The following is a 144,179-nucleotide window of genomic DNA, read 5'->3' as shown; positions in this document are numbered from 1 at the left end:
ATTTTCCTGATTTAATGGTCTGTGAACTTACTGTACCATATAACAGGCAAAGACTTATGTAACTGTGATACATGTTTAAACAAATACCTACAAAGGAAACAGGCTAATATTAATGCTACAATGAATATTAACAAACCTCCTTGAATACAATCAAATTCTTTATAGGATTCTATTTCAGTCCAAGTGCAGTTCATTATTTTTTCTTAAGTTTTAGTGTTAAAGGAGTGGTCTCTTTTGATTTCTACCCAGTCTCTGTACTTTTCTTTAATCTAGTGTGGTGCATCCAATAATTGACTAAGTTTCACAGCTGTGTTAGTTAACAACAATACTGTACAGGGTCCTTTCCACCGATCTTTCAAAGTTTTGTCCTTTCAGGTCCAAAGACAGACACGTCAGAAGGGAGGTACAGGCACATCCAATGGCACAGGTGCTTTCTCCTGGATATACCTATGTAATGATGAGAGTTTTTCCCAAATACAAGAAATATTTAGTGAGCATTTGGTTCCCCAAAAATATGCATTTGATCAGTTTTTCCTGTCAAGTTTACTTAATAGGGTTTCCCATACAGTATTCCAAAAGGCTTATTTTTCTTATTCTTTAAGTAATGCAAAATCTCAGTAAAGCAATCGGCAATACATCTATCCATTTTACATGAGTTTCCTGGCACAATTTAACTAACTGCCTTTTTATATATTCATTCTTTCTTTCTACCTTACTACTAGACTGAGGTCTTTAAAGGGTATGCATATTCTCTCTTACCAGCAGAAGAGTAGAAATGGTCTGTGTTATTTCTGCTATAAAATGTGGAACAGCCAAACTTTGGTGTGATTTCATTGAATAATTTCTTTGCTACTTCCCTAGCTTTGTTGATCTGGCATGGAAAAGCTTCAGGCCATCCAGAAAATTCTGAAAAATCTATTTACCAATATTGTCCCAGAATATTCCCTCTTTTCACCTCTCCAGGTGGAGGTTTTAACCCTATCTTACAACTTTGCATTTTAGGTCCAATTGCGTATCTTTTAACATTTGCTATCATAGCATCTGTTTTCATATGGGTTTTGTGGAATTAAGGCACACATTGTTGCTTTATTAGCCACTTTATTTGCAGTTTAACTTCGGATTGTCTAAATTGGTGAGCCTTACAGTGAACTACTGACACCTTTGGTAAAGTCAGAAGTCCTCTTTCTTTTCACATTGTCCCATGTGCATGTACAATTCCAAAAGCATATTCAGAGTCTGTATATATTAACTCACTTGTGACAATTCTTAGGCTCTAGTCAAAGCAATCATCCCAGCTTTCTGTGCTGAGGTATTTTATGACAATGGTTGTGATTCAGTTATGTTTTCTAAAGTTACCACAGCGTATGTAGATGGTCGTTCTGCACTCAGAGCAACACTGCTCCCATCTGTATAGAGAGTCCACTCCAGATCTTCTGGTGGAGTACCATTTAAGTCTGGTCTGCTAGAAAAGACATGTTCAGTAGTTAGTATACAACCATTCTCCAAATTTTCATCATTAGATAAAGGCAATAGAGTAGTAGGATTCAAAAGTGTTGTTGTTTTTAAACTTACATCATCCTGTTCCAGGAATGCTTCTTGGTACTGTACCACGTGACAGCCAACAGTGTCCTTGTTGTTCCAGCACTGAGGCCACAGCATGTGGTACAAATACAGTAATCTGCTGTCCCAAAGTTAGTTTCCTTGCCTCTTGAATCAGCAACACAGGCACAGATACCTGCCAGGCTTCCAATGGTAGGTCTTTCCCATTCAAAGGTGAAAAGCTTCTGGCTCTCTGAATCTGATGGTATACAGAAAAAGGCATCTTTCAAGTCTAAAACAGTAAAATAAATGTTATTTCCTGCTATATTAGTCAAAAGAGTGTATGGGTTTTGGCACTACCAGGCGCACATTTGTCACAATCTGATTAATGGCTCTCTGAATCTTGTACCAACTGGTATTCCATAGAATGTACTTTCTGCTTCTTTACTGACAAAATGGGAGTATTATATTCTGATTGGCATTCATGCAAAAGTCCATAGTATGTTCATCAAAGACTCTAACCCCATTTTAGCTTTTATGTTTATTGGATATTGTTTTTCCTTACCGGCTCGAAGTCCTGTTTCAGTTCTACCTCTATCAATGTAGTTTTGGCTTTACCAGATACTTCAGCTGCCCATAGTAGTGGAAATACTGCATCCAAAATTTCCTTGGAGATTTCACAGTATCACAGTATCACAGTATGTTTGGGATTGGAAGGGACCTCAAAAGATCATCCAGTCCAATCCCCCTGCTGGAGCAGGAACGCCTAGGTGAGGTCGCACAGGAATGTGTCCAGGCAGGCTTTGAATGTCTCCAGGGAAGGAGACTCCACAACCTCCCTGGGTAGCCTGTTCCAGTGTTCTGTCACCCTCACTGAGAAGTTCTTTCTCAAATTTAAGTGGAACCTCTTGTGTTCCAGCTTGATCCCATTACCCCTTGTCCTATCATTGTTTGCCACTGAGAAGAGCCTGGCTCCATCCTCGTGGCACTTACCCTTTATATATTTATAAACATTAATAAGGTCACCCCTCAGTCTCCTCTTCTCCAAACTAAAGAGCCCCAGCTCCCGCAGCCTTTCTTCACAAGGGAGGTGCTCCACTCCCTTAATCATCTTTGTTGCCCTACGCTGGAGCCTCTCCAGCAGTTCCCTGTCCTTCTTGAACTGAGGGGCCCAGAACTGGACACAATATTCCAGATGGGGTCTCACCAGGGCGGAGTAGAGGGGAAGGAGGACCTCTCTCGATCTACTGACCACCCCCCTTGTAATACACCCGAGGATGCCATTAGCCTTCCTGGCCACAAGGGCCCAGTGCTGGCTCATGGTCATCCTGTTGTCCACCAGGACCCCCAGGTCCCTTTCCCCTACACTGCTCTCTAATATGTAATTTCCCAACCTATTGTTCACTTCACTGTTCTGATTGCAGCATGCAGATCTGCACCTTCCAAGCATTTTCTTGTGGGATATGTAGCTGAACAGAGTTCTCAGAAAATGTTGTTTGAGCTGAGTTATTTGGCTGAGTCTGTATCAGTGTAGCTGACTGGACAAAAAGCAAAATTTCTATGCCCTAATTCACACCTAGAGGAAGATGCACTGTGGATGGGTTTCTGTTAGATGGAGATTTGTTACTGAACTAGTGTCGAGGGTTAGGATTGCGGGGTGACAATCAAACCCTGGCAGATGTACTGTTAACCTCCTCCCCCCCACTTCCCCCTTTTGCCCCTCCCTCTCCCCCCTTCCCACTCAGGACAGGCGATCGGGAGGGAAAGAAGGACAGAGAGAAGAGAGTTGGAAAAGTTAAAGATGTTTTACTAATGCTACTAATAAGAATAGAGAAAATAATACAAAATATACAAAACCAATCTTGTAAGTCTCAGCAACTGCAGAGCCAGCACCCAAAGTCCTGGATTAGACTCTGTAGCCAACCGGAGCTGGATTCAGTCTCTCACTAGGCCTCAGTTCGCAGGGACGACCAGCAAGGTCCTCTCCTAATGTCAGCCATGAGGAAAAAGGGAAAAGAGACAAAAGGGAAAAAAAGCAAAGGGGCGAGATCCTCGTGATCTCCCACTTTTATATGAAGTATTCACGTGAATGGAATGTTATACACCGTTGGTCAGTCTCTCGATCACCAGTTTCTCGTTGCCCCTCTCGCGAGATGTCCATCCGTGCTTATCAATAAGTTTGCATTCCATTGCTAGGTTTAACCAAAACATGTGTCGGGTTCTCCAGGAAAATGCAGCTAATATGAAGGCTTTAGCTGACAGGCAAAAATTTGCTAAAAGAGAAACTTGTTTTTAACAAAACCAGGACATTCCACCCCTTATAATATGACATTCACTGAATACTTAAACCTTATCAATACAATCTATCAATACAATCTAATTAATCACTACTACTATATATATATATACATATGTACATATATACACAGGAGTAATTAATCAGTGGACCATCCTTTGAAAAGTTCATTAAGTTCATTTTGTCACAACAGTCTCCCAGGGCAGGGAAAATGGTCCAAGTGCATCTCATGACCACTGTTTGTGGGTTAAGGACACCAACTTCCAAGAAGGTGTCGGGCGCCACTCGAAGAAGCTAGCTCTAGTTTCATCACCATTGTCTTGATCTGAAAGACACTTATTAAACATTGTTAGTGCAGCAATTCACATCATACAGTTCAGCATTGCATATTTTCACCTGAAATCAAATCCCCTTGAGGTACACACCGAACTTCTCCATCCTTAAGCATCACCCACCAGGTGCTGCCAGGTCCCTGGGCAAAAACAATCCCACGAATAGGTTTGCCTTTGCCTGAGGCAGGAGTAACCCAGACTGCCTTTCCTAAGATATTTTTCATGTGTACTACAGGGACTTTATCTCCTTCTACAGTACGTAGAATTTCTGATTGGGCAGGCCCGGCTCGATTGGTTGATCCCCTAGTGTTGACCAACCAAGTGGCTTTTGCTAAATGTGAATCCCAGTTTTTAAAGGTTCCACCACCAAGTGCCTTTAGTGTAGTTTTTAACAAACCATTGTACCTTTCAATTTTCCCAGAGGCTGGTGCATGATATGGAATATGATATACCCACTCAATACCATGTTCTTTGGCCCAATTGTCTATAATACTGTTTTTGAAATGAGTACCATTGTCTGATTCAATTCTTTCTGGCGTACCGTGCCGCCAAAGGACTTGCTTCTCAAGGCCCAAGATAGTATTTCGGGCTGTAGCATGAGGTACGGCATATGTTTCCAACCATCCAGTGGTTGCTTCCACCATTGTAAGTACATAACGCTTACCTTGACGTGTTTGTGGAAGTGTAATATAATCAATTTGCCAAGCTTCTCCATACTTATACTTTAACCATCGCCCCCCATACCATACAGGTTTTAACCGTTTTGCTTGTTTGATTTCGGCGCAAGTTTCACATTCATGAATAACCTGTGAAATAGTGTCCATAGTTAAATCCACCCCTCGATCACGAGCCCATTTGTATGTTGCATCTCTACCTTGATGCCCTGAAGCATCATGGGCCCACCGAGCTAGGAAAAGTTCACCTTTATGTTGCCAGTCCAAGTCCACCTCAGCTACTTTGATCTTAGCAGCTTGATCCGCTTGTTGGTTGTTTAGATGTTCCTCGGTGGCTCGACTTTTAGGCACATGAGCATCTACATGACGAACTTTCACAGGCAGGCTCTCTAGCCGAGCAGCAATGTCTTGCCACAGTGTGGCAGCCCAAATGGGTTTACCTTTGCGCTGCCAGTTGCTTTTCTTCCATTGCTGTAGCCACCCCCACAAGGCATTTGCTACCATCCATGAGTCAGTATAGAGATAAAGTATTGGCCACTTCTCTCGTTCAGCAATGTCCAAAGCCAGCTGGATGGCTTTCACTTCTGCAAACTGACTGGATTCACCTTGTCCTTCAGTGGCTTCTGTAACTTGTCGTGTGGGACTCCACACAGCAGCTTTCCACCTTCGATGTTTTCCTACAAGACGACAGGATCCATCTGTGAACAGTGCATACTGCTTATCAGTCTCTGAAAGCGTATTATATGGTGGTGCTTCTTCGGCACGTTTTACTTCCTCCTCATCTGGAGACATCCCAAAGTCTTTGCTTTCTGGCCAGTCTGTAATAACTTCTAATATCCCTGGGCGGCTGGGACTTCCAATTCGAGCTCGTTGCGTGATCAGTGCAATCCATTTACTCCATGTAACTTCGGTTGCATGATGTGGAGAGGGAACCGTCCCTTTGAACATCCAGCTCAGCACCGGCAGTCGAGGTGCCAGGAGGAGCTGTGCTTCAGTGCCGATCACTTCTGAAGCAGCTCGAACTCCTTCATATGCTGCTAGTATCTCCTTTTCAGTTGGAGTATAGTTGGCCTCAGATCCTTTGTATCCTCGACTCCAAAAACCTAAGGGTCGACCTCGGGTTTCTCCTGGTGCTTTCTGCCAGAGGCTCCAGGTAAGTCCATTATCTCCGGCTGCGGTGTAGAGCACATTTTTAACATCTAGTCCAGTTCGGACTGGTCCAAGGGCCACTGCATGAGTTATCTCACGCTTAATTTGTTCAAAGGCTTGTCGTTGTTCAGGGCCCCACTCGAATTGGTTCTTTTTACGAGTCACTCGATAGAGAGGGCTCACAATGTGGCTGTAGTCAGGAATATGCATTCTCCAAAAACCTACAACGCCCAAGAAAGTCTGTGTCTCCTTTTTATTAGTAGGTGGAGACATTGCTGCAATTTTGTTGATCACCTCCATTGGGATCTGACGACGGCCATCTTGCCATTTTATTCCTAAAAACTGGATCTCTCGTGCAGGTCCCTTGACCTTGCTTCGTTTTATGGCAAAACCAGCATCCAAAAGAATATGAATTATTCTCTCACCTTTCTCGAAGACTTCTTTCGCTGTGTCGCCCCATACAATGATGTCATCAATATATTGCAAGTGTTCTGGAGCTTCACCTTGCTCCAGTGTGGTCTGGATCAGTCCATGGCAGATGGTAGGACTGTGTTTCCACCCCTGGGGCAAGCGATTCCATGTATACTGGATGCCCCTCCAGGTGAAAGCAAACTGCGGCCTGCACTCTGCTGCTACAGGAATAGAGAAAAATGCATTAGCAATGTCAATTGTAGCATACCACTTGGCTGCCTTTGACTCCAGTTCAAATTGCAGTTCTAGCATGTCAGGCACAGCAGCACTCAGTGGTGGTGTAACTTCATTCAGGCCACGATAGTCTACAGTTAGTCTCCACTCGTCACTAGACTTACGCACTGGCCAGATTGGGCTGTTAAAAGGTGAGCGAGTCTTACTGATCACACCCTGGCTTTCCAATTGACGGATCAGCTTCTGGATAGGAATCAAAGAGTCTCGATTGGTGCGATATTGCCGGCGATGCACCGTCGTGGTAGCAGTTGGCACCTGCTGATCGTCAACCCTCAGCAGTCCTACAACAGAAGGGTCATCTGAAAGACCAGGCAAATCAGACAGCTGTTCAATTTTCTCAGTGTCCACAGCTGCTATACCAAATGCCCACCTATACCCTTTTGGGTCCTTAAAATACCCTCTCCTGAGGTAGTCTATACCAAGGATGCACGGAGCATCTGGACCAGTCACAATGGGATGCTTTTGCCAGTTTTTTCCAGTTAGGCTCATTTCAGCCTCTACAACAGTCAGCTCCTGGGATCCCCCAGTCACTCCAACAATATTGATGGATTGCGTTCCTTTATAATTAGAAGGAATTATTGTGCACTGAGCACCAGTGTCCACTAAAGCTTTGTACTCCTGGGGTTGTGTTGTACCAGGCCATAGTATTTGTACAGTCCAATAAACTCTGTTATCCCTTTCCTCCACCTGGTTGGAGGCAGGGCACCTCTAATTCCTGTTTTGCACAGTCTCTGGGTGTGAATTAGAGGTTCCTTCAAGAGCATCAGAATCTCTTCTGCTCCTTTTGTAAACTGGAGCAGCCACCTTCCTAGGAGTTTTTCCTTTTATCTCACGTACTCGTTCTTGAAGTTCTGAGGTAGGCCTTCCATGCCACTTATTCATGTTTTCTCCCTGCTCATGTAGGAAGAACCACAGTGAACCTCTTTTTGTGGGCTGTCTCTGCCCTCTCTCTCGAGGTTGGAAACGCCTTCTCCTAACAGCTGAAACATAGGTTTCTGCAGGTCGTGAACGGTACGAGTCTTCTCTGAGCTCTTTGATTTCTTGCAACAGCTTTTCAAACCGGTCATCAGATTTTTCACACAGTTTCTCCACAGCGGAGACACAAGCCCGTAGAGAACCAGCAAGGCTGTCCTCAAAGTACCGGAGCTGCTCAATCACTTCATTAATTTCTTGTATACCTCTAGCCGACCAGACCATTCCTGCCAATGACTTAGCATATGCAGGTGGTGCACTTTGTACAAATCTGCGCCACATAGATTTTGTACAATTGATTCTATCTGGGTCTGTCCCCTCTTGGCTGTTTGGTCCTAGATAGATGATCTCTCGCACAGCTAATTCTCTCAGGAACTGGATACCTCTCTCCATAGTATTCCATTTCCCTAACTTGGATATACAATCTTCCTTGTAGGGAAATCTGACTTTCATAGCTGCCAGGAGTCGGGTCCAGAGAGTAGCGGCATTAGACTCTCTTGAAATTGCCCTATCAATGGTGGAATCTTTTGACAGAGATCCCAGCTGCCTGGCTTCACCACCTTCTAATTCAATTGTTTCTGCCCCATTGTCCCAGCATCGCAGCAGCCAGGTTAAAATATTCTCGCCTTCACGACGACTAAAGTCTTTTCGCAGATCTCTCAGCTCACCTGGAGAAAAGGACCGAGTGGTGGTCACTTCATCTCCACCCTGTCCTGATGATGCGTCTTGGGTTGATGTTGGCCCTGTGCCATCACCTGCTGCACGGGTAGTCTTTCTAGTGACTTTCTTACAACCAGCAACTGATGCTGATATGGGTTCACCATCATCTGATTCATTTTCAGAGTCTGAATGACTGTCACAGTGATTGCTGTGGTTACAGCAGCAACAGTGCCCAGTGTGTGAAGACGGGGGGGCTGCCTTGTTAGCCTTTGAGGCTGGAGAAGTAACGTTATCTGCAGCGACCTTGGCAGAGGAGCAATGCGGAGGAGCTGTAGCTTCAGCCTGTGAAGCCGCGGTTGGGGGGGCAGTGGCTGCAGCAGCAGCTTTGGCTGTTTTGCCTTTTCTCGAGCGGCTAGGAGTGCTTTTTGCTAAAGCTTCCGAAGACGCACTGCAAATCTCAGGACTAAGAAGAGACGCAAACCTCCTATTGAACCTCATTTCTCTTAACAGTAACACAAACTGACACACATTCAGCAAACCAGATAACACCATCACAGTTCTATCAAAGCTCCAAGGGTATTCAAAGTTCTCTAACACATTTGCAAACTGTCCCAGCGAAATCACAAAAGTATTGTTAGTCAGCCTTTCTAAAGATTCGCTTGACCAATTAGCAAATATAGAGCCATTCTGCTCTTTAATCTCTCCTGGAGGTTTTTCAAGGTAAAGCAAAAACGAGTAAAAATACATTAGCGGCTGCAGTATAATGAAATAAACCAGTGCCAAACCACACAGGATCATCATCACGACTAAATAATATCCGAAGCAAACAGACGCGCGAGTATCACAACTCTATGAGTTGGCACCGTGCCAAGAAAATTGAAAGGTACGTCAGAGCAGTAGAAAAGCCAAAAATCTCCAAATTTACCCCTTTCTCTTGCCCCACGTTGGGCGCCAATTATCTGTCGAGGGTTAGGATTGCGGGGTGACAATCAAACCCTGGCAGATGTACTGTTAACCTCCTCCCCCCCACTTCCCCCTTTTGCCCCTCCCTCTCCCCCCTTCCCACTCAGGACAGGCGATCGGGAGGGAAAGAAGGACAGAGAGAAGAGAGTTGGAAAAGTTAAAGATGTTTTACTAATGCTACTAATAAGAATAGAGAAAATAATACAAAATATACAAAACCAATCTTGTAAGTCTCAGCAACTGCAGAGCCAGCACCCAAAGTCCTGGATTAGACTCTGTAGCCAACCGGAGCTGGATTCAGTCTCTCACTAGGCCTCAGTTCGCAGGGACGACCAGCAAGGTCCTCTCCTAATGTCAGCCATGAGGAAAAAGGGAAAAGAGACAAAAGGGAAAAAAAGCAAAGGGGCGAGATCCTCGTGATCTCCCACTTTTATATGAAGTATTCACGTGAATGGAATGTTATACACCGTTGGTCAGTCTCTCGATCACCAGTTTCTCGTTGCCCCTCTCGCGAGATGTCCATCCGTGCTTATCAATAAGTTTGCATTCCATTGCTAGGTTTAACCAAAACATGTGTCGGGTTCTCCAGGAAAATGCAGCTAATATGAAGGCTTTAGCTGACAGGCAAAAATTTGCTAAAAGAGAAACTTGTTTTTAACAAAACCAGGACAACTAGCCAGGCCCAAAGGAATTTCAAGGCCACCTTGGAAAGCTAAAAACAGGACCTGCTGTGGGGGTGAGGCAGTTCTAAAATAACAGGGTCTCAACATGACATAAATCAATGGACCTATCAGCAGTGAGACTCCAGCGCGTGGACAGCTCGTGAACATAGATGATATCCAATTAGTGAATGCATGCTTGGAGTGTGGATGCGTAATCAGAGAATAATTGCATATATAAGGAGGCTTGTTTCTGTAATAAATGGCTTTGTGTGATTCACATTGAATCGGAATGCTGAGTCCTTTATCACTCCAACAATGCACCATACAGATTATTTTTTTGATGGGTACAAGATTTCTCAAAAATATTTACATTTTGAAGCCAGAGGTAAAAAGTATGACAAAGATGTTTAGGTGGTGAGTACAGTAGGCTGTGCATAATGCATGCATAATGCATGACAGGGAAATATACCTCATGTCCTGAACAGTGAACACCCTTCATTGTAACAGTTGAAATAAGGACTGGTTTTCACAGCAGTAGTAGAATGAATGTCCATGTTTTAAGTCATTACAGTAGTTGGTAGTTATTTGCCTTGATTAATATCAGTGGTATTACTTTGCATTCTGTACAGAAAAAGGAATGTATATTCTGTTTCATCTACTTTTAGGGTTTTCAGTTTAATCTTTCTTTTTTGATGGTGCAGTGAGTTTTCCCCTGGCCAAAATAACATAGCCATCAATGCTGTAGAATATATTTGACATGGCAGAAATTACTTTTCAAATTTGCCACTGAGCATTTAAGATTTTTATGGAAGTGGAAATGTTGCTGTAGCCTATAGACTACACTCTCCTTCTAGTCTCCTCTTGTGGTTTCTGATAAATACATGGGGTGGATTAGAGCCCCCTGAATACAGTGCCAAACCTCCTGCTAATGCTGCATACTTGAAGCTTTTGTTACTTTTTATAGTCCTGTAAAGGTATATGCCAACATGAATTATAGAACTCGTTATTCTCCTTTGTTGGGTCTTAGATGCTATTTGTCTTCCATAACATGTCTTTAATTTCGTTTGAAAGTCAGTATATGCAAAGTTAATGCATTGTTACTTAGAGCAAGGAGACTTTCCACTGCAGATTAGAAGGAAAATGTTTATCAAAAGAGATATGGGGATTTCTTTTGTAAATGCAAGTGGTTTGAGCTCATAACTATTCATTTATTTCTATGTGTAGAAGTTTAATCCCTTGCAGTTAAATGTAAAAGCTATCAATTTAAGATAATGTTTCTAAAAATGAAATTAATAAGTCTCTGAAAATGGGTAAGAAATACAAACTGTATTCCCTGCTAATTTAGTTCAAAAAAAGAAACATATAATTTCTCGAGTCCTATAGTAATGCTCAGTCAAGCTTGGCTGAATTGCAATGAAATATAAAAGTATTGTGACTGAAATCTTAATACCTCAGAAATACTGAGAGTGTACATCTTTCAGTGTTAGTAGAGAATTCTGCAGTAGTCTTAGAACTGGAAGCTTTAAGGAAATTTTTCTTATTACTATTTGAGAGGATATCTAGAAAATTCTAGGCATTCATAGGGTCATCTAGAGCATTAAAACTCTAACCAGGAGCTGATGTTTATGAGCACTCAGTTCCCATGGAAATCTAAGTAATGCAGTAGTGTGCTGCAAAAGCGCTTAACTGTCTGAAGGTTTTCTGTCACGGCTCTGAGCTGCTGCTTTGCTTTGAGCTGCCGCTTTGCTCTGAGCAACAGTGACTTACCAAAGACTTTTTTCTCTATGAATCTATGCAGCTGATCCTGTATCCCTGGAGAAAGTCCAAACAGTCTTCAGCAGCTATTTTGATCCACTTGACAAGCGCAGAATGCTTCATGATATTCAGAATTGCCAAGTTAGCGGGACCTGGCCTAGGAACTTAAAATTCGGATAATAATTTAAGTTCTACATCAATACTGATGTGATAGATGTACAAGACTGAAGCCTAGCTGCTTCCTAGAGAGCTATGTCATGGAGGCACCCCAAAATGACTCCAAGCAATTAATAAGCTTAAACCAACTAATTTGCAACTGAAACCAAATGACAGAAAACAATGAGAATGGGGGAGGGGGAGGGTGTAATCCAAAATCAGTCAGTACTCCAAGAATATTTAACAAATTGCAGGTTTGATATACCAGTAGGCAATATTATTACCATATGACCACACAAGAATGATGATCCACAACGTGCATGCACTCACTCAAAAGAGAAGCCTCTCTCACTCAAGGGTATCCAGAAGAAATAATTGCTTGCCTGGGGAGGGGCAAGGGCTCACTCAAGGATACATCCAGAAGAAATAATCACTCACCAAGGAGGAGGTGAGGGCTCTCAGTCCTGGGATGTCTCATCCCACTCTAAGGGGAGGGTTCCAATCACAGTCCTGCTGCTCCAAGAAGACGACTCAAAGCCTGGTTGTCTCTGGCTGTTGTCATTATGGACATGATCCAGAATCTTCTCTTGTCCTGAAGTGCCTTGTTGGCTGAGGACTCTGTCTGTTGACTGGGGATCCCACCCCTCCTGCTCCCCCAGCTGGGGGGTGGGGTGGGGGAGGTGTACATGACTAGAGTCACGGTGCCACAGCCAGGGGGGACACAGGATGATGGAGGACACACACAGGCAGATGGACACATGACAGTTGGCACAGACCAAGGTGCATATGTGAGGATAGCCACAGTGGGGCACAAAAGGTGCTAAAGAGCCATCAACTGAAAGCTCTGGAATTCATCAGAGTCAGTGTAACTGTTAGTAACAGAATCAGTTTTACAAAATGTTCCCTTCAGGGACAGTTACAAAACTGATTCATCCTTTCGGGATGTTCAGGGATGTTCAAGCATATCATGTTTTACCTAGTAAGGGATTCGAGTATACTCTTATCTTATCAACCTAGCTTTTATCTTAGCCCAAATATGCCTAGAATGAGAAGAAATATATACAGTATCTCTAGAAATTGAACAAGTCAGCAGTTATGCAACTATAGAGTAGTATGCATGTGCAGTACCCAAAGGTGAAAAGGACAGAAGCGATGAAGACTACTTACTTCATCCCGAAGACCCCCTGAAAGACCACCAGAGGACACTGGGCATGATCGAAGTAGTTCCAAGATGTTGCAATCGATGTTGCAATCAATGTTGAGTAACTGTTACGTATCCTAATGAATATATGAATATGTAAGTGAATGGACTGTATAAATACTGTGTAACTTAAACTGACCGTTGAAGCCAGCTTTGGGTGTGAACCCCTGGTTTCCCAGCGCTGAAATAAAGCACCACATATAACTACGCCCGTGGTTATGTGTCCTGATTGCTAAAATAACTGCCACAGCTCCTTGCCTGATTCTAGTTGTCATAAATACACCATAAAGGGTGGAAGAGAAAGGAGAAATCCTATAGAGTAAAGCAACCTCATCTTAAGCAATGTCAAAGTAGGTAGAAATTGTGACTGACCAATTATGAACACTTTTATTCCAATAGTCACAGCCGTACTCATTTTAACTTGCGATACAAGACACTACTGAATTGGAAATGGAAAATCTGAATTCGGCCATAGTTAAATTTGAGCTACAGGGACTAGTAACTCTGGGACCCTTTTCCTGTTATTTTGGTAATGTTATGTGTAATAATATTCCTGTGGGTCTGTCAAAAAGGGACAACATTCATGTCATTTACTGCAGTACATAACTGCTAGGAATAAAGTTAATGCTAACTGGAGAATGCTGTTAAGTCACCTGGAAAAGAAACTTTGTGCAGGTTTTCTTTTATTGCTGCAGATAGGAAATTACAATAAATATAAGGGATGAGGTTATACAGAGGATAGGAATACCTCCTTCAACTGAGTAAAAGTGGGTCTTTTCATGTCTCGTGAAACTTTCACACTGACACGCATCAGTTGCACGTACTATAATTTTGTACAACTTATGGTTGAAAATTGTCTGCAAAACAAATAAATGTTTACTGAGAAGTTATAACTGAGAAAGAAGGGGAATAGGGACAACAAATTATAGCTTTTCTGCATAGTTCTTTCTTTCCGTGCATCAAAGCATAGTATAAATTTACAGTGCTTTACACTGACTGCAAAATATGTGCATCCTCCTTATTTCTTATTGAAAAGTATGCTGACATTTTCAAATCTGACTACCTGAAGCCAGGTACCTGGTCATTAGGTAGACAGCTGTACAGTATCTTGACTGACTTACTGCTTCCGAAAATCAGTCCTACAGCTGTCAAATAAAGGACTTCATGAAACTGCAGAAGCCCAAGCTTGAAAACATAGGCTCTGCTACGAAGCCTGCAAGAATTAATCCTGCATAGGTTTTTAGATATTTCTCACAGAATCACAGAATGTTAGGAATTGGAAGGGACCTCAAAAGATCGTCTAGTCCAATCCCCCTGCTGGAGCAGGAACACCCAGATGAGGTTACACAGGAAGGTGTCCAGGCAGGTCTTGAATGCCTCCAAAGTAGGAGACTCTACAACCTCCCTGGGCAGCCTGTTCCAGTGTTCTGTCACCCTCACTGTGAAGAAGTTTCTTCTCAAATTTAAGTGGAACCTTTTGTGTTCCAGTTTGTACCCATTACCCCTTGTCCTATCATTGGTTGTCACCGAGAAGAGCCTGGCTCCATCCTCGTGACACTCACCCTTTATATTTCTGTAAACATTAATGAGGTCACCCCTCAGTCTCCTCTTCTCCAAGCTAAAGAGACCCAGCTCCCTCAGCCTTTCCTCATAAGGGAGATGCTCCACTCCCTTAGTCATCTTTGTTGCCCTACGCTGGACTCTCTCCAGCAGTTTCCTGTCCTTCTTGAACTGAGGGGCCCAGAACTGGACACAATATTCCAGATGGGGTCTCACCAGGGCAGAGTAGAGGGGAAGGAGAACCTCTCTGGACCTACTAACCACCCCTCTTCTAATACACCATTGGCCTTCCTGGGCACAAGGGCACAGTGCTGGCTCATGGTCATCCTGTTGTCCACCAGGACCCTCAAGTCCCTTTCCCCTACACTGCTCTCTAATAGGTCATTCCCCAACTTATGCTGGAACCTGGGGTTGTTCCTACCCAGATGTAAGACTCTACACTTTCCCTTGTTATATTTCATTAATATTTTCCCTGCCCAACTCTCCAGCCTGTACAGGTCTCGCTGGATGGCAGCACAGCCTTCTAGCGCATCAGCCACTCTTCCCAGCTTCGTGTGTGGGGGACTACGGTGGGTCCGTGGATTCCCTGACAGAGGGCATGGGAACAGAAATTAGCCTTGAAGATATGAAGGCCTACCCGTGAGTAAAGGAGTATCCGGAGATGTTAAGGATGTACCCGTGAGAGAGAAGGGAGTAGAAGAGTAACAATGATGATAGCAAAATTAGCCAATGAGATGTTACTGCTGTAACTTGTAACCAATAGTGAAGAGACACATGAATTGGTAAAACTGTATAAAAATGCACTTGTGGCAATAAATGGCATCTACTACTTTCATCCTGGAAGAACTTGGTCTATGTCGTTTGTCCGTCTCAACCACGACAAACAAGACATAACACTGGTTTGATTTTAAAATATGCCAGATGTGCTTATAGTCTGCATCTGGAAGGCTTGAGCTGCTGAAGAAGTAGAGAACTAAAATGGCTGTAGATATCTTAATTCAGGGACAGATATTTCCCCCTCAGGTAGTATATTTAAAAACAAGCAAAGCATATAGATGTAATGTGGCAATGCAGATGTTGCAGGAGGAATAAGGAAAACTATGCATTCATTAATATAAACCTGAAGTTAAATGCTCACTACTGTACATAAAAGCCAGTCCTGAATGGCCTTTGCAAGGATCTCCTACATAATCACAATTTTCTATGTGCTCCAAGAGGAGCGGCTCCAGAACTGACCTGGTCTGCAGCAAAGTGGCAGATCTTGGTGCAGACAGGATTTTCCAGAGGCAGGGGAACACCGGGACAGCGCCAGGAGCTGCCAGCTCTCATAAGTCACTGATGAGACCTGGGCATTGCCAGGGCAATGGGAGGACATTTAAACATGGTGTAACCAACACCACCAGTCAATCACCAAGGGGAGCCGCTCTGGAGCCAACCTGGTCTGCGGCAAAGCAGCAGATCTCAGTGCAGGGAGGATTTTCCAGAGTCAGGGTGTCACAGAGGCACCCCGAAGTTAGTTTTAAGTGGACAACAGGGTCCAAAACAAACTTTTATTCTGGTCAAAAAGGTGCAGCAAATTAACCAGTAAAGAATGGGGTTTTAGAACTCCAATAACATAAATACAGGTTCGAATATCAGTTGAGGAAATTATTGAGGTGCAGCAAATAATAACAATGGAGATCCATAGTGTGCATACACATGGCTCACAAAAACAATGTCAGAGCCATCCCTGACTTCAGGAAACAAATACACATGCTCATATTTAGGCATGGCATATTCTCACTTTGCCTAAGTGAGGAAAAACAACACCCGCAAATCCTGTGAGGAAATATTAAGTAAGTTAACACTCACCCACAAGATTCGGTGAGGCAATCCCAGTCCTGGGAGATTACCTTAGGCAGTGATCCTGCCTAAGGGGAGGACTCTTGATGACAGCATTTGGCCCGTGCTCCAAGAGGACACGCCAAGCACATCCCTCGGCGGGGTCCCGTTTATATAGCTGAGTCAGATATGACTTTCGGCATTCCAGAAGCTTCTCTGCACCCCCACTCTGGCTGTGGGGTGCCCTGAAACTTCTCCGCACCCCCACCCCTCCCCAGCTGTGGGTGCCCAGGAACTTCTCAGCTCCTTGGCGCCTCTGCGCCCCCTCCTCCTCTCTCTTAAGGACCCTGGCCAACAGGCTCTGGGGGCATACAAAAGAAGCTGGAGAGTGGGGGGAGGGGGGGAATGTGTTGAGGGAGAGGGGGATGTGTCTGCACCTTCCATATCCAAGGAAGGTGGGGAGAGGGGGTGGTGCAACTGCCACACAGGGGAACACCAGGGCAGGACCAGGAGCTGCCACCTCTCACGAGGGTCACTGCCGAGACCTGGACATTGCCAGGGCAACAGTGACAACACCTATAAAAAGCAGATTAGAAAGCACTAGCAACCAGAGTACCAGAATGGCATGGAGCAATTTGCACAGAAGGGCATGAAGGAAGGGCAGGGAAGCTCTGCCAGCTTGATCAGAGAGTAATGGTATCCACCTGTAAGAAAGCCATGGCATCTGTAAGGTTGGCCCTCACCACAAGTGATGCAGCTGTCCAGACTGAGACCTGGAGAGAAGATGCTGCCATCGAGGTGTCAGGCTGCAGGGTGTGCCCTGCTCTTACACCAGTACTGGATGGCAGCAGTGAACACAGCTGTGAGAGGTGTGCCCAGGTAGAGGAACTCCCCTGCTTAGTGACAGGACAAGGTGAGTAGGTTGAGGAGTATCAGTGAAATAAATAACTTACGCTTTTTTCTATGGATAAACAACGTTTAATCCAATTCCTTGTATTCCTTAAACACGTGTTCATTAGAGCATAAGCAAAACAGCGCTGTGTGCACGGGGGATTCGCTCCGCCCAACACGCACACCTTTTAACAATAAGAAGTGTGCTTAAATACAGTAAGGTATTACATATTCATAATGACCTCAGGAATGCCTATACATATTCATAACCTTTACCCGCTTCTTATTAAAATGAGTCTCAGATAACCATTTACATAGTCTCCTCCTTGACCCTCCCCTGTTGTGCCTGCGCAGTGTCACTTGGTGATTTTGAGGAGAGGTCTTTGAGGGTCTTTGGATGAAGGCTCCTTCAGCTTCATCACAGTGAACTTTTTACCTTTGGCTCATTATGATGAATTGGCTGGAACCCAAGCTGCCAAGTCGACCGAAACCAGACTGGCGCCCCCTTTTTGCTGTAAATCTTGGCTATCTTGTCTCCTCAAGGTTGCAGCTGGTGCTGTTAAACTTCTTATCTCGGCATTCGATGAAGTCCTGCTTTTTTCTTAGCAGAATTGGTTACATACAGCTCTAAACTACATATTAATTATGTGGCTTAAAGTGTTAGCTTGTTAGTAGGCCCTTATTATGTAGTTGCTTAACCCTTAAAATGTTAGTTCCCTCTATCGATATAACTTCATAAACAAGTTTCATAACTTTTTTACATAGAATTTAACCACTTTTTCCTTTTTCCAGGTTAAGAGCCTGTGCCTCATTTGGTTATATCTGTAAACATGAAACATCTTAGCACGAATCACAACTGCATTTCTCACATCAGGGAGTGCAAGAGGCAGATAGATAGACCACTGGAATCGCACCCTACCTTCCCTGAGTTAGGTCCAGCAGGTAGACAGGGCACATGGTATAGAGGACTCACTATCCTCCCTCTGCATGGTGGACTGTAGTGACTCAAGGGATAGGGGGAAATGGCAGCATGTTCCTGCCTGGTGCAAAAGAAGGGTCTCTGCTGTGACTACCCCACCTACCCAGGTTCCCTTGCACAGCAGGTGTGAGGCTCTGCAGGTGGAACCAAACAACAAAATTGAGGAAAGTAGTTCAACTAAGTCAGAGGCACTGCAGAAGATAAGTTGATCTGTACCCTTCATCAAAACTGCTGCTATAAAGAAAAAAAAGGTGGGTTGTTGTCATAGGAGACTCCCTTCTGAAAGGAACACAAAGCTCAATATGTAGAATGGACCCACTTCTTAGGGAAGTCTGCTGCCTCTTTGGGACCAGGATGAAAGATGCAAAGAGAAAACTGTCTACCCTGGTAAGACTCTCAGATTATTATCCTCTACTAATTTTTCAGGTAGGCAGTGATGAGACTGCAATGGAAAATCCAAAGGCAATCAAGAGGGACTTCAGGCTCTTTGGATGACTGGATCAGGAGCATGAGTAGAGTTCTCCTCTGTCCTTGCAGTTGTGGGGAATGATGAGGGAAGGTGCGGGAAGACCTAGAAGATAAATACCTGGCTGCAGGACTGGTGTCACTGGCAGAATTTTTGTTTTTTTTGATCATGGTTTGGTTTACATGACACCTGTCCTGCTGGCAACAAATGGCATGCACCTATCTCAAAGGGGGAAAAGGGTCTTTGGACAGGAGTTAGCAGAGTTCATTGAAAGAGCATTAAACTAGGGGGAAGGGGAGAAAACTGGGCACAGCAGAGACAAACCCAAGGGCGCCATACCGAAGTGTGAGGGATGGGGTGCTAGCAAGGCCCTTTTGTCTGCTGTCTCATTGGAGGTAGATGATGGAGAGCTGTGCAGTTATTGATGTGTTAGAAACCACGGAAGTGCCTGAGAATGACCACAAAAGAATTAGGGCTTCTCATTGCAAAAAGTTGGCAGGATCGATAGCCCAGCTGAACTGCATCTATACCAATGCACTCAGCATGGGAAACAAACAGGAGGAGCTGGAAGTCATTCTGCAGCAGAAAAACTAAAATGTAGTTGCCATCACAGAAATACGGTGGGATGACTCCCACAACTGGAGTGCTGCATTGGTTAGCTATAAACTCTTCAGAAGGGATAGGCAAGGAAGGAGAGGAGGTGGGGTAGTCCTGTATGTTAGGGAGCGGGCCTGTTGTTTGCAAACAGAGGAGGACTTGTGGATAATGATGTAATGGTTGGAGGTCATCTTGGGCATAGCAATCATAAATTGATCGAGTTTTGTATTCTTGGAGAACTAAGGAGGGGGATTGGCAAAACTGCTAACTTGGACTTCGCAGGTCTGTAAACAAATATACTATTAGAGATCAATGAACAGGAAAGCAGTCTTTTTCTCTCTTGCTTGCTTTCTCTTTTTTGCTCTTTTTCTAAGATTATTGCAGGTGACCAGTATATAATAAGGCTTACACTAGTATGTCAGTAAAGGAAATTTAGCATCTAGTACTTCGCAATGGTCTCTGAGAACTCCAGTGTTAATTGCTGGTCATGACCTTTAATTTCTTACAATTGGAAAAGGGGAAATGGCTGTTCCAAGCTTCAGGAGGAAGCCTGATACTGCTAAATAACCTCCTGTGAACTGCTATTAACTGTTATCCATAGATCAACTATGAGGTAGCACTTACCTGGGAGAGGAGGAGAAGGGGCTAATTATAGTTATTTAATTTAATATTTCATATACTTTGCATTTTCTGCAAGAATTTAAAACATGTTGACATTTAAGACATTATCAAAGTAGCAAAGGCATTCTAACTGAAACTGATGAGTGAGAACAACCTGTCTTTTCAGGATAAGAAATGGATCTTGTAGGAGACAGACAGAATTCTCCATTTCATCTCCTATCTGAAAAGCAATATAATAAAGTGAAATTAAAGAAAATGGCTGTGCTAGCTAAGGAAGAATTGTACATGCTGAGAAGGAATTAATCTTGGCAATGCACTTAATGCAAGTATCTTCCCAGTAATTTATCATAGCTACAGAGAACCTGCATAGAAGTAAAACCAAATCTAAAACAGGCGTCTGGAGAGAAGCATGAAGAATGGAGTAAGAGGTTCAGTAAACAAGCGACTGTCAGTCAAAAGATGGCTTGAGATGATAGCATATATTTCATCAGAAGAGAGCTAAAGCAGTTAAATGAGCAAAAACAAATTAAGTCTTTGCCAGGCAAAGGAGAACAGAATGAGGGGAGTGTGTTAGAAAATACTGGAAAACCAGTTAGTTGCAGTTGTCTTGAGATCAACAAGGGTACTTGCACACTCATTTACTTGTACATCCTATAGCTTAATTAAAAAAATGTTACCTTGGAAGAGAAAGGTTTTTCTGCGAGGGCAAAAAATCATGGACTCCACACAATCCAATATGAATTCAAGCGAAGCCATTTATTACAGAAACAAGCCTCCTTATATATGCAGTTATTTCCTGATCACGTGTCCACGCTCTAAGCATGCATTAGCTGATTGGATATTGTCCATGTTCACGAGCTGTCCATGTGCCTGGGTCTCACTGCTAATAGGTCTGTTGATTTACATCTTGTTGAGGCCCTGTTATTGTAGAACTGCCTCACTCCCACAGCAGGTCCTGTTTTCAGCTTTCAAGCTGGCCTTGAGATTCCTTCAGGGCCTGGCTAGTTCAGAAATAAATCTCCCTCTAATAGAAACCCATCCACTCAACAACCTCAAGAAAATCCCTCAAATCTCCCATATTTTTCTAATATTGCAATAACTTTATCTCAATATTATAACAAATGAAACTAACTTCTAAAAAATTGTTTAATAGTTTTATTGTTTAAATGAAAACCCCATGTATTTAGGCATCACAGAACCTTACAGCTTCATTGGAATATGATGTGTACATCCTATCTATTTCTCCTCCCACATGCCAGTAGGGGTAATACTGAAATAAAGGATAGTAGCAGGTCTCTTAATAGTTACTAAGCTCAAAAACCTTAGATTTGCACATAATTCTGAGAATTTTTTTTAAACTGCTGGCATCTACTTACCTTTGAGTACACTTCATAAGCCTTTTTAATGGGTAAATCTAGCACATAGTTATCTCTCTAGCTTGAGAAAACAAGAAGTGCTACAAGGAATGTTAAATTGCTTAGCCTGTTAGTTAATTTCTGTCAAAATCCCTTCTTAAGAAACAATACTGTCTCTCACTATGCAAAAATATAAGCCTAATGAATATTGAAGAGAATGCTTATCCCTATCCCAAAGACTGTCAAAAAGTAGCCTAGAGATTGCTCATAAAACTTCTCCACCCCTTTAATGAATGAATGATAAATACCTGTTGCAGAAAAATCCAGGACAATGTAGATCGTTTGTGGAGGTTGTCCTGCTTTGTTACAGGCAGAAATATAAACTCTATAATAAGCCACAGAGAGATTTAGAAGAACTCTTTTGTCCTTTAGAATAATGCAATTTGGAGAATCCCTTGGTTATGTGTATCCAGTTAGTAGTAACAGCACTGAAGCAGCTGTAATGTTCTCTACATTTCCCTGGAACATACCCCTCATAATTAGGAACTTGAAAGTTAATGAGGTGTTTAATTGCAGTATATGCCTCTGGGAATCTTCATCTACTGGTCTTTGTTAGGCATCTGATCTCTTTGAGAATAAATGCTAGTAACTGTACTACAACTTTGGAACATATCTATTGATCCAAATTTTTAAATGGTGGGAAAAAAGGCAGAAAAACCAAGAGACCCATTGCAAAATGACAGGATGGCAAAGGGCCAAACTAAAAGAACTCCCGAATGGAATTCCACCAGAACAGAACTGGAACAGGTCCCTGTGGATGGGTTTCTGTTAGATGGAGATTTGTTATTGAACTAGCCAGGCCAAAAGGAATTTCAAGGCCACTTTGGAAAGCTGAAAACAGGACCTGCTGTGGGAGAGAGGCAGTTCTACAATAACAAGGCCTCAACATGACGTAAATCAACGGACCTATCAGCAGTGAAACTCCAGCATGTGGACAACTCATGAACATAGATGATATCCAATCAGTGAATGCATGCTTGGAATGTGGATGCATGATCAGAGAATAGTTGCATATATAAGGAGGCTTGTTTCTGTAATAAATGGCTTTGCGTGATTCACATTGAATCAGAGTGCTGAGTCCTTTATCGTTCCAACAAATGGTGACCCCGACATGATACTCTGAATGGCGTCTCACTATGATCGGGGAAAAGCCTGGAGCGGCCCAGCTGGAGGCGGTTCAGCTGGACTGAAGACCGGACGAAGGCGTATGGACGCCCCGGGGATAAATTCGTTGACGGATCACCGGAAAAGATGAGCGGCTGGGGGCAGGAGGAGGGAAGAGTGAAGTTATGGAGCAAAACGTATTTTCTGAAGAACAAGCCGTAGCTAAGCTCCTCCTGCATATTCTCTTTGTGAGAGGACTTAAATAGGAAGAAAGTAACACACGTAGACTGTTAGTTTGGTGTAGAATTAACGGCTATCTGGGAGAAACCAAGAAGGCTTTTAAACGTTAACTTTGGGACGATAAAGGGCAGAAATTATGGAATAAGGTCAGCAATGGAGGTAAAGAAGCTAAATGATTAGCAAGTACATGGAATCTTATAATTACTACCTGAAAAGATTTTAAGGCTGAACAGTTGCTGGTGCTGGAATTTTTGTAGCGTTGCAGCCTGATAAGAATCCTGAAAGTTGCTGCGAAGTTTACTCAGTTCGTGTCTTTGATACCCTCCCTATTCCATCCCCTGCTGTGCCTTTGGCACCCCCGATGGTTCAGCAGTCCAGGGCAGGGGGAGGAAAAATGCCGAGCGGGTGTCCTCCTACACTATTATCGAACCCTGATGAGAACAGCAAGTTCAAAGAACTGGAGTCAGACAATTTGTCAAAAGAACCTGTGAAAGCTGAGAATGCTAAAGTTGTAAACAAGTGTACTATCAGTCCTTCTACCAATTTGTATTCGCCTTTACCGTCTTTTAACCTTCCAACTTCCACGAGAGAGCAGAAGGAGTCGCCGGATAAGAAATGGGCAAAAGAACTGTGTGACAGATTAGATCAGCTAATAGCGAGTGAATCCAGCAGTTGGCTGATCATGCTGATCATGACGGGAAAGGGGGTGCTACTGGGGACTCAGGTTATATGAATAATTATGATGCTAGAAAGTATTGCCGAGAATGTGCACTGTTCCAAACCCCCCTATTACTGATGATTCTCCAGCACCGTTCAAGTCTGAGTTATCTGATGACTCGGAAGAGGATGAGGGTTTGCAGCATTTTTTTTTAAAGTTAAAAGGAAAATGAATATGTGTATGTGTTGCCCAGAGATCAGATAAAAACCATTAAAGACTCAAGCAAAATTAGACCTATGCAATGTAAGAGCTATAGATCATTTAGGACAGAATGATGGGGATTCGTTGAAAGGGGCGGGTATCCCCCAACTCTTCAAACAGACACTAATTGGCACACCACAATTACAGGCACGATTAGTTTCTGAAATCCTGAGGCAGTCAACAGACCTTGCATATCAAGCTATGATAGAGGTGCCTGAAACTGACAAAGCAGCCAAATCATTTGCAACTATTAATCAAGGTCCCAATGAGAATTACATGCAATTTATTGACCATCTTCAAGAGGCCATCAATAAGCAGGTTGAAAACTTAGAAGCTAAGGAAGCACAGGTGTTGAAATTAACAGTACAGAATGCTAATGTTTGCTATCAACGTGTTATCTGCGAGTTTTAAAGTACATATTATATGCTTCTGTGTATTGCCTCTCTGAAAATCAAGCAGCTTGTCAGGAATGTGAGTTAATTGTTTTACTAGTTGTTTTTAAGTGCGCTGTAAAACCTTCTCCCCATTTTTCTCACTCACGCTGCAAGCAGCCCTGTGCTTCCCCCCCTCCCTCCCTCTTCTCAAGGTTTTTACTTGCAAGATGGGGTCAGGAATGACTGTTCTCAGTTGTGTTCCTAAGAAATCGGTATTGGGAGGTGTTTTAGAACATAGGATAGCACTCAGAATTTGTGAAGGGGTTTCGTTAGAAGGAGATATGTTGTTGAATTAGTCAGGCCCAAAGGAATCTCGAGGCCACTTCAAGAAGCTGAGAACAGAATCTGCTGTGAGAAAGAGGGGCGTTTCTTCATTAACAGGGCCTCAGCATGGCGTGAGTCGTCGGACCTATCATCAGTGGGGCTCCAGCGTGTGGACTGCCCATGATACTCATTTAGCGAATCCATGCTTGGAGCGTGGATTCGTGATTAGAGAATAGTTGCGTATATAAGGAGACATGTTTCTGTAATAAATGGCTTTTGCGTGATTCACATTGAATCGGAGTGCTGAGTCCTTTATCGTTCCAACAAATGGTGACCCCGACGTGATACTCCGAACGGCGTCTCACTAAGGTCGGGGAAAAGCCTGGAGCGGCCCAGCCGGAGGCGGCTCAGCTGGACTGAGAGCCGGGCGGAGACGTACGGACGTTCCGCGGATAAATTTTGTTGAAGAAGGCCCTGAGAAAGGTGAGCGGCTGGGAGCAGGAGGAGGGAAGAGTGAAGTTATGGGGCAGAATATATCCTCTGAGGAAGAAGCTATAGTTAAAATCCTCCTGCATATTCTCTCTATGAGAGGACTTAAATATGAAGAAAGTAACATACGTAGACTGTTGGTTTGGTGTAGAACTAACGGCTACCCGACAGAAGCTGAGAAAGCTTTTAAAATTGAATTTTGGGACGATATAGGGCAGAAATTATGGGATAAGGTTAGCGACGGAGATAAAGAAGCTAAATCATTAGCGACTACATGGAAGCTTATAATTTCCACCTTAAAAGAATTTAAGGCTGAACGGGCTGCGGTTACTGGAATTTTTGCAGCGTTACAGCCTGATAAGAACTCTAAAAATAACTGTGAAGCTTACCCAGTTCGTGTTTTCGATACCCTCCTTACTCCATCCCCTGTTGTGCCTTTGGCACCCCCAATGATACAACAGTCTGGGGCGGAGGGAGGAAAATTACCGAGTGGATGGCCTCCTGTACCATCACACGACCCTAGAGAGACCAAGAAGTCCAAAGAACTGGAGTCAGATAATTTGTCAAAAGGACTGGTGAAAGTTGAGAATGCTAAAGTCGTAAATAAGTGTAATATCAATTATTTTACTGATTCGTGTCTGCCTTCACCACCTTCTACCCTTCTAACTCCTACAAGAGAACAGAAGGAGTTGCCGGATAAGAACTGGGCAAAAGAACTGTGTGAAAGATCAGATCAGCTATTAGCGAGTGAATCCAACAGTCAGCAATATCAAGCTATGAGAGAGGTGCCTGAAACCAACAAAGCAGCCAAATCATTTGCAACTATTAATCAGGGTCCCAATGAGAATTACATGCAATTTATTGACCGCCTTCAAGAGACCATCAATAAGCAGGTTGAAAACTTAGAAGTTAAGGAAGCACTGGTGTTGAAATTAGCAGTAGAAAATGCTAATGTTTGCTATCAGCATGTTATTTGCGAGTTTTACAGTACATATTATGTGTTCCTGTGTACCGTCTCTCTGAAAATCAAGCAGCTTGTCAGGAATGTGAGTTAATTGTTTCACTAGTTGTTTTTAAGTGCGCCATAAAACCTTCTGCCTGCTCTTCCCACTCAGGCTGCAAGCAGCCCTGTGATTCCCCCCCCGCCACCAAGGTTTTTACTTGCAAGATGGGGTCAGGAATGATTGTTTTCAGTTGTGTTCCTAAAAAATCGGTATTGGGAGGTGTTTTAAAACATAGGAAAGCACTCGGACAAGAAATCATTAAATCTTTTCAGACAGTTTTTTTTACAGGCGGGGCGATTTGAACTTCAACAAGCTGAGAGAGACTTAACTGATAACACACAGGTCAGAAAACTTGGTAAAGTCTGCAAGATGCTTTCCTTATTAACCTGTTTTCTTTGTGGGTATCTGTTTAAGCATGTTGCAATTTTGGTAGGTCTTTGTTATATGGTACGATAAGTTCACAGTCTGTTAAATCATGAGATTCCGTTGACTCAAAATGTGCATTTTGTGATAATATAGAAGAACATGAGTAATATAGTTCTTTACTGCGTGAATGTGATGTCTATCCCTGTTTCTCTATTAGGATGAGATGTGTTAGGACAACTAGGAGCAACTCTGGTGACAAAACAACAAAATTTCTAGAAGTGGCCATTGATAATGGGCGACCAGTACTGAAATTACAGTGGAAAAATGATGATCCAGTATGGGTAAATCAATGGCCGCTCAGTAAAGAAAAACTCGCCCATGTCGAAGAGCTAGTACAGGAACAGCTTGAAAAAGGGCATTTAGAGCTGTCTACAAGTCCCTGGAATACTCCTGTGTTTACTATTCAGAAAAAATCAAAGAAATGGAGGTTGTTACATGATCTTCGAAAAATTAATGATACCATGGAAGACATGGGAGCATTACAGCCGGGATTACCATCCCCTGTCATGATTCCAGAAAATTGGCAGATCTTAATAACTGACTTGAAAGATTGTTTTTTCACCATTGCTTTGCATCCTGATGACTGTAAACGTTTTGCATTTTCCATAAATTCTGTAAATAAGGCTGAACCTGCGAAAAGGTATCAATGGGTAGTTTTGCCACAGGGAATGAAAAATTCCCCAACTATGTGTCAGATTTATGTAGCTTGGGCCTTGCAATCAATCAGAAAATCTCATCCTGAGTTAGTGATTTACCACTACATGGATGACATATTAATAGCTGGGGAAACTTTTTTGACTGATTTGTTGATAAATGAAGTATCTGATACATTGCAGCATAGAGGATTGCAAATTGCTCCAGAAAAGGTACAAATTCAACCAGCATGGAAATATCTTGGTTGGGAAATTTCTCAGTCCACAGTGAAACCTCAGAAAATAGTGTGTCGGCCTGTCATTCAATCCTTAAATGATGTGCAGAAACTAGTGGGTGATCTGAATTGGGTCCGGACCATTTGTGGGATCACTAATGAGGATTTAGCTCCAATTGTAAAACTGCTAAAAGGGGATAGTGGCATTAGCTCTCCTAGAACGCTTACTGCTGAGGCGGATGCTGCTCTGAAAAAGATTATGTCCAAACTTGTAAAAGCTTTCAGCCATAGGTGGAACCCAGATTATGTAATCGGACTACTAATTGTAAACAATACTAACTATCCTTTTGCTCTCATAATGCAATGGACAACTGGTAAGGAGCCGTTAAAGATCTTAGAGTGGGTGTTTTTGCATTTTCGACTCAAACGAACCATTACAACCAGGGTTGAGGTCTTTGCTCAGCTTATAATGAAAGGTAGGCAGAGAATAGTCGAAATTTCAGGGACTGAGCCTGCATATAGCATTGTTCCCCTCGTTTCAGAATATTTACAGTGGGCTTTGCAGAACTCCTTACCTTTTCAGATTGCGTTATTAGATTATCAAGCTTTAATTAAGACATTTTCCCCTCCACACAAGTTAATGTCAGTTTTGAATATGGGATCAATGGAGGAGGGTCCCCCTCTTCTCTCAGAATTTCCTGTTAAAGGACCCACAGTGTTCACTGACGCAGGGGGTAAAATGCAGAAAGCAGCAATTACATGGAAAACAGATGGAAAATGGCACAATGTGATACTAACTGACCTGAAAGGCTCGACTCAGCATTTGGAACTCAGGGCTGTAATAGAAGTGTTTATCAGATTTGCTCATAGCCCAGTGATTATTGTTTGTGATTCTTTGTATGTGGTAGGTGAATTGAGAATTGTCTCAAATGTAAACCATGAATTCTTATTCAGTGTTATAGATGCTCTTAGACCCAGTGGTCTAAAAGCTTATTAGTAAACAGATAAGGTACCTTCCACAGAGAATGCTAATTTGAACAGATAGTAAGAGTTCCAAAAGGGTGATATTACAATTAGATAATCTATGCATAGATAAGGTAAAAGTATAAGATATTTCTACCATGGTAACCTAATTTAGCAACTGGTAAGGTTTTAAAAGAGATATTAAGATTAAGCTATAGATCTTTTAAATAGGTTAATATAAGTTTTAAGATATTAATTCAATAATTAGCATATGAATAGGTTAATATAAGTTTTAAGATATTAAGTCAATAATTAGCATATGCTGATGGTATTAAGTACGTTACTCTATAAACTGCGCAGTTATACATCTTTTAAGAATTTAAGAGAATATATTGTATTAAGTTGTCTGACTATTCTAAAATAGTGCGTTGTTAAGGTTGTCATAAGTAGAATTAAGGTTTTATATATGATATGAAGGTTTGAGTATAAGCAGATAGTTGTTTAATCTTATTAAGTAAGGTTTAGCTACATTATATGTAATTGTAATTATGTTGTTAATCACGTGTCCTATGTTGCAGTGTATTTCAAAGACGATTCAGCATGCTGTTTGAGGGGCCTGACTAGTTCAAGAACAAAACGGGGGAATTGTGGAGGGGTTTCGTTAGAAGGAGATATGTTGTTGAATTAGTCAGGCCCAAAGGAATCTCAAGGCCACTTCAAGAAGCTGAGAACAGAATCTGCTGTGAGAAAGAGGGGCGTTTCTTCATTAACAGGGCCTCAGCATGGTGTGAGTCGTCGGACCTATCATCAGTGGGGCTCCAGCGTGTGGACTGCCCATGATACTCATTTAGCGAATCCATGCTTGGAGCGTGGATTCGTGATTAGAGAATAGTTGCGTATATAAGGAGACATGTTTCTGTAATAAATGGCTTTTGCGTGATTCACATTGAATCGGAGTGCTGAGTCCTTTATCGTTCCAAAAAGAATTGTGAGGAAGATCTTGTTAAATATTGAAATCAGTGTTGGCTGCTGTATAAGTTAAATGATTGGGAAAAGTGTCCGGATAATAGAACCCTGAAGTATAACACTTGGTTGCGATTAATATTGTTTTTAAGGCCAGAAGAGCAGGACAAAATAAATCTCTACAAGAGATCATTAGATCATTTCAGACAGTTTTACAGGCAGGGCGGTTTGAACTTCAACAAGCTGCGAGAGAGTTAATTGATAACACACAGGTCACAGTAAACTTGCTGAAGTCTGCAAGATGCTTTCCTCATTAACCTGTTTTCTTTGTTGGTATCTGTTTAAGCATGTTGCAGTTTTAGTAGGCCTTTGTTGTGTGGTCCGGTGATTTCACAGACTGTTAAATAATGAGAATGAGACTCAAAATGTGCATTTTGTGATAATACAGATGATCATGAGTAATTTAGTTCTTTGCTGCGTGAATGTGATGGTAAAATTTTGTGTGTAGTAGCTGTTATTTTTCTTTCTAGCATGCTAGCTTTATTCTGGTATCCAGACTTGCGCAACTCTGTGATAGGCAGTGTCTCATCTTGGTGTACTAAATTTGGCTCTTTTGTATGCACACCAAGTAAAGAATCCTGCTTTTGGGATAACAGTTGTAGCACACCAGATGAGACACTAATAAAAAGCCTTGCCCAGTTCAGCTTGCTGTGGCAGCGGGGAGGGGGGGGGTGGGGGGGCAGGTGCCAATTGGGCTCCAGCTCGAGCTGACCTGTTTTGTCAGGGATACCCAGTGGTGACTCCACCTGGCTGAGCAGTGAGCAGTTCAAAGGTGCAATGCAAAAATCGAGATATTGTCTTGAATAAGTGTAACTGTGATCTGTCTGCATATTTGAACTTGGTGTTTGGTTTTCATAGCTGAGCTCAGTATTTTAATTTGTGTATGTATATATTTGGTACCAAAAGAATTTTGTTTGGGGAGATAATTACAAAATGGGAACGGTTCCACTGCTAAAATACCACCTTGCTCCCCCCTAGGATGCATCCTTATACATTAGAGTTACTGCTCATATTGTTATCTAATAATTTTGAGACCAGAAAATAATTTAAGTTGTTAGACTTTGATTTGCATTTAATTTATGTGCTAGTTGGAGGTATGGGAAAGAAAACTAAATGCTATGATGGATGTGAACTTGGAGGAGGTTGTATTTAAAAGTTTCTAGAATATGAACTGATTTGGATTTAGCAAAGTGGAATAATGGGTTGATGTTTAATATGCTGGTTTTTGACATGTGTAAATTTTTAAAGGTAAATGAAGCTAAGGAATGTAACTATTACTGAGCTACTTGGAATTGCATATGAAGTGTATTATGGTTGGAATGAAATGGGAAAACAAAAAAGCAAAATATCCCAGGTCTGTGTTGTACAGTTTGAATATAAATTTCAGGCCTGTGTCAAGCTGCAAGATAAACTCAGCTCACTGTAACTGAGGAGTTTGCCAGAGCCTCCTACTTCGTACCAGCGAGTATGCCAGCTGCGTGGCCTTGGTTATATCTAAACTGCAGCAAGAAGAGAAAGAAGAAAAAAAAAAAAAAAAAAAAGAAGGAAAAACCTGGCTGCCCGCTTTCAAGGCGGTGAAAGGGAGGTTTTCTCCCCCCCCTCTGCATCGATGTTGTAATACTGAATGGAGCAGTCTGAGGGTGAAGTTTTAAGGCATCCCTAGCAGACCCAGAGTTATAATTAAACTGGGAAATTAAACCAAAAATTTGTTAATAGACTTATTCTGTGATAACTAGTTTTAAGAGACTTCTTAGTAAATTCACCGTGCTAGTTTTTGAGATCATGGGAAAGAAAGGCCAGACATTTTTTGAGACCAATGGAATGCCAAATTTGGAACAAAGTTTTACCATATGAATTATTGTATTTGCCAGAAAGCCGTATACCTCTCTTGGGTCAAGATTTGTTAAGTAAATTGTAAGGTCATATAACGTTTTCTGAGAATTCTGTTTAGTTGCATGTCCTACAAGAAGCTGCTTGGATGGTGCAGATCTGCTTGCTGCAAGTGAGAAATCTCCAAGGAAATTTCAAATACTGTATTTCCCTAGTATTAACAGCCAATGTTTCGATAAAGCAAACACTACACTGAAAGAACTGAAACAGGACTTCGATCCAGTAAGGGAAAGCAATATCCAATAAATATGACAGCCAAAATGGAGTTAGAAACTTCAATGAATAAATTTATGACAACCTTACAGGCTGACTGCATTCGATTGGACTTGCAGATTTGTCTGTTTATAGCTACAACATAGAAACAACCTGTGGCTATTGTGAGACAGTATGATGAAATTGCTAACAGACTGATATACCGATTGTTCCTCTGATCAAGAAATGTAGGGAATGAATTCAAGTCTTAATAGGCCATGATCCTTTTGTCATGTATGGACCATTTGTGTAATCTAATTTTCATTTTGTTTTTATTTGTGATCTTTGTCCTTGTAAATTTCACTAGCTGATTTTCTTAACAGCACAGCTTTTGGCATGCCTAAATGTAAATTGATGCAGAACCTGCAAGTCTTGAACATCAGGTCACAGACCATACTTGTATCTGGTCTGATCCTACATGCACAGTTTTTGCTGATGGTTCTGGGAAGTCTCATAAAGCTGTAGTGGTCTGGCGTGAAGATAACGATTGGCATCATTCTGTAAAAATTATTGAAGGTTCAACCCAATTAGCAGAACTTGGCACAGCTTCACATTACTTAGAGCTTTTTAAGGAGGAACCTCTAAATTTGGTTTGTGATTCTGAGTACGTAGTCAAGGTCCAACGCATGTAACTGATTCTGAACTGTTTTTTGGTTGTTTTGTTTTCTTTAAAACAAACAAACAAAAAGGGGGAAGTGACTGCACTACTCCACATGACAGACTGAGCAAAGCACTATATGTTTTGAACGTTTTATGCCTCCCAGAAGGGTTTGATATTCTACCTATTATTCGCCATGGAACAAGTTTAAAAGGCCACCTGATAGACCTTAGGGAAAATCAGTGTCAGGTTCAAGTGCGCAATGGTGTTACAGGCGAATGGGAAGGTCCTTTCCTGTGGAGAGTTTCTGGCTGTGTGCTGTGAACAAGCCAGAGCTTGATGCGGCTGTGTTACAGGGAAGGATTTCCCTGAGACACCAAAGACAGAAGGAAAGTAAACAGAAGCTGTTCTGCCCTCGACCCAGGCTGCAGGAGGGGCGTCGCCGCTGCGCATGAACAGTCTGTGAACAGTGCCCTGCAGCTAATCAACATAGTGGGGGGGGGATGAGTGACTGTAAGTGTAACCAATTGTAACCTGCACTTGCCGCATGGCCTTTTGGTATAGAGTATATAAGACTTGGAAAAACGTGGTCTCGGGGACATTGATATTCAGTGTTGTTAAGAGTTCATTAAAGAGTACGGATGATAAATTCATATTGAATTAGACTCCCTACTCTCGCCCGGCCCGCCCGTGCGATCAAAGAGCTTATGCCGGCATCTGCATTCATCGAATTAATTATTACTACACTTTCCAATTAATAACTTGGGGAAAGGGTTATGCTTGTGTCATTACAGGCCGAGGATCGAAGTGGATTCCTGCAAAATGGGTTAAGCCATGGCTGAATTAAGACAACAAAGATTTAATGGATGCAGAGGGACAGGAGGGACATAAGTTGTAAGGACTGTTTCAGATGTAAACCGTGGATCCTAAATCAGTGTTATAGATGCTCACAAACCTGGTGGTCTAGAAGCCTATTAGCAAGCAGGTGGTGTACCTTCTGTGGAGAATGGCAATTTGAACAAACAGCAGGAGAGCCAAAAGGGCGATATTACACTTAGATAATCAATGCAAAGATGAGGTAAAATTATAAGACATCCCTACCATATTATCTACTGCATTCTTTCTCCCTAGTCTTGGTAAAGCTTTAGGAGACATATAAAAGTTAAGCTACTGGTCTCTTAAATAGGTTAATCTAACTTCTGAGATACTAACTCAATTAATAGTAGATGTTGATGGTATTAGGCATGCTACTCTACAAAATCCCACAGTTATAGATCTTTTAACACTAGGTCATGGTTGTGAAGAATTTGAGAGAATGTGTTGTATTAACTTGTCTGATCCTTCTGAATCTATTCATAGTACTTTAGACAAACTAAAACAGCATGTTAATAAGATTGTCATAGTAGAATTAGGGTTTGACAAATGGTTTAAAAACTTGGGAATAGGTGGGTAGTTGTTTGATCTTACTAAGTAAGGCTTAACTGCATTATATGTAATTGTAATTATTGTTGTTAATAATGTGTATAATGTTGCAGTGTATTTCAAAGATGATTTAGTGCATTGTAAACAAGGCCCGGCTGGTTCAAGAACAAAAAGGGGGAATTGTGGATGGGTTTCTGTTAGATGGAGATTTGTTATTGAACTAGCCAGGTCCAAAGGAATTTCAAGGCCACCTCGGAAAGCTGAAAACAAGATCTGCTGTGGGAGAGAGGCATTTCTGCAATAACAAGGCCTCAACATGATGTAAATCAACGGACCTATCAGCAGTGAGACTCCAGTGTGTGGACAACTCGTGAACATAGATGATATCCAATCAGTGAATGCATGCCTGGAGCATGGACGCATGATCAGAGAATAGTTGCATATATAAGGAGGCTTGTTTCTGTAATAAATGGCTTTGTGTGATTCATATTGAATCGGAGTGCTGAGTCCTTTATCGTTCCAACAAGTCCCCATCTCTGTCCCTGTCTAGCTGGAAAATCTGACCCTCCTTAAATATGAAGTATGATGCTAATAGCATGGAATATTCTAATTGATCAGTCTGGATGTCAGTCAAAGTCTGCCCCATCTATGCCCCCCTTCCTAGCTGCCTCACACTTGTGGGCAGAGAGCTCAGAAAGAACCTGGTTCCCAGACAATAACTAAGATAACAATAAGCTCTTACATTATCTTTGTTCCATCTTAAAGACACTGGAAAGTTGCTCGAAGAAAAATATTAACTGCATCCTCGGGTGTTATCTAGGATATGTGAATTATGAGGTTTATCACACAAGAAACTAGTAGAATTTAGCTTTCTTAGCTTAGCAAAATGAGACCAGACAAGGCTAGCACTGCCCTGCAGGAGGTCCTGTGTTGTAATATTTGCAGCCATGAAAGCAATGCACACTGCCTGGCTGGATGTTTAGAGCTGAAGCCAGCTATTGTGTGTCTGTTGAGTAATCTCTACACAGTTTGGATCACTGAATGTTGACAAAAGCAGAGGATCTATGGATAGCCTGTAACATCTTGAAACATTTTGTTGTTGTTGTTATTTCAGAGTGGCTTAAATAAGTATGGTAGCAGAGCCCAAGATTTTTTTTTCTTCCCTCTCCACTCAGGAGGTGGAGGCCAATAGGGGATTTCGGTACATGATATCCGGTGGGGATTTATACCGTGAGTTTCTCTCCACCATTTACCTGAAGCATTATGTATGTTCATCAAGTCCTCAGGACAAAGAGACACTGGGAATATAAGTGGAATATCCCTCAAGGAGTTCATCGGATTACTCATATACCATCTATTACAATTTTATTCCAAAGATTAGTCTAGTTTTGGGGGGAAATTTGATGAAATGCCTCTTGGCTCATCCTCCAGGCTCCATCAAAAGCATACTGTTTCTTGAATGGAGCTTTCACTCTGCCCCAAGTGCAATTTGCCATACAGTTATCAACAATTGTATGCAATTTACTCTCCAGAAACTTGGAGAGGTTAAGAATAACTATAACAAAGCCAATACCTTCTTCTGAAGACTTGGGAATTGGGACACAAACTCCTTGGTTGGTATGATTCCAGATGCGAATGAACCCTTGAATTAGTTCCTAGCAAGGTTCAGAGACTTACTTCCTCTTCCCTCACCAAGGATGGCGAAGGCAGAGAAGAGGTTTTTCCAAAACATCACGCTTTTACAAAACACCAAAAACTATACCAATAATCACTAGGTCCATAAAGGCTTCTGCGACAACCTGCAAATACATAGAACAGAACAGTTTTTAAAGGATGGTACAGTCCATCTAGTTTTGATACGATGATCCTTTCAGTGAGTGTTGGTGGCTATCCAGGCATAGAGGTTAAGCAGAGTTTTCAGGGTTAAGGGTACTTCTACTGCTGTTAAGTCTATTATACCAAAACGGGTTGTCCTGGGTTTTGGAGTGGTTCTACCAGGTCCTTTGCTTCCCTCTTCCCTGGGAGCAGGGAGGGGAGCTTGGGGCAAAATGCAATGAACCTGGGACATCCATTGACCCCCCCAGCAACAGTTCACTTTTTCTACAGCATCAGAAAGTCATGCAGGCCATCCAGAATTGTGAGGATTAAGAACACGCTTCAGTAATCTGTTTGTTCTTTCCACTATCCCATTAGCTTGAGGGTAGTAGGGGGCGTGAAATATCCATTGTATTCCCTCTCCTTTTGCCCATTCCTGAACCACCCCAGCAGTAAAGTGGTTACTGTTATCTGATTGGATTGACTGGGGTTTAGGTAGATAACTAAACCATAGCTTCAACCTTTTTACCATGCTGTCCCCAGTTGCTCTCACAATGGCCACAGCCTGGGTAAGTCCCAACACCACTTTCACCCCAGCAGGAACATACTGCTTCCCATCTGACTTCTTAAAAGGTCCTATGTAATCAACTTGCCAGGTTTCTCAGAGGCCCTTTCCATCCCATACGTGAAGGGGGGGGCTCTTGCAAGGAATGCCTCTCTACCCTGTTTCCCCAAAAACAAGACAGGGTCTTATATTAATTCTTGCTCCAAAATGTAAATTGTAACTAGGTCTTATTTTTGGAGTAGGGCTTATATTTTGAGCACCCTCAAAAATCCTGAAAAATCATGCTAGGGCTTATTTTCAGGGAAACAGAGTAATGAGGCATGACACTAATTACAAGCAGAAATGACTGTGTTACACAGTTCCCAAGTTACAGACTGGCCCCCACCATTGGCTTCTTTAAAAATGTCTTTAACCCCTGAATGACCATGTTTCACATGTAACCATTCTAACAGCTGTTCCCATTTTTCTTCTTCTGCTTCTGCTGCCATTGTAGTTAAACGGGTTAGTGATTACACCTGTGTGTATTCCTATTCTAAATGTGGGCTGGGTGGTTCCCCTTTTGGTGGGCAGCCACCCATCCCACCAAGAAAGTCTCCTGTTTAGCAACATTTAGGATTTCTTCCCATTTTTCTCTTTGCCACACAGGTACTTGATTAAATTCCCACTGATTTTGTTCCCCAAAGGGGAGACACTCATGAATCCATATAAATAAATATTGGTTCTTTGTTCTCATCCTCTCTTTTTATCATAACTGCTATAAATTCCCGTACCTGAGCACTTTCCTCCCCTTTCATTACAATCCACTCCCCTGAACTGACATGTAAGGTCACTGCCTGGTATTCCCATGTCTTCTCCTTTTGAGGATGCATCAGCAAACCACACATTCTTCAAGTGAGGTTTGAATGGAGGAGCTGGTTTTATAAGGGAAGGGGGAGTCTCCTGGTTGGACTGGTTATCAGGTGACTCCTGTATATGAAGTACCTTTAAGTGCTCCTTCTTTTGTCTTATGCACATGACAATAATAATCCAGTTGTGCATACCATTTCCTAATGGTCTCCCACTGTGCAACCCCTGCAGGAGGTGGGGTCCCAGCCAATACTGGCTTTAGGACCGATAAAGGCCCTCTCAAAATAATTGGTTGTTGCCTTATGATTTTTTCAGCTTCTTGTAAGGCTAGATTAATTGTAAAAAGGCCCTTCTCCCAAACTGAATATTGTTTTTCTGCATCTTTAAAGCTTTGCAAGAAGAACCCAACAGGCCAAGGTGGGTCTTCAGGCCTGCATTGCCACATATGTATTGATAGCCCATGAATGGCAAAACCCCATTTGATATGGAGGGGATCTGTTGGGTGTATTGGCCCTAAGGCCTGATATACCCCAGCCTCAGAAATCAACAGCTTTAAGGCTTCCTTGTGGACCAGTGTCCAATCCCAAGAGGCGTGTTAGATCATGTAGGGGTTGGGCTATGGTGGAAAAACCTGGGATGTGTTTTCTCCAAAACACCAGCAAGCCTAAAGTATGCTGGAGTTCCTTTTTGTTTTCAGGCATTCTCACTTGTTCAAGGGTAGTCAAAGTTTCATGAGGAATACACACAGTTCCACTCCTCCACCAGATACCCAAGAACTTTACCTCTGAGGATGGGAGCTGTACCTTCTCTGCTGGGATCTGGAGTCCTAAACTCTCCAGATAAGTGTTTATTTTTGTTTGGGTGTGTCCCACCACACCAGTATCAGAGCTGCCAATCAGTATATCATCAATATACCTTAACTCCCTTTTCAGGGGTAACCTGGGTAAGCTCCTATGCCAGTGAGTAGTGGGTGACGGTCAGTGAGTGGCGATATCCCTGAGGAAAACGTGTAAAGGTAAACTGCTTCCCTTCCCAAGTAAAACCAAAATGGTCTCTATCCACTTCCTGTGAGGGAACTATAAAAAACATGTCTTTCACATCAGCAGTTGCTGAGATTGGATGGGCTTGTTCCTGTATGGTTGCAATTAGCTCAAACATGTTAGGCACAGCAGCTGTTAATGAACCCATATTGGCATTCAGGTGCCAATAATCAATTGTCAATCACTACTTTCCATTTGGTTTACAGACTGGCCACACAGGGGAATTATAAGGTGAGTTGGGATAATTATCCCTTGCTTCCATAGCTCAGCTATTACAGGAGTTATTCCTGCTTGGGCCCCTAAGGTAAGAGGGTAGGGATTGACATTTATAATTTTTGAAGGTGGAAATTCTGGTGCAGGTTGGAGTAGTTGTACTGAGGCAGACAGGAGGCCAAATACCTGCTCTTCCCCCTCCCCGAGTCTACCCAAGCACACCCTTTAAACAAATCAAGCCCCACAATGTTTGATGGTAAAGTTCCTAGGATCCTAATAACCTCTACTGCAGTATCATCTCCAGGCAACCAACACTTAACCTGAGCCATTGGCTGGGGCCAGGAATTTCCAAACACATCTGTGACCCAAATCTGTTTTTTATCAGCAACTATTCCATTGCTGTTAGCAATATCCATTTGGAGTGCTGACATTTGAGCACCTGTGTCAATTAGAAAAGTAACTAGGGTTTTTAAGGGGGCTAAGAGGGAATGTAATAAGCAAATCCCCCTTAACAGTTTCTATGAGCCTCCTTAAATGAACCTGCTGGCCATTCCCCAGCTCACTTACTGGGGACAGGGACTGTTCCCCTGAGGGTTGCTCTCAGCTCAATCAAATCTCCCTTAAGAGCAGGTCTCTTAGGTCCCACCAGATCAAGGCTCCACCCTCATGCTCCCCCAAATGGGCAGTTCACTTTTATGGAGTGTCTTCCATGCCCTGATAAGCTTTTCCAAGGCCATGGTAGGTATTCCATCCATTAAATCTCATGGAATTCCCCTCTCAATTCCTTCAGCCCACAATAGGTTTCTCTTTGCACCTGAGGCACCCAAGGGAGGTTGACTTTCTGCTGTTCCACTCTCCCTATGGCAGCTTTTGTTTTTGCAACTCCCCCCATGAGACCCATTCTCCTACCGTAATTGATCAGTTCCTGAGCCACCTGCCCCCAAGTCATGGCTCAGCCCTTTCAGGGACTTCACCTCATCTCCCCCCTCCCTATGGGGTTAGAGTATCCCTTAAACAGTCTTGGAGCTGCATACAGTTTTAATGAGTCAGAAAGGCACCAGATCAGGAAAGTCATCCTATCAGGGTCTGCATTTATCAACACTGGGGAAGGCTGTTGGGGAACTAGACACCTGTCATGCATTAACTAGAGGCAGGCAGCCTTTTGTATACTTTCAGTTAAATGATTTACAGTGGGGGTTTCAATGTATATTGGGTCTCTCCTTTCTTAAGGAGAGACCATCATCAGTAGTCAAAAATATATCAGTCCCCCAATACCATTGTGCTTCATCTTCTGAGAGCAGGATTTGATCTCCACCCTTTAATGAAATTCTCCAAATATATTATGTTTCTGTTTTTTGAGCTAACCTACTATATTTCTCCTGGATCTTTGATAATTCAGCCACTGAGTATGGTATTGTTTGGGTGGTAACTTGGAGAACTGCCCCTGCTTGGCCATTATCAGTAGTTTCAGTTTTAATAAGGGGCCTCATTGTTCCTTGCCCATTTTTTAGATAAAATACTTCCCAGCTAATTTCCAGTTCTTTAGTTGGATACAAGGATTTAAGACCCTGCTTCTCAGCCATTTGTGCTGGGCTGGTAAATCTGGGATCATCGTCCAGAACAAAATCAAGATCTTTCCAGTCATCTGACCCTCACCCATGTTCTTCCAACTCAGACTAAGATTTTTCTCTCAGTCTAATACATCTGATAGAGCTGCATGAAGCTACTGAGTAGTATTGCATTCCACAGTTAATTTGCCCTGTAGGACCTTCACCAAGTCCTGTAAGGACTTAACCATTTCTTGCTCGGCTTGTTTGTCCAAGTGCCTGTTCCTTTGAGCTGTCACTACTGTCACTCCTAACACAGTGCATACTGTGGCTTTTCCCTTTCTCTGCTGCAGTTTTTTCTCTTTAGCAAGTGTGGTAATTCTTTCTTCTACCACTTCTGGATGATGCCAATTATTATCAGCCCAGGTCATTCCTGGTGGGGAAGAGCATGCATTGTATTCCTTCAGTTTTGCAATAATGGGGAAGCAGTCGAGCACTGGCATTTCCCAGGCAGCCATGGCTTGCCACTATTTGAACTTCTACTGGTTTATCACCAAGAGATTACCTTCCAACTCTCCCTGCTTCTTTCTATGAGGTAGGGAGTTAGTGCTGAAGAGAAGCTGCCAAATTAATGTATACTGTGATTAAGTTATAGAAGACATACCTATCATTAACCAATTGACATGAGATAAATGCTTTCTGACCACCTGCAAAATGAGGGTTTTTTTCAGGTTTTAGATCCTTCTGCATGACAAGAGGGAGGCAGAAGATTAAGTGATACATTGTTTAGAAGCAGAGTGCTTAGATTATATTTAACTAATAATTAATAGATGTATTCTAAGTAAGAAACTAAACAATTATAACTAACATCATCAATTATTTCTTAGTATAAATGTATTTCAAAATTTTCAAAAATTGTAATGCATATGTAATAATTATGTGAATATAAGCAATGCAAGAGCATACAGTCGCTGGAGCACTTATGGAGGATGATCCCCAGTGTTCCCCAGTGCTGATAAAATAAAGAATACCACTTAACAATATAATTGACTCTGCTGTTAAGTTTATTTCTCCGTTTCAGTGCCTCCTAGCGGACTTCAAAAACAAGGGGACCCTGCTCGCTGCACCAGTATAAAATATCACGTCCCACGAAGGGGGGGAGAGGTGACTCAGATTCGTCGGTCCCCTTGGTTGGAAGAGAGTATACACGATACTTAAGGTCCGTAAACAAAGACTTTGCGGCTCGGCTCAATTGGTAAATAATTTAGTGGTAGAAAGATTTACGGCACATGTGGGGTTTTATACCTTAAGTTACTTATTACTATTAAAAGGAAAGCAAAAGAACAGAGAGAGAGAAAAGAGGAAGAGACAGAGATATCACCACCCTTCAGCTCCTGCGACGTGTATGATGGGATTTGTAGTCTTGGATCCAGCGATGCGTACTGTAGTAAATCCTTCAGTGCTTGGCTCGGTTCCTGCGATGAGAATGATGGGGTTTGTAGTCTTGGATCCAGCAATGTATAGCATCTTCTGGTGCTTGGCTCGGTTCCCACAATGAGAATGGTGGGCAGAGTAGTCCTCAGGTGGTGGGCGTCACTGCGGGGGTGATTGCAAAAGGCGGAAGAGTTTCGAAGGGTCGTGGGCGGTCTGAGGACTTCTCCCTTAGTGCCATACTGGACCTATCAGAACACAGAACTGAGCGCCATTCGGCACCCCCCCTCCTCCTCCTTCCCCCCACCTCCTGTGGCAGCCAGCCTTTGCCTGCGGCTAGTCCTTGTAATGCAAATCGCAACTCACCTTATGACAACGTCCTATCTTCTGCGGCTCATTGTTGCACAACTAGTTTTGCCACAATGTTTGAGACACTACTGTTACTCTCACGGTAATATGGTCCATCACTTAAATCAGTGTAATCAAGACTGGTGAGGCTGCACCTCGAATGCTGAGTTTAGTTTTGGGCCCCTCACTACAAGAAAGTCATTGAGGTACTGGAGAGAGTTTAGAGGAGGGCATCGAAGCTGGTGAAGGATCTGGAGAACAAGTCTGATGAGGAGTGGCTGAGGGAACTGGGGCTGTTTAGCCTGGAGAAAAGGAGGCTCAGAGGAGACCTTATCACTGCCTACAACTACCTGGAAGGAGGTTGTAGCACGGAGGGTGTTGGTACCTTCTTCCCAAGTAGAAAGTGATAGGACAAGAGGAAATAGCCTCAATTTGTGCCAGGGGAGGTTTAGATTGGATATTAGGAAAATTTCTTCACAGAAAAGGTTGTCAGGCATTGGAACAGGCTGCCTAGGGAAGTGGTTGAGTCACCATCCCTGGAGGTGTTTAAAAGATATATAGATGAAGTTCTTAGAGACATGGTTTAGTGCTAGAGTTAGGCTTCTTTTTGGACTCTGTGATCTAGGAAATACATCTGAACAAACTTCAGGCAGGTAGGAATCATGCTGAACAATAATAACAGCTTTTCATTTTCTGAAATTACTTTTAGACTTACCATTTAAGAATACAGTATAATTAATGGAGCACTGGGTACTGGCAGCCAGGTACAGGTTAGATCATCACTTAATTCTTTGGGACAATGAATTGATATGCTACAATCTGTAAGATGAAAAAACCTTTACCTTTTACTCAGAATCTAAGCTCAGCTACCTCCAGCCCCTCTGATATCTGAGGACAAGCTGGAAGGCAAGGGGGTTTAGTTTCTGCCAAATTAAACTTAACGCAACAGTGCAACAAAATAACAACTAGCTTTGCGAGTCCTTATGCCAGGTTTACTCTCAAGGCAGGTAGTTCACTGATGTTTAGAACAAGGGGTGAGACATTTAGAAATATTAAACCTTATCAGTCCTTATGTTTCTAAGTAAAGCCTAGTTTTCCTACATGAATTTAAAAATGGATAATTCTTCCGGTGTTTTATGGTGCCATGTACCAAACAACATAGTGCTGAAATGCTTCCCATGGTGTTTCCTACACCTTTGAACTGTGTTTCTTTCCTATAATAGTGACATCTTACTTGCTTCTTGCTTCTGCACTTATTTAAAGTTTAAATTGTGTTTCGTGGGTGTTGGGTTTTTCTTCTCAGTTCTGAATGGTATATCTTTTGTACTACTGGAAACACTGTTTCTGCAGTTTTAATGCCAAAGAATGCAAACTGCACATATACAAGGAAGCATTTCTAGCTTTTGACCCTCTGCTTTGGTAATTCTGAGGAAAGCTATTGCAAGGTCAATTCCCTAAAACAGATGACAAAATTACTATGCACTGCGGTGATTAGAAGCTATGCACACCGGGATGCAGACAGAGACGCAGAGGCACAGAGTTCTTATTAGTTTGAGCGGCAGAGGAACACGCAGGTCGACTCAATATGAGTGATAAAGCATAGTTCGATTTATTAGCCCGAATAGCATATACTTATACAGTTCACAATAATTATGCATACCTGTCACTTACTAATTGGCTTAAGCTCTAACAGTACATTTGCATGGTCCTCCTACTTGCAGCTGCTAGCTATGCTTATTCTACATTCTTGTGCTGTTGAAAGCCGTTTGTGAAACTCTGCCAAGGTCTCAGTGACCTTGCTGATTTTACTGAAACAGTCAGCGGTTCCCACCGTGGCCTAGTCTTGCTACTTATGCTAAGGCCTTCAGAACAGGCTTCTGCTCGTGCAACTGCTCTGTAGACCCATGTCCTTTATCTTTAAGCCATTCTCCAACATATTAGCAGCGAGAGCAGAGCCAGGCAGAGCAGAGCTCTCTTTTATTAACAGTTTTCAATTTATATTTTTACAGATACAGGGCTGGACTAAGAGATTAGACAGTTTTTTTCAAAAAATGTTATTCTCAACACACCACACTCATGTTGTGACTGTTTTCAGTCATGTTCCCATGCATATCTTGTGGGTGGCCTTCCGATGTACTCATTCACACACCCAGGCCCAACATTCACACATCATACATATTGGGCTATCACTCCTTACACTCATAAAAAACATACTTCTGTATAATCTGTCCAAGGCCCTTTAGCTGGAACTGCTGTTCCCACATGCACCTCTGCCCTAAGAGACTTTAGATTTTTATCTCCCAACTCTGTTCTGGTTTCACACAGTTCCCATCTGACAGACAGTGCCTGTCTTGCCTCAGTGTTTCTGCAAGTGCAACAGGCTGAGAACAGGAGCTGTGTGCCACTGCTCAATTGCTTGTTGAAATCTGTACGAAGCTTTGGCTTCTGATAGATTACTTCAGAACTGATAGGCTACTTCTTCCTTCTCTAAACTCATTCCAGCACCTCAGTGTCCTTCTTGTAGTGAGAGACCTAAAACTGAACACAGTATTCGAGGTGCAGCCTCACCGGTGCTGAGTACAGGGGGACAATCACTTCCCTCGTCCTGCTGGCCACACTATTTCTGATACAAGCCAGGATACTGTTGGTCTTTTTTGGCCCCTGGGCACACTGCTGGCTCATATTCAGCCAGCTGTCAAACAACATCAATCTATCTATCTATATGGACTATTGCTAGAGAAAAACAATATGCTGCTTATACTACCAGCTTCATAAAGATCACATTATGAAGCAGGAGGAGCATAAGTTTATGTACAAAATGTCTTGTGCTTAATTTTTGGTAAGAAAAATATGGTGGGTTTTTGCAGTTGAATAAATAGCTTTTTCAGCTGAAGAGATATCAAAACCTAATGAGGTTCTTAAAGAAACTGTTTGTGTTTTTTTTTTTTTTAGTCTCTATTGTTTAAGCTTATTTCAGTACTTCAGAAATCTCTTATTGTAAACTGCAGAGAGTTAGAGACTCAGAGTAGTGTAGAAATCAAGAAATGGGGAAAACTATATAAACTATATGTATTGAACTGAAGTGATCAAAATAATCACATTTAAAATAACCTATGCCAAATGAAAACGAAGTAAATGACTCAATGCAGGAGCAGGAAACCAGATTCAGCACGCACATATTTAGGGCAGAAAATACTGGAGACAAATAAACTCAATAAGCCAAGTCCATATTATCTTTGCTGGAGCTCTAGGTCTCAGTATGAATGTTACTGTCATTTAAAGAAGAAATAAAAACCAGTTTTAACAAGGACAGAAAACATATTGCAAATCAAAATAGCAGAAATGATAGAACACTGAAAACTGGTTTCTGAAACCTGGATTTATTTGTTACTATAGATGTGGTTTTCTCACAGTGCATTTTCTTTTCATTTTCTTATTTAAATTCTGTAGTAAAAGACATGGCAGACATTTGGTCTCCCCAGAATACCATCTTGAAATAAATGAACTCTTCCATTTAGCCTGGATTACATCATGTAAATTAATAGAAAACCCACAGCACACTTCTCTGTTCCCTACCCCAACTTTATCTGTTAACTGTTACACTTCAAAGGAAAAATAATCTTAGAAGACACACAGGCACAGTGGAAACATGGTGCTGGTCTTTCTTCCTGCTCTATACATGTGGAGCTCTATCTCTTGTAGCCTTACACATAACAGGAGAGCTCATCAGGCTGTGAGCTTGTGAGCACATTTTTGCAGGTGAGCCCTGTGCATGTGAATCCTAATGAACCAGAAGGGGTCTGAAATCGTTTGCTCAGAGTCTTAAATATGTCCCAAAACAATTTGGTTTACATGGGACCAGCAGCCTCATTAGAGTGCACTCAGAACCTGGTAGGTAGCTGAAACAGAATATAGACTGTAGATATATTGCATCAGGAAAGGGATATTGCATTTATCTTTGAAGTCTTACCTTGTCTTAAGTACAAGTAGTTGAGGCCTTCATTTTCTTCTGGTTGAATCTGTGGGGTTTATTTGCTTTCAATTAGCTCACTGTTTCTCTGATGAAAAGTTCAGTTTCTGTTGACTACAGTTGATCTATTTCAGGCATATTGCAACAAATTCAATAGAGTAACAAGTTCAAATTCAATTTTGGCCTATTAGTTGTACATGTTGAAGTCTTTTATCTTTCCTCTATGGATCTAACATAGAGCTACACTATTTTTCACAAGTTATTTCTCATATAACTCTGCTCCCAATAAGTAGACCTCTAGGTCTGTAAAAGATCTGACAGATTCTTACAGAGGGCTCTTTTTGCCAGAGAAATACATGAGTATCTGAATTCAAAGATAAATTATCATATGGTGATGGAAAAAATAATTCTCAGTCCTCAACCACACCCCCTGGAGGAAATTTGCTGTGATGAAATCTCCACTGCATGCACTTCCGTCCTTTCTGAGTTCAGTTTTGGTGGGTTGACCCTGGCTAGATGCCAGGTGCTCAGCAAGATGCTCTTTAAATCCCCTCCTCAGCTGGACAGAGGAAAGAAAATATAATGAAAAGCTCATGGGTCGAGATAAGGACAGGGAGAGATCATTCACCAATTACCATCACAGGCAAAACAGACTTGACTTGGGGAAACTAGTTTAATTTATCACCAATCAAAGAGTAGGAAAATGATAAATACAAACTAAATCTTCAAACACCTTCTTCCCCACCCCTCCCTTCTTTCCAGGCTCAACTTCACTCCCGATTTTCTCTATCTTCTTTCCCCCTGAGCAGCACAGGGGGATGGGGAATGGCTGTTTTGGTCAGTTCATTATGCATTGTCTCTGCCGTTTTCTTCACACTCTTCTACTCCAGCATGGGTCCTTTCCACAGGAGACAGTCCTTCAGGATCAGACTGCTCTGGAAATTGGCTAATGTGATGCCCCATCTACAAGAAGGGCCGTAAGGATGATCCGGGGAACTACAGACCTGTCAGTCTAACCTCGGTGCTGGGCAAGGTCATGGAGCAGATGATCTTGAGTAACATCATGTGGCACTTACAAGAGAACCATATGATCAGGCCCAGTCAACATGGGTTTATGAAAGGCAGGTCCTGTTTGACCAACCTGATCTCCTCCTACTACAAGGTGACCCAACTAGTAGATGAGGGAAAGCCTGTGGATGTTGTGTACTTAGATGTCAGTAAGGCCTTTCACACCATATCCCACAGCATTCTCCTGGAGAAGCTGGCAGCTCATGACCTGGATGGGTGTATGCTTTGATGGATAAAGAACTAGGTGGAGGGCCGGACCCAAAGAGTTGTGGTGAATGGAGCTGTGGGGGACTACGGTGGGTCCGTGGATTCCCTGACGGAGGGCGTGGGAACAGAAATTAGCCTTGAAGATATGAAGGCCTACCCGTGAGTAAAGGAGTATCCGGAGATGTTAAGGATGTACCTGTGAGAGAGAAGGGAGTAGAAGAGTAACACTGATGATAGCAAAATTAGACAATGAGATGTTACTGCTGTAGCTTGTAACCAATAGTGAAGAGACACATGAATTGGTAAAACTGTATAAAAATGCACTTGTGGCAATAAATGGCATCTACTACTTTCATCCTGGAAGAACTTGGTCCATGTCGTTTGTCTGTCTCAACCACGACATATGGTGACCCCGACGTGATCCTGCCTGAAGAGGATCTCGCATGAAGAGGAGACAGCGTGAAGCTGTGACAGCCAAAGAAGAGCTGTGGAGACCGAGCCCGGTACAGCTGATAGAGCAGCCGAGGAGAGCTGCCGAAGATCCGGATCGTTGAAAAGACACCTCGCTAAGGAGTAGGTGAGCTACCGGGAACAGGAGGGGGTGGAACTTATCTAAAGAAGAGGGTATTATATTATCTACATGAAAGTTGCTTCTGAAGAAGCAGGGTATTAGCCCTCTGGAACTGACTTTACGAAGGAAGGACTGTGTTACTATGGGGCAAAGCACTAGTGAAAGATGCAAAGAAACAACTGAACTGTTAAAAACATGTCACTTGTTGCTAGAGACTTTCAGAGGATTAAAAGAGAAACGGGAACATGCAGAGACAGTGGGGAGGGATGGTCTTCCTGGCTCTCCTGGGCCAGATTCGGAGGAAAAGGCGAGATTAAGTACTACTCCGACCCCCCCTGTTACTAAAGGTTCGTCAACACCGCCCAAGTCCATATTATCTGATACGGATAAGGATCCGTGACACTTTCTTGGAAAGTTAAAAGGAATAGAGGAGGAGCGTACGTATGTGTGGCCCCGAGATCAGATAAAAGCTATGAAAGACTCACATGAAAAACCAGCGTTGGGTTATATACGATCTCGGGAGGGGCCCCCGGAGCACTGGTCAGAGCAGTGTGTTCAACCGACTGCTCTGCCGTCATCAATCACGGTTCAAACGTCTGCTCCACCATCATCAATCGTGGTTCCGCCATCTGCGTCACCGCCATTGGTCACAGTTCAACCTTCTGCCCCGCCTCTATCAGTCGCAGAAGGAAAAAGTGGACATTTTTTTTTCCTATCCCCCCTTGCCTGGAGATTTAGGTGGGGAGGATCCTCCTGTGGTGAGCCAGACTGAGCCAAATAACGTAATTCCTATAAATTTAGGTCCCCCCAGCCTGCCCCCGCCCCCCTCCCATGCTGCTGCAGAGCAAATTCCTGAGGGGGGGGGTAGAGTTTCAGAACGTAAACCGAACTTACCAAAAAGCTGGGATTTACCCCCCAACTCTTGGAAGAGACACTAATTGGCATACCACAGCTACAGGCACGGTAAATTCCTGAAATCCTGAGGCAGTCAAGAGACCTCGCATATCAAGCTATGATAAAGGTGCCTGAAACTGACAAAGCAGCCAAATCATTTGCAACTATTAATCAGGGTCCCAATGAGAATTACATGCAATTTATTGACCATCTTCAAGAGGCCATCAATAAGCAGGTTGAAAACTTAGAAGCTAAGGAAGCACTAGTGTTGAAATTCGCAGCAGAGAATGCTAATGTTTGCTATCAACATGTTATCCGCGAGTTTTACAGTACATATTATGTGTTTCTGTGTATTGACTCTCTGAAAATCAAGCATTTTGCCAGGACTGTGAGTTAATTGTTTTACTGGTTGTTGTTAGAATTGTTTCTTTGTGGTATAGTGCACCGTAAAACCTTCTCCCCACTTTTCCCACTTGCGCTGCAAGCAACCCTGTGCTTCCCCCCCTCCCTCCCTCTTCTCATGGTTTTTACTTACGAGATTGGGTCAGGAATGACTGTTTTCAGTCGTGTTCATAAGAAATCGGTATTGGGAGGTGTTTTAGAACATAGGAAAGCACTTGGAAATATGAGGAAGGAAGATCTTGTGAAATATTGTAATAAATGGTGGCTGCTGTGTAAGTTTGATGATTGGGAAAAGTGTCCGGAGAATAGAACCTTGAAGTATAACTCTTTGTTGTTTCTAAAGCGAGAAGAGCAGGACAAAATAAAACTCTACAAGAGATCATTGAATCATTTCAGACAGTTTTACAGCTGGAACGGTTTGAACTTCAACAAACTGAGAGAGAGTTAACTGATAACACACAGGTCACAGTAAACTTGCTTAAGTCTGCAAGATGCTTTCCTCATTAATCTGTTTTCTTTGTGGGTATCTGTTTAAGCATGTTGCAGTTTTAGTAGGCTTTTGTTGTGTGGTCCAGTGATTTCACAGAATGTTAAATAATGAGAATGAGACTCAAAATGTGTTTTTTGTGATAATACAGAAGATCATGAGTAATTTAGTTCTTTACTGTGTGAATGTGATGGTAAAATTTTGTGTGTAGTAGCTGTTATTTTTCTTTCTAGCATGCTAGCTTTATTCCGGCATTCAGACTTGCACAACTCTGTGATAGGCAGTGTCTCATCTTGGTGTACTAAATTTGGCTCTTGTGTATGCACACCAATTAAAGAACCCTGGTTTTGGGATAACAGTTGTAGCACCCCAGATGAGACACTAATAAAAGCCTTGCCCGGTCCAGCTTGCTGCTGCGGCGGGAGGGCGGGTGCCGATGGGGCTCCAGCACGCACTGACCTGTTTTGTCAGGGAGACCCAGCAGCACCGCTACCTGGCTGAGCAGTAAGTGGTTCAAAGGTGCAATGCTAAAATCGAGATATTGTCTTGAATAAGCGTAACTCTGATCTGTCTGCATATTTGAACTTGGTATTTGGTTTTCATATCTGAGCTCAGTATTTTAATTTGCATATTTATATTTGGTACCAAAAGAATTTTGTTTGGGGAGATAATTACAAAATGGGAACCGGTTCCACTGCTAAAATTCCACCTTGCTCCCCCTTAGGATGCGTCCTTCCGCTTTAGAGTAATTGCTTCTATTATTATCTAGTAATTTTGAGACCAGAAAAGTATTTAAATTGTTAAACTCTGCTTTGCATTGAAAAAAAAAAAAAACCCACAAAAAAAACCACCACACTTAAATGCTATGATGGATGTGAACTTGGTATTGTATGAAGATGTATTTAAAAGTTGCTATAGTATGAACTGATTTGGATGTAAGAAAATGGAATAATGGATTGATGTTTAATATGCTGTTTTTTGACATCTGTAACTTGTGAAAGGTAAATGGGGCTGAGAAATGTAACTATTGCTGAGATATTTGGAATTGCATATGAAGTGTATTATGGCTGGAAAGAAATGGGAAAACAAAAAAGCAAAATATCCCAGGCCTGTGTCGAGCTGCGAGGAGTTTGCCAGAGCCTCCTACTTCATACCAGTGATTACGCCAGCTGCGTGACCTTGGTACATCTGAACTGCAGCGAAAAAAAAAAAAAAAAAAAAGGAAAAACCTGTTTTCCCGCTGCTAAGCGGAGAAAGGGGGGCTTTACTCCCCCCGCTCTGTCTTTTATTTTCCCTGGAGTATTGTCACCTATCCTTGTTGTGGCGCTGTGTTGCTTCTCGGCTTTGAATCAGGGGTTGTTGGTGTTGTTTCTTTTTGCTTCTGTCTTGTTTCTTAGGTTTTGACACATCTGGGGAAAGAGCTCATCATTTTACCTCCTTGCTGAAGTCAGTCTTTTCACACTGGTCAGCTTTTGGGGGTCAGAGCGCTCAGTGCTTCTCTGGGTCAGACTGGTACTGATTTGGGTGTGGAGTGGAGCCAGGCTGGTTTGATGTGGAGTTCAAACTGATTTATTTTCATGCTGAGCTGGACGTCTTGCCATCTCAGATGGGGGCGAGAGGGAGGTTTTATTCCCCCCCGCGCCCCTCCCCTAAGCAATGTTACTGCTAGAGACCTGTAATACTGCATGAAGGAGTCTGAGGGTGAAATTTAAAGGCATCACCAGTGGATCCATAGTTCTAGTGAAGCTGGGAAATTAAACAAAAATATTACATATATATATATATGTATATATAGACTCATTCTGTGGTAACTGGTTGTAAGAGACTTCTTAGTAAATTCATTGTGCTAGTTTTTGAGGTCATGGGAGAGAACGAAAGAAAAGCTGTGTTTTGAGACCAATAGAATGCCAAATTTGGAACAAAGTTTTAATACATGAATTCTTGTATTTGCCAGAAAGCCCTGTACCTCTCTTGGGTCAAGATTCATTAAGTAAATTGTAAGCTGAAATAACGTTTTCTGAGAATTCTGTTTAGTTACATGTCCTACAAGAAGCTGCTTAGATGGTGCAGATCTACTTGTGTAAGTGAGAAATCTCCAAGGAAATTTCGAATGCTGTATTTCCACTAATATTAAGAACCAATGTTTCGATAAAGCAAACACTGCACTGATAGATCTGAAACAGGACTTCGATCCAGTAAGGGAAAACAATATCCAATAAATATGACAGCCAAAATGGAGTTAGAGATTTTGAGGAATAAATTTATGACAACCTTACAGGCTGACTGCATTCGACTGGACTTGCAGATTTGTCTGTTTATAGCTACAACATAGAAACAACCTGTGGCTCTTGTGGGACAGTATGATGAGATTGCTAACAGACCGATATACTGATTGTTACTCTGATCAAGAAAAGCAGGGAATGAATTTAAGTCTCAATAGGCCATGATCCTTTTATCATATGTGTACCATTTGTGAAGTTTAATTTTGATTTTTTTTTTTTTTTTTTGCAATCTATGTCTTTGTAAATTGCACTAGCTGGTTTTCTTCACGGCACAGCTTCTGCATAAATGTAAAATGTAAATTGCTGCAGAACCTGCAATTCTTTAACATCAGGTCATAGGCCATACTTGTATCTGGTCTGATCCTACATACTTGCACAGTTTTTGTTGATGGTTTTGGGAAGTCTCATAAAGCTGTAGTGGTTTGGTGTGAACATAACAATTGGCATCATTCTGTAAAAATTATTGAAGGTTCAACCCAATTAGTAGAACTTGGCGCAGCTTTACATTACTTAGAGCTTTTTAAGGAGGAACCTCTAAATTTGATTTGTGATTCTGAGTACGTAGTCAAGGTCCAACGTACGTATCTGATTCTGAACTGTGTTTTTGTTTTTTTTCTTTTTTTAAACAAAAAGGGGGGAGAAGTAGGGAAAACACCACAAAACCAATTGTCAAAAGCATTGTATGTGATGAAACACTTTGCAAGTATGAGCCAAAAACATGCTGAGTCAGAAAGAACCTACATTAGTTGTGGTCAAATCACTAGTTAATGTTCAATGGAAAAGGCCACATCAATTGATAACCTGGGGGAAAGGCTATGCTTGTATCCTTACAGATCAAGGGCCGCAATGGTTGCCAGCATGAAATATGAAATCTGTGTTATCTTCCTGACAATGATTGCTGCATCTGCTGCGCTTTGGATGCCTGCACAGACAAAGACTAACGTGGATTACTTTAACCAACATGACTGACCAGGACTCTATATGCCTAGCTATGGCATCTCCGGAAAACCTATTCCACACATGCTTGGTTGGCATCCCCCTTGATAACTACAGCAGCATCACATGACTGTTTCAAAATAGTGGTCGGTGCAGAGGCATTGCAACGAACTGTAATAATACCAACATGGCACTTTGGATTAACTGCCTCCTGGAAGCAGATATTGAACCACAGGAACTGGAATTGCTGGCATCTATGTCCATGGACGCTTGTATCAACCTGATTTGTGAAAAGTGTCAGAACAATATACGAGAACATGAATGGATAAGACTGCAAAATGTTAATGCTACCCTTGCTGACTATAGAAATGAAACTCGATGGTGTAACGCCTCGCAGAAGAATCCAAGGGGTGTAACTGATAACGTGGGACAGCGACCCCAAAAACCTCCTGTATGGTGTATTCTTGATCTGTGGAGATAGAGCCTGACCAGGAATTCCTTCTAATGCTGTTGGAGGACCATGTAGTTTGGGACTATTAACTCTCTTAACGCCCAATGTATCTATGATAATAGATCACAGAAGAGCAAGACGAGAAAAATAATTTTTGCATGTATATGAGTCAAATGTGATGATAATGTAGACTTTTGGGGATCAGGGTTAAGGGTTTTAGAACCTCATGTATCTGGTGTTGGCACAGCTAAAGCTTTAAATACTTTAGAAAAATTAGGATGCTGGTTAGTTAAGCAAACTAACAGAACTTCTAAGGCTTTAAGTGGACTTTTGTTAGATGTAAATTCTGTAAGACGTGCCACATGGCAGAGTAGAGCTGCAATAGACTTCTTGTTATTAGCATTGCTTAGTGGTTGGGGGTTTTTAGGATGGTTGCTATCAGTAGTGAAAACGGGACTGATTGTTTTGATGATTGTTGTGGTTGTGTTACTAATGTTGCCATGCATGATTTCTCTGCTGCAAAGGGCCCTGCAGTGGACAATGAAGGCAATTTTTTTTAGCACAAAAACAAAAAGGGGGAATTGTGGGGGACTACGGTGGGTCCGTGGATTCCCTGACGGAGGGCATGGGAACAGAAATTAGCCTTGAAGATATGAAGGCCTACCCGTGAGTAAAGGAGTATCCGGAGATGTTAAGGATGTACCCGTGAGAGAGAAGGGAGTAGAAGAGTAGCACTGATGATAGCAAAATTAGCCAATGAGATGTTACTGCTGTAACTTGTAACCAATAGTGAAGAGACACATGAATTGATAAAACTGTATAAAAATGCACTTGTGGCAATAAATGGCATCTACTACTTTCATCCTGGAAGAACTTGGTCTATGTCGTTTGTCCGTCTCAACCACGACATGGAGCCAAATCCAGTTGGCAGGGAGTCACGACTGGTGTTCCCCAGGGCTCAGTATTTGGGCCAGCTCTGTTTAATCTCTTTATCAATTATCTGGATGAGGGGATTGAGTGCACCCTTAGTAAGTTTGCAGATGACACCAAATTGGGTGACAGTGTTGATCTGCTGGAGGGTAGGATGGCCATACAGAGGCATCTGGATTAGCTGGATCATTGGGCTGAGGCCAATTGTATGAGGTTTAACAAGGCCAAGTGCTGGGTCCTGCACTTGGGTCATAACAACCCCAGGCAATGCTATGGGCTCAGGGAGGAGAGGCTGGACAGCTGCCTGGCAGAGAGGGATCTAGGGGTGTTGATAGACAGCCAGCTGAATATGAGCCAGCAGTGTGCTCAGGTGACCAAAAAGGCCAACAGCATCCTGGCTTGTATCAGAAATAGTGTGGCCAGCAGGACTAGGGAAGTAATTATGCCACTGTACTTGGTGATGGCGAGGCCCCACCTTGAATACTGTGTTCAGTTTTGGGCTCCTCATCATAAGAAGGACGTTGAAATACTAGAGAGGGTGCAGAGGAGGGCAACAAAGCTGGTGAGAGGCCTGGAGCACAAGTCTTATGAGGAGCAGTTGAGTGAATTGGAGCTGTTTAGCCTTGAGAAAAGGAGGCTGAGGGGAGACCTTATCGCTGTCTCCAACTACCTGAAAGGACGTTGTAGCATGGAGGGTGTTGGTCTCTTTGCCCAAGTAGTAATTGATAGGATGAGAGGAACTGGCCTCAAGTTGTGCCAAGGGAGGTTTAGATTGGATATTAGGAAAAAAATTCTTCATGGAAAAAACTGTCAGACATTGGAACAGGCTGCCCAGGGAAGTGGTGGAGACACCATCCCTGGAGGTGTTTAAAAGGCATTTAGATGAGGTTCTTAGCGACATGGTTTAGTGCTAGAGTTAGGTTAGGTTATGGTTAGACTCGATGATCCTGAGGGTCTCTTCCAACTGAAATGATTCTATGATTCTGTGCTCCTGTGTGAGTCCCCCATGGGGTCACATGTCCTGCCAGCAAACCTGTTTCAGCATGGGCTCCTCTCTCCTCAGGGTCACAGGTCCTGCAAGGAGCCTGCTCCAGCGTGGGCTTTTCACAAGGTCACAATCTCCTTTGGGCACATCCACCTGCACTAGCATGGAGTTCTCCATGGGGTGCAGGCAGATATCACCATGGTCCTCCATGGGCTGCAAGAGGACAGCCTACTTCACTATGGCCTTCACAACAGGCTGCAGGGGAATCTCCAGCACCTGGAGCATCTCCTCTCCCTCCTCTTTCACCCACCTTAGTGTCTGCAGTGTTGTTACTCTCACTTATTCTCTCTCCTCTGATCCAACTGCTGTTGCACAACAGTTTTCCCCCCTTCTTAAATATGTTATCACAGAGGCGCTACCACTGTTGCTGATTAGCTCAGCCTTGGCCAGTGGTGGGTCCCTCTTAGAGCCAACTAGCATTGGCTCTATTGGACATTGGGGAATCGCAGAACCACAGAATGTTAGGGATTGGAAGGGACCTCAAAAGATCATCTAGTCCAATCCCCCTGCCGGAGCAGGAACACCTAGATGAGGTTGCACAGGAAGATGTCCAGGCGTGCTTTGAATGTCTCCAGAGTAGGAGACTCCACAACCTCCCTGGGCAGCCTGTTCCAGTGTTCTGTCACCCTCACTGGGAAGTTTCTTGTCATATTTAAGTGGAACCTCTTGTGTTCCAGTTTGTACCCATTACCTTGTCTTATCATTGGTTGTCATTGAGAAGAGCCTGGCTCCGTCCTCGTGACACTCACCCTTTGCATATTTGTAAACATTAATAAGGTCACCCCTCAGTCTCCTCTTCTCCAAGCTAAAGAGACCCAGCTCCCTCAGCCTTTCCTCATAAGGGAGATGTTCCACTCCATCATCGTTGTTACCCAGCGCTGGACTCTCTCCAGCAGTTCCCTGTCCTTCTTAAACTGAGGAGGCCAGAACTGGACAGAGAACTCCAGATGTAGCCTTACCAGGGCAGAGTAGAGGGGGAGGAGAACCTCACTCGACCTACTAACCACAACCCTTCTAATACATGCCAGGATGCCATTGGCCTTCTTGGCCACTGTCCTGGTTTTGTTAAAAAACTGGTTTCTCTTTCAGTGAATTTGCCTGTCAGCTAAAGCTTTCTTATTAGCTGCATTTTACTGGAAAACCAGATACATGTTTTGGTAAACATAGCAATGGAATGCGAGGTTATTGATAACGATGGATGCGCATCTTGCGAGAGGGGCAACGAGAAACAGGTGACCAAGAAACTGAGTGTAACATCCCTTTCACGTAAATATTTCATACAAAAGTGGGAGATCACGAGGATCTCGTCCCTTTTGCTTATGGTTGAAATTAGGAGAGGACCTTGCTAGTCATCCCTGCGAACTGAGGCCTAGTGACAGACTGAACCCAACTCCAGTTGGCTGCAGAGCCCAAACCACAACTTAGGGTGCCAGCTCTGCAGTTGCTGGGATATTCAAGATCGGTTTTGTATATTGTGTATTATTTTCTATATTCTTATGAGTAGCATTAGTAAAACATTTATAATTTTTCCAACTCTCTTCTCTCTGTCCTTCTTTCTCTCCTGATTGCCTGTCCTTAGTGAGAAGGGGAGAGAGGGAGGGACAGAAGGGGGGAAACAGGGGGTTAACAATACATCTGCCATGGTTTCATTGTCACCCCGCAATCAAACCTCGACAGCCACAAAGGCATAGTGCTGGCTCATGGTCATCCTGCTGTCCACCAGGACACCCAGGTCCCTTTGCCCTACACTGCTGTCCTGGTTTTGTTAAAAAACAAGTTTCTCTTTTAGTGAATTTTGCCTGTCAGCTAAAACCTTCATATTAGCTGCATTTTCCTGGAGAACCAGACACGTTTTGGTAAACCTAGCAATGGAATGCAAACTTATTGATAAGCACGGATGGACATCTCGCGAGAGGGGCAATGAGAAACCGGTGACCGAGAGACTGACCAACGGTGTATAACATTCCATTCACGTGAATACTTCATATAAAAGTGGGAGATCACGAGGATCTCGTCCCTTTTGCCTTTTCCTTCTGCTTATGGCCGACATTAGGAGAGGACCTTGCTAGTCGTCCCTGCGAACTGAGGCCTAGTGAGAGACTGAATCCAGCTCCGGTTGGCTACAGAGTCTAATCCAGGACTTTGGGTGCTGGCTCTGCAGTTGCTGAGACTTTCAAGATTGGTTTTGTATATTTTGTATTATTTTTTCTATTCTTATTAGTAGCATTAGTAAAACATCTTTAACTTTTCCAACTCTCTTCTCTCTGTCCTTCTTTCCCTCCCGATCGCCTGTCCTTGGTGGGAAGGGGGGAGAGGGAGGGGCAAAAGGGGGAAGTGTGGGGGAGAGGAGGTTAACAATACATCTGCCAGGGTTTTTGTTGTCACCCCACAATCTTAACCCTCGACATTTGATTGTTTGTTGCTGTTTTAAAGTGTTACAGAATCACAGAATCACAGCATGTTAGGGATTGGAGGAGACCTTGAAAGATCATCTAGTCCAATCCCCCTGCCAGAGCAGGAACACCTAGTTGAGGTTACACAGGAAGGCGTCCAGGCGGGTTTTGAATGTCTCCAGAGAAGGAGACTCCACAACCTCCCTGGGCAGCCTGTTCCACTGAGAAGAGGTTTCTTGTCATATTTAAGTGGAACCTCTTGTGTTCCAGTTTGTACCCATTACCCCTTGTCCTATCATTGGTTGTCACCGAGAAGAGCCTGGCTCTATCCTCGTGACACTCAACCTTTATATATCTGTAAACATTAATGAGGTCACCCCTCAGTCTCCTCTTCTCCAAGCTAAAGAGACCCAGCTCCCTCAACCTTTCCTCATAAGGGAAATGCTCCACTTCCTTATTCATCTTTGTGGCTCTGTGCTGAACTCTCAAGCAGTTCCCTGTCCTTGAACGGAGGGGCCCGGAACTGGACACAATATTCTAGATGTCGTCTCACCAGGGCAGAGTAGAGGGGAGGAGAACCTTTCTCGACCTACTCACCACCCCCCTTCTAATACACCCCAGGATGCTATTGACCTTCCTGGCCACAAGGGCACAGTGGTGGCTCATGGTCATCCTGCTGTCCACCAGGACCCCCAGGTCCCTTTCCCCTACACTGCTCTCTAACAGGTCATTCCCCAACTTATATTGGAACCTGGGGTTGTTCCTGCCCAGATGCAAGACTCTACACTTACCCTTGTTATATTTCATTAAATTTTTTCCCACCCACCTCTCCAACCTGTCCAGGCGTTACAAAAAAGCATGTGTCTTATCTCTACAATTTAGCAAGATCATGAAAGTGCCGTAATCTCAGAGGATCTCCAAAAAGGAAAAGAATGAGAGCGTGCTTATTAGATTTGCTAATGACACTAATCTGCAAGGGACTGTGAGTATGCTGGAGGACAGAATTAGAATTTAAAGTGATCCGAACAAACTGAAAATATGGTCTGAAATGCTATTCACTGAGGATAGATGTAAGGAACTCAATTTAGGCAGGAATAATCAGCTGCACAAATAAAAGAGTGCAACATCTATTTAAGCAGCAGATATTTATTTGCAGGTTTTATGGCTCACAAACAAGTGCAAGTCAACAACATCATGCCCTGCCTTTCTTCCTTTGCCAAACAAACCTGAGAACAGATACCCTGTAGTAAAAAATTTTCATGGTTTCGTTAAAAACAAGACAAGTTTCTCTTTTAGTGAATTTTCCTTTGAGCTAAAGTCTTTTTACTAACTGCACTTTTCTGAAAGCTAGATACATATTTTGGTAGACATAGCAATGGAATGCAAGGTTGCAGATAAGGATGCACGTCCCACGAGAGGGGCAATGAGGAACTGCGAACTGAACAGGAGACTAAAACTGACCAACTGTGAGAGTCGGTCCGAAGATGGAGCAGTATTTGCCTGAACATCGCCGTCAAGAACTTAGAGAACTGAAGCTGAGACTGAAAGAACAGATGGACCAGAGAAAGACCCCTGAATGCTGGGCACGTAAGCGTTGGCAAATAAAGCGTGAATCTTTCGAGCCTGCGCAGTACGAGCCTAGGTTGCAAAATCAAGGTGGAGACTGACCTAAAACAATGGGAGCAAGGGGGGGTGAAGAAGCGTAAAAGGTGACTCCAGAATATACACTGTTGAAGATCTTCCCGCCAGAGGATCCCAAACCACAACGGAGGACCGGCAGGACTCCACGGGACCGGAGACCAGAGGGATGCCTTTGGAACTCGACTGGTGATAAACGCAACCTCATTTCTCATCTTTACTCTTACTTTTTCCCCGTTTCTTTTCCCTTTCTTTTTCTCACTCTCTCTATCGTGTGCCACTTTATGGGCAAATTAATAAAGTAACACTGCTTGATTGAATCATAACCCCTTGGCATTTTGGTCGCCTTAATTTTGCACTCTGAGATTAAGGTAAAAGAACCATTACAAGTCCATCGCCGAACGGACCGTGACACCAACTAAGTATTCCATCCCATTCACGTGATACATCATATAAAAGTGGGAGATCACGAGGATCTTGCCCCTTCTCCCTATGGCCAACATTAGGAGAGGACCTTGCGAGTCATCCCTGCCAACTGAGGCCTAGTGACAGACTGAATCCAGTTCTGGTTTGCTGCAGAGTCCAATCCAGGACTTCTGGGTGCAGGCTCTACTGCTGCTGGGGCAGTGCTGATCTTGACAATAATGTAAACTTCAGCTTGTGGGGATGTGCAGAGTGTCGAGGTTTTGATTGCGGGGTGACAATAATACCACAGCAGATGTATTGGTAACCCCCTCTCCCCCCCTTACTCCTTCAGTCCCTCTCTCTCCTCCCTTCCCACTAAGGACAGGCATTCAGGAGGGAAAGAAGGGCAGAGAGAAGAGAGTTGGAAAAGTTAAAGATGTTTTACTAATGCTACTAATAAGAATAGAGAAAATAACACAAAATATACAAAACCAATCTTGAAAAGTCCCAGCAACTGCAGAGCCGGCACCTGAAGTCCTGGATTGGACTCTGCAGCCAACCAGAGCTGGATTCAGTCTCTCACTAGGTCTCAGTTTGCAGGGACAACTTGCAAGGTCCTCTCCTAATGTCGGCCATAAGCAAAAGGGACGAGATCCTCATGATCTCCCACTTTTATATGAAGTATTCACATGAATGGGATGTTATACTCCGTTGGTCAGTTTCTTGGTCACCTGTTTCTTGTTGCCCCTCTCACGAGATGTGCATCCATTGTTATCAATAACCTTGCATTCCATTGCTATCAATAGCCTTGCATTCCATTGCTATGTTTACCAAAACATGTATCTGGTTTTCCAGTAAAATGCAGCTAATATGAAGGCTTTAGCTGACAGGCAAATTCACTAAAAGAGAAACTTGTTTTTAACAAAACCAGAACAGTAGAGTTATACTCCTCCTTTCCTTGGGGCCAACAATGCCTCAGCTGGACTGCTGTATCCAACTGGAGTATTTCCTCAGTCCAATAAAACATTTGGAGTGAGAGTAGAGGGGATTCAAATGTTGGAAGGTCTAGAAAATGTTACTTACGAGGAAATAGGTTGTGAAAAGTAATTAAGAAAAGCAAGATGTGGTGCATGGTTTCATTTGACTAGATCCTGCAATTAGAAATGTCTAAAGGTATAGAAGTCTTGCAAGGAAAAGTTTTAAAACCACCAAGTTAGAGACTAGAAGCTATTTGTAATGTTTTGGAGTAGGCTGCCTGGGGATGATGTGCAGTTAGCTCACTAATTGAGGAGAAAAAATGGTATGTTTCAAAGGCAATAAATGCTTGCATAGAACATTTCTCTAGTTACTATTTTGATCTGATATTTAGGACCCAGGAATTTTGGTGAGCTCACTGAAAGACCAAATTATTCTTTTAGGGATATAGAGGATATATAGATTAAATACATGCTAGTGGTATATGGGCTTAGTATGTTTTATGTATGTATTTTTTCACAAAGAAAAATCCCATTTGACGCAGCCTTAATCATGTTGATTCAAATCTCTGGTTTTGTTAGCAATACTACTGCAAGTTGTGTTAGGAGAAAATGCCACCTACAGCACTGGGGATTGTAGCTAGAAAGAAATATTCCATCTTCATTTTATCATTCAGCAGAGTCCTTTTTAAATAATTCAACTGTGCAAACTGTAGGCAAGAAAAGCAAAACCAACACCTGCCCTCTTGAGAAAGAATCCCCAAACCCTCTAGGTAGGGATACAGCTGAGTATATTCGTGTGACTTCTCGGCACTCTGCTTTTAAGGTTTTTGACAAGAAGAAATTTTTTTTCTGGTGAAGTGTGATTTGCAGGTGTTTGCTGAAATTAACCCTGGTAGTGACCTACATAATAAAGAACTTTTTCCACTGATAGTTGACTTAGGTTATTATCAGAACTGTCTCAACTTTGATGAAGATAGAGCAGTCTAGTCTGCAATGTTATTACTGCTACTGGTAACATAGGTGATGATGCTACTCCTGTTGACATATACAAGTGAAACAAAGTATTATGTCCTTAATTTCTGACTGTGAGGACGATGAGACTGAAAATAGGATATGGAACTGAGCCAAAAATAATTTACATGTCAGTGGAGAGGAGTTAGAGTTGATCTGGTACAGAAAGCTGCAAAATGCATAAATGTTGATCCACCTTGACTTAAAACTGCAGTCTTTTCAAGTAATAGACCTATTTATGCAGGTGTCTAGAGATTCTTGATACGGTTAGTAAACAAGTGCTTAAAATTTTGGGATGTGGGAAAGCTCTATGGAACCTATTATACTGATCCAAACTTCAGACCTTTAAAATAATAGACTGATATTGTAAGAGAAGTCCTGGCAAACAGAGCTAGATAACTAATGCTTTGGTAGTATGCATGAAGTTGTTAGAGCTGGGGAAATGGTGATAAAATGAAATCACATAGACTGTTTCTACTTTGTGGTAGCATAAGTTTTGTATTTTTCTCTCCCACCTCTAGATATCCACAATGAAGATAATGAAATCATGTGGGCCATCTATGTTCTGTTTATAGAAAAGGGAGGAAAATAGGGATTTTAAGTCTTGATTCATCTGGCCTAGTTTAGATGTCTACTTTAGGATTAGATTGATATTGCCCTAGAAATGCTTATGGGGTGAGATGAATTGTACTTTAAGTATTCTGTCCCAGTCCACCAAGGATGTGTATTCATAAAAATGTAAGAAGCCAGATGCTTGCAACATTGGCTTTGAGGGATGGAATAGCTCCAAGAATCTATGGATTGAAAAAAAAAAATTGATGGCAAGTAAAGATATCTGCCACATACTAAATCCACGAACCCCCTCATCTAAGTCCTTTGGGATGAATGTTCAATAGCTGGCTTTACATTCCTGAGTTGTTTAGGTTTGTTTCTGAAAGTAATTTGGGTTGGGCTTAGCTTTCACTCCTGACGTCTATTGCAGTCCTATTTTCAGCTTAACTCAAAGGTTAGCAAGCTGAATGTCTTATACTATCAAAGTTGATGACCAAAGTTTCAGGAATGATCAGTTTTGATGTCTCTGTTCTTGGGAATGACTTTTAGAGAATGCTGGCCTTCTCCCCTGTGCCCCCATCAGCAAACTGGTTGGACATTGTTATGATCAGGCTTTCCTGACAATTCTAAAGAAATCTTAAATGTGCATAGCTCAGTACAGGTAGAAGCACAAGTGTGATGATAATACAAAATGAATGATTATGTGGAGCACATTATACTGAAGGCAGCTGCTGAACAAAAGCATTCACAAAAGCATAAACATGAGAATGCAATATGTAACTCTGCTGGTTTGACTGAAAATGAGTTAATTTTCTTCATGCAGTTAGAAACTTTTCTTTTTCATAGCTAGCACTGTCATTATTTGGACTTAGTTTGAGAACAAATATAACACCCCAGAACAGAGTTCATGTTTTTAATTGTTCTGGTCTGAGAACCAAGGATGTTCTGAGTGCTCTGCCCACAGATGTGAGGCATCAAGGAAAGGGGGCACAGATGGGGCAGACCTTGACTGACATCCAGACTGATCAATAAGGGTTTTCTATCCCATTAGCGTCATGCTTCATATTTAAGGAGAGTTGGGATGTTCTGGTCTCTTTCTTTGTCTTTGTCACGGAGGCACCCCGAGGCTAGTTTAAGGGACAACAGGGTCCAAAACAACTTTTATTAAACCGGTGAGAAACAGGGTTTTAGCACTCCAAAAGTGATTTAAATATAGGTTTGGGTATCAGTTGAGGAAAATTATTAAGGGGCAGCAACTAGTACAACAGGAGGTCCACAGTGTGCATGCAGGTGGCTTCACCCAAAACAATGCCGGAACCACCCTCGAGTCCCAGAGGACTACACACTTGCCTGAACACGGTGCGGGATTATTCTTAAAGAGATACAGGTAAAGCGTACGCTCGCGATTCCGCGAGGGTAAATTTATAATACACTCGCAATTGTGCGAGGAAATAAAGTTACACTTGCGATTGTGCGAGGAAATAAAGTTATACGTGCTTGTATTAAGCACGGGAAGTTACACGTGCATATGTGCACGGAAAGGATAAATATACTCGCAATCCTGCGAGGGTTTTACTCATACATGTGGTGGCAAGGCAAGCGGAGTCTCCATCCCGGGGAGGGGGGCTCTCGGCGGCAGTATCTTCAACTCGTGCTCCGAGAGACCGGCGACAATGGGCTCAGTCTCGATGAGAGAGTCCCGTTTTTATACTGGCTGATCAGACCTGACTGTAGGCATTCTAAAAGCTTCTCTGCACCCCCACACCGTGTGTGGGGTGCCCCTGAAGCCTCCAAACATCCCCCACACTGGTCACAGGTGCCCAGCGGCTCACTGGCGCCTCGGCAATCCCTTCTCCTAATGGCCCTGGCCAGGGTGCTCGGGGCCAAACAAAAGAAGCTGTTAGCTTCAAGTAGCAGAGAGAGGGAGATGTGCCTACTCCCTCCATACTGAAGGAGGTGGGGGGAGAGAGGGGGGTTTGCATTCTGCCACAGTCTTCTTCATTCTTTTTGTCAGAGCTGGGGGAGTTCTGTTCAGGATGTTCAGTTCAACCTTTTGCTGTTTTGCAGAGGCCTGTGGGCCTTCCTGCCTTTTTTCTCTCTTTGGGATTGTCAAGGTTTAAGGCAAGGCGGCAATAAACTATGGCAGACACTCCCTGTTACCCCCTCACTTTCTGCCACCCCCTTCCTTTAGAACAGAAAGATGATAGGAAAGATAAGGAGGAAGGAAGCGAGACTTAAACTTCAAGTTGGAAGGTTTTAAAGGCTTTTATTAATGCTACTAATAAATAGAGAATATATACAAAATATACAAAACAAATCTTGAGTGCTCAATGTGGGGTTGGCGTCACTCCAGCAGCAGCAGAGATGGGTGTGCAGAGCTGGCGTGGCTCCAGCAGGTGCAGGCCAGGCCCCTGGAAGTCACGGGTGGGACTTCACAGCAAACCGGAAACTGGTTGCAGGGATTACAGGACCTGAGGCCTATAGATCACAGACAAAGTACTCTCTAGATGCTGGCCACGGTCAAAGAGAGATTGACCCTCGTGATCACCCTCTTATATAGGGGGTATGACAATTATGGGATGGAATACTTAATTGTTCAATTTAAGTCACCTGTTCCATCCGCCCCTCCTCAAACACGCCCCTCTCATGACAGAATGTGGGAAAACTTATCAGTCTTTCTTGGCTACCATAGTAATATATCTAAACATAAGCTTCTTGAACATTCTGTTGGTCTTCTTATCAACAGCGAGTACAACATCCGAGGAAAAAATATGCAGGCTAAAACTCAGAAAAGTACAGCCACCTAGAAGAACTTACCTGAAAGAAAAATCACTAAATCCTGAATGGAATCACACAGCACCTTCAGGATGGACAAGGGATCAGACCCAGCCAGCATGGGTTTAGGAGGGGCAGGTCCTGTCTGACCAACCTGATCTCCTTCTATGATCAGGTGACCCACCTGGTGGATGAGGGGAAAGCCGTGGATATGGTCTATCTGGACTTCAGCAAGGTCTTTGACGCTGTCTCCCATAATATACTCCTGCAAAAGCTGGTAGCCCGTGGCTTGGACAAGTGCACTCTCTGCTGAGTTAAGAACTGGCTGGAGGACCGGGCCTAGAGAGTGCTGGTGAATGGGACTGCATCTAGCTGGCGGCCAGTCACTAGTGGTGTTCCCCAGGGGTCAGTGTTGGGTCCAGTCCTGTTTAACATCTTTATTGACAATTGAGACCATCATCAGCAAATTTGCTGATGACACCAAGTTGGGAGGGAGTGGAGGATGGTGGAGGAGCCAATGAGGAGAGATGTGCTGCTGGACCTTGTCCTAACAAACCAAGATGAACTGGTTGGAGATGTAATGGTTGGGGGCAGCCTCAGCTGCAGCGAGCATGAGATGGTGGAGTTCAGGATCCTGCGTGGAGGAAGCAGGGCAATAATTAGAACTAAAACCATGGACATCAGCAGGGCGAATTTTGGCCTCTTCAAGGTCCTGCTTGGAAGAATCCCATGGGATAAGGCTCTGGAAGGTAGGGGAGTCCAAGAGAGACCATCAAACATCACTTCCTCCAAGCTCAAGACCAATTAATCCCTATGAGAAAGAAATCAAGTAAAGGGAGTGTGTACACGTATCACAGTATCACAGTATCACAGTATCACAGTATCACAGTATCACAGTATCACAGTATCACAGTATGTTTGGGATTGGAAGGGACCTCGAAAGATCATCTAGTCCAATCCCCCTGCTGGAGCAGGAACGCCTAGGTGGGGTCGCACAGGAATGTGTCCAGGCGGGCTTTGAATGTCTCCAGGGAAGGAGACTCCACAACCCCCCTGGGCAGCCTGTTCCAGTGCTCTGTCACCCTCACTGAGAAGAAGTTTTTTCTCAAATTTAAGTGGAACCTCTTGTGTACCAGCTTGATCCCATTACTCCTTGTCCTATCATTGTTTGCCACTGAGAAGAGCCTGGCTCCATTCTCATGGCACTCACCCTTTATATATTTATAAACATTAATAAGGTCACCCCTCAGTCTCCTCTTCTCCAAACTAAAGAGACCCAGCTCCCTCAGCCTTTCTTCATAAGGGAGGTACTCCACTCCCTTAATCATCTTTGTTGCCCTATGCTGGACCCTCTCCAGCAGTTCCCTGTCCTTCTTGAACTGAGGGGCCCAGAACTGGACACAATATTCCAGATGGGGTCTCACCAGGGCGGAGTAGAGGGGAAGGAGGACCTCTCTCGATCTACTGACCACCCCTCTTCTAATACACCCCAGGATGCCATTGGCCTTCCTGGCCACAAGGGCACAGTGCTGGTTCATGGTCATCCTGCTGTCCACCAGGACCCCCAGGTCCCTTTCCCCTACACTGCTCTCTAATAGGTCGTTCCCCAACCTATACTGGAACCTGGGGTTGTTCCTGCCCAGATGCAGGACTCTACACTTTCCCTTGTTAAATTTCATCAGGTTATCCCCCGCCCAACTCTCCAGCCTGTCCAGGTCCCGCTGGATGGCAGCACAGCCTTCTGGCGTGTCAGCCACTCCTCCCAGCTTAGTGTCATCAGCAAACTTGCTGATAGTACACTCAATTCCCTCGTCCAAATCGTTAATGAATATATTGAATAATATTGGCCCCAGTACTGACCCCTGAGGCACTCCACTAGATACTGGCCTCCAACTGGACTCCGCACCATTGACCACCACTCTCTGGCTTCTCTCCTTAAGCCAGTTTGCAACCCACCTCACTACTCTATTGTCTAGACCACACCTCCTCAACTTAGCTGTGAGGATGCTGTGGGAGACTGTGTCAAAGGCTTTACTGAAGTCAAGGTAGACCACATCCACCGCCCTGCCATCATCCATCCACCTTGTTACATTCTCATAAAAGGCTATGAGGTTGGTCAAGCATGACTTACCCTTGGTAAAACCATGCTGACTGCCCCTAATGACCCTCTTATCTCTGATATGCCTTGAGATGACACCAAGGATAAGCTGTTCCATTACTTTCCCAGGGACAGAGGTGAGGCTGACCGGTCTATAATTACCCGGGTCCTCCTTCTTGCCCTTTTTGAAGACTGGAGTGACGTTTGTTTTCCTCCAATCCTCGGGCACCTCTCCTGTTTCCCAAGGCTTGGCAAAAATGATGGAGAGCGGTCCAGCAATGACTTCAGCCAGCTCCCTCAACACCCGTAGATGCATCCCATCTGGACCCATGGATTTATGGATGTTCAGACTATTTAATTGCTCCCCAACCCAGTCCTCATCGACTAAAGCAAACTCCTCCATTGACCTGGCTTCATCTGGGGTCTCAGGGGTACGGGGCTCCCCAGGACAGCCTCCAGCAGAGTAGACAGAGACAAAGAAGGCATTCAGCAATTCTGCCTTCTCTGTGTCTTCTGCCACCAGGTGTCCTATAATAGACACCTACAACCGTATCACCCCTGCCAGCCTGTCCCTTGATCCTGACCCATACACTCTCAACTCGTTCCTCATCCGCTCCTGGGCAGAATTTAGTACATTGTAGTTGCTCTCTCACATAGAGAGCAACTCCACCACCACACCTGGCTGGCCTGTCTTTCCTGAAAAGGGCGTAGCCACCCATGACCACATTCCAGTCATGTGAACTGTCCCACCACGTTTCTGTAATTGCCACCAGATCATAATCTCCCGATCAAACATAGGATTCTAACTCCTCCTGCTTGTTCCCCATGCTGCGCGAATTGGTGTACAGGCATTTCAGGGAGCGAGCAGAGCACACCAGTTTCTCCCTAGGGCCACAGGAGGCCACCCGGTCCTCATCCGTTTTAGAATGCTGTCCCACTGGGACAAGCCCAGCTACAACCCCATCCCCCTTCGAACCTAGTTTAAAGCTCTCCAAATGAGCCCAGCTAATTCCCGCCCCAGCATCCTTTTGCCCCTGCGAGATAAGCCTTTCACGTGTAACACTGTCCGGACTGGAGTCTTATAAAACCAGCCATTATAAAAAAATCCAAAGCCCTGCCTGTAGCACCAGTCTTGGAGCCAACCATTTAGAGATTGAATTTTCCCATTCCACCCCACATCGTCACTTGAAGAGGGAAGGAGCGAAGAGAAGATCATTTGAGCCCCTGAGTCTTTCACAATCCTTCCCAAGACCTTGAAATCGTTCTTCATTCCCCTCAGACTACGGGAAGCAGCTTCCTCCCCATCTGTCTGGAAGACCAGGAGTGGGTAGTAGTCTGTCGGGTGCACCAGTCTGGGGAGCTCTCTAGCAATATCCTTGATCCGGGCTCCAGGTAGACTACAGACTTCCCTAAGATGAGGGTCAACCCTGCATATTGGGCCCTCTGTTCCTTTCAGAAGGGAATTTTCGATTACAATCACCCTTGCACGTTGCAAGAAGAGCCAGAGACCACGAATGCATTGCAAAGAGCAAGTTTTATATTAGTTACCTCTCTACTGGGGGATCTCTGAAGCCACACCTAAGCTCCCAGGCAGAGGTGACACCAGCGGGGACGCAGGTGCTGGTCACTTCAGCCGTGCTGGAAGATCGCCAGGCCTGCTGAGCTTGCCGTTATTTCAAGGCTTCAGGCAGGTGCAGCCTCCCGTTCTTTCTCAAAACAAAGCAGGAATCTCAGACATAGTGATAAGGTGCCTAGAGTTTTTCACAGGCCTATGTTATCTAACACAGAGGTTCTACTCATCAAGCACACAAGGTCAGTAAAACAATTAGTGTGATGTATGTGCTTTTTCTACAGACTGGTGCAAGTCACTTGAGCGTATTTACATTTAACTAATCTCCTCGCCAAATCTTCCGCTATATTCCCATACATTCCACCCCTCGCTCACGTGACTTGCTTCTGCTGGGGCCAACAAAGCCAGAGTTGTTCATTTGGGCTTGTGAGGTGTAGCACAGAGCAATTTACAGGGGCACACAATAAACACATACAGAAAAAGGAAAAAACATATTTCTACAATAATCAGGTGTCCCATTCATCTTGTCGAGGAATTAAACGAGTCATTCAGCCAGGCATTAGTTCCAAAGATGCAAGATGTTGTCTTCCATGCTGGCTAGTTCATCATCTGTGTTGAAGCAACACATGCCTTCAAAATCAAAGCAGCATTTGCAGCCACTACCTACAACAATAAGAAACATTAATGTTAAAATCCCTTAGCATAGCACAATTCTGTAACACAACTATGAGGGTTGTCACCTTCCAGTAATACATACGCTGCTGCTCCAGCTCCTTCAGCTGGTATCACTCTGGGTTTAACAACCTGTTGTGGGTTAATTGCCCACACAGACTGGAAAGTCGTGGTCTGTACTTTTTCGGACTGGACTTCAGCTGGATGTTGAGTCTGTGACACCAATAACATTGTTCCAGTGCTGTCTCCTCTAGATAAAACACAGATGTTCACTGAAGATACCTGAAATACAAGAACTTGAGAATCTGGTATTAGCAAAGGATGTAACATAAGAGGAGAAGTCAGGGTACAAAACCATACAGCATTCTCTGGAGTCATATGAATTTTTGCATCTAGATCAATAGGCTGCAGTCCCACTTCACAATCCATTGGCGTGAATAATTTCATTTCCCCTGTAGTTAGTGCTGACACTGTATCCACAACAGTGTATACATATTGCCACCTCCTACATGGGGGTACGGGGCCAATATAATCAACCTGACAGGTATTCAAGGTCCACTGACCCCATTTTACCTTTCCCCATGCTCTTAAATGTAGCTGTGGACAAGCAGCACAGTGATGTGAGCATGTTTTACAAGTATATGACAGCAAAGGGGTTTGATTGTGAGCAATGTCCCATGTGTGTGCAGCATAAGCTGATCCATGTCCACAAGCTAGATATACATTTAGAGCTTGAGCATGCAGCTCAGCAGAGGTCATATTATCTGCTTTCTTACTGTTTTGGGGCTCAAATGAATCAACTTTATTGTACTCTGTTATTAACCCTTCACAAGGGGAATCCTCCTCCACAGAAGATGCAGGGAAGAAAATTCTCCAATGCCCTAAAAATCCTAAAAAGACATGTAATTGTTTTATTGCAGGCTGGTACAGAAAACTACTGGACTGTGTGCTGTACTTTATCTGGTGTTTCTCTAAGCTGCCTATACCAAACTATTTCTAGAAATAGTTTGGCACTAGGGCCCTGCGTTTTCGTCAGAGTAATTGCCCAGCCTTGGTCCTGCAAATGCACCTTCAAAAATTCAGCAGCTGCTTCAGTTTCTTCTTGTGACTGCCATAATCAACAGAATATAAATCAGTAATAGTACCCGACCATAGTGCTATATCAACTACTGTCATTTGGTGGCAAATGGAGGGACCGTGTTTGTATCTCTGAGACAACACTCGGCAAGTATATTGCTTTTGTTGCCAGGTAAAGGCAAACTGGTCTTGCACTGAGGTGGCAGGTGGGGTGGAGGGTGGATGAGGTTCTACACATCAAGCACACAAGGTCAGTAAAACAATTAGTGTGATGTATGTGCTTTTTCTACAGACTGGTGCAAGTCACTTGAGCGTATTTACATTTAACTAATCTCCTCGCCAAATCTTTTGCTATATCCCCATACAGGGAGTAAGAGACCAGCATGGATGAATAAGGAACTCTGGTCAAAACTCAGGTGGAAGAAGGATGATTATGAAATGTGGAAAAAGGGACAGACCACCTGGGGGGAATACAAGGAGGCTGTTAGAGTATTCAGGGATGCAGTGAGGAAGGTCAAGCTCCATTTGAAAGCAAATCTGGCCAGGGAGGTCAAAGACAAGAAGGGCTTCTTCAAGTATATCAGCAGCAAAAGGAAGGTTAGGGAAAATGTAGGTCCACTGCTGAATGAGGCGAGTGCCTTGGTGACGGATGATACAGAGAACGCAGAGTTACTGAATGCCTTCTTAGCTTCCGTCTTTACTGCTAAGACTGACCCTCAGTTATTCCAGACCCTAGAGACAGAAGAGAAAGTCTGGCAAAAGGAAGATTTTCCCTTGGTTGAGGAAGATCAGGTTAGAGATCATTTACACAAACTGGATATCCACAAATCCATGGGCCCTGATGGGTTGCACTCACGAGTGTTGGCAGATGTTTTTGCAAAGTCACTCTCCATCATCTTTGAAAGGCCTTGCAGAACAGGAGAGGTACCTGAGGACCGGAGAAAAGCCAACTTCACTCCAGTCTTCAAAAGGGGCAAGAAGGATGACTCAGGAAACTACAGGACAGTCAGCCTCACCTCCATCCCTGGAAAGGTGATGGAACAGCTCATTCTGGACGTCATCTCCAAGCATGTGGAGGAAAAGAAGGTTATCAGGAGTAGTCAGAACAGGTTCACCAAAGGGAAATCAAGTTTGACCAACCTGATAACCTACTATGACTGGCTGAGTAGACAAGGGAAGATTAGTGGATCTTGTCTACCTTGACTTCAGTAAGGCTTTTGAGACCGTCTCTCACAACCTCCTCATAGGTGAGCTCAAGAAGTGCGGTGTGGGAACAACAGGATGTGCAGTTCCAGCTAAAGGTCCTTGGACAGATTACACGGAAGTATGTTTTTTATGACTCTAAGAATTGATAGCCCAGGCCAGTGAGAATGATATTTCGGGTCGGAAAACCGCCCCCATAAGTATGATGTGTGAATGTCCTTTGGCCTGGTCTGTGAATGAGTGGGAATGTAACTGAAACAAAGATAACATCAGTGTGGTGTGTTTTTAATAACAATTACTGGAAAAACATGTTATGTAACATCTTAGTCCAGGTCCCTATCTGTAAATCCTATAAATTGTCAATGGCTAATAAAGAAGGACTCAGCCTGGCTCAGCTCTCTGCTCTGCCCGGCTCTGTGCTCCTTCCTGAACAAGATCTTTGTGTATGCATCTTTGCCTGTGTCCCAGTGTGCGTCATTTCTAATCGCCTCAAGTGGTGCCCCGTGTGAGTGTGTGACCCCTGGAGGCTCTTCAATGAACAGTGTTTGGTGGCAACCATGCAATCCGAAGGGTGACTAAATTTTATTTGTGGCTACATTAATCCCTACAGTATAAATAGGGACAAGCAGTCCTCGTGGAACGAGAGAGCTGTGGGATTGCGCTAGTATGGGGCAAGCCGCTTCTCAGGAACATAAAGTTTATTTGCAGGTTTTACTGCAGATATTCCGTTTTTCTGGTTATCATATTTCTGAGAAGCAGGTCGCTTCGCTCCTGGTATGGGTGAGAGAGAATTGTGCTTGGTTTCTGAGTGAGGGGATGTTTGACAGTAAAATTTGGAAACAGATCAGGGAACATCTACACATGCAAAAGAATTCAGGTTTTACAGTCCCCGATGGTTTTCATGTAACTTGGAGATTTGTGTACTCTGCGCTATCGCAGTTGCAGTCGGCAGAGCAAATAATGCAAGGGCAAACAGGGGAGGATGGACAGAAAAACACAAATGAGCAGGTTGCTAATGATTTGAGTCTTGACAGCACTGACAGCATTAATCCTTTTGAGTCAAACTCTGTAGATCTCGAAAAAGAGTCAGTTTTATACCCATCATTAATGCCATCACAGCTGTGTAAAGATAAGGCAGAAATTTGTGAGGAGCTGGGTCAGGAGTCTAAAACTCTGCCCTCAGCACCTCCTTTGCCTGATTTTAACGATGCTTATACAGCACACAGTAACCCCTTCATGACTATGACAGCAGAACACAAAGGGGTGATGCAAAATGCCGTGAAAAGGCTATGGAGCACGGTGATTTTTCTTTCACCTTTCCAGTTATTTACAAACCACAACAACCACCAGAACATGACAGAAAACCTGTTTCTGTGTATTGCCTTTCTGAAAATCAAGCAGCTTGTCAGGAATGTGAGTTAATTGTTTTACTGGTTGTTGTTACAGTTGTTTCTTTGTGATATTGTTTGTATAAGTGCACTGTAAGCCTTCTCCCTCCTCCCACTCATGCTACAAGCCGCTCCGTGCTTCCCCCTCCTCCCTCCCTCTTCTCATGGTTTTTGCTTACAAAATGGGGTTGGGAACATCGGTTTTCAGCCGCGTTCCTAAGAAATCAGTATTGGGAGATGTTTTAGAACTTGTGAAATATTGCAATCAATGGTGTCTGCTGTTTAAGTTAGATGATCGGGAAAAGTGACCGGAGAATAGAACCTTGAAGTATAACACTTTGTTACAAATAATGTTGTTTTTAAAACTAGAAGAGCAAGACAAAAATAAATCTCTGCAAGAGATCATTAGATCATTTCAGGTAGTTTTACAGGTGGAATGGTTTGAACTTCGACAAGCTGAAAATTAACTGTTAACACACAAGTCACAGAAAACTTGCAGACCACTCTGCAAGATACTTTTCCTTATTAACCTGTTTTCTTTGTAGGTATCTGTTTAAGCATATTACAGTTTAATAAGTATTTGCCTGTTATATGGTACAGTAAGTTCACAAACTGCTAAATCATGAGAATCTGTTGACTCAAAATGTACATTTTGTAGTTTTACCAAAGACCATGAGTAATTTAGATCTTTACTGCGTGAATGTGATGATAAGATTTTTGTGTGTAATAGCTGTTACTTTTCTTTCTAGCATGCTAGCTTTATTCCAACATCCAGACTTGCGCAACTCTGTGATAAGCTGTGTCTCATCTTAGTGTACTAAATTTGACTCTTTTGTATGCACACCAGGTGAAGCATCCTGTTTTGGGGATAACAGTTGTAGCACCCCAAATGAAACAGTAATAAAAGCCTTGCCCAGTCCAGCTTGATAGAGCGGGGTGGGGGTGGGGGTGCCGGTTGGGCTCCAGCGCACACTGATCTGTTTTGTCAAGGAGACCCAGCAGCACCTCCACCTGGCTGAGCAGTTCAAAGGTGCAATGCAAAAATCAAGATATTGTCTTGAATAAGTGTAACTGTGATCCATCTGCATATTTGAACTTAGGATTTGGTTTTCGTATCTGAGTTCAGTATTTTAGTTTATATGTTTATATTTGGTACCAAAAGAATTTTGTTTGGGGAGATAATTACAAAATGGGAACCAGTTCTGCTACTAATATACCACCTTGCTCCCCCTTAGGACGCATCGAAAAGGGGGGTTTCTTCCTCCCCCTCGCCACACTGATATTGCCACTGGAGAACTGTAATACTCAATGAAGGAATCTGAGGGTGAAATTAAAGGCATCGCCAACAGATCCATAGTTCTAATGAAGCTGGGAAACTAAACCAAAAAACTTTTTTAATAGACTTATTCTGTGGTAATTAGTTTTAAGAGACTTCTTAGTAAATTCATCATGGTAGTTTTTGAGATCGTGGGAAAGAAAGAGTGTTTTTTGAAACCAATGGAATGCCAGATTTGGAACAATTTTTAACAGATGAATTTTTGTATTCGCCAGAAAGCCCTATACCTCTCTTGGGTCAAGATTTATTAAGTAAATTGTAAGCTCAAATAACGTTTTCTGAGAATTCTGTTTAGTTGCATGTCCCGTAAGAAGATGCTTGAATGGTGCAGATCTGCTTGCTTCAAGCAAGGAATCTCCAAGGAAATTTTGGATGCTGCATTTCCACTAGTATGGGCAGCCAAGGTATCGGTAAAGCCAACACTACACTGATCAACTCAAACAAGACTTCAATCCGGTGAGGAAAAACAATATCAAATAAACATGAAAGCCAAAATGGAGTTAGAGACTTTGATGAACAAATTTATGACAACCTTACAGGCTGACTGCATTCAATTGGACTTGCATATTTGTCTGTTTATACTTATAACACAAAACCAACCTGTGACTGTTGTAGGACAATATGATGAGAAAGCTAACAGACTGATATACTTGGAATGGATTTTATTTTGCCCAATTTTTTCCATAAAACTATTACTCAGCTTCTAGAATTGATTGTTACTCTCATCAGAAAACACAGAGAGTGGATTCAGGTCTTAATAGGCCATGACCCATCTGTCAAATATGTGCCACAACAGATTAAAACTGACAACGGTCCTGGATACACTGCTAGATCCACGCAATATTTTTTACAGCAACGGGGTGTTTCGTGTGTCACAGGTATTCCACATTCTCCCGCTGGTCAGGCTTTTATTGAATGAGCGCATTCCACACTGAAACAGATGTTATTAAAACAAAAAAGGGGGAATATGACGCCTCAGGAACAATTAGACAATGCAACATATACTTCAAATCTTTTGAATCATACTATGCCTCCCCCCTCTATCACAGCAGCGGAAAAACACTTTCGTGTTCCAGTCACTATCTCAGAGACCAAAGGTTTTGTACAAGGATCCCCTATACAACAGTCAGTGGCAGTAGAGTTAATCATCTGGGGAAGGGGATATGTGTGTGTTCTTATTCCAACAGAACTGAAGTGGATTCCTGCAAAATATGTTAAACCTTAGTTGGACAAACATGACGCAGGACTTAATGCCAGAGATACAGCATTTGTCCCTGCAGCAGAGGGCAACAAAGAAACAGAAGAGACCAAAGGAAGAGGCACTAGCATTATCAGAATGATACAGATTTACATTATTTGGACTGGGGACTAACTGGTGAAAAAGCTTTCAATGCATTTGTTTTCCTTATCAGGATGACTAACCAGCCTTCTCCAATATTTGTTAATAACTGTAATTGTTGTAATTTGCATTATTCTATTCTATAGTGGGTTGATTTGTAATGATAATGTGTAACAAGAAAATGACACATAAGGTATGATGATCCACAGTGGGCATTCAAACTCACCAACAGAATGCCCCCTTTTGACTTTGGAGGCAAGAGGTGACAGCACCACCACTCCAAAGTAGCCTATCAGATGACTGTGGTCACAGGGTGGATCGTGTGGCTGTTGCACATTCCCCTGAGATCTGGAGCCTTCAGTGAGGAGGTTGATGGCTCTTTAACACCTTCTGTGCCCCACTGTGCCTGTCCCCATGTATACACCCAGGGTGGTACTAAGGTGCTGTCAGTCACATCCTCCCCTGCCTCAGGGCAGGGTGACTTCACCTCTACCAACTGATGGGGCAGGAGGGGTGGGACCCTCAGTCAGTTGACAGGGTCCTTAACAAAGGAGGTGCCGAGAGTATCTGCAAAACTTCTGGACTATGTTGTAATGCCCACAGCCATATCTGACCAGACTATAAAACGGGGGTCCCTCCGAAGACACCCTTTGAGTGGTCTTCTCGGAGCAGCGGGTCTGTGAACTGAAGCCCTTTCCTTAGACAGGAACACCGTCTAAGGAGACTTCCTGGGATTAAGAACACCTCACCTCTTCATTTGGGTGAGTGATTATTTACTGGATATATCCTTGAATGAGTCTTCACCTAACCTAGGTGAGTGATTATTTCTTGTGAGTACCCTGAAGTAAGAGGCCTCTAGTTTTGTTTCTTGTAAGTGACTACATGCAAGTTGTGGAACCTCATTATTCTTATGTTATTGTATTCAAATAATCTCCCTAGTTGATATCTGAACCAGTATTTTATGTTATCAGAGTGCTAAATATTTGTAACACTGTTGAAATGGAATTATAGTGTTCATGAGTGAACTCAAGTGAAACAACACCTCCAAAGAGTAGTCTCAGCTAATGTGCAAGGCCTGGTTCAGGACTCAGCCAATGCCCTGCAAAAACAACTGCATGATTTGCAAGAGTTAGCACTGCAAGAAATAATAGCTAACATTATCTAATAGCATTAAGTGATTACACCCAAAAACATGGTTTTCAGGCCTCAATTTACATGTATGGGTTTTTGTGAGAATTGGATGTGCTTGTGTAATATTTTTTCTTGTGGCCCTCAAATCATCTCGAGAATGCTATAGAATGTAAAGAAGAATAAAGTCAGAGTCCTTGCTGCACCCATTTTGAACCCAATGTTCAAAAACAAAAAAGGGGGAGATGTGGGAACAGCAGGATGTGCAGTTCCAGCTAAAGGGCCTTGGACAGATTACACGGAAGTATGTTTTTTATGACTCTAAGAATTGATAGCCCAGGCCAGTGAGAATGATATCTCAGGTCGGAAAACCGCCCCCATATGTATGATGTGTGAATGTCCTTGGACCTGATCTGTGAATGAGTGGGAATGTAACTGAAACAAACATAACGTGAGTGTGGTGTGCTTTTAATAACAATTATTGGAAAAAACATCTTATGTAACGTTAGTCCAGGCCCATATCTGTAAATTGTCAATGGCTAATAAAGAGGGTCTCAGCCTGGCTCAGCTCTCTGCTCTGCCCGGCTCTGCGCTCCTTCCTGAACAAGATCTCTGTCTGTGCATGCATCTTTGCCTGCGTTCCAGCATGCATCGTTTCTAATTTCTGCATTGCGGGCTGGATGAATGCACGGTGAGATGGATCATGAACTGGCTGGATGGCAGAGCTCTGAGGGTTGTGATCAATGGTGCAAATTCTGGTTGGAAGCCTGTAGTTAGTGGAGTTCCCCAGGGGTCAGTATTAGGTCTAGTCCTGTTCAAACTGTTCATCAGTGATCTGGATGAAGAGACTGAGTGCACCTTCAGCAAGTTTGCTGGTGATACCACACTGGGTGGAAGGGCTGACACACCAGAAGGCTGTGTTGCCATTCAGCAAGACCTGGACAGGCTGGAGGACTGGGCAGAGAAGAACCTAATGAAGTTTAACGAGGGCAAGTGTAGGGGCCTGCACCTGGGGAGGAATAACCCCAGGAACCAGTACAGGTTAGGGGTGGACTTGCTGTAAAGCATCACTGCAGAGAAGGACCTTGGAGTTCTGGTCGACAACAGGTTGACCACGAGTCAACAGTGTGCCCTTGTGGCCAAGAAGGCAAATGATACCTGGGGTGCATTAAGAAGAGTGTGACTAGCAGGCCAAGGGAGGTTAACCTCCCCCTCTACTCTCCCCTGGTGAGGCCACATCTGGAGTACTGCATCCAGTTATAGGCTTCCCAGTTTAAGAAGGATAAGGAATTACTGACAGGAGTCCAGCGGTGGGCTACGAAGATGATTAGGGGCCTAGAGCACCTTTCTTATAAAGAGAGACTGAGAGAACTGGGTCTGTTCAGCCTGGAGAAAAGAAGGCTGAGAGGGGATCTCATCAATATTTCTAAATATCTGAAGGGTGGATGTCAGGAGGATGGGACCAGATTTTTTTCAGTGGTGCCCAATGATAGGATGAGGGGCAACGGGCACAGACTGAAGCGTAGGAGTTTCCATCTGAATATGAGCAGAAACTTCTTTACTTTGAGGGTGACAGAGCACTGGAACAGGTTACCCAGAGAGATTGTAGAGTCTTCTTCTCTGGAGACATTCAAAACTCGCCTGGACACATTCCTGTGCAATCTACTCTAGGTGTATCTGCTTTAGCAGGTGAGTTAGACTAGATGATCTCCAGACGTTCCTTCCAACCCTAACCATTCTGTGACGCTGGCATAGTTATTCTTTCTGGAGGAAAGCAATAACAGACTTAATGAAATCTGGAGTTTCCCTCCATTGCTGTTCCTCCATAGAGTTATCGGATGTAAAATACATATTGATGGAGGGATGTGAAAAATGCTACTGTTCTGATTTCTCTAATGGATGTAACTGAAGACACAAGAACTAGAAAATCAAGTCTACTAACTCTAATTTTGAGAGGTGAATTTACACCAAACTTCCTGTTCCTCATTCTTAAACTTTGATTAACCTTTGTAGATCCTAATTTGTCCATTCATAATATGAAATATAAAATGTGAAGGTAGTATTTGATACTATAGCAAAACTCCGGTTGTCATATTACTAAAAATCAAAGCCCCATTATTTGTTGCAAAATATTTAAATACAGCATATGGACTAAATATTTTAAGAAATTTCTAAATAATCCACAAAAATATTGTGATTTGCTTAAATTAAGCAAAAATGAATAGTACGCTTTCTATGATTCAATGATTACAAAGTATTTTCCCCCCAAGAATAGCATATAATGAAAAAAAATACAACAAATTAGAACAATCCTGCAGTGGGTTTTATCAGCTTAGCTCAGAGGATCCTGCTTTGTATAAGCAGCTGAAGCAGCAAAATGAAAAAGCGAGGTTTTGACTATAAGCGAATAGCCATGGAATTCAGCAGAGTTTTCCTAAGTAAAATGATGGTAAAGTTTGAAGCATTTGGTCTCTTGTGCTTCAGTGTTTACAAGAATAAACAAAAATAAAATAGAACACAATTTGCAAGTGGCATAGATGGTTGTGAAATAAGTTTGTTCCATACTTGGGTAGTTATGAGGTAAAAAAGTCAATCAAGCTGAGTGAAGAATAATTCAAAGTGAGCAGAAACACAAGGAAAGGTTTAATTAAAATCAAGGTGGTGGAGCAGAGAAACAAATCCTGATGGAGGTCCCAACATTCTGTGATTCTGTGTGATTCTGTAAATGGATACAGAGTTGTCAACAATAGACTTGTGTTTTCTGTTAAGGAGAAATGACAGTTTTCTTAGCTAAGACCAAGTTACTCTGCAGGAACAGAAACTTTTTAATTAAAAACAAAAACAAACAAAAAACAAACTCCAACTCTAAATGCAAAGCATTTGCAGATTAAATTTTCCAACAAGCATTAAGATTCAACAACAGAAATACAGCTACTTATTAGTGATGCGTTATAAGATTTGGACTATGCATTTTCCACACAGAAAAAAAAAATATTATTTTTCCTCTTTACTGAAACTAAATAAATGTTTATGTTAGGCTTAAATTATAAAACTAGAATGGATCGGACTGCGGTTAGGTTATTTAGCTTGAGTTCTACAGCACAGACTGCATGACTAAATAAACAAATACTTGTTAAACTATAGTGCCTCTCCCAGAAAAACATTCAAGATTTAACTGAAAGTTGTCAGTGATAGGTCATATTACAACATAATCTTTGCAGTCATTCCTTAATTAATAATTCCTCATTTAAAATAATAATAATATTTTATTACCAGTTTCAACTGCTTCTCTTCAGCTTCCAGCCCAAGAGAGCTGGTTAATATTCAAAGATCATCTCCAAGCTCAGGAGCAAAGAATCCCAACAAAGAGGAAGTCAGACAAAGACACCAGGAGGCCTGCATGGATGAACAAGGAGCTCCTGGACAAACTCACACACAAAAAGGAAGCCTACAGAGGGTGGAAGTAAGGACAGGTAGCCTGGGAGGAATACAGAGAAATTGTCCAAGCATCCAGGGTTCAGGTTAGGAAAGCTAAAACCCTGATATTAGATTTGTGCAAAAGGAATTGTTGTTTTTGCATTGTTGAAATTTGCCATTTGATATTCAAATATATTCTTATATAAATGTGGTTATGTTATACATAATTTTAATGCACTTTTCTTGCTTTATGTTTTCTTTTTTTTTTTTTTTTGCTACTGACTTATTGCTTGCTGTTTATTTTACATTTATTTTAGACTATGGAAATGATGTTAGACAAAAAGCAAATTCAAGAAATTTTCTTATTCGAGTTCAAAATGGGTCATAAAGCAGCAGAGACAACTCTCAACGTCAACAACGCATTTGGCCCAGGAACTGCTAACAAATTGTATGGGAATTGCGCAAGAATGGCGAGTGTCCTAATTGTAAATACGCTTAAGCGACTGCACCTGGGGTGTAGAAAAAGCACATACATCACACTAATTGTTTTACTGACCTTGTGTGCTTGAGAAGTAGAACCTCTGTGTTAGATAACATAGGCATGTGAGAAACTCTAGGCACCTTATCACTATGTCTGAGATTCCTGCTTTGTTGTGAGAAAGAGCGGGAGGCTGCGCCTGCTTGAGACCTTGAAATACAGGTGAATTCAGCAGACTGAGTGATCATCTACCAGGGCTGAATTCTGTAGCGCCTGCATCTCCACTTGTGTCACCTCTGCCCAGGAGCTTAGGTGCTGCTTTGGAGATCCCCAGGTAGCAAGGTAACTAAAATAAATTTGCACTTTGCAATTGCATTCGTGGCCTCTGGCTCTTGCGACGTGCCTGCACTCATGCACACATTTGGCGTTAGTTGGCAGTTGCTAGAAACAGCCATGCTGTGGTTTGGAAAAACACTGGGGACAGGGGAGGCCTTGAGGGTGGCTCCCCAAATTCCAGGATGGGCCAGAACGGAGCGCTGGGCCCCTGTGGCTACTCTCCTGTCTGAATTGGCTCCACTGGAGGCATGACCTGAGACTGATGATGGGGCAGTAAATGAAGCGACTATGCTAAAGTTTCCATGGAGAGTGTCATTGACTTCTCACAAATTAGCGGGGAGATTGGGATAGATATTCATTACCAGTCTTAGAGCTCTTGATCATGAAGTTGTTACATTGAAGACTAAAATAAGAGAATTGGAAAAGGAGGTTGGGATTTTACAGGATGCAAAGGTGATTGCGCAAGAAGTCATTACTGTTCAAGCAGAGAGGTGCTATGAGCTGCAAGACAATGTAGACCAGTTGGTAGCATGTATTGCTAAGGAACAAAGGGATAAATATTGAAAAACTGCAAAAAGTGAGTTTTTGTGTTCTCATGTGGAGCTTTTTTGGCTCTTTCTGACCTACCAGTCTTTTTTAGGCTCTTTAAAGTCCTGTCATGCTCTGTCAGGCCTTGTCAGGCTCTGTCACGTTCTGTTTGGTTTTGTCAGGCTTTTTTGATTAGTTTCAGGCTCTGTCAGAATTTGTAAGGCTTTGTCAGTCTTACCCTTATTCAGGCTTTGTTGGGGTCTGTTATGCTTTCTCAAGGTCTCTTGGGCTCTGTCGGGCCATGTTAGCATTTGTAGGGCTCCGTTGGGTTTTGTCAAGCTCTGTTGGGTATTGTCGAGCTCTGTGAGGCTCCATTGGGTGCTGTTGAGCTCTTTGAGAACCTGACAGATCCTGACAGAACTTGACAGAGCCCGCCAGGAACTGACAGAACCAGCAAGAGCCTGAGAGAGCCCAAAAAAACCCAAAAGAGCCCGAATAAATCTCACAGAACTCAACAGAGCTTGACAAAGCTTGACAGAGCCCACCAGGGCCTTACAGAGCGTGAACGGGCCTGCCAGAGACCAACAAAGCTCAACAGGGTTCGACAAACCCTGACAGCGCCTGATAGCGAACGATAGAGCCTGGCAGGACCTGACAGAGACCGACAAAGCGCGACAGAGACTTAAAGAGCTCAACAAAGCATGACAGAGCACGACAGTGCCTGACACAGCTTGACAGAGCAAGAGGAGGTGCGGAAATTACTTTACAATCTGTAAGATTGTAAAGAGCTATGTTTATTTACACGGTGCCGGACACACAGGGAATAATTTCACCTTATATGTATTTAAATTTACAGTAGCTCTGAGTTTGGTTAAATACAGTAAATTGTTACATATTCATGAAAGGTTTAGGAACACTTCACAGTATCACAGTATGTTTGGGATTGGAAGGGACCTCAAAAGATCATCTAGTCCAATCCCCCTGCTGGAGCAGGAACGCCTAGGTGAGGTCGCACAGGAATGTGTCCAGGCGGGCTTTGAATGTCTCCAGGGAAGGAGACTCCACAACCTCCCTGGGTAACCTGTTCCAGTGCTCTGTTACCCTCACTGAGAAGAAGTTCTTTCTCACTTATTCATAACCTGTCCTCGAGAAGGCGGTTCTTATTACAATGAGTTCCGGGAGACCATTTCTATAGTCTCCACCTCTGGCTCCTCCTGGTTGCCGCTGCATAGTGATCATGAACCTGGATCCTCTTCTCTGTACACGGTCGCCTTTGGTCCAGTATGATGAGTTGTTTAGGACTCAGACTGCTGAGTTGGTTAAAACTGGTGCATCTCCTGTCCTGTGCTTGTTTCTGTTATCTAGTTCACCCAAGGATGCACCCAAGGATTATTATCTTTGCAAGGTGTCAGCGAACTCCTGTTTCCCGTACAATAAGTTACACAAAGCTAAGCAAGGCTAAGCAATAGGGATGCGGGTTAAAGGGTTAGCTTTCTAAGTGTTAGCTCTTTAAGTCTTTAAGTGTTAATTAGTTAATTGTTAATTCCCCGTATCATTCCCCCCTTTGTTAAGAGGTTAGTAAATTCTTTTACTAATGTGATGATTCTTTATCTATGTTTTCTCTGGCCACAGGTAAGAAGGCTACTTCTACCTGAGAAAACCCATCTCTGTCCTTAAACATTGTATCCTTAAAATTTTTGTTGAGCTCTTTCTGGCTCTGTCGCACTTTGTTGGCTGTGTCAGGCCCTGTGTTCTCTGTCAGATACTGTCAGGATTTGTCATACCCCGCCAAGTTCTGTCAGGCACAGTCAGACCCTGTTGGGCTCTGTCGGGCTCTGTCGGGCTTGGTGAGACTGTGTTGGGCTGCTTCAGGTTTTCTCAGGTTCTCTTGGGCTCTGTCAAACTTCGATAAAGTCTGTCGGGCTCTCTCATGCCCTGGAGGGTTCTCTCAGTTCCTGTCAGGCTCTGCCAAGCCCTGTGTGGCTCTGTCAAGCTTTGTCGTGCCCTGTGAGACTGTGTCAATCTCTGTCAGGCCCTATCATGTTCTGTCAGGATCTGTCGGGCTTTGTTAGGCCCTGTTGTGCTCTGTCAGGCCTTGTCACGTTCTGTCAGGATCTTTCGGGCTTTGTTAGGCCCTGTCAAGCTCTGTAAGGCCCTGTTGGGCTCTGTAGGGCTTTGCCGAGCTCTGTTGGGCTCCCTCGAGTTTTGTCAGTGTCACGGAGGCACCCCGAGGTTAGTTTAAGGGACAACAAGATCCGAAACAACTTTTATTAAACTGGTGAGAAACAGGGTTTTAGCACTCCAAAAGTGACTTAAATACAGGTTCAGATATCAGTTGAGGAAAACTATTAAGGGGCAACAACTAATAATTCAGGAGGTCCACAGTGTGCATGCACATGGCTTCACCCAAACAATGCCAGAGCCGCCCCTGAGTCCGGGAAGAGTACACACTTACCTGAACACGGTGTGGGTTTATTTTAAAGGGATACATGTACTCGTATTGAGTACAGAAAGTGTACACTCATGATTCTGCGAGGGTAAATTTATAATACACTCGCAGTCCTACGAAGAGAAATACATGTGCAAATGTGCACGGAATATTACACGTGCTCATGTGAAAGCATGGGAGAAAAATACACTCGCGATTCTGCAAAGGTTAATTTGTACACGTGCTTGTATTAAGCAGGGAAAGTACGGGTGCAAATGTGCACAGAAAGTTACATGTGCTTATGTGGAAGCACAGGAGGAAAATACACCTGCGATTATGCGAGTATTAATTTTACACTTGCTCATATTGAGCACGGAAAGTACGCATGCATACGTGCACGGAAAGTAAATACACTCACAATCCTGCAAGGAGAAATTTTACTCACACATGTGGCGGCAAGGCAAGTGGAGTTTCCATCCCGGGGAGGGGGGCTCTCGGTGGCAGCATCTCGCTCATGCTCCAAGAGATCCGCGACAAGAGGCGGAGTCTCGACGAAAGTCCCGTTTTTTTATTGGCTGATCAGATCTGACAGTAGGAATTCCATAAGCTTCTCTGCACCCCCATCCTGGCTGTGGGGTGCCCCTGAAACTTCCAAACATCCCCCACACTGGCTGTGGGTGCCCAGTGGCTCCCTGGCACCTTGGCACTCCCTTCTCTTCTGGTTAAACAGGGAGCTACTGGATATGCTCAAGTGGAAGAGAAGAGTTTATACACAATGGAAGGAGGTGCTGGCCCCTTGGGGAGAATATAAGGCTGTTGTCAGAGGGTGTAGGGAGGCAACTAGGAAAGCTAAGGCCTCAGAAGTAAACCTGGCGAGAGCGGTCAAGGACAACAGGAAGAGCTTTTTCAAATATGTGGCAGATAAAACTAACACCCGAGGCAATGTAGGCCCACTGATGAACAAGGTGGGTGCCCTGGTGACAGAAGATACAGAGAAGGTAGAGTTACTGAACGCCTTCTTTGTCTCTGTCTACTCTGCCGGAAGCTGTTCTGAGGAGCCCCGTACTGCTGAGACCCCAGAAGAAGTCAGGAAAATGGAGGAGTTTGCCTCGGTTGATGAGGACTGGGTTAGGGAGCAGTTAGGCAATCTGGACATCCATAAATCTATGGGTCTGGATGGGATGCACCCATGGGTGCTGAGGGAGCTGGCTGACGTTATTGCTGGACCACTCTCCATCATCTTTGCCAAGTCTTGGGAAACGGGAGAGGTACCTGAGGACTGGAGGAAAGCAAATGTCAGCCCAGTCTTCAAAAAGGGCAAGAAGGAGGACCCGGGTAACTATAGACCGGTCAGCCTCACCTCCATCCCTGGGAAAGTGATGGAACGACTTATCCTTAATGCCATCTCAAGGCATATCAGGGATAAGAGGGTCATTAGGGGCAGCCAACATGGCTTCACCAAGGGGAAGTCGTGCTTGACCAACCTCATTGACTTTTATGGGGACATAACAAGATGGATGGATGATGGTAGAGCGGTGGATGTGGTCTACTTTGACTTGAGTAAGGCATTTGACACAGTCTCCCACAGCATCCTCACAGCTAAACTGAGGGAGTGCGGTCTGGATGATTGGGTAGTGAGGTGGACTGTAAACTGGTTGAAGGAAAGAAGCCAGAGAGTCGTGGTCAATGGGGCAGAGTCTAGTTGGAGGCCTGTATCTAGTGGAGTGCCTCAAGGGTCAGTACTGGGGCCTATATTATTCAATATATTCATCAATGATTTGGATGAGGGAATAGAGTGTACTATCAGCAGTTTGCTGATGACACGAAGCTGGGAGGAGTGGTTGATATGCCAGAAGGATAGACCGCCATCCAGCGAGACCTGGACAGGCTGGAGAGTTGGGCAGGGAAAAAATTAATGAAATATAACAAGGGCAAGTGTAGAATCTTACATGTGGGTAGGAACAACCCCAGGTTTCAGTATAAGTTGGGGAACAACCTGTTAGAGAGCAGTGTAGGGGAAAGGGACCTGGGGGTCCTGGTGGACAGCAGGATGACCATGAGCCAGCACTGTGCCCTTGTGGCCAGGAAGGCCAATGGCATCCTCGGGTGTATTAGAAGGGGAGTGGTTAGTAGGTCGAGAGAGGTTCTCCTTCCCCTCTACTCTGCCCTGGTGAGACTCCATCTGGAATATTGTGTCCAGTTCTGGGCCCCTCAGTTCAAGAAGGACAGGGAACTGCTGGAGAGAGTCCAGCACAGGGCAACAAATTTGATCAAGGGAGTGGAGCATCTCCCTTATGAGGAAAGGCTGCGGGAGCTGGGTCTCTTTAGCTTGGAGAAGAGGAGACTGAGGGGTGACCTCATTAATGTTTACAAATATGCGAAGGGTGAGTGTCACGAGGATGGAGCCAGGCTCTTCTCGCTGACAACCAATGATAGGACAAGTGGTAATGGGTTCAAACTGGAACACAAGAGGTTCCACTTAAATTTGAGAAGAAACTTCTTCTCAGTGAGGGTGACAGAACACTGGAACAGGCTGCCCAGGGAGGTCGTGGAGTCTCCTACTCTGGAGGCATTCAAGACCTGCGTGGACGCCTTCCTGTATAACCTCATGTAGGTGTTCCTGCTCCGGCAGGGGGATTGGACTAGATGATCTTTCGAGGTCGCTTCCAATTTCTAACATTCTGTGATTCTGTGATTCTCCTAACGGCCCTGGCCAGGGTTCTCTGGGGCCAAACAAAAGAAGCTGTTAACCTCAAGTAGCAGAGAGAGAGGGAGATGTGTCTACTCCTTCCATGATGAAGGAGGGAGGGGGAGAGAGGGGGGTTTGCATCCTGCCACACTCGGGTTCTGTGTGGCTCTAACACGCTCTGTCAGTTTGTGGCAAACTCTTTTGGATTCTGTAATGGTCTGTCAGGCCCTGTCAAGCTCTGTTGGGCTTTGTTGGGCCCTGTCGTGCTCTGTAGGGCTCTGTCATCCCTGTCAAGTTTTTTCAGGCTCTTTCAGGCCCCCTCGGTCTCTGTGTGGCTTTGTCAAGATCTATGTGTCTCTTGGGCTCTGTCAGGCTCTGTCAGGATCTGTCAAGCTTTTTTGTGCTCTTTCTGCCCTACCAGGCTTTTTTAGGCTCTGTAAAATCCTGTCATGCTCTGTTGCAAAGGCGAAAAATCATGGAGTCCACACAATCCAATATGAATTCAAGCAAAGTCATTTATTACAGAGACAAGCCTCCTTATATATGCAGTTATCTCCTGATCACACGTCCACGCTCCAAGCATGCATTAGCTGATTGGATATTGTCCATGTTCACTGGCTGTCCATGCGCCCGAGTCTCACTGCTAATAGGTCTTGTTAATTTAGATCTTGTTGAGGCCTTGTTATTATAGAATTGTCTAATTCCCATAGCAGGTGTTGTTTTTCAGTCTTCGTGCTGGCCTTGAGATTTCTTTGGCTAGTTCAGAAATAAATCTCCATCTAATAGAAACCCATCCACACAACAACCACAAGAAAATCCCTCAAATCTCCCACAATTCCCCCTTTTTGTTTGTGAACCAGCCAGGCCTTGTTTACAATGCACGGAATAATCTTTGAGATACACTGTAGCATACAACATGTGATTAACAACGATTACAGTTACATATAATGTAGCTAAGCCTTACATAATAAGATCAAACAACTGCCCACCATTTGTCAAACCCTAATTCTACTATGACAATCTTATTAACATGCTGGGTTAGTTTGTCTAAAGTACTATGAATAGATCCAGAATGATTAAACATGTTAATACAACATCTTTCTCTTAAATTCATCACAACCATGTCCTTATGATAACAACAAAAATCTATAGCAACATAATTTTGAAGTGTAACATGCCTAATACCATCAACATCTACTATTAATTGAGTTAGTATCTCAGAAGTTAGATTAGTCTGTTTAAAAGACCAATAGCTTAACTTTGATGTCTCCTAAAGCTTTATCAGTCGCTAGACTAGGGAGAAGGAGTGCAGTAGATACTATGGTAGGAATGTCTCATAATATTACCTCATTTTTGCATTGACTATCTAAGTGTAATATCACCCTTTTGGCTCTCCTGCTGTTTATTCAAATTGCCATTCTCCACAGAAGGTACACCACCTGCTTGCTAATGGGCTTTTAGACCACCGGGTCTGTGAGCATCCATAACACTGAATTAGGATCCATGGTTGACATCTGAAACAGTCCTCACAACTTATCTCTCTCCTGTCCCTCTGCATCCATTAAATCTTTGTTGAATCCACTTCGATTTTTGGCCTGTAATGACACAAGCATAACCTTTTCCCCAGGTTATCAATTGATGTGGCTTTTTCCATTTAGCATTAACTAGTGATTTGACCATAACTAATGTAGGTTCTTTCTGATTTAGCATGGTTTTGGGTCATACTTGCAAAGTGTTTCATCACAGGGCAAATTTGGGCTGCATCACTTAGATATAAGTGATTCATCACATACAATGCTTTTGACAACTGGTTTTGTGGTGTTTTCCCTACTTCTCCCCCCTTTTCGTTTAAAAAAAAAAAAACAAAACCAAGAACAAACCAGTTCAGAATCAGATACGCGCATTGGACCTTGACTACGTACTCAGAATCACAAACCAAATTTAGAGGTTCCTCCTTAAAAAGCTCTAAGTAATGTAAAGTTGCGCCAAGTTCTGCTAATTGAGTTGAACCTTCAATAATTTTTACAGAATGATGCCAATTGTTATCTTAATGCCAGACCACTTCACCTTTATGAGACTTCCCAGAACCATCAGCAAAAACTGTGCAAGTATGTAGGATCAAACCAACTACAAGTATGGTCTGTGACCTGATTGTCCTGGTTTTGTTAAAAACAAGTTTCTCTTTTAGTGAATTTGGCTGTCAGCTAAAGCCTTCATGTTAGCTGCATTTTCCTGGAGAACCCAACACATGTTTTGGTTAAACCTAGCAATGGAATGCAAACTTATTGATAAGCACGGATGGACATCTCGCGAGAGGGGCAACGAGAAACTGATGACCGAGAGACTGACCAATGGTGTATAACATTCCATTCACGTGAATACTTCATATAAAAGTGGGAGATCACGAGGATCTCGGCCCTTTGCCCTTTTTTTCCTCATGGCTGACATTAGGAGAGGACCTTGCTGGTCGTCCCTGTGAACTGAGGCCTAGTGACAGACTGAATCTAGCTCCGGTTGGCTACAGAGTCTAATCCAGGACTTTGGGTGCTGGCTCTGCAGTTGCTGAGACTTACAAGATTGGTTTTGTATATTTTGTATTATTTTCTCTATTCTTATTAGTAGCATTAGTAAAACATCTTTAACTTTTCCAACTCTCTTCTCTCTGTCCTTCTTTCCCTCCCGATCGCCTGTCCTGAGTGGGAAGGGGGGAGAGGGAAGGGCAAAAGGGGGAAGTGGGGGGGGAGAGGAGGTTAACAATACATCTGCCAGGGTTTGATTGTCACCCCGCAATTTTAATCCTCAACAGATAATTGGCGCCCAACGTGGGGCAAGAGAAAGGGGTAAATTTGGAGATTTTTGGCTTTTCTACTGCTCTGACGTACCTTTCAATTTTCTTGGCATGGTGCCAACTCATAGAGTTGTTATACTCGCGCGTCTGTTTGCTTCAGATGTTTTTTAGTGGTATTAAGGCAAAGTGAATTACATTGATTTAAAGATGTTATGGCATAAGTTGTATCAGTTATTTTCTACATTGTGCTCGCTGATCCCATATCTGTGTTGGTGTTTCTTTCTGAATCGAAGTATTCATTATATAACAACAAGAAACTGGACAGCGGTCATGATGATACTGTGTGGTATGGCACTGGTTTATTTCATTATACTGCAGCCGCTAATGAATTTCTACTCGCTTCTGCTTTACCTTGAAAAACCTCCAGGAGAGATTAAAGAGCAGAATGGCTCTATATTTGCTAATTGGTCAAGCGAATCTTTAGAAAGGCTGACTAACAATACTTTTGTGTTTTCGCTAGGACAGTTTGCAAATGTTTTAGAGAACTTTGAATATCCTTGGAGCTTTGATAGAACTGTGATGGTGTTATCTGGTTTGCTGAATGTGTGTCAGTTTGTGTTACTGTTAAGAGAAATGAGGTTCAATAGGAGGTTTGCGTCTCTTTTTAGTCCTGAGATTTGCAGTGCGTCTTCGGAAGCTTTAGCAAAAAGCACTCCGAGCCGCTCGAGAAAAGGCAAAACAGCCAAAGCTGCTGCTGCAGCCACTGCCCCCACAACTGCGGCTTCACAGGCTGAAGCTACAGCTCCTCCGCAGAGCTCCTCTGCCAAGGTCGCTGCAGATAACATTACCTCTCCAGCCTCAAAGGCTAACAAGGCAGCCCCCTCTTCTTCACACACTGCTCACTGTTGCTGCTGTAACCACAGCAATCACTGTGACAGTCATTCAGACTCTGGAAATGAATCAAATGATGGTGAACCCATATCAGCATCAGTTGCTGGTTGTAAGAAAGTCACTAGAAAGACTACCCGTGCAGCAGGTGATGGCACAGGGCCAACATCAACCCAAGGGGCATCATCAGGACAGGGTGGAGATGAAGTGACCACCACTCGGTCCTTTTCTCCAGGTGATCTGAGAGACCTGCGAAAAGACTTGAGTCGTCGTGAAGGCGAGAATATTTTAACCTGGCTGCTGCGATGCTGGGACAATGGGGCAGAAACAATTGAATTAGAAGGTGGTGAAACCAGGCAGCTGGGATCTCTGTCAAAAGATTCCACCATTGATAGGGCAATTTCAAGAGAGTCTAATGCCACTACTCTCTGGACCCGACTCCTGGCAGCTATGAAAGTCAGATTTCCCTACAAGGAAGATTGTATATCCAAGTTAGGGAAATGGAATACTATGGAGAGAGGTATCCAGTTCCTGAGAGAATTAGCTGTGCGAGAGATCATCTGTCTAGGACCAAACAGCCAAGAGGGGACAGACCCAGATAGAATCAATTGTACACGATCTCTGTGGTGCAGATTTGTACAAAGTGCACCACCTGCATATGCTAAGTCATTGGCAGGAATGGTCTAGTCAGCTAGAGGTGCACAAGAAATTAATGAAGTGATTGAGCAGCTCCGGTACTTTCAGGACAGCCTTGCTGGTTCTCTACGGGCTAGTGTCTCCGCTGTGGAGAAACTGTGTGAAAAATCTGATGATCGGTTTGAAAAGCTGTTGCAAGAAATCAAAGAGCTCAGAGAAGACTCGTACCGTTCACGACCTGCACAAACCTATGTTTCAGCTGTTAGGAGAAGGCGTTTCCAATCTCGAGAGAGACGGCAGAGACAGCCCACAAGAAGAGGTTCACTGTGGTTCTTCCTACATGAGCAGGGAGAAAACATGAATAAGTGCCATGGAAGGCCTACCTCAGAACTTCAAGAACGAGTACGTGAGATAAAAGGAAAAACTCCTAGGAAGGTGGCTGCTCCAGTTTACAGAAGGAGCAGAAGAGATTCTGATGCTCTTGAAGGAACCTCTAATTCACACCCAGAGACTGTGCAAAACAGGAATTAGAGGTGCCCTGCCTCCAACCAGGTGGAGGAAAGGGATAACAGAGTTTATTGGACTGTACAAATACTATGGCCTGGTACAACACAACCCCAGGAGTACAAAGCTTTAGGGAACACTGGTGCACAGTGCACAATAATTCCTTCTAATTATAAAGGAACGCAATCCATCAATATTGTTGGAGGGACTGGGGGATCCCAGGAACTGACTGTTGTAGAGGCTGAAATGAGCCTAACTGGAAAAAACTGGCAAAAGCATCCCATTGTGACTGGTCCAGATGCTCCGTGCATCCTTGGCATAGATTATCTCAGGAGAGGGTATTTTAAGGACCCAAAAGGCTATAGGTGGGCATTTGGTATAGCAGCTGTGGACACTGAGAAAATTGAACAGCTGTCTGATTTGCCTGGTCTTTCAGATGACCCTTCTGTTGTAGGACTGCTGATGGTTGACGATCAGCAGGTGCCAATTGCTACCACGACGGTGCATCGCCGGCAATATCGCACCAATCGAGACTCTTTGATTCCTGTCCAGAAGCTGATCCGTCAATTGGAAAGCCAGGGTGTGATCAGTAAGACTCGCTCACCTTTTAACAGCCCAATCTGGCCAGTGCGAAAGTCTAGTGATGAGTGGAGACTAACTGTAGACTATCGTGGCCTGAATGAAGTTACACCACCACTGAGTGCTGCTGTGCCTGACATGCTAGAACTGCAGTTTGAACTGGAGTCAAAGGCAACTAAGTGGTATGCTACAATTGACATTGCTAATGCATTTTTCTCTATTCCTGTAGCAGCAGAGTGCAGGCCGCAGTTTGCTTTCACCTGGAGGGGCATCCAGTATACATGGAATCGCTTGCCCCAGGGGTGGAAACACAGTCCTACCATCTGCCATGGACTGATCCAGACCACGCTGGAGCAAGGTGAAGCTCCAGAACACTTGCAATATATTGATGACATCATTGTATGGGGCGACACAGCGAAAGAAGTCTTCGAGAAAGGTGAGAGAATAATTCATATTCTTTTGGATGCTGGTTTTGCCATAAAACGAAGCAAGGTCAAGGGACCTGCACGAGAGATCCAGTTTTTAGGAATAAAATGGCAAGATGGCCATCGTCAGATCCCAATGGATGTGATCAACAAAATTGCAGCAATGTCTCCACCTACTAATAAAAAGGAGACACAGACTTTCTTGGGCATTGTAGGTTTTTGGAGAATGCATATTCCTGACTACAGCCACATTGTGAGCCCTCTCTATCGAGTGACTCGTAAAAAGAACCAATTTGAGTGGGACCCTGAACAACGACAAGCCTTTGAACAAATCAAGCGTGAGATAACTCATGCGGTGGCCCTTGGACCAGTCCGAACTGGACTAGATGTTAAAAATGTGCTCTACACCGCAGCCGGAGATAATGGACTGACCTGTAGCCTCTGGCAGAAAGCACCAGGAGAAACCCGATGTCGACCCTTAGGTTTTTGGAGTCGAGGATACAAAGGATCTGAGGCCAACTATACTCCAACTGAAAAGGAGATACTAGCAGCATATGAAGGAGTTCGAGCTGCTTCAGAAGTGATTGGCACTGAAGCACAGCTCCTCCTGGCACCTCGACTGCCGGTGCTGAGCTGGATGTTCAAAGGGACGGTTCCCTCTCCACATCATGCAACCGAAGTTACATGGAGTAAATGGATTGCACTGATCACGCAACGAGCTCGAATTGGAAGTCCCAACCGTCCAGGGATATTAGAAGTTATTACAGACTGGCCAGAAAGCAAAGACTTTGGGATGTCTCCAGATGAGGAGGAAGTAAAACGTGCTGAAGAAGCACCACCATATAATACGCTTTCAGAGACTGATAAGCAGTATGCACTGTTCACAGATGGATCCTGTTGTCTTGTAGGAAAACATCGAAGGTGGAAAGCTGCTGTGTGGAGTCCCACACGACAAGTTACAGAAGCCACTGAAGGACAAGGTGAATCCAGTCAGTTTGCAGAAGTGAAAGCCATCCAGCTGGCTTTGGACATTGCTGAACGAGAGAAGTGGCCAATACTTTATCTCTATACTGACTCATGGATGGTAGCAAATGCCTTGTGGGGGTGGCTACAGCAAGGGAAGAAAAGCAACTGGCAGCGCAGAGGTAAACCCATTTGGGCTGCCACACTGTGGCAAGACATTGCTGCTCGGCTAGAGAGGCTGCCTGTGAAAGTTCATCATGTAGATGCTCATGTGCCTAAAAGTCGAGCCACCGAGGAACATCTAAACAACCAACAAGCAGATCAAGCTGCTAAGATTCAAGTAGCTGAGGTGGACTTGGACTGGCAACATAAAAGTGAACTTTTCCTAGCTCAGTGGACCCATGATGCTTCAGGGCATCAAGGTAGAGATGCAACATACAAATGGGCTCGTGATCGAGGGGTGGATTTAACTATGGACACTATTTCACAGGTTATTCATGAATGTGAAACTTGCGCCGAAATCAAACAAGCGAAATGGTTAAAGCCTGTATGGTATGGGGAGCGATGGTTAAAGTATAAGTATGGAGAAGCTTGGCAGATTGATTATATTACACTTCCACAAACACGTCAAGGTAAGCGTTATGTACTCACAATGGTGCAAGCAACCACTGGATGGTTGGAAACATATGCCGTACCTCATGCTACAGCCCAAAATACTATCTTGGGCCTTGAGAAGCAAGTCCTTTGGCGGCAATGTACGCCAGAAAGAATTGAATCAGACAATGGTACTCATTTCAAAAACAGTATTACAGACAATTGGGCCAAAGAACATGGTATTGAGTGTGTATATCATATTCCATATCATGCACCAGCCTCTGGGAAAATTGAAAGGTACAATGGTTTGTTAAAAACTACACTAAAGGTACTTGGTGGTGGAACCTTTAAAAACTGGGATTCACATTTAGCAAAAGCCACTTGGTTGGTCAACACTAGGGGATCAACCAATCGAGCTGGGCCTGCCCAATCAAAAATTATACGTACTGTAGAAGGAGATAAAGTCCCTGTAGTACACATGAAAAATATCTTAGGAAAGGCAGTCTGGGTTACTCCTGCCTCAGGCAAAGGCAAAGCTATTCGTAGGATTGTTTTTGCCCAGGGACCTGGCAGCACCTGGTGGGTGATGCTTAAGGATGGAGAAGTTCGGTGTGTACAAGGGGATTTGATTTTAGGTGAAAATATGCAATGCTGAACTGTATGATGTGAATTGCCGCACTAGCAATGTTTAATAAGTGTCTTTCAGATCAAGACAATGGTGATGAAACTAGAGCTAGCTTCTTTGAGTAGCGACCGACACCTTCTTGGAAGTTGGTGTCCTTAACCCACAAACAGTGGTCATGAGATGCACTTGTACCATTTTTCCTGCCCTGGGAGACTGTTGTGACAAAATGATCTTAATGAACTTTTCAAAGGATGGTCCACTGATTAATTACTCCTGTGTATATATGTACATATGTATATATATATATACATATATATATAGTAGTAGTGATTAATTAGATTGTATTGATAGATTGTATTGATAAGGTTTAAGTATTCAGTGAATGTCATATTATAAGGGGTGGAATGTCCTGGTTTTGTTAAAAACAAGTTTCTCTTTTAGTGAATTTGCCTGTCAGCTAAAGCCTTCATGTTAGCTGTATTTTCCTGGAGAACCCGACACATGTTTTGGTTAAACCTAGCAATGGAATGCTAACTTATTGATAAGCACGGATGGACATCTCGCGAGAGGGGCAACAAGAAACTGATGACCGAGAGACTGACCAATGGTGTATAACATTCCATTCACGTGAATACTTCATATAAAAGTGGGAGATCACGAGGATCTCGGCCCTTTGCCCTTTTTTTCCTCATGGCTGACATTAGGAGAGGACCTTGCTGGTCGTCCCTGCGAACTGAGGCCTAGTGAGAGACTGAATCCAGCTCCGGTTTGCTACAGAGTCTAATCCAGGACTTTGGGTGCTGGCTCTGCAGTTGCTGAGACTTACAAGATTGGTTTTGTATATTTTGTATTATTTTCCCTATTCTTATTAGTAGCATTAGTAAAACATCTTTAACTTTTCCAACTCTCTTCTCTCTGTCCTTCTTTCCCTCCCGATCGTGTGTCCTGAGTGGGAAGGGGGGAGAGGGAGGGGCAAAAGGGGGAAGTGGGGGGGAGAGGAGGTTAACAATACATCTGCCAGGGTTTGATTGTCACCCCGCAATCTTAACCCTCGACACTGATGTTAAGGACTTGCAGGTTCTGCATCAGTTTACATTTAGGCATGCCAAAAGCTATGCTGTGAAGAAAATCAGCTAGTGCAATTTACAAGGATGTAGATTGCAAATAAAAAATCAAAATTAAATTTCACAAATGGTACATGTATGACAAAAGGATCATGGCCTATTAAGACAAATTAATTCCCTGCATTTCTTGTTCAGAGTAACAATCGGTATATCAGTCTGTTAGCAATCTCATCATACTGTCCCACAATAGCCACACGTTGTTTTTATGTTGTAGTTAAAAATAGACAAATCTGCAAGTCCAGTTGAATGCAGTCAGCCTGTAAGGTTGTCATAAATTTATTCTTCAAAGTTTCCAACTTCATTTTAGCTGTCATATTTATTGGATATTGTTTTCCCTTACCGGATCGAAGTTCTGTTTCAGATCTATCAGTGTAGTATTTACTTTATTGAGACATTGGCTGTTAATACTAGTGGAAATACAGCATTTGAAATTTCCTTGGAGGTTTCCCACTTGCAGCAAGCAGATCTGCACCATCCAAGCAGCTTCTTTTAGGCCATGCAACTAAACAGAATTCTCAGAAAACGTTATTTGAGCTTACAATTTACTTAACAGATCTTGACCCAAGAGAGGTATAGGACTTTATGGCAAATACAAGAATTCATGTATTAAAACTTTGTTCCAAATTTGGCATTCTATTGGTCTCAAAAAACAGCCTTTCTTTCATTCTCTCCCATGACCTCAAAAACTAGCATTGTGAATTTACGAAGAAGTCTCTTACAACCAGTTACCACAGAATAAGTCTATTAAAAAAAAAATTTGGTTTAATTTCCCAGCTTCATTAGAACTATGGATCCACTGGCAATGCCTTTAAATTTCAACCCTCAGACTCCTTGATGCAGTATTACAGTTTTCTAGCAGTAACATTGCTGGGGAGGGAATAAAACCTCCCTCTCGCTCCCATCTGGGAAGGCAAAATCTCCAGCCCAGCATGAAAACAAATCAGTTCGAACTCCACATCAAAGCAACCTGGCTGCACTCCACACCCAAATCAGTACCACTCTGACCCAGAGAAGCACTGAGCACTCTGACCTCTCGAAAACTGACCAGTGTGAAGACTTCAGCAAGGAGGTAAAATGATGAGTTCTTTCCCCAGATGTACCAAAGCCTAGGAAACAAGACAAAAGCAAAAAGAAACATCACCAACAACCCCTGATTCAAAGCTGAGAAGCAACACAGTGCCACAATAAGGATGGATGACAATACTCCAAGAAAAAAAAAGACAGAGCAGGGAGAGTAAAGCCCCCATTTCTCCACTTAGCAGCGGGAAAACAGGTTTTTCCATTTTTTTTTTTCTGCTTTATCTTCTTGCTGCAGTTCAGATGTAGCCAAGGCCACGCAGGTGGCATAATCGCTGGTACGAAGTGGGAGGCTCTGGCAAACTCCTCGGTTACAATGAACTGAGTTTCATACAAAATTCCAATTAGCTCGACAGTTGTTACATTTCTCAGCCCCATTTTTACCTTTCATAATATACAGATGTCAAAATACAGTGTATTAAACATCAACCTATTATTGCATTTTCTTAGATCCAAATCAGTTCACATTCCAGCAACGTTTAAATACAACTTTTTTTTTCTTTTCTTTTTTTTTCCCAAGCAGAGTTTAACAATTTAAATTCTTTTCTGGTCTCAAAATTACTAGGTAACAATATAAGCAATTACTGTAATGCGCAAGGATGCATCCTAAGGGGGAGCAAGGTGGAATTTTAGCAGTGGAACCGGTTCCCATTTTGTAATTATCTCCCCAAACAAAATTCTTTTGGTACCAAATATAAATATGCAAATTAAAATACTGAGCTCAGATATGAAAACCAAATACCAAGTTCAAATATGCAGATAGATCAGAGTTACACTTATTCAAGAATACATCAATTTTTGCATTGCACTTTTGGGCTGCTTACTGCCCAACCAGGTAGCGGTGCCGCTGGGTCTCCCTGACAAAACAGGTCAGTGCGTGCTGGAGCCCAACCGGCCCCCCCCTCCCACCGCTGCAGCAAACTGGACTGGGAAAGGCTCTTATTAGTATCTCATCTGGGGTGCTACAACTCTTATCCCAAAACTAGGATTCTTTACTTGGTGTGCATACAAAAGAGCCAAATCCAGCACATCGAGATGAGACACAACCTATCACAGAGTTGCGCACGTCTGGATATTGGAATAAAGGTAGCATTCTAGAAAGAAAAGTAACAGCTATTACACACAAAATCTTGACATCACATTCACGCAGTAAGGAACTAAGTTACTCATGGTCTTCTGTAATATCACAAAACGCACTTTTTGAGTCAACGGATTCTCATGATTTAACAGTCTGTGAACTTACTGTACCATATAACAGACAAAGACCTATTAAACTGTAATATTCTTAAACAGATACATACAAAGAAAACAGGTTAATAAGGAAAGCATCTTGCAGACTTCAGCAAGTTTACTGTGGCCTGTGTGTTACCAGTTAACTCTCTCTCAGCTTGTTGAAGTTCAAACCGTTCCGCCTGTAAAACTATCTGAAATGATTTAATGATCTCCTGTGTTCTCGTCTTAAAAACAACATTAATTGTAACAAGGTGTTATACTTCGAGATTCTATTCTCCAGAAACTTTTCCCAGTCGTTTAACTTATACAGCAGCCACCATTAATTACAATATTTTACAAGATTTTCCTTCTTCATATTTCCAAGTGCTTTCCTATGTTTTAAAATACCTCCCAATACCAATTTCTTAGGAACACAACTGAAAACAGTAATTTCTGACCCCATCTCGTAAGTAAAAACCATGAGAAGAGGGAGGGAGGGGGGGAAAGCACAGGGCTGCTTGCAGCGTGAGTGGGAAAAGTGGGGAGAAAGTTTTACGGTGTACTTATACCACAAAGAAACAATTCTAACAACAACCAGTAAAACAATTAACTCGCATTCCTGACAAGCTGCTTGATTTTCAGAAGGGCAATACACAGAAGCACGTAATATGTACTGTAAAACTCACAAATAACACATTGATAGCAAACATTAGTATTCTCTACTGCTAATTTCAACACCAGTGCTTCCTTAACTTGTAAGTTTTCAACCTGCTTATTGATAGCCTCTTGAAGATGGTCAATAAATTGCATGTAATTCTCACTGGGACCCTGATAGTAATTATAAAAGATTTGACTGCTTTGTTGGTTTCAGACAGCTCTGCTATAGCTTGATATGAAGGTCTGTTGACTGCCTCAGGATTTATGAAACTAATAGCACCTGTAATTGTGGTGTGTCAATTAGTGTCTCTTCCAAGAGCTAGGATACCTGCCCCTTTCAACGAATCCCCATCGTTCTGTCCTAAATGAGCTATAGCTGTTACATTGCATAGGTCTAATTTTGCCTGAGTCTTTCCTGGTTTTTATCTGATCTCAGGGCAACATGTACACATACTCTTTTTCATGTTAACTTTTTAAGAAAATGTTGCAAACCCCCATCCTCATCCGAGTCATCAGATAACGCGGACTTGAACGGTGCTGGATAATCATTAGTAACAGGGGGGTTCGGAACAGTGCACAGTCTCGTCAATACTTTCTAGCATCATAATTATTCGTATTACCTGAGTCCCAAGGAGCACCCCCTTTCCCATCACGATCATCATGACTGCATTGCCGACTGCTGGATTCACTCGCTATTAACTGATCTGATCTTTCACATCGTTCTGTTGTCCAGTTCTTATACAGTGACTCCTTCTACTCTCTCATGGAAGTTGGAGGGTTAAAAGATGGTAAAGGCAGATACAAATTGGTAAAAGGACTGATAGTACACTTATTTATGACCTTCACATTCTCAGCTTTCACAGGTTCTTTGGGCAAGTTGTCTGACTCCAGTCCTCTGGACTTGATGTTCTCACCAGGGCTGGGCAACCATACAGGAGGCCACCCGCTCGGCATTTTTCCTCCCCCTGTCCCGGACTGCTGAACTCTCGGGGGTGGCAAAAGCACTGCAGGGGATGGAATAGGGAGGGTATCAAAGACACGAACCGGGTAAACTTCACAGTGACTTTCAGGATTCTTATCAGGCTGCAACGCTGCAAAAATTCCGGCAGCAGGAGACCGTTCAACCTTAAGATCATTTAAGGTAGTGATTATAAGCTTCCATGTAGTTTCTAATGATTTAGCTTCTTTATCTGCATTGCTGACTTTATCCCATGATTTCTACCCTATATCGTCCCAAAGTTCAAGTATATGTTTTGAGTCACTAATGCTCATAACAGTCTTTTCAGGTTTTAATTACTTCACTGTAGTAATTATCAGTTTCCAGGTGGTTACAAGGCCGAGAATATATTTTTCACTGTGACTAATTGCCTTCCACAACACAGTTCCCACTTTTTCCCAAGTCTCTATTTGAAAAACTCCTAACAGGTCAGCAGGAAACCCATTGCCTCTGCACCAAATTAATAGTCTTTTGAGGTTACTCTCCTCATACTTCACCCCTCTCTTAGAGAGAATATGCGAGAGGAACCGCAGTATTTCTTCTTCTTCTTTAAAAATATTCTGCCCCATCTCCTGTCGCCCCCAGCTGCTCACCTCTTTGGGTGTCCGTTGCAACTATATCGGATCCTTTATCCCTCCTCTGTCGCTTCTGTAGCAATCAATCAGGAGTCACGCAGCCCGCAGACTGTGTCCCGGTCACGGTCCAGCCGAGCCGTTCCAGCTGGGGCTCACTCCCCGCAGCAGTCGTCCCCCTTCTGTAAATTCTCCTTATGGATCATGTGGGAAGCACCACTTGCGAGAGCGAAAAATTATGGACTCCACACAATCCAATATGAATTCAAGTGAAGCCATTTATTACAGAGAGAAGCCTCCTTATATATGCAGTTATTTCCTGATCACATGTCCACGCTCCAAGCATGCATTAGCTGATTGGATATTGTCCATGTTCACGGGCTGTCCACATGCCCGAGTGTCACTGCTAATAGGTCTTGTTAATTTACATCTTGTTGAGGCCTTGTTATTATAGAATTGCCTCATTCCCATAGCAGGTGTTGTTTTTCAGTCTTCGCGCTGGCCTTGAGATTACTTTGGCTAGTTCAGAAATAAATCTCCATCTAATAGAAACCCATCCACCCAACAACCTCAAGAAAATCCCTCAAATCTCCCACACTCTGTCAGGCCTTGCCAAGCTCTGTTGGGTTCTGTTGGGCTTTGTCAGGTTTTTTCGTACCCGGTCGAGGTTTGTCAGGCTCTGTCATGCCCTGGTGGGCTCCATCAGTCTTTGCCGAGCTCTGTTGGGCTCTGTCAGGTTTTGTCGGTTTCTGTGTGGCACTTGTACTATCTGTCAGTTTCTGGCGAGCTCTGTCGGGTTCTGACAGTATCTGTCAGACTCTGTCAAGATCTGTTGGGCTTTGCTGGGCCCTGTTGTGCTCTTTCAGGCCCTGTCACGTTCAGTCAGAATCTGTCAGGATTTGCTGGGCTTTCTCCGGCTTTGTCAGGCATGTTCTGTTGGGCTCTGTCAAGCTTTGTCGAAGTTTGTCGGGCTCTGTCATGCCCTGGCAGGTTCTCTCACTTTCTGCTAGGTTCTGTCAGGCCCTATCAGGCTCTTTCAGATTCTGTCATGCTCTTTCAGGATCTGTCAAATCCTGTCAGGTTCTATCAGGTTCTTTCAAGCTCTGCTAACCCTGTCAGGCTCTGTCAAGATCTGTAAGGCCCTGTCAAGATGTGTTAGGCCCTGTCAAGCTCTGTAAGGCTTTGTTGAGCTCTTTTAGTCTCTGTCGCATTTTGTCAGGCTCTGTGAGGTCCAACCGGGCTCTATCGTTCACTATCAGGCTCTGTCAAGATTTGTTGAACCCTGTTGAGCTGTGTTGGGCTCTGGCAGACCCTGTCATGCTCAGTCAGGCCCCGGTGGGCTCTGTCAAGATTTGCTGAGCTCTGTTGGGCTCTGTCATGCTCTGTCAGGCCCTGTTGGGTTCTCTCAGGATCTGTCGGGCTTTGTCAGGCATTGTCAGGCTTTCTTGCATTTATTCAGGCTTTCCTGAGTTGTGTTAGTCTTTCTCAAGGTCTATCAAGCTCTGTCAGGCCATTTCAGGGTTTGTAGTGCTCTGCTGGGTTTTGTCAGGCTCTGTTGGGCTTTTTTGGGTGCTGTTTGGCTCTTTCAAGCTTTGTTGGGCCTGGTCGGGTTCTGTCAGGTTCTGTCGGGATCTGTAAGGCTCTGTCAGTCTCTGTCAGGCCCTGTCGTGCTCTGTAATGCTTTGTTGAGCTCTTTCAGGCTCTGTCGCCCTTTGTAAGCCTCTGTCAGGCCCTGCTGGACTCTATAATTCGCTAGCCAGGTGCTGACAGGATTTTTCAAGCCCTGTTAAGTTCTGTCAGGTTCTGTCAGGCCCTGTTGGGCTCTGTCAGGCTTTGTTGAGGCCTGTAAGACTTGTTCAAGCTCTTTCAGTATTTCTCAATTTCTGTTGGGATGTGTAAAGCTTTGTCAAAAGTTGTAAGACTCTGTCAGGTTCTATCATGCCCTGGCAGGCTCTTTCATTTTCTGGTAGGCTCTTTCAGGCCCTGTCATGCTCTTTTGGGGTATGTCATGCTTTATCTGGCTTTCTTGGGGGTTGTCAAGCTTTGTCAGGTACTGTTGGGCTTAATTGGGCTCTTTCAAATACTGTCAGGTTCTGTTGGGTTCTTTCAAGCTCTGTCTGACCCTGTCGTGCTCTGTCAAGGCCTGGTAGGCTCTGTCAAGCTGTGTCGAGCTCTCTTGGGCTCTGTCAGGTTTCGTTGGGCTCTATCACGCTCTGTCAGGCTCTGCTGGGCTTTCTTGGGTCAGGCAATGTGAAGATTTGTAAGGCGCTGTCATGATCTGTCAGGCTCTGCTGGGCTTTGTCAAGCTCTGTAAGGCTCTGTCAAGATTTTTGGGCTCTTTCTGCCTAACCAGGCTCTTTCAGGCTCTGTAAAGCCCTGTCATGCTCTGTCAGGTCTTGTCAGGCTCTGTGGGGTTCTGTTGGGATTTGTCAGGATTTTTGAATCCCTGTCGGGGTCTGTTAGGCTTTGTCAGGATTTGTCAGGCTTTCTAGCCCTTATTCAGGCTCTGTCAGGCCATGTTAGGATTTCTAGGGCTCTGTCAAGATTTGTTGGGCACTGTTGTGTATTCTCGATCTCTGTCAGGCTCTACTGGATGCTTTTGGGGTCTTTCAAGGTTTGTTGGGCCCTGTTGGTCTCTGTCAGATTCTGTCAGGATCTGTAACACTCTGTCAAGATGTGTTAGATTCCGTCGGGATCTGTAACGCTCTGTCAAGATGTGTTAGGTTCAGTGGGGCTCTGTAATGCTTTTTTGAGCTCTTTTAGTCTCTCTTGCACTTTGTCAGCCTCTGTCAGGTTCTGCCGGGCTCTATTGTTCGCTAGAAGTTGCTGTCAGGATTTGTTGAAACCTGTTGAGCTGTGTTGGGCTCTGGCAGGCCCTGTCATGCTCTGTCAGGTCCTGGAAGGCTCTGTCAAGCTTTACCGAGCTCTGTTAGGCTCCGTCGGTATCTGTCGGGCCCTGTCAGGCTCAGTCAGTCCCTATCAGGTTCTTTTAGACCCTCTCATGCTCTTTTGGGCTCTGTTATGCTTTATCTGGCTCTCTTGGGTCTTTCGATCTTTGTTGGGCACTGTCAGGTGTAGTTGGGATCTGTCAATTCCTATCAGGCTCTGTTTGGCTCTTTCAAGCTCTGTCTGGCCCTGTCGGGCTCTGTCATTATCAGTAATGCTCTGTCAAACTGTGCCAGGCCCTGTCGGGCTCTGTAATGCTTTGTTGAGCTCTCTTTGTCTCTGTCGCACTTTGTCAGCCTCTGTCAGGTCCTGCCAGGCTCTATCGTTCACTGTCATGTGCTGTCAGGATTTCTTGAAACCTATTGAGCTGTGTTGGGCTCTGTCACGCCCTGGTGGGTACTGTCTAGCTTTGTTGAGCTTTGTTAGGCTCTTTCGGGTTTAGTCAGATTCTATCAGGCTCTTGCAGGCTCTGTCAGTCCCTGGCGTGCTCTGTTGGTTTCTGTCAGGTTTTGTCAGGCTCTATCAGGCTCTTGTGGTCTCTGTCAGTCCCTTGCTGGCTCTGATAGGTTCCGTCAGAATCTGTCAGGCCCTGTCAAGCTTTGTTGGCCCCTGTCGTGATCTGTCAGGACCTGTTGGGATCTTTTGGGCTTTCTTAGGCTTTGCCAGGCTCTGTCGTGATCTCTTGGGCCATATCAGGCTATGCTGGGCTTTTTTGGGTTATGTAGGGCACTGTTAATCTGTGTCATGCCCTGTCAGGCGCTGTCGGAACTTGTCAAGCTCTGTCCAGGTCTTTTAGGCCGTTACGGTCTCTGTCTATCTATGTCGGGTTTTCTAGGGCATTTTTGAACTGTGATTGACTCTATAGGGCTTAGTCAGCTTCTGCCTGACTCTCTGGGGACTACTAGGGGTATGTTGGGTTTTCTTGGGCTCTGTGAGGCCCTGTCAAGTGTTGTTGGGCAGTGTTGGGCTTTTTTGGACTTTTTCGATCCCTGTCAGGCTTTGTCGGTCTCAGTCAGGCTTTGACGGCTTCTGTCAGGACCTGGGGGACTCTGTAAACCCCTTTCAGGCTCTGTTGGTCTCTGTAGCGATCTGTCAATCCCTGTCAGGTTTTGTCAGGCTCTTTCAGGCCCTGTTGGGCCCTGTGTGGCTTTGGTGAGAACTGTCGGTCTCTCTTGGGCTCTATCAGGCTCTTTCAGGCTCTGTCAAGCTCCTTTGGGCTCTTTGTGCCCTACCACGCTTTTTCAGGCTCTGTGAATCCCTGTCATGCTCTGTCAGACATTGTCAGGTTCTGTTGGGTTCTGTCGGGCTTTGTCAGGCTCTTTCTATCTTTGTCGGGCTCTGTCAGGCTTGGTCAGACTTTGTCAGGCTTACTTGCCTTTATTCTGGCTTTGTGGGGCTCTGTCAGGCTTTGTTGGGCCCTGTAAAACTCTGACGTGCTCTTTCAGGCCTTCTCAGTTTCTGTTTGTCGCTGTCAAGCTTTGTCGAAGTCTGTCAGGCTCTGTCATGTTCTGTCATGCCCTGGTGGGCTCTGTCATTTTCTTGCAGGCTCTTTCAGGCCCTCTCATGCTCTTTCAGGATCTGTAACGCTTTATCTGGCTCTGTTGGGCCTTTCCAAGCTTTCTCGGGCATTGTAGGGCTTAGTTGAGCTCTCTCAATTCCTGTCAGGTTCTGTCGGGCTCTTTCAAGCTGTGTCAGGCCCTGTCGTGCTCTGCAATGCTTTGTTGAGCTCTTTTAGTCTCTGTCGCACTTTTTCAGCCTCTCTCAGGTCCTGCCGGGCTTTATCGTTCACTATCAGGCACTGTCAGGATTTGTCGAACCTTGTTGAGCTGTGTTGGGTGGTGGGCTCTGTCAAGGTTTGTCGAGCACTGGTGGGCTCTGCCAGGTTCTGTCAGGATCTGTCAGGTCGTGTCAGGTTCTGTCAGGCTTTGTTGGGCCCCACTGTGCTCTGTCTGACCCTCTTGGGATCTGTTATGATCTGTTGGAATCTGTTTGGCCTACCAGAAACTGAGAGAGCCTACCATTGCATGACAGAGCTTGACAGATTTCGACAAAGCTTGACAGAGCCCAACAGAACCTGAGAACGCCTGACAGAGCCTGAAAAAGTCTCACAGAGCCCAAGAGAACCCAACAGGGTGTCATAGAGCCTGAGAGAACTTGACAAGGCCTAACAAATCCAGACAACATCTGACAGCGATCTATAGAGTACGGCATAACCTGATTGAGGCTGACTAAGCGCGACAGAGCCTGAAAGAGCTCAACAAAGCATTACAGAGCACGACAGGGCCTGACACAGCTGGACAGAGCCAGATGAGGCAAGAAATCTACTTTACAAACCATAAGATTGTAAACAGTTCTGTTTATTTACGTGGCGCTAGACACACGGGGAATAATTTCACTTAATACGTGTGTGAATTTACAGCAGCTGTGGGCTTGGTTACATGCAGTAAAGTGTTACATACTTATGAAAGTTTTAGGAATGCCTATGCATAAGCTCTTTTGGGGCAGCCAGAGACCATACGGCTGGTGCTCCGGCAGAAATGGCATCTTCTGGGCTGTGACGGGAGCTTGCATTCTTTGGCGAGGTGACCCCACTCTCTGCAGTTGTAGCATCTGTCTTCTGCTTTGGCTTTCATTTTGCTGAGGTAGTAAGTGCCACCCGAACTGGTCACCCAGAAGGACGAAAAAGACCAAAGGGTCAGCCTCACCTCTGTCCCTGGGAAAGTAATGGAACAGCTTATCCTTGGTGTCATCTCAAGGCATATCAGCGATAAGAGGGTCTTCAGGGGCAGTCAGCATGGCTTTACCAAGGGTAAGTCACGCTTGACCAACCTCATAGCCTTTTATGAGAATGTAACAAGGTGGATGGATGATGGCAGAGCGGTGGATGTGGTCTACCTTGACTTCAGTAAAGCCTTTGACACAGTCCCTCACAGCATCCTCACAGCTAAATTGAGGAGGTGTGGTCTAGACAATAGAGTAGTAAGGTGGGTTGCAAACTGGCTTAAGGAGAGAAGCCAGAGAGTGGTGGTCAATGGTGCGGAGTCTAGTTGGAGGCCAGTATCTAGTGGAGTGCCTCAGGGGTCAGTACTGGGGCCAATATTATTCAATATATTCATTAACGATTTAGACGAGGGAATTGAGTGTACTATCAGCAAGTTTGCTGATGACACTAAGCTGGGAAGAGTGGCTGACACGCCAGAAGGCTGTGTTGCCATCCAGCGGGACCTGGACAGGCTGGAGAGTTGGGCGGGGGATAACCTGATGGAATTTAACAAGGGAAAGTGTAGAGTCCTGCATCTGGGCAGGAACAACCCCAGGTTCCAGTATAGGTTGGGGAACGACTTATTAGAGAGCAGTGTAGGGGAAAGGGACCTGGGGGTCCTGGTGGACAACAGGATGACCATGAGCCAGCACTGTGCCCTTGTGGCCAGGAAGGCTAATGGCATCCTTGGGTGTATTACAAGGGGGGTGGTCAGTAGATCGAGAGAGGTCCTCCTTCCCCTCTACTCCGCCCTGGTGAGACCCCATCTGGAATATTGTGTCCAGTTCTGGGCCCCTCAGTTCAAGAAGGACAGGGAACTGCTGGAGAGGGTCCAGCGTAGGGCAACAAAGATGATTAAGGGAGTGGAGCACCTCCCTTATGAGGAAAGGCTGAGGGAGCTGGGTCTCTTTAGTTTGGAGAAGAGGAGACTGAGGGGTGACCTTATTAATGTTTATAAATATATAAAGGGTGAGTGCCATGAGAATGGAGCCAGGCTCTTCTCAGTGGCAAACAATGATAGGACAAGGAGTAATGGGATCAAGCTGGAACACAAGAGGTTCCACTTAAATTTGAGAAAAAACTTCTTCTCAGTGAGGGTGACAGAGCACTGGAACAGGCTGCCCAGGGGGGTTGTGGAGTCTCCTTCCCTGGAGACATTCAAAGCCCGCCTGGACACATTCCTGTGCGACCCCACCTAGGCGTTCCTGCTCCAGCAGGGGGATTGGACTAGATGATCTTTTGAGGTCCCTTCCAATCCCAAACATACTGTGATACTGTGATACTGTGATAAGGTCACCCAGAAGGTCCAGAAGGACCAAAACATGTCAAGGTGGACAGAACCTAATTTCTTTGATAGAATTTCAGAAAGGTTTTGGTTAATTACTACAAACTTAAAACTCCATTCCACAGAAGTGGGCAATGTAATATATATACTGTAGTTGGTTTGCTTCTGAAGCACCAATTATAAAGCAGGCCCCACGGTTTTATTCAGATCTTGCCCATGCGAATTTTCATCCCACCCGTGTGCTAAGGCTATGATCATAAGAAATACAATTTTCCGGGTTGCACCTGGATTACCCTTCATGGTGCTTTGCAGGCTTTCTTTACTCTAGAGTGATGGATCCAGGAATTCTGTTCTTTAATCTTGATAGCAGTGAAAGATGTCAGGAGGACTTGAAATGGACCTTCCTATTGTGGTTCCAAAGTCCTTCACATAGACATCATCTCCCAGTTGGATGTTATATACTGGCCCATCCAAACCTCTACTCCAAGTTCCAAACACATTTCCCAATATTGTTAAGTTGTTTACCTAATGCTACCATATAAGATGTCATCATTTTGTCCTTTTCTTGTGCAGACATCCCCTTCTGTACACTATAGGGTCTCCCATACAGGGTTTCTAAAGGACTCAACCCTTCCTTTGCCCTTCGTATATGCAAGAGAGCCAAAGGCAAAGATTGAGGCCAAGTCAAATTTGCTTCCTGCCCCAATTTTACAATTTGTTGTTTAATTAGATGATTCTTTTTTTTTTTTTTTTCCTACCTGGCTACTGGATTGAGGACGATAAGGGGTATGTAGTTGTCAGTCTATTCCCAAGTGCTGACTGATTTGCTGTACAACTTTTGAAATAAAATGTGGCCCTTTATCAGAGGATATAACAACTGGATCTCCAAACATTGGTATTATTTCTTGTACTTGTATTAGTTACCTCCTGAGCTTTTGCTGTTCTGGTAGGGAATGCTTCTGGCCAACCTGAAAAATTATCAGTTAGTACCAACAACTATCAGCACCCCCCTTTTCTTGGGAGTTCCAAAAAATCAATTTGCCATTGTTTCCCAGGTCCATTTCCTGTCCCAATTTGACCCATTTCTGGCTTGGGTATATTCTTTGGATTAGCCTGGAGGCAAAGATTTCATTGCTGTGCTTCTGCTCCCCAATGTCTCTTTCTGTGCTCTTCCCTTACTAAAGGCCAAACTAAATAGGAGATAACAATAGGTTTTCCCTGTGGGGTGTGAGCCCACTCTTCCTAATTATATTATCCCTCTAGATCTATAATAAGTTTCCAGTCTTCCTTAGTATATTCTGGCTTACCTTCCAAAGAGACCTGTCCATCAGGGAATAGGGCACTTTCTACTTTTACCTTTTGCTTAGGTACCAGTTTTGCCTCTCTGTCCACCAGCTCATTTCCTTTTTCCAATTTCAAGCTCACTTTCTGGTGTGTCTTGATATGCATGATTGTCACCTTCTTAGGAAGTCGAACTGCCAATATTTCTTCTGCATGTTTGGTATGTTTGCCTTGAGAGTTCAAGAGTCGTTTTTCTTTCCAAATTGCTCCATGTGCATGCATGACCCTGAAAGCATACCTAGAGTCCGTATAAAAGTTCACAGTTTTACCCTGAGCTAGTTCCAGACCAAAAGTAAGAGCGATTATTTCTGTCTTTTGTGCTGAAGTACTTCTAGACGGAGGTCCAGATTCCATCACTTCAAGGCTAGTAATTATAGCATAAGCAGAATGCCTTTCACCGTTCATGATATTGTTGCTTTCGTCCATAAAGCAGTTCTCAGTGTTCTCCATAGAACTGTCATTTAGATCTGGTTAGCTGGATTATGTTGCTTCGATGGTTTCCAGGCAGTTATGATGAACTGGTTTTCCAATGTTACCACTGAGGAAAGAAGCTGGACTGACAATGTTAGTGACGATTTAGCCTGATATTTGAGAAATTTTTGTGGGGAAGCCTATGTCCCCCTTTTTCTTGTAGAACTGTAGACACTGTGTGAGATGCTAGCACAGTCATTTTCTGACCCATGGAAAATTTTTGGGCCTCCTATATGTTCAGTACCGCTGTTGCAACTGTTGCAACTGCCTGCAGGCATCCAGGCCACCCTTTTGCAGTTGCCTCTGATTGTTTGGAGAAATAGGCCACTGCTCGTTTGTATGGGCCAAGATCCTGTGCCAGTATACCCAAGGCTATTCCCTGCTTCTCGTGAGAGAATAGAAAACATGGTTTACTCACATCTGGGAGTCCTAAAGCAGGCGCTGTCATTAAAGCCTTACCAAGTTCTTCAAAGGCTCATGTAGCTCCTTTATTCCATTGCAGGTGTTTCTGATCTGTGGCCATTGGTGCATACAATGGCTTGAGAAGCAATCCATAATCATAAATCCACAACCGGCACCACCCTGTCATGCCCAAAAAGGTCCGTAATTCTTTTACAGTTTGAGGCTTTGGAGTTTGGCATATAGGCTCCTCTCGAGCCTGTCCCAGGGTCCTCTGCCCTGCACTAATTTCATAGCTCAAATAAGTTACTTGTTGCTGTATCATCTGGGCTTTCTTCTGTGATACTCATTATCCTTGGAGCTCCCAAAAGTTCAATAAACTTACAGTTCAGGTTGTGCATGTCTTCTGTGTTCTGGTAGCGATCAAAATGTCATCCCTATATTGTAGCATCTGTCCTTCATCACATGGGGCTTCTCAAGATTCAAGATCTTCAGCAAGCTGATTTCCAAATATTGTCGGGTTGTTCCTAAATCCTCGTGTTAACACCGTTCATGTGATCTGGGTTTTCCATAAATATTGTCTGTCTGGCTTCATAGAGAGAGAGGCAAAAAGGCATCTTTTAAATCTAAAACAGTAAACCAAATCAAATTAGAGTTAATATAGTCAGAAAGGTGTATGGGTTTGCTACCATTGGGTAGAGGTCCTTTTTCATTCTGTTTATAACCAGATATATATGAATTTCTTATTACCGGCCAAATTCCTTCCCTGTCGTCCCTTTTCTAAGGGTATTGTTTTATCCTTACCGGCTTTTTTCCTTCTTTGATTTTTACCTCGACGTGTGGAGAGTCTCTGGCTGTGTGCTGTGAACAAGCCAGGGCTTGATGCGGCTGTGCTACACGGAAGGATTTCCCTGAGACACCAGAGACAAAAGGAAAGTAAACAGGAGCCGCTCTGCTCTCGACCCGGGCTGCAGGAGGGGCGTTGCCGCTGCGCATGAACAGTCTGTGAACAGTGCCCTGCAGCCAATCACCATAGTGGGGGGGATGAGTGACTGTGAGTGTAACCAATTGTAGCCTGCACTTGCCGCATGGCCTTTTGGTATAGAGTATATAAGGCTTGGAAAAACGTGGTCTCGGGGACATTGATATTCAGTGTTGTTTAAGAGTTCATTAAAGAGTACGGATGGTAAATTCACATTGAATTAGACTCCTTACTCTCGCCCGGCCCGCCCGTTCGATCAAAGAGCTTATGCCGGCGTCTGGATTCGTCGAATTTGCTACCGCCTCATTTGGTAGCAGAGGATGGTTCGTTAGCAGAGCATCACGCTTCGGATCTACATATGGTAGCAGATGGATGGATCGTTAGCAAAGCATAATCGCTCCGGATCGAAATTACTGCGGTGAGCAGCGTTCATAAAAACGGAGCCAAGCCGGGGTGTGGGATAGTGTGCTTAGTCCGGTATCAAAAGACGGGCACCAGTCGAGCTGGCCACTCGCATCCTACGTTAAGACCGCGCTGATAAGATAATGGATATTGAAACAGCCGCGGCACTGCTGACGACTATTCTCTCTAAGAGAGGTATTGAATCGTCACAGGAAAAGCTAATCACATTGATTTTTTTAGCTCAGAAGTGGGGATACTTTGGGGAAGTTCCACTTTTGTTTTCCCCAACGGAATGGAGATCAGTGGGGGACACTATGTGGGACAAAACTATCAGAGGGGAAGAAGAGAAAGAAATTAAAGCTGTGAGAGAATTGTGGAAAACCGTATTAGAATCATTAGAAGTTATGAAATCGGAACAACGTGCCGCCTTAAGAGCCGCGGAGGCGCTTGTCCAAGAACAAACCTGGACTGATAAAACTTGTCGTCCAAAAGAAAAGAGGGGCCTGTGGGCTACTCTGTGGGGTCTGCCTGCCGTTCGGGGTGGTCGCGGGGTCCCGGCTCAGCCAATACTTTCACAATCCGATCTGCAACGCGGATTAGAAACCGCGCGGCTCGTAAACAAAGAACCGGAAGTTTCCCCCTCCGAGTCTCTGGGGCAATGTCCCAAGAAGGCGGAAGTGCAACTAGTCGACTGTCCGGATGTGGGAGGCCCTGAGTGCCGCCCTCCTCCTACCGCTCCGCCTCTGCCCTGCCCCGAGCCGGACACCCCCCCGCCCTCCGAGAAAAACGTGGGGGCCGGGCCCGGACCGGCCCGTCCCGGACCGGCCGCGGCGCCGTCGCCGGGGCCGGGGCCGCCTCAAACTTTGCCTCCGCAAGCACCCGCGGAAGTTTTTTGTGAGCCTCCTCCTACATCATTGGGCTCACCCCAAGCTGTAGAGCAGTTACTGCAAGTCATTACCAACAAGCTTGAACAACTTAACTTAAGAGTGTCAAATGTAGAGAAAAATAAGGAACAAATTGAGTTTCAAAAACCAGCTTGCCCTTCACAAACAATGCAATCAAAGGTGCCTATAGACTCTACTGACCAGCCGCAGCCCCGACGTAGCAGATGGTCAGGGGTCATCAAAGATGCCATTCTAGAAGGTGATTGGTCTCCAGCAAAATTAGCCCTACCGGTGATTCAAAATATGAACACTCAGACAGCGGTGTGGGAACCACACGATTGGAAAATTTTGCAGCAAGCAAAACAAACAATCACCAACTATGGTATACGTTCAGAAGCGACCAGACAAATACTGCATTGGATTTTTACCGCTGACTTATTGTGTCCCATGGACTGTCAAAATTTAATGCGCCTATTATTAACTCCAGCGCAATTCCTCCTGTGGGAATCAGCTTGGTATCAACGAGCGCAGCAAGAAACAGCAAAACACACCAGTCCAAATGACCCATTAACCAATGTGGTACCTGATGCCTATACAGGTCGTGGACAGTATGCTACCATAGAAGTTCAACTGCGATTTACAGCTGAAATTCACCGAAAAGCTGCACAACTTGCCCTAGATGCCTTCTTAACCTTACCGGGACCATTAGCTCCCTCATTCAGCGGAATACGCCAAGGCACCACAGAAGATTTCTCACATTTTATTGACCGGCTACATGAGGGAGTAATGCAAAATCCGGACTTATCAGAAGAAATGAAAAATCAAATGTTTCGGCTGTTAGCTTTTGATAATGCAAATTCAAAGACTAAACAAATATTAGCAACTCTGCCACCAGGATCATCAGTAGAACAAATGCTGACACGAGTAGCCAGATCAGAAGAACACCGAAGTGCAGAGGTGATGGCTGCCGCTTTCGAAGGGGTCATGCAGAGATCTCTCCGACAAGTTAGCCAGCAAGTCTCATCTACAATGCAACCAGTTGTAGCAGCAGTTCAGCGATCAACAAATAAATTCTGTAAATCATCATACAATTCCTGTCATCGCTGTGGAAGTAAAGAACACGTCCGAACGAACTGTACTGCAGCAGTTTGGTGTGACAGATGCCAGTCTAACACTCATGCTACAAAAATTTGCCGGAGATCGGGAAACGGTCAAGTGAGCGCGAACGGAGTGCGCGCGAGGACACAAAGAACATCTCCGAACCTGTATCACAATCAGCGACCAACTGTGAACCAGGCTTCTTTCACCTCAACAAGCCAAGCACCGCAGGAAGCCTCGGAGTTGATGTGGAGACAGCAGTAGATATAACATTGACCAATACTGCAATTCATAGAATACCAACGAATGCTAAAGGACCTTTATTTAGACAAGATAGTCTCATTGGAGGCCTATTGATTGGCCGTTCTTCTGCTAGTATCAAAGGTCTTATAGTAATACCAGGTATAATTGATGCAGATTTCACAGGAACTGTTCAAATCCTGGCCTACACTCTGCATCCGCCAATTTTTATTCCTTCTGGGAGTAGAATAGCTCAGGTAGTAGCACTGGAAAACTGCCTACCAATGCTTCCAGGAGTCCCTCCAGCATCCTCAACACAAAGGCGTGATAAAGGATTTGGATCGACCGGTCCTGCAGTTTGCTTCACCTCATCAATGACTCAGCGTCCCATGTTACGTGTGCAACTATTTCAATCTGATTCTACTGTTGTTGTAGAGGTAAATGCAATGCTTGATACTGGAGCTGATGTCTCCATCATTAGTCAATTCAAATGGCCACGAAATTGGAAACTTCAAAAATCAATCTCTTCCACTGTAGCTGGAGTAGGGGGTCAAACTACTCCAAATATAAGTGTTGATCCCATTTCGATTAGTTTCCCTGAAGGTCAATGTGTTACCCTTAGGGTGTATGTAATGGAATTGCCAAGCAGCCTTGAGGCGCTTATTGGCCGTGATGTCTTGGGTCAACTTGGTGCCGTGTTAACTACTTCACCTTTTCCTTAGTGGTCACTGGAAAGCAGTTGCCCAACCCTCCATTGACCTGGTTAACAGATAGCCCAGTTTGGGTTGACCAGTGGCCATTAACAGAAGAGCGACTGCAAAAGGCACGTGAATTAGTAGAAGAGCAATTAGTTGCAGGCCATATCAAGCCTTCTACTAGTCCATGGAATACCCCAATTTTTGTAATACCAAAAAAGAGTGGAAAGTGGCGATTATTACATGACTTGCGAAAGGTAAATAATCAAATGCAAGCCATGGGTGCTTTACAGCCTGGATTACCATCACCTGTAATGTTACCAGAAAATTGGCATATTCTAATTATAGATTTAAAGGATTGTTTCTTTACCATTCCTTTACATGAGCAAGATACACAGCGTTTTGCATTTACACTGCCTTCAGTAAACAAAGCGGAACCAGCTAAAAGGTATGAGTGGGTAGTGCTACCGCAAGGTATGAAAAATTCTCCTACACTGTGCCAAATGTATGTTGCATGGGCACTTCAACCTATTCGTGCATCATGGAAACAAACAATTATTTATCATTATATGGATGATATTCTGTTCTGTCAACATGCTGAGTTCACAGAAAGTTCCATAGTCCAAATTACAATCAAACTCAAAGAAAAGGGGTTGGTTATAGCTCCAGAGAAAGTTCAAAAGTCTGCACCTTGGAAATACCTTGGTTGGTCCATTTGTGATGCACAGATTCGTCCACAAAAAATTGAATTACATACTGATTTACAAACATTAAATGATGTCCAAAAATTGTTAGGGGACATACAATGGATTAGAAATTGCGTAGGCATTACTAACAATGATATAGCACCTCTTACTTCACTTCTAAAAGGAGGTGATCCAGCTAAGAAAATAAGCTTAGAGTCCGTGCATCTCAAATGTCTTTCTGATATTATACAAAAAGTACAGACGAATTGGTCTAGCCGAAGACTTTCTGATCGACCAATTTCCCTCCTTATTAGCAATCTAGAACATCCGTGTGCAATCATCTGCCAGTGGCAAAACAAAAACGGGGAATTCCCCATAGATGTTGCTACAGATTCTTCCTTTTGTGCCACTGTCAGATTGAAAACAGAAAATGATTTGCGATTATTAGAGTGGATTTTTCTCAGTGTCCAACCAAAATTCAGTATTCAAACGAGACCAGAAGCAATTGGAGAATTGATTCGAAAAGGAAGATCTCGAATATTAGAAATTAGCGGTCAGGAACCAGATGACATCAGTATTCCGATAAATGGAGCCGATTTAGAATGGTGGCTGAGACATTCGATGCCTATACAGAATGCATTATTAGGATTTATAGGCAAGGTACATTCACGACAACCAAAAGGTAAACTATGGCAATTCCTTAGAACAAATCAGTGGTTAGAGAGAAGCAAAGTAAAAGCAAAACCTGTTGAAGGCCTTACAGTATATACAGATGCAGGAAAACGAAAACACCAGGCAGCATGTGTCTGGCAAGAGAATAGTCAATGGAAACAGCATTTAATTGAAGGTTCAAAAGAGGATTCATTGCAGACTTTAGAGCTCACGGCAGTAATATGGGCCTTAAATAATTGGCTGAAATCTGCTTTAAATGTTGTCACAGATTCTTTGTATGTAGCAGGTGTAATACCCAGAATGGAAAATGCCCTGTTAAGACAATCGAATAATCCTCGATTAGGAAAATTGTTTGTACAATTGAGAGCTATTTTAAATCAAAGAAAAGAACCCTGCTGTGTGATTCACATCCGCAGTCATCAATGGAATCTTGGTCTAGGTGAAGGAAATCAAATTGCAGATAGTTTAGTAAGTTCAGTACAACACATGCCTCCAACAGATAAATTCCAACAAGCGAGACAAAGTCATGAGAGCTTTCATCAGAATGCCAGAGGTCTCCAAAGACAATTCGATTTAACTTTAAATGAAGCGAGAAGTATTGTACAGGCATGTCCTCAGTGTGGAAGCCAGATGTTAGGTATAGGAATCGGTGTCAATCCTCGAGGTTTAAAAGCCTTAGAAGTATGGCAAATGGATGTGACACATGTGCCAGAATTTGGAAGACTTAAATATGTGCATGTCACAATTGATACTTTTTCAAAAATGATATGGGCTACTGCTTTACCAGGGGAAAAAGCACTACATGTATGTAAACATCTTACAGCTTGTTTTGCTGTAATGGGTGTCCCAGAAAAGATTAAGACAGACAATGGCCCTGCCTATGTTAGCCAGAAAGTTAGAACTTTTCTAATGAAATGGGGAGTGAAACACGTTACAGGTATACCTCATTCCCCAACAGGCCAAGGAATCATCGAGAGAGCACATCAAATGATTAAAGGGTATTTGAGCAAACAGAAGCAGGAAGAATTAGATTGTCAACAGCGTTTAGCAAAGGTGTTGTTTACCTTGAATTATTTATGTCTAACTGGAGATCATGAGGAGCCTCCTGTGATCATTCATCATTATCAGATCAGACTAGGAAGGAAAAACACTTTACCGGAATTCATGGTGAGATATCGTGATCCCACCACTGGATTGTGGAAGGGACCAGTACCTGTTATTTTTAATGGTAGAGGGTATATGTGTCTCTCCACAGATCAAGGTCCATTGTGGGTTCCAAGCCGAGCAGTAAAGCCGGAGTTGAAACAAACTCAACCAAGTCAACTCCCTGCAGCAGAACCCTCGGAGGTCACAGAGTGAGGTGTAACCTTTGCATTGATTTAGCTGTGACATGTATGTGTACTATAGTTCTATAAGTAGATCTTTAAACACCACTACCTCTTGAGTAAGTTTATCAACACCCAGCACATCGTTTGTTATAAGTTGAGTATCTTTAAACCAAAGTTCTTGGAATTTGTTTAATCAATCCATTGTGATATTTAAACGGCAATGGAATACCTCAGGTTTATTGCAAAGTGCACTGTTTATGTTGATTGTTGTTGTTATTTATATGTTATGTATAAGTTGTTTTTTATCACATATCAAAGAAGGATTAGTACACACAGCTAATCAATCCTGGCTTGTCCAAAAAGAAAAAAAAAGGAGGAATTGTGGAGAGTCTCTGGCTGTGTGCTGTGAACAAGCCAGGGCTTGATGCGGCTGTGCTACACGGAAGGATTTCCCTGAGACACCAGAGACAAAAGGAAAGTAAACAGGAGCCGCTCTGCTCTCGACCCGGGCTGCAGGAGGGGCGTTGCCGCTGCGCATGAACAGTCTGTGAACAGTGCCCTGCAGCCAATCACCATAGTGGGGGGGATGAGTGACTGTGAGTGTAACCAATTGTAGCCTGCACTTGCCGCATGGCCTTTTGGTATAGAGTATATAAGGCTTGGAAAAACGTGGTCTCGGGGACATTGATATTCAGTGTTGTTTAAGAGTTCATTAAAGAGTACGGATGGTAAATTCACATTGAATTAGACTCCTTACTCTCGCCCGGCCCGCCCGTTCGATCAAAGAGCTTATGCCGGCGTCTGGATTCGTCGAATTTGCTACCGCCTCATCGACGAGTACAGCATTTTTGCCTCTTCCATTTATATCACTAGCCCATACCCCAGGACACACTTGATTCACAACTTCTTCATTAATCTTGTCTTCTGTAAGAACAGTTGCTAAAAGTAAGCCCATTATTTTCATATATTGCTGATCATTTACCTCCAGAGTAATTTCTCCTTTTTCAAATCTGATTACTGCATCCATTTCTTCCAACAGATTTCTCCCAAAAAGTTTTTTGAGGAATTGGAAAGATATTGAAATTTATCAATACCTATTTGTTTACCCAATTTGTGTTTCAAAGGTTCACAAAAATATGCCCTTTCACTTTGGCCAGTGACTCCCTTTACCTACTATGTTACTTATTGGCAATGCACCAAAAATTCAACTTGTTTCTGTTCATTGTAGGTTCCCACCAGTCTTTTTCAAAACTTACTACTGTCCGTATTTCTCTCTCTGCCTACTTCTTCTGTACCTTCCCCGACATTCATTTTTCCAATAGATACTGATCTTTCTCTAAAGGCTTTCAAAGCCTTCCAAACTCTTCAGTTCCTTACTTTCTTATCCTTTCAACAATCTTCATTTTCCCTGTTACTGAATACTCTCCAAGCTTCATCTAACAACATTTCCAAATTTCTACTTTCTGTTGCCCTCAGTTTCTATAACTTCTCTAGGGGAGTTTGCACTATTTTGGGTGTCAGGCTACTCCGAGAAGTATACGGCTTGTCCTCCCCCCGCTCCTTCTAGTAGCGTTTTTTTTCTGTTTTTTTTTTTCCTTTCTCTCCTTCCTGCAGTTTAGACACAGGCGAGGCCACGCGGATGGGGGAGGTTGAGTTTATCTCACAACTTGACGCAGACCTGTAATTTATGTTACAACACAGGCCTGGGATATTTCGCATTCTTGTTTTTCTGTTTCATTCAAGTCATAATACACTTTATATGCAATTCCAATTAGCTCAGCAATAGTTACATTACTCAGTCCTATTAACCTTTTGCAGATGTCAGAAAAACAGCATATTAAACATAAGTGCTTTATTTCCATTATTTTCCTAGATCCAATTCAGTTCATATTCTAGCCACTTTCAAACCACTCTTAAATACGATCTCCCAAGCTCACATCCATCATAACATTTAGTTTGTACTTTTTCCATATCTCCGAATAGAACATCAATTCAATATGAATCAAAGTTCAACAACTTAAATCCTTTCGTGGTCTCAAAATTATTAGATAACAATAAAAGCAAATTAACTTAAAGTACTGTATCTCATACTATTTTCCAAGTTCTGAAGAACAACATTTAATTGCCACTGATATAACCCCACATTCAAACCACAAGTGAATACAATATTGTTTCAAACTTTCTTTTATCTGTATTCCCCACTAAGTTACTCCAGGCTCCATTGGGCACTTTTGGGCTCTTTCAAGTTCTGTTGGGATCTGTAAGGCTCTGTCAAGATGTGCTAGGCCCTGTCGGATCTGTCAAGATCTGTAAGGCTCTGTCAAGCTGTGTCAGGCCCTGTTAGGCTCTGTACTGTTTTGTTGAACTCTTTCAGGCTCTGTCAGTTCCTTCCAGGCTCTGTCATTTGCTATTAGTCGCTGTCAGGATTTGTTGATCCCTGCAGAGCTGAAATGGTCTCTGTCAGGCCCTGTTGTGCTCTGTAAAGCTTTGTCAATCTCTGTTGGGCTCCCCCATGATTTGTTGCGCTGTGTGTGGCTCTTATACGCTCTGTCAGTTTCTGGCAGGCTTTATTGGGTTCTGTCAGGATCTGTCAGGCCCTGTAAAGCTCTGTTCGGCTTTGTTGGTCTGTGTCAGTCCCTGTCGGGTTCTGTCAGATTCTGTCGGGATCTGACCGTCAATAACCATCAGAGCCAAACAGGGCTTGACAGAGCCCAACAGAACTCGATAGGGCCCGACTAATCCCGACAGAACCTGACAGCAAACTACTGAGTCCAGCAAAGCCTGAAAGAGGTCAAAAAAGCACAACAGATCCTGAAAGAGCTCAACAAAGCATGACAAAGCACGACAGGGCATGACACATTTTGACAGAGTCTTACAGATCCCGACAGAACCTGACAGAGCCCGACAGTGTCCAACAAAGCTTGAAGGAGCCCAGAAGTGCACAGTGGAGCCTGACAGAGATCGACAACACCCAACAGAGCCTGGCAAAACCCGACAGACCCCTACAACTCCTGACATGGCCTGACAGAGCATGATAGACCTTGAGAAAGACTAACAGAGCCTGACAAAGCCTGAATAAGGGCAATAAAGGTTGACAAAGCCTGACAGAGCCTGAGAGGGATTGGAAAAACCTGACAAAGCCAGAGAGAACCCGACAGAGTCGGACAAGGCAAGACACAGCATGACATGGCTTTACAGAACCTGAAAAAGCCTGTTAGGGTAAAAAGAGCCCAAAAAAGCTTGACAGAGCCTGACAGAGCCTGACAGAGGTTGAGAGAGACTGACAGATCTTGACAAAGGCACACAGAGACTGACAGGACCTAAAAGAGCATGACAAAACCTGACAGGGATTGTCAGAGTCCTGCAGAACCTGACAGAGCCTGACAAAGCCCAACAGAGCTCGACAAAGCTTAACAGAGCTTGCCAGGGCCTGACGGAATTCAAAACAGCTCAAAAGGGTTCAACAAATCCTGACAGCGCCTGATAGTGAACAATAGAGCCCAGCAGGACCTGACAGAGCCTGACAAAGCTTGAAAGAGCACAACAGTGCCCAATAGACCCTGAAAGAGCTTGACAGTACCCAACAGAGCCTGAAAAAACCTGACAGAGTCTGACAAATCCTGACAAGGCCTGACAGAGTCTAATAGACCCTGACAGTGCCTGATAGAGACTGTCAGAGCCTGAAAGGGATTGAAAGAGCCTGAGAAAGCCTGACAGAACTTGACAGAGCCTGAGAAGGCCTAACAGAGCATAGCAGGGCTTTACAGAGATTGAAGAAGCCTTGTAGGGAAGAAAGATCCCAAAAAAAGCTTGACAGACCAGACAGAGCCTGGCAGAGCCTGAGAGAGACTGACAGATCCCGACAAAGCCAAACAGAGACCAACAAAGCCTGATAGAGCCTGACAAAACCTGACAGAGATTGACAGAGCCCTACAGAGCCAGACAGAACCTGCTAAAGCCCAACAGATCATGAGAGATCGCGACGGAGACCGACAAAACCTGAAAGAAATAAAAAAAACCCAACAAAGCACAACACTGCCCAACAATGATTGACAAGGCCTGACAGAGCCCAACAAAACCCAACAGAGCCCAAGCAGGCCCCACAGAGTCAGACAGAAGCTGACAAAGCCCGACAGAGCCCATCACAGCCCGAAAATACCCAACAGAGCCTGACATATATAGACAGAGCCTGACGTGGCCTAAAAGACCTGGACAGATCTTTACAACTCCTGACAGAGCCCGATAGGGCATGACAGAAATTGACAGTGCCCTACATGCCCCAAAAAAGCCCGACAAAGCCTGACAGGTCCTGACAAATCACGACAGAGCCTGACAAAGCTTGAGAAAGCCCAACAGATCCCGACAGATCCTGACAGAACCCAACAGGGCCTGACAGAGCATGATAGGGCCAAACAGATTTTGATATAACCTGATAGGGCTTGATAGATCCTGACAGAACTCGACAGAGCCCACCAGGAACTGACAGCGCATGAACGGACCTGCCAGAAACCAGCACTGTGTCAGTCTCTTTTGATCCCTGTTGGGGAGCCTGACAAAACATGACAGGGATTGACAGAGCCCTGAAGAGCCAGACAGAGCCTCACAAAGCCCAACAGAGCCTGACAGATTGCGACAGAGACAGGCAGAGTCTGAAAGGGGTTTACAGAGGCCCACAGGTCCTGACACAAGCCATCAAAGCCCAACAGAAACCGACAAAGCCCGACAGTGATCCAAAAGGCCAACAAAGCCCAACACTGCCCAACAACACTTGATAGGGCCTGACAGAGCCCAACAAAACCTGACAGAGCCCAAGCAGGCCCTACAGAGTCCGACAGAAGCTGACTAAGCCTAGTAGAGCTGATCACAACCCAAAAATTCCCTAGAAAACCTGACATAGATAGACAGAGCCTGTAACAGCCTAAAAGACCTGGACAGAGGTTGACAAGGCCCGACAGGGCATGACACAGATTAACAGTGCCCTACATGACCTACAAAGCTTGAGAAAGCCCAGCAGATCCTGACAGGTCCTGACAGAGTCCGACAGGGCCTGACAGATTCTGACAGAACCTAACAGAACCCACAAGAGTCTGATAGAACCCAACAAAACCCGACAGAGCCTGAAAGGGACTGACAGAGCCTGACAGAACCTGAGAGAGTTTTCCAGAGACTGACAGAGCCTGTAAGAGCCTGATAGAGCTCAAATAAACCCAACAGAGCCCAACAGAACTCGACAAAGCTAGACAGAGCCCACCAGGGCGTGACAGAGCATGACAGGGCCTGAAAGAGCCTACCAGAAACTGAGAGAGCCTGCCAGGGCACGACAGAGCCTGACAGAGCCTGACAGATATCGACAAATCTTGACAGAGCCCAAAAGAACCTGACACAATCTGAGAAAGCATGATAGAGCCTGACACAGTCTCAAAAGGGCCCAACAAAGCCCAACAGAGACGAAGAGGGTCTGACAGATCCCAACAGAACTCGACAGGGTTGGACAAATCCCCACAGCTCCTTACAGTACACTACGGAGTTCAGTAGGGCCTGACAGAGGCCGACAAAGTGCAACAGAGCCTGAAAGAGCTCAACAAAGATTGAGAGAGCACGACAGGGCTTGACGCAGCTTGAGAGAGCCTTACAGATCACGACAGAACCTGACAGAGCCCAACAGGGCCCAAAAAGCTTGAAAGAATCCAACAGCACCCAATGGAACCTGAAAGACCTCGACAATACCCAACAGAGCCCGACAAAACGTGACAGAGCCCGACAAAGCCTGAATAATTGCAAGAAAGCCTGAGAAAGCCTGAGAAAGCCTGACAGAGCCTGACAGAGACTGACAGAGCCTGACAAGGCTTTACAGAGTCTGAAAAAGCCTGGTAGGGCAGAAAGAGCCCAAAGGAACTTGGCAGAGCCTGACAAAGCATGACACAGATTGACAGTGCCCTATATACCCCAAAAAAGCCTGACAAAGCCTAATATGGCCCGACAGATCATGACAGAGCCCAACAAAGCCTGTGAAAACCAAACAGAGCTTGATAGATCCTGACATAACCCGACAAGGCCTGACAGAGCACGTATATGGGGATATAGCGGAAGATTTGGCGAGGAGGTTAGTTAAATGTAAATACGCTCAAGTGAAATGCACCTGTTTTTTAAAAAAGCACATACATCATACTAATTGTTTTACTGACCTTGTGTGCTTGATGAGTAGAACCTCTGTGTTAGATAACATAGGCCTGTGAGAAACTCTAGGCACCTTATCACTATGTCTGAGGTTCCTGCTTTGTTGTGAGAAAGAGGGGGAGGCTGTGCCTGCCTGAAGCCTTGAAATATAGGCGAGCTCAGCAGGCCCAGTGTTCTTCCAGCAGGGCTGAACTTACCAGCGCCTGCGTCCCCGCTGGTGTCACCTCTGCCTGGGAGCTTAGGTGTGGCTTTGGAGATCCCCCAGTAGCGAGGTAACTAAAATAAAACTTGCTCTTTGCAATGCATTCGTGGCCTCTGGCTCTTCTTGCGACGTGCCTGCATATGTGTACACACAGATCTCGACAGAAGCTGACAGGTCCAGGAAGAGCATGAAAGAGCCCAACAGAACTTGACAGTATTTGAAAGAGACCAACTAAGCCCGACAGTGCCCAACAATGCTTTATAGGGCCTGATAGATCCCAACAAAACCCAACAGAGCCCGAGCAGGCCCCGCAGAGTCAGACAGAAGCCAACAAAGCCCGATAGATCTCATCACAGCCCGAAAATGCCCCTAGAGAGCCCGACATAGATAGACAGAGCCCGTCACGACCTAAAAGACCTGGACAGAGGTTGACAAGGCCCGACAGAGCCTGACAGGACATGACACAGATTAACAGTGCCCTACTGAGAGAATTGGTCTGAAGATGGAGAAGTATTTGCCTGAACATCACCATCAGGAACTGAGAGAACTGAGGCCCTGACAGAAAGAATGCATGGACAATGACTTGGAGAGAGGCCCAAGGAGAATCATTGTGTTGCACTCGTTTCTCCGATACGGGGGGGCTTCTGCTTACAATGGCTGCTGTATGGACTTCGCCTGCTGCTTCAGTCAAACCAACCCCCGCCTCCTGAAAGTTATTGTTTTGAGGGTCTCTTTGACCCAGGGACAATAGCTGCTGTCCAGAAGATGTGTTCTCACCTGCAGCCTCAGTCACACCTGTCCCCACCTGCTCCCCCAAACAATGGCCAACGAAAAAGAGCATGCCAAGAAGCTCGCCAAGGGTCTTGAGGTCACCCAATGGACCAGAGAAAGACCCCTGAATGCAGGCCACGTAAGCGTTGGCAAAAGAAAGCGTGAATCTTTCGAGCCTGCGCAGTACGAGCCTGGGTTGCGAAATCAAGGGGGAGACTGGCCTCAAACAATGGGAGTGAGGGGGGGTGAAGAAGCATAAGAGATGACTCCCGAATGGACACTGGAGATCTTCCCACCAGAGGATCCTGAACCACGATGGAGGACCGGCAGGACTCTATGGGACCGGAGACCAGAGAGACACCCTCTGAAGCTCGACTGATGGTCAATGCAACCTTACTTCTCATCTTTCCTTTTTCTTTTCCCCGTTTCTTTTCCCTTCTCTTTTTCTTACTCTCTCTTTCTATCTCATGCTGCTTTACAGGCAAATTAATAAAGTAACACTGTTTGCTTGAACCATAACCCCTTGACCTTTTGGTTGCCTTAATTTTGAGCTCTGAGATCAAGGCAAACGAACCATCACAAGTCCATCACCGAGTGGACCATGACATTTAATTGGCAATGAGGATGGGATTCTGGGAAAACAGAGGGGTGTAGGTAGTGTATGGTCTGCACCAGAGGAAGGACGTTTTGTCTCAGCTGCACCTTGCCTTACACTGATTTATCAGTGAGAAGTGTCTAGAACACAAGGGAGGTGATTCAGATTTCCCACACACCATACATGCCTTGGCATAGAGCACCCCAAACTCGAGTTGAGGGTTCTGTTTCCCGGAATCTAACACGAAAGATCTCAAAGTGCAAAAGGGGTGGTTTTCTGATGATCAGGAGTATTGTCTGCTAGGGAGAGTGAAGGGGCAATCTTGTGTCTTTGTGTAGCTAAGTTAGGTCCTCCCATAGCAGATTTCTAGACCTCTTCAACCACTCGGGAAAGAGAAGGGTGACGCAGTTGTTGCTGTGGTTTTCGTAACTAAGTTGTGCCTTCCTAGAGTGTGTACTGCCCCTTCATAGTAGGAATGACCAGAAAAGCTGACAATCAGGATTTTTGGTTAGCTTTTAGCAAAGGATGGAACCTGACCCTCCGTACCCGGAGAAGACTGAGCTTGTGATAATTGGGCTAATTTACAGAGTGTAGTGGACCGAGTGATTTCTTTGCAGACTAAGTCTAAGTTTGGATCAAATAGACATAAGACTGTAGTCTGCGCTGTTCTAGGAGCCAACCTAGTAGTGGCAATCGAAGATCGCTTCAAGCAGCGCGGTAACGAAAGTAAAATAATAGAATCCCTTGAAAATCTGGTACAGGTCCTGCAAAAAACAACCTCCAATTTAGAACAACAATTAGAAGACTGATTTCAACAATTAGAAAAGGAAAGGGAAGAAAACTGCCCATTGAAAGCTACTCTAAAGGAGAACATGGGGGTGCTGAGGGAGAGGGAGTTAGAGGAGAAAAATATCCAACACATAAATCTAAACTGTGGCAGACGCTCTCCTTTTCCCCCTTTTACCACCTGCCACCCCTTTCCTTTAGATCAGAAAGATAATAGGAAAGATAAGGAGAAAGGAAGAGAAACTTAGACTTCAAGTTGGAAGGTTCTAAAGGCTTTTACCAATGCTACTAAAAGATAGAGAATATATGTACATAATATACAAAACCAATCTTGAGTGCTCGATGTGGAGTTGGCGTCACTCCAGCAGTGGCAGAGCTGGGTGTGCAGAGCTGGCGTGGCTCCAGCAGGTGCAGCTCAGGCCTCTGTAAGTCGTGGGCAGCACTTCACAGCAAACCGGAAATTAGTTGCAGGGATGCAGGGCCTGAGACCTGTAGATCACAGGCAGACAGAGAGGGTCCTCTCTAGATGCAGGCGATGGTAGAAGAGCTTGACCCTCATGATCACCCTCTTATATAGGCAATATGACGATTATAGGATGGAATACTTCAGTTGCTCAGTTCTAGTCACCTGTTTCATCCACCCCTCCTCAAAAACACCCCTCTCATGATGGAATGTGGGAAAACTTATCAGTCTTTCTTGGCTACCATAGTAATAAATCTAAACATGAGATTCTTCAGCATTCCTTTGGTCTTCTTATCAACACGGAGTACAGCATCCTAGGAAAAATATGCAGGCTAAAACTCCGAAAGGTACAGCCACCTAGAAGAACTTAGCTGAAAGAAAAATCACTAAAAGAGAACTGATCTTGTTTTTAACCAAACCAGGACAGCGGAGGTCCAGATTCCATCACTTCATGGCTATAGCATAACCAGCATGCCTTTTGCTGTTCAGGATATTGCTGCTTTCGTCCGTAAAGCATTTCTCAGTGTTTTCTTTTAGATCTGGCTGACTGGAGTATGTTGTGTCGATGATGAACTGATTCTCTAACGTTACCACTGAGGAAAGAAGCTGGACTGAAAATGTTAGTGATAATGATTTAACCTGATATTTGACAAATCTTTGTGGAGAAAGCCAATGTCCCTTCTTGCTTCTAGAACTGTAGACACTGTGTGGGATACTAGCACAATCATTTTCTGACCCATGGTAAATTTCCAGGCCCCCTGTATGTTCAGTGCCACTGCTGTAACTGCCTGTAGGCATCCAGGCCACTCCTTTGCAGTTGCGTCTAATTGTTTGGAGAAATAGGCCGCTGCTCGTCGGTACGGGCCAAGATTCTGTGCCAGTATACCCAAGGCTATTCTCTGCTTCTCATGAGAGAATAGAAAAAATGGTTTACTCACATCTGGGAGTCCTAAAGCAGGCACTGTCATCAAAGCCTTACCAAGTTCTTCAAAGGCTCATGTAGCTCCTTTATTCCATTGCAGGTGTTTCTGATCTGTGGCCATTAGTGCATACAATGGCTTGACAAGCAATCCATAGTCATAAATCGTCAACCGGCACCACCCTGTCATGCCCAAAGAGGTCTGTAATTCTTTTACAGTTTGAGGCTTTGGAGCTTGGCATATAGGCTCCTTTCGAACCTGTCCCAGGATCCTCTGCCTAATTTCATAGCCCAAAGAAGTTACTTGTTGCTGTATCGTATGGGCTTTCCTCTGTGATACCCGGTATCCCTGGAGCCCCAAAAAGGTCAATAAACTTACAGTTCAGGTTATGCACGTCTCCTTCGTTCTGGTATCAATCAAAATGTCATCCCCATATTGTAGCATCTGTCCTTTATCACATGGGGCTTTCCAAGATTCAAGATCTTTAGCAAGCTGATTTCCAAATATTGTCGGGCTGTTCTTAAATCCTTGTGGCAACACTGTCCATGTGAGCTGGGTTATATGTAAATATTGTATGGCTGGTTTCCTGGACAGGGAGGCAAAAAGGCATCCTTTACAACTAAAATATTAAACCAAATCAGAGTTAATACAGTCAGAAAGGTGTGGGTTTGCTGACACTGGGTAGAGGTCCTCTGTTATTCTGTTTTTAACCCAATTTGTATTAATTTCTCTATTACTGGCCGAATTCCTTCCCTGTCCTCCCTTTTCTAAGGGTATTGTTTAATCCTTACCGGCTTTTCTCCTTCTTTGATTTTTACCTTGATGCGCTGTTGAGGTTTTTGTTTGCGGGATGACAATAAAACCATGGCAGATGTGTTGTTAACCCCCTCTCCCCTCTCTTCCATCTTCAGCCCCTCCCTCTCCCCCCTTCCCACTCAGGACAGGTGATTGGGAGGAAAAGAAAAACAGAGAGAAGACAGTTGGAAAATTTTAAATTGTTTTACTAATGCTACTAACGAGAATAGAGAAAATAACACAAAATATACAAAACCAATCTTGAAAGTCCCAGAAACTTCAGAGCTGGCATCCGAAGTCCTGGACTGGACTCTGCAGCCAACCGGAGCTGGATTCAGTCTGTCACTAGGCCTCAGTTCGCAGGGACGACTAACAAGGTCCTCTCCTAATCTCGGCCATAAGGAAAAGGAACGAGAACCTCGCAATCTCACACGTATAAATCAAATCTACCCTCGGAAAGAATTGGAGGACACGGGAAAATGTTAAGACGAATTCCCACACGTGAGACCCTTACTTAAAACAGAATACTTTTATGCAAATGAGAAGGATACTGACCCTCACATTACAACTAAGCAAACACCTTACACTGCCACGGAGCTGGCCCAACTTAAAAAAGATTATGGTCACATCCCTAAAGAATCTGAAACCGAATATGTCTGACATGTATCCCTGACTGGGGGAGATCAAATTCAGTTAAGTGAACAAGAGGCAAATGGATACTTGGGGCACGGAGTCTTCTTAACAACTGGTGACAGACGTACCCCATGGTCTCTAACCCAGCGAGCTGCTTACTGGGCTGGAGGGCTAAACCCCTTAGATAGGGGAGAGCCCTTAGCAATTACTGGCACACCTGATCAATTGTTAGAAAGTGTACACAAAGCAGCCTGTTTGCAAATGATACATGAAAGGAAATTAATTCCTGAATGTGAATCTCCAATGATGTTGCCAGTAAATCCAGACATGAAGACTCCCTTAATAAGGAGACTTCCAGAGTCACTAAAATCTACTAGAATTAACATTCAAAGGAGAATCACACTAATGAGCCCAGTAGAAAGATTGGAACATATGGCTAGGAGCCAGGGTAACAGAAGTGGGAGCCAGAGGGAAGGAACTAATACTAGCATGGATGCCTCTTTCACCCCTCCCCCGACTTCTTGCAATAACCAAATACTCAAAAGGTGCGGACGTGGGGGGAAGTAGCACAAGAATTGATAGATTACAATAGGAAATATGGCCCAGTAAAAATCCTAGAAGAGAGGTCGAGAGGAATCCGTAATATTGAAATCAAAAAGCTGTCCCTCTCTGCCAACACTGCTGCTGTTACCGGTATCCCAAAAAAAGAACATCCATGCATTAAAACAGCAAAGGGAGAACAGCCTAAGGCCCAACAACAATGGTGGGTTTTGGGAATTAAAAAGGGAGTTCCCAGAGATATAATGGAAGGCTTACCCCTTGATAAACTTAGTAAACGAGTATCAAGGTGGCGAAATCCAAAAGAGCCTTCACAGAATGTAAAAGAAATCCTACCTGTTATACCTTCAACTCCCTCCCCCGTCAAGGATGAAAGTCTCTCCCAGAAACAGGAAAACTAGAACCTCCATTCCTTAGTAGTGGGCGGGGGAATGGGGGATGGATTTATATCCGACAGCTCATGCATACCAAAGCGGGCCCTAAGCATGAACCTGTAACTTTTTTCATTGACACCGGTGCACAAATTTGTGCTCTAAGTGATGTAGATGCTGACAGGTGTGGAGTTTTTCCCTCGAAGCGACGTTTTTGTGTCCTTAATGCTCTAGGGTCAACAGAAGTTATGAAAGTTGCTTGGGTAAAATTCTTGTTGCCAGGAAATGAGAGCACAGTCACTATTAAAATGATGATCGGAGACATTCCTAACAGTTTGCTAGATATGGATACCCTCAAAGGTAGACAGTGGGAAGATTCAGAAGGATTATTGTGGACTTTTGGATTGTCACATCTAAGGCTATTGCAAGTCGCACCGGCACTCCCACGTAGTCATGTTACAAATGTAAAACAATATCTGTTGCCCCTTGGTGCCAAAGAAGGCATCAAACCAGTTATACAAGAAATGCGAGAACAAGGAGTCATAATTAACACACACTCTCCTTTTAACTCTCCAGTGTGGCCAGTTAGAAAGCCCAATGGGATGTGGCGACTTACAATAGATTTTCGGCAGCTAAATGCCAACACTGATCCTCTAACCACCGCAGTCCCCAATCTGGCTGAACTAATAACCATGATACAGGAAAAGGCTCATCCAATCATGGCAACAACAGATGTCAAGGACATGTTTTTTATGATACCATTGCAGCCAGAAGACAGAGATCGTTTTGCTTTCACCTGGGAAGGAGAAGAATACACTTTCACTCGACTTCCCCAGGGGTACAAACATTCTCCCACATTAGCTCATCACGCTTTAGCCCAAGAGCTAGAAAAAATACCCAAACCCGAAGGCATAGCTGTTTATCAGTACATTGATGATATTCTTGTGGGTGGAAATGAAATAACAGAAGTAGGGGCAACCCAACAGGATATAATTACACATTTAGAAAATCTGGGTTTGCAAATTCCCCCCAAAAAGGTCCAAAAGCCCTCACAAGAAGTAAAATTCCTGGGAATCTGGTGGAAGGGGGGGATGACCTGCATCCTGCCGGACACTCTTGCTTCCTTAGTTCAGATCAAAATGCCTGAATCAAAAAAGGATTTGCAGCATGTTTTAGGGTTGTTAGTTTTTTGGAGGAAACACATCCCAGACTTTTCTATCATTGCTAGACCTCTTTACGATTTGTTAAGAAAAGGGGTAAAATGGGAATGGACAGCTTCTCAGGAAGAAGCTATGCGATTACTAATTTTTGAAGACACAGCTCACCAAGCCCTTGGTCCTATTCACCCTACAGACCCTTTTCAGGTGGAACGGGGGTTTGCTTTATCAGGCTTGTCAGTTCACATATGGAAGAGAGGCCCTGAGGGTCCAACCCGACCTGTGGGATTTTTCTCCTGGGGTTTTAGGGATGACGAAAAGAGATACACTGCTTGGGAGAAAGGTTTGTCTATTGTTAGTCTGGCTCTAGTAGAAGTAGAGGAGATTGCACGACAGCAGCCAATCGTGTTAAGAGGCCCATTTAAAGTCATAAAAACACTCACTTCTGGGACCACTCCTCCTGATGGGGTAGCCCAAAAGGCCTCAGTACGAAAGTGGTATGTTCAGATTGAACACTATTGTAACATTTTCTCGGTATCTGAAGGAGCTTTAAAAAATCTAGCTATACAAGAAATGGAGAGCTTGGACGATGACCAAGATAAACCTGCCTCAGTGATTCAAGTCGCACCTCCCTTTTCGCATGATCGGTCAGCTAGTGCTTGGTTTACTGACGCTTCTCCAAAAAGAGAAGGAAAAGTGTGGAAATACAGGGCAGTCGCACTCCATATCTCTTCCGAAGAACAGATTATAACAGAGGGAGAGGGTAGTGCACAAGTAGGTGAATTAATTGCAGTATGGAGTGTTTTCCAACAGGAAGCACAAACTGCTACCCCTGTACACATTTATACTGACTCTTATGCTGTGTTTAAGGGCTGTACCGAGTGGCTTCATTCTGGGAACAGAACGCATGGGAAGTTAATAGGATTCCAGTGTGGCAAAAAGAAAAGTGGCAAGAAATTTTAAGTATTGCTAGGAAAGGAAACTTTGCTGTGGGCTGGGTGGCTTCTCCTCAGGTAGATGGGGAATCCGCAGGAGAATGGAATAACTGAGCTGATGAATTAGCAAGACTGGCCCCTGTACAAAAGGATCAAATTTCAGAAGATTGGTAACACTTGTTAGAATGGTTACACGTAAAGTGCAAACACACCGGAGCTAAAGACTTGTATTGTGAAGCTCTGGCCCGAGGCTGTCCTGTCACCAGAGAAATGTGTAAAACCTGCATATCAGCTTGTGAAAGATGTCGGAGACGGCTAGAAAGGCACCCTTTGGAAGATAACCCTCTGCATTTAAGGGAAGGAAAAGGTTTGCGGGATGCCTGGCAGGTGGATTACATTGCCTCCCTCAAGAAATCAGGGGGCAGGCACTTCGTACTGGTGGGAGCGGAAATTACGTCAGGACTAGTCCAAGCAGAAACTTTTAAAAAAGCTACAGGTGAAAATACTGTGTAAGCATTGCGAGAATGGTTTGGAACTTTTCCAAAGCCACAAGAAATACAGTCTGACAACGGTTCCCATTTCACTGCTAAAATTGTACAAGATTGGGCACAAAGTGAGGGGATTAAATGGACTTTTCACATTCCATATTACCCACAGGCTAATGGAATTGTAGAAAGAACAAACAGCCTCTTAAAACGGCTTTTGAGACCTCATGAGGGTAATTGGGATACTCGTCTGTGGCAAGCTGTCACAGGGGTAAATGACAGGTGGGGGGTAAATGGATGCCCCAAAATCACTGCTTTCTGTCCAAAAGCCCCTTCCTTGATTCCCTCTCTAAAGGGACCAAATAATTCCAAGGGTTCAGCCCATTACCCGGGACAGCCAGTCCTGGTGGAACTCCCCACTGTGGGAAGCGTACCACTGGTATTGAAAACCCCTTTAAACGCAAATTCATGGGTAGCTTCCGATGCCCTGGGCAAGGAACATTGGATAAATACCCGCTGGATATTTCCATCATTTTAATTATTTTTGCCTCAAAGAGGTGAGCCCCATTTGTTTTCCTTTTTGCAGGAGAACTCCGAGGGACAGAGAGAATAACACGAATCATCCAAGAATCGAAACTGAAGGCCTAGTTTGTCGAGATGATCAAAAGTATAATTGTGTGAAAAATGTAGTTATGATTCGTGCTGAAGGAGTGCAGCTATTCTGCTTGCATGAAGTGTTGCAAGGGGGACATTGCGAGGGTTGCAAAACACATTGTGGTTGCTGGTGGGACCCCCTCTTAACCAAATAGGGCATGGAGCTAGTGAGGCGCAGAATGACCTTACAACCCTTGAGGTTATAAAGAAGGTATGTATTTATCTACGAAACCGGACACATGGGGAATCATTTCACCTAATACGTGTGTAAAATTACAGTATCTGTGAGCTTGGTTAAATGCAGTCAAGTGTTACATATTCATGAAAGTTTTAGGAACGCCTATTCATAACCTGTCCCCGAGAAGGTGGTTCTTATTACAATGAGTTCCAGGAGACCATTTCCATAGTCTCCATCTCCGGCTCCTCCTGGTCGCAGCTGCGCAGTGATTGTTAACACGGGTCCTCTTTCTTTGTACACGGTCACCTTCAGTACAGTGTGATGAGTTGGTTAGGTATCTCCTGTCCTGTGCCCAAGTTTCTGTAATCTAGTTCACCCAAGGATGCACCAAGGATTCACCCAAGGATTATTATTTTTGCAAGGCGTCAGTGAAGTCCTGTTTTTCGTACAATATGTTACACAGAGTTAAGCAAGGCTAGGCAATAGTGATGTGGGTTAAAGGGTTAGCTCTCTAAGTGTCAAGTGTTAGTTCTTTAAGTGTTAATTAGTTAATTGTCAATTCCCTCTATCACTAGGACAAAGGAAATAACGGCTAAGCTTTGAGCAAACTGTGTGGCTAATTGTAAACCTGGCTTGCTTTAAACCAACTGTAAGACTAATTGTGAAACTAGAAGGTCACAAGGTAAGAAGAAGACACGGAGGAAGAAAGAGGAACTTCCTCCAGAATGACCAACCGCAAGAAAACCTCCTGAAAACTGCAAAGGAAAGAACAAGTAATACCGAAGAAACGAAAATAGGCTAAAACTAACCAAAATCCAGAACTCAAAGACAATAAAAATGGCCAGTTTGGAGATCTTAGTGTGTGTGTTTGTGGAGCGCAGATTCCCCGCACACCCAGCACTGGTTTGCTTATTCTATTATCGAACACATTGTAATAAATTGCATGAAGTGCTGCTATCCATGATTGGAGTAGGCCGAGTTGTTTATTTCAATTGGTGACCCCAACGTGATAACCTGGGATATCTCTGCGCCACTCTGAGCTCGGGGAGGCGCCCCACTCTAACCAGTGGCCCTAGTGCTCGGAGTGTCTGGAGATCCAACGTTATTACATGATAAAGCATAAGCAAAAGAACTGAGCTCCTCCCCATACTGCAGTTCACCCGTAATCCAGAGTGCACGAAGTTCCCGATGGGAAAAGTGGACTGTAAGTACCGCTGGGTCGGGTGGCGTGTATGACCGGTGTTGGCTGAGACACAACCTGGTTGCAAAGCGAGTGCGGAGTCCTTCTAAGTGCGGTTCCAACACCCCGCAAGGGGCTTGGCCACTGAAGGGGCGAAGCGAGTGAACAGTTTGTTTTGGTCGTGGATTCGAGTCACACGTTGTGAACCAGTCAGGATAGGCCAGGGAACAAGCAAGTCCTTAGGTCTAGCGGGACCCACGGAAGGGGCCCAAGAGGTTGAAGGGGAGCGACCTACCAGAGAAACCCCCCTGACAGTCCCTGGTGGGGGGGGTCACATTAGAATTTTGGAATGAGGAATTTACCCAGGGGAAGGCTAAAGAGAAAATGGTCTATTACTGTATGGAAATGGTAAAGAACTTTTTGGTCAAGAAGAAAGCAATTATGTTTCATGCTGGGAAGGAAGTTTGAGAACTGTAGAAACATATGTATTTGAGAAAAAGGATAAATATACTCAGGCGTAGACCCCCAGTTTGTAGCAAAATCCTGGGGAGATATAAGAAAGAAATTAGAAAAACTCAAAGAGATGGGGAGAAACAAAAAGCAAAGGAAAAAATTCTTAGTAGCCGCAATAAGGGAGAGTCAAAAGGCAGAGAAACTAACACCGGTTAGAGAAGAACAAAGTGACCAAAGGGGGAGATTGGTCCCGGTAAACAGACCTCCTATGAATCGAATACAGAGAGAGAATGTCCCTATTTGTTATCATTGTGGGAAAAAGGGACATATGCAGCGAAGTTGTAGAAATAGAGAGCAAGATGAGAAGATGTTTAGAGGAGCAGGGGCTCTATATATATTAGGGGCAAAGACAACAACAGAGCCCTTAATAAAACTCAAGATAGGCCCCCATAAAGAAGAAGTGATCTTTTTGGTGGATACGGGGGTAGGAAGGTCTACCATACAACGCCTTCCCAGAGGATGCATTTTAAAGAAGACTGCCCTCGTAGTGGAAGCAAAGGGAGAACCCTTCAAAGTTCTCATACTGGATAATGTGGAAATTGAATCTAAATAAGAAATTGCCTAAATGACTTCTTATTAGTCCCAGAGGCTGAAAATAATCTATTGGGGAGAGATTTAATTGTGGCATTAGGCATGACTATAGAAATTGAACAGGGAATATTAAAAGTAAAACTATATGTGTTAACACCGCAGGACAAAGTCAAAACCAACCATATCCCGATTTCCTGTGGCAGCAAATCTATATACATTGCTAAACCAGATGTCCCCAGAAAACACTTAATATAGCGTAGTAAATCTAAAAGATGTATTTTGGGCCTGCCCCTTAGATGAGGGTAGCAGGAATTATTTTGCTTTTGAATGGGACGAAAACAACAACTAAGATAGACCGTATTGTCATAGGGTTTTACAGAATTACCAAATTTATTTGGATAAGCGTTAGAAAAACTATTGTTAGAATTTGAACCCCCTTCTACGGTAAAGTTAATATAATAGATGACTTCTTAATTGCCGGAAAGAAGCAGAAGAGACAGTATGAAAAAGAACCATAGGATTATTGAACTTTTTTAAACACAAAGGATTAAAAGTATCAGAGAGTAAATTGAAGCCTGTAGAACCAGATGTAAAATATTTAGGACATTGGCTTATAAAAGGGAAAAGACAATTGTTAGGACTGTTAGGATATTGTAGACAATGGATAGGTGCAGAATTCAAGAATGAGGGATGTTATTTTTTTTTACCGGATAGTAGAGAGATAGTCCCCAAAAATTAGGTTAAGGGAATTCTAAATTTACTCTTGGGGAACCAGAGCTCTCCGTGATCAGTTTTTGAAGTGTTTTGGATGTTTTTTGAATTTCTTGAAGTTACTGTGTGGATGGGTTTCCCTTAGATGGAGATTTGTTATTAAACTACCCAGGCCCAAAAGAATTTCAAGACCACCTTGGAAAGGTGAAAACACAACATAAATCAACAGACCTATTAGCAGTGAGACTCGGGCACGTGGACAGCTCGTGAACATAAACAATATCCAATCAGCTAATGCATGCTTGGAGCGTGGACACGTGATCAGGAAATAACTACATATATAAGGAGGCTTGTTTCTGTAATAAATGGCTTCGCTTGAATTCATATTGGATTGTGTGGAGTCCATGATTTTTCACGCTCGCAAGTGGTGATGCCGACGTGATATGCAAGGAGAATTTACGGCGAGGGGACGACTGCTGCAAGGAACGAGCCCCAACCGGAGACGACACGGCTGGACCGTGACCGGGACATAGTCTGCGGGCTGCATGTCTCCTGATTGATCACTACAGAAGTGACAGAGGAGGGATAGAGGATCCGATATCGTTGCAATGGGCACCCAAAGAGGTGAGCAGCTGGGGGCGAGAGGAGATGGGGCAGAATATGTCTAAAGAAGAAGAAATTCTGCCGCTCCTCTCGCATATCCTCTCTATGAGAGGGGTGAAGTATGAGGAGAACCTCAAAAAACTTTTAATTTGGTGGAGAGGCAATGGGTTTCCTGCTGATCTGTCAGGAGCTTTTCAAATAGAGACTTGGGAAAAAGTGGGAACTGTGTTGTGGAAGGCAATCAGTTGCAGCGAAAAAGATATTCTCGGCCTTGTAACCGCCTGGCAACTGATAATTACTACACTGAAGCAATTAAAACCTGAAAAGACTGTTATGAGCACTAGTGACTCAAAACTTAAGCTTGAACTTTGGGACGATACAGGGCAGAAATTATGGGATAAAGTCAGCAAAGGAGATAAAGAAGCTAAATCATTAGCAACTACATGACAGCTTATAATTACCATCTTAAAAGATCTTAAGGCTTAACGGTCTGCTGCTGCCAGAGTTTTTGTACTGTTGCAGCCTGATAAGAATCCTGAAAGTCGCTGTGAAGTTTACCCAGTTCGTGTCTTTGATACCTGTCGAGGGTTAGGATTGCGGGGTGACAATCAAACCCTGGCAGATGTATTGTTAACCTCTTCTCCCCCCCACTTCCCCCTTTTGCCCCTCCCTCTCCCCCCTTCCCACTCAGGACAGGCGATCGGGAGGGAAAGAAGGACAGAGAGAAGAGAGTTGGAAAAGTTAAAGATGTTTTACTAATGCTACTAATAAGAATAGAGAAAATAATACAAAATATACAAAACCAATCTTGTAAGTCTCAGCAACTGCAGAGCCAGCACCCAAAGTCCTGGATTAGACTCTGTAGCCAACCGGAGCTGGATTCAGTCTCTCACTAAGCCTCAGTTCACAGGGACGACCAGCAAGGTCCTCTCCTAATGTCAGCCATGAGGAAAAAAGGGAAAAAAAGGCAAAGGGACGAGATCCTCGTGATCTCCCACTTTTATATGAAGTATTCACGTGAATGGAATGTTATACACCGTTGGTCAGTCTCTCGGTCACCAGTTTCTCGTTGCCCCTCTCGCGAGATGTCCATCCGTGCTTATCAATAAGTTTGCATTCCATTGCTAGGTTTAACCAAAACATGTGTTGGGTTCTCCAGGAAAATGCAGCTAATATGAAGGCTTTAGCTGACAGGCAGAAATTCACTAAAAGAGAAACTTGTTTTTTAACAAAACCAAGACAATACCCTTCCTACTCCATCCCCTGCTGTGCCTTCGGCACCCCTGATGGTTCAGCAGTCCGGGGCGGGGGGAGGAAAAATGCCGAGCGGGTGGCCTCCTGTACCATTGCCCAACCCTGGTGAGAAAAAGTCCAAAGGATTGGAGTCAGATGATTTGCCCAAAGAACCTGTGAAAGCTGAGAATGCTAAAGTCATAAACAAGTATACTATCAGTCCTTTTACCAAATTGTATCCGCCTTTACCGCCTTTTAACCCTCCAACTTCCACGAGAGAGTAGAAGGAGTCACTGGATAAGAACTGGACAAAAGAACTGTGTGAAAGATTAGATCAGTTAATAGCGAGTGAATCCAGCAGTCGGCAATGCGGTCATGCTGATTGTGACGGGAAAGAGGATGTGCCTGGGGACTCAGTTTATATGAATAATTATGATACTAGAAAGTATTGGCAAGAATATGCACTGTTCTGAATCCCCCTGTTACTAATGACTCTCCAGCACCGTTCAAGTCTGTGTTATCTGATGACTCAGATGAGGATGAGGATCTGCAGCATTTTTTTTAAAAGTTAAAAGGAAAACGAGTATGTGTACGTGTTGCCCTGAGATCAGATAAAAACCATTAAAGACTCAAGCAAAACTAGACCTATGCAATGTAACAGCTGTAGATCATTCAGGACGGAATGATGGGGACTCGTTGAAAGGGGCGGGTATCCCCCAGCTCTTGGAAGAGACGCTAATTGACACACCACAATTACAGGCGCGATTAGTTTCTGAAATCCTGAGGCAGTCAACAGACCTCGCATACCAAGCTATGATAGAGGTGCCTGAAACCAACAAAGCAGCCAAATCATTTACAACTATTATTAGGGTCCCAATGAGAATTACATGCAATTTACTGACCATCTTCAAGACGCCATCAATAAGCAGGTTGAAAACTTAGAAGCCAAGGAGCCACTAGTGTTGAAATTAGCAGTAGAGAATGCTAATGTTTGCTATCAACAAGTTTTACAGCACATATTATGTGCTTCTGTGTATTGCCTCTCTGAAAATCAAGCAGCTTGTCAGGAATGTGAGTTAATTGCGTTGTTGGTTGTTGTTTGCAGTTCTTTCTTTGTGACATTGTTTCTGTGGGTACACTGTGGGCCTTCTCCCCACTTTTCCCACTCACGCTGCAAGCAGCCCTGTGCTTCCCCCCCTCCCTCCCTCTTCTAATGGTTTTTACTTATGAGATGGGGTCAGGAATGACTGTTTTCAGTCATGTTCCGAAGAAATCGGTATTGGGAGGTCTTTTAAAACATAGGAAAGTACTTGGAAATAGGAGGAAGGAAGATCTGAGCCAGCACTGTGCCCTTGTGACCAAGAAGGCCAATGGCATCCTGGGATGTATTAGAAGGGGGGTGGTTAGTAGGTCGAGAGAGGTTCTCCTTCCTCTCTACTCTGCCCTGGTGAGACCACACCTGGAGTATTGTGTCCAGTTCTGGGCCCCTCAGTTCAAGAAGGACAGGGAACTGCTTGAGGGAGTCCAGCGCAGAGCCACAAAGATGATGAAGGGAGTGGAGTACCTCCCTTATGAGGAAAGACTGAGGGAGCTGGGTCTCTTTAGTTTGGAGGAGACTGAGGGGTGACCTTATTAATGTTTATAAATATACAAAGGGTGAGCGTCATGAGGATGGAGCCAGGCTCTTCTTGGTGACAAACAATGGTAGGACAAGGGGTAATGGGTTTAAACTGGAACATAAGAGGTTCCACTTAAACTTGAGAAGAAACTTCTTCTCAGTGAGGGTAACAGAGCACTGGAACAGGCTGCCCAGGGGGGTTGTGGAGTCTCCTACTCTGGAGACATTCAAAACCCGCCTGGACACGTTCCTGTGTAGCCTCATCTAGGTGTTCCTGCTCCGACAGGGGATTGGACTAGATGATCTTTCGAGGTCCCTTCCAATCCCTGGCATTCTATGATTCTATGATCTTGTGAAATATTGTAATTAGTGGTGTTCACTGCTGTACAAGTTAAATGATTGGGAAAAGTGTCCGGAGAATAGAATCTTGAAGTATAATACTTTGTTGCAATTAATGTTGTTTTTAAGGCGAGAAGAGCAGGACAAAATAGATCTCTACAAGAGATCATTAAATCATTTCAGACAGTTTTGCAGGCAGAACGGTTTGAATTTCAACAAGCTGAGAGAGTTAACTGATAACACACAGATCATAGAAAACTTACTGAAGTCTGCAAGATGCTTTCCTCATTAACCTGTTTTCTTTGTAGGTATCTGTTTAAACATATGGTTTGGTGAGTCTTTGCCTGTTATATGGTACAGTAAGTTCACAGACTGTTAAATCATGAGAATCCGTTGACTCAAAATGTGCGTTTTGTGATAATACAGAAGACCATGAGTAATTTATTTCTTTACTGGTGAATGTGATGGTAAATTTTTTTTGTGTAGTAGCTGTTATTTTTCTTTCTAGCATGCTAGCTTTATTCCGGTATCCAGACTTGCACAACTCTGCGATGTGTCTCATCTCGATGTGCTGGATTTGGCTCTTTAGTATGCACACCAAGTAAAGAATCCTGGTTTTGGGATAACAGTTGTAGCACACCAGATGAGACACTAATAAAAGCCTTACCCATTCCAGTTGCTGTGTCGGCGGGGGGGCGGGTGCCGATTGGGCTCCAATGCGCACTGACCTGTTTTGTCAGGGAGACCCAGTGGTGCCTCTGCCTGCCTGAGCAGTAAGCGGCCCAAAGGTGCAATGCTAAAATTGAGATATTGTCTTGAATAAGTGTAACTGTGATCTATCTGCATATTCGAACTTGGTATTTGGTTTTCATATCTGAGCTCAGTATTTTAATTTGCATATGTATATTTGGTACCAAAAGAATTTTGTTTGGGGAGATAATTACAAAATGGGAACCGGTTCCACTGTTAAAATTCCACCTTGCTCCACCTTAGGATGCATCCTTACACATTAGAGTAATTGCTTATATTGTTACCTAGTAATTTTGAGACCAGAAAAGAATTTAAATTGTTAAACTCTGATTTGCTTTGAAAACAAACAAAAAAATAAACAAAACAAAACGAAACACCTAAATGCTATGATGGATGTGAACTTGGTATTGTATGAGGTTGTATTTAAAAGCTGCTAGAATATGAACTGATTTGGATCTAGGAAAATGGAATAATGGATTGATGTTTAATATACTGTTTTTTGACATCTGTAAAATGTAAAAGGTAAATGGGGCTGAGGAATGTAATGACTTTTGAGCTAATTGGAATTGCGTATAAAGTGTATTATGGTTGGAATGAAATGGGAAAACAAACAGCAAAATATCCCAGGCCTGTGCTTGAATATATATTTCAGGCCTGTGTCAAGCTACAAGATAAACTCAGCTCATTGTAACTGAGGAGTTTGCCAGAGCCTCCCACTTCATAACAGCGATTACGTCACCTTGGAAAGCTGAAAACACCACGTAAATCAACAGACCTATTAGCAGTGAGACTCGGGCGCATGGACAGCTCGTGAACATAAACAATATCCAATCAGCTAATGCATGCTTGGAGCGTGGACGCGTGATCAGGAAATAACTGCATATATAAGGAGGCTTGTTTCTGTAATAAATGGTTTCGCTTGAATTCATACTGGATTGTGTGGAGTCCATGATTTTTCGCCCTCGCATCTGACGATGCCCGTCTTGCCATTTTTTTCCTAAAAACTGGATCTCTCGTGCAGGTCCCTTGACCTTGCTTCCTTTTATGGCAACACCAGCATCCAAAAGAATCTGAATTATTCTCTCACATTTCTCAAAGACTTCTTTCTCTGTGTTGCCCCATACGATGATGTCAATATATTGCAAGTGTTCTGGAGGTTTACCTTGCTCCAGTGTGGTCTGGATCAGTCCATGGCAGATGGTAGGACTGTGTTTCCACCCCTGGGGCAAGCGATTCCACGTGTACTGGATGCCCCTCCAGGTGAAAGCAAACTGCGGCCTGCATTCTGCTGCTAAAGGAATAGAGAAAAATGCATTAGCAATGTCAGTTGTGGCATACCACTTGGCTGCCTTTGACTCTAGTTCATATTGCAGTTCTAACACATTCGGCACGACAGCACTTAACAGTGGCGGTGGAAGGAAACTGGTTGCATGGATGCAGGGCCTGAGGCCTGTAGGTGAGGCTCGAGGTCGACCTACTCCTTAGGTAGTCCATATCAAGGATGCACGAAGCATCTGGGCCCGTCAAAACAGTGTGCCTTTCCCACTCCTTTCCAGTTAGGTTCATTTTAGCCTCTACAACAATCAGTTCCTGGGATCCCCCAGTCACTCCAACAATATTGATGGATTGCGTTCCTTTATAGTTAGAAGGAATTATCGTGCACTGTGCACCAGTGTCCACTAAAGCTTTGTACTCCTGGGGTTGTGTAGTACCAGGCCATCGTATTAGTACAGTCCAACAAACTCTGTTATCCCTTTACTTCACCTGGTTGGAGGCAGGGCACCTCTAATTTCTGTTTTGCACAGTCTCTGGGTGTGAATTAGATGTTCCTTCAAGAGCATCAGAATCTCTTCTGCTCCTTTTGTTAACTGGAGCAGCCATTTTTCTAGGAGTTTTTCCTTTTATCTCACGTACTCATTCTTGAAGTTCTGAGGTAGGTCTTCCATGCCACCTATTCGTGTTTTCTCCCTGCTCACGTAGGAAGAACCACAGCGAACCTCTTTTTGTGGACTGCCTCTGTCCTCTCTCTTGAGATTGGAAACGCCTTCTCCTAATAGCTGAAACATAGGTTCGTACAGGTCGTGAATGGTACGTATCTTCTCTGAGTTCTTCGACTTCTTGCAAAAGCTTTTCAAACCGGTCATCAGATTTTTCACACAGTTTCTCCACAGCAGAGACACAAGCCTGTAGAGAAACAGCAAGGTTGTCCTCAAATTCCCAAAGCTGCTCAATTGTGATAGAAACGGTTTGTACTCCTGGTGTCCAGATCATTGATGCCAATGACTTAGCATATGCACAAATCTGCGCCACAGAGGTCGTGTACAACTGATTCTATCTGGGTCTGTCCCTTGTGGGTTGTTTGGTCCAAAATAGATGATCTCTCGCACAGCTAATTCTCTCAGGAACTGGATACCTCTCTCCATAGTATTCCATTTCCCTAATGTGCATATACAATCTTCCTTGTAGGGAAATCTTACTCTCATAGCTGTCAGGAGTTGGGTCCAGAGGGTAGTGGCGTTAGGGTCTCTTGAAATTGCCTTATCAGTGGTGGAATCTTTTGACAGAGATCCCAGCTGCCTGGCTTCACCACCTTCCAATTCGATTGTTTCTTCCCCATTATCTTCCCCATCGGAGCAGCCAGCTTACAATATTCTTGCCTTCATGACAAGTGAAGTCTTTTCACAGATCTCTCAGCTTACTTGGAGAAAAGGACCAAGTGGTGGTCACTTCATCTCCTCCCTGCGCTGGTGATGCCCCTCGGGTGTATGTTGGCCCTGTGGCTCCTGTGCTATCACCTGCTGCACGAGTATCTTTCTAGTGACTTTCTTACAACCGGCAAGTGATGCTGATATGGGCTCACCATCATTTGATTAATTTCCAGACTCTGAATGACTGTCACTGACATTGGCATAGTTGCAGTGATTGTTATGGTTACAGCGGCAACAGTGCCCAGTGTGTGAGGAAGGAGCGGCTGCCTTGTTAGCATTTGAGGCTGGAGAAGTAACATTATCTGCTGCGACCTTGGCAGTCGAGCCTTGCGGGGGAATTGTAGTTTGGGCCTGCGAAACAGCGGTGTCTGTGATGGGGGAGGGGCAGTGGCTGCAGCGGCAGCTTTCGCTGTTTTGCTTTTTCTCGGGCAGCTAGGAGTGCTTTTTGCTAAAGTTTCCGAAGACACGACGCAAATCTCAGGACTGAAAAGAGACGCAAACCTCCTATTTAACCTCATTTCTCTTAACAGCAACACAAACTGACACACATTCAGCAAACCAAATAGCACCATCATAGTTCTATCAAAGCTCCAAGGATATTCAAAGCTATCAAAAACGTTTGTAAACTGTCCTAGCGAAAAAGCGAAAGTATTGTTAGCCAGTATTTCTAAAGATTCGCTTGACCAATTAGCAAATACATAGCTGTATTGGTCCTTTATCTCTCCCAGAGGTTTTTCAAGGTAAAGCAGAAAGGAGTAGAAATTCATTAGCGGCTGCGGTATAACGAAATAAACTAGTGCCAAACCACACAGTATCATCATAACCATCGTCCAGTTTCTTGTTGTTATATAATGAATACTTCGATTCAGAAAGAATGCCCGGCACAGGTATGGTACCACCGAGTACAATGTAAAAAATAACTGATACAACTTATTCCACAATATTTCTAAACCAATGTAATTCACTCTGCCTTAATACCACTAAATAATGTCCAAAGAAAACAGACCCACGAGTATCACAACTCTATGAATTGGCACCGTGCCAAGAAAATCGAAAGGTACGTCAGAGCCGTAGCAAAGCAAAAAAATCTCCAAATTTACCGCTTTTTAGTGCCAAATTTTAACCCTTTCACGGGATTCACGTTGGGCGCCAATTATCCGTTGAGGTTTTTGATTGCGGGGTGACAATAAAACCGTGGCAGATGTATTGTTAACCCCCTCTCCCCTCTCTTCCCCCTTCAACCCCTCCCTCTCCCCCCTTCCCACTCAGGACAGGTGATCAGGAGGGAAAGAAGGGCAGAGAGAAGAGAGTTGGAAAAATTAAGAATGTTTTACTAATGCTACTAATAAGAATAGAGAAAATAACACAAAATACAGAAAACCAATCTTGAAAGTCCCAGCTGGCACACAAAGTCCTGGATTGGACTCTGCAGACAACCGGAGCTGGATTCACTCTGTCACTAGGCCTGAGTTCGCAGGGACGACTAGCAAGGTCCTCTCCTAATGTCAGCCATAAGGAAAAAGAACGAGATCTTCGCGATCTCCCACTTTTATATGAAGTATGCACGTGAATGGGATGTTATACTCAGTTGGTCAGTTTCTTGATCATCTGTTTCTCGTTGCCCCTCTCAAGAGATGTGCATCAATTTGTTATCAATAACCTCACATTCCATTGCTATGTTTACCAAAACATGTATCTGGTTTTCAAGGACAATGCAGTTAATATAAAAGTTTTAGCTGACAAGCAAATTCACTAAAAAAGAAACTTGTTTTTAAGAGAACCAGGACACAGGTGGAGCATTTTTGGCCCTTCCAGGTATATCAGTAGCCCATACCCCAGGCTACACTTGGTTCATGGCTTCTTCGTTAATCTTGTCTTCTGTGGGAACAGTTGCTAAAAGCAAACCCATTATTTCCATATATTGCTGATCATTTACCTCCAGAGTAATTTCTCCTTTTTCAAATCTGATTACTGCATCCATTTCTTCCAACAGATTTCTCCCCGAAATAGGTTTCAGGGAATTTGGCATACATAAAAATTTTAAAATGCCTACTTGGTTACCCAATTTGTGTTTCAAAGGTTCAGAAAAACAGGCCCTTTCACTTTGGCCAGTGGCTACCTTTACTTACTATGTAATCATTATTTATTGGCAATCTACCAAAAATTCCACTTGTTTCTGTTCATTCCAGGTTCCCATCAGTCTTTTTCAAAACTTGTTACTGTCCATTTCTCTCTCTGCCTACTTCCTCTGTACCTTCCCCGACATTCATTTTCCCAATAGACATTGATCTCTCTCTAAAGGCTTTCAAAGCTTTCCAACCTCTTTAGTTCCCTATTTTCTCATCCTTTTGACAATCTTTCTCTTCCCTGTTACTGAACCCTCTCCAAGCTTCATCTCTACAACATTTCCAAATTTCTACTTTCTGTTGCTCTCAGTTTCTATAACTTCTCTAGGGGAGCTTGCACCATTTCGGGTGCTAGATGCTACCTTGAGAGGCATACGGCTTGCCCCCCCACTTCCGCCGTTTCAAGCAGTGGCTTTCCTGGTATTTCTTTTTTTTTTCTTTGTCGGGCTGTGTGTGGCTCTTGTGCGCTCTGTCAGTTCTTGGCGGGCTCTGTGGGGGTCTTTCAGGATTTGTCAGGCCCTGTCAAGCTCTGTTGGGATTTGTTTGGCACTGTCGTGCAC

This window comes from Patagioenas fasciata, chromosome W (genome assembly GCF_037038585.1).
Source record: "Patagioenas fasciata isolate bPatFas1 chromosome W, bPatFas1.hap1, whole genome shotgun sequence".
NCBI lineage: Eukaryota > Metazoa > Chordata > Aves > Columbiformes > Columbidae > Patagioenas > Patagioenas fasciata.
Note: the sequence above shows the minus strand (reverse complement) of the source record.